This window comes from Tyto alba, unplaced genomic scaffold (assembly GCF_018691265.1).
Source record: "Tyto alba isolate M040663 unplaced genomic scaffold, T.alba_DEE_v4.0 Super-Scaffold_22, whole genome shotgun sequence".
NCBI classification, from domain to species: domain Eukaryota; kingdom Metazoa; phylum Chordata; class Aves; order Strigiformes; family Tytonidae; genus Tyto; species Tyto alba.
In genome coordinates, this window is record NW_024881296.1 from 26,194,631 (window position 1) to 26,338,809 (window position 144,179).

The 144,179-nt window shown below is 37.8% G+C and overlaps 3 protein-coding genes across 5 annotated transcripts; 1 reads left to right on the plus strand and 2 right to left on the minus strand.

The window, feature by feature from the left end:
* Positions 1-3,488: 3,488 nt before the first annotated feature.
* Positions 3,489-44,684, minus strand: VTA1 (vesicle trafficking 1). Of its 2 annotated transcripts, XM_042796009.1 has the most exons (9): positions 44,475-44,579; positions 43,411-43,558; positions 30,823-30,917; positions 27,971-28,098; positions 27,247-27,322; positions 21,763-21,874; positions 13,701-13,874; positions 11,800-11,880; positions 3,489-4,631 (listed from the first exon to the last, which is right to left on the minus strand). In XM_042796009.1, exons 3-9 carry the CDS (start codon positions 30,901-30,903, stop codon positions 4,486-4,488), a joined length of 798 nt encoding a protein of 265 aa, XP_042651943.1. In that variant the 5' UTR covers positions 30,904-30,917; positions 43,411-43,558; positions 44,475-44,579; the 3' UTR covers positions 3,489-4,485. The 2 variants fall into 2 exon arrangements, with proteins under 2 accessions (XP_042651943.1, XP_032839111.2); XM_032983220.2 differs by lacking the exon at positions 43,411-43,558 and having other exon boundaries at positions 44,475-44,684.
* Positions 44,685-46,726: 2,042 nt separating this feature from the next.
* On the minus strand, positions 46,727-50,678 carry GJE1 (gap junction protein epsilon 1). Of its 2 annotated transcripts, none has more exons than XM_032983158.2 (3): positions 50,605-50,678; positions 49,795-49,977; positions 46,727-49,420 (listed from the first exon to the last, which is right to left on the minus strand). In XM_032983158.2, the coding sequence occupies exons 1-3, from the start codon at positions 50,641-50,643 to the stop codon at positions 49,025-49,027; spliced, it is 618 nt and encodes a 205-aa protein (XP_032839049.2). In that variant the 5' UTR covers positions 50,644-50,678; the 3' UTR covers positions 46,727-49,024. The 2 variants fall into 2 exon arrangements, with proteins under 2 accessions (XP_032839049.2, XP_042652184.1); XM_042796250.1 differs by having other exon boundaries at positions 49,795-49,925; positions 50,605-50,664.
* Positions 50,679-58,531: 7,853 nt separating this feature from the next.
* Positions 58,532-77,061, plus strand: NMBR (neuromedin B receptor). The gene is made up of 3 exons (XM_009963971.3): positions 58,532-58,950; positions 72,655-73,003; positions 75,358-77,061. The coding sequence occupies exons 1-3, from the start codon at positions 58,535-58,537 to the stop codon at positions 75,757-75,759; spliced, it is 1,167 nt and encodes a 388-aa protein (XP_009962273.1). The 5' UTR covers positions 58,532-58,534; the 3' UTR covers positions 75,760-77,061.
* The last annotated feature ends 67,118 nt before the right edge of the window (positions 77,062-144,179 follow it).

Genomic DNA, 144,179 nt, shown 5'->3' on the forward strand with positions numbered 1-144,179 from the left:
CCATGGGATGGGGATTGTAGGTATTTCTTCCATTTTCTTCTGCAATCATTTCTGTGCCCCCTCTTATTCTGTGGAAAGTATGATTTCTTTTTCTCCCCTGGCATACATCTCCACTCCTTTTCAAGTTTGTTTTCAATGCTCTTATTTACAAAGTTCCTATTCTGAGATCATTTAGGGCATTACATTCAGAACGATCTCTATGATCAGACTGTTCCAATACTCTTGTAAGCCAAGAGAGCTCTGCTGGCAACATAATATTATCTTCTTGCTCATAGTGAAATATCTAATGCAAATTCATGTTTTCTCCAGTTCTCTTGTTACTACAGCTGTGCACTGAAAGGTAGCAATGCAGTAAGAAAAAAGTATTGCTCATTTTCCCAACAAACTTGGTTAAAATTTCAACATTTAAAAATAGGTACTCTGAGGTGATTGTGAAGAACAGTTGCTGTCAGTATCAGGATGCACTGGTGGTTTAGAAACTTGGCATCAAACTTCAGGTTTTTTTAATACAGATATCCAGGCTCAGGCTCTAATTCCATACACCGCATGACAAAGGAGATTTTAAAAGAATGCAAGAATTATACTTTATAAGCAAAGGCACTTTCCAATCCTAGTTAGAACATTACTAAAAAGACTTTACAATAACAGAAACTACCTTTGATCTTTTGTAAATCTAACTTCTTCTAAATTTATGTTCTCATTCTTTTTGTACCAGGCTCCTATTTTACTGTTGACATGAAAAAGGAGAAAATCAGAGATCTGGAATACTGCACAATTAAAGGTTAACTTTTGGCACTATACATTTAAAGTTTAGCAGTAAGGACAACATTTGTCAGCAGTATCTATATAGTTGTATCTGACATTTTCTAAGTACTTGTAAACAAGGTACTGATTATCGTTTTTTGGAAGGCATTCTTAGAGCCCACCATTGAATTTACATGCATTATATTATAAATACACAGACACACGTGTCTGCACACAGGCCACTACCCCTCCCCAATTCTACTTCAGACAGTAAGTTTCTCTGTTGTTAATTCCTCATAGGTAAGTATTATATAGCATCAAATACTACAGTTACAATCACATTCTGGAATATGATCATATTTAAGTCTGTGCTTCTGCAACTTCACTTACAAAGGACATAATTAAAAATTCCACCTGAAATGACTGCAACAATTTGAAAAGAACACCCCCAGTATTAGTAAATCTAATTAGTGCATATTTGGAAAAAATCACCATTTCATAAACAATGACCTGCTCCGCAAGACACTTTTCAAAAACTTTTGTAGGAATTCTGAAGCATAATATGGAACTTTATACTTTCACCTTTCTGCAGGTAAAGAACTGCAAAAACAGTAATACCAAAGCCTTTCAAGTAACAAACATTGAACAGATTTACTACAATTCTAGCTTATATATGTAGCAAAACTGAACATGAAGTATCTGACAGAAAATGCTTCTTTCTGCTTTCTTAAGCAAGATCGAGTAGACTGAGAATTCACAACCCAAATGAGAAAGCCCAACAAACATGTAAATGGCAATCACACTGAAGAAGAGCTGTCAACAGTAGCACACAACAAAAACATCACTCTCCTTTATTTAATACTGTATTTCTGTATGCTGGGAATTGGTTTTAGAGAAGCTATCGGTTGGTATAATTCAGAGCAGCTGTAAAATGAATCAGTCAACACTTAAGGCTCACACAATATTTAACAATGGGGCCATAAATTCCAGTGCCTACCACAAATTCCAATTTGGAATAATTACAGACTACCTACCTACATTCTCCTGACATTTTCAAATATGTGCACCTTCTGAACTATTCTGCAACACTGGCTTATACTTTTGGGCTATCTGCCACATTTAAAGCTGTCCCAGAGGCTATACTTAAGAGAACTGAAATGTATTGCTATAACATACTTTAGGCATCAGTTTGGATGAAAAATACTCAAGAGTCTGTTGCAACAAATGTTAGCTAGCAGTTTAAAGATGTGACTTCAAACATGGTTAGATGGGCTGTTACAAAACTTCTGCATGAAAAAATAAATGATCAGAGCAAAATAATTTTGTACAAAATAAAACTCAATATGCTAATTGAAGTATTGTGGATTGAAGGTTGGTATTAGGATATGTCTAATTTTACAGAATCAGTGAGGAATTTATAAACTAATTTATTTTCAGAAAGAATGTCTTGATAGCTTCTCTAAGAAATTCTTAAACTTTTGTATTAGCATTTTCATCTCCATTCCCCTCAGATACACTTATTTTAACTTCTTTCTAGGCAGAAAAAGGTTACACATTTGTAAATGATCACTCAAAAAACCTGCTTTTGACTTTTTCATTGCTTATCGCTTTTTCACTGATGATTCTCTGGTTTGCTAGAGGTACCTGGAGGTTCAACAAAATCACGGCCAACCGACAATCTTTTTATACACTTTAAGAAATACTTAAATTTTTGTTTGCAACCTTCTTAGTTAGGTATTTCCATTTCATATAAATCAATCACCTCTACCCCCCCCCAAACAATTAATTGAAAAGCCTCAAATTCATATAGTGTTATATTATAGCTTGCTTGGTTTTCCATGTAATACAAAAGCCTTGAAGTTCTTTTAATTATTTTATAAATAGAAACAGGAAAACTGACTTTCCTCTTTCAAGTGCTGGGGACTGAAGCTGGTATTAGTAAATAGTGGTATGATCCCCAAATGAAAGCAACTTCTGATTTTTTTATAGCAATGCAATATAGATATTTCTACATTGATCAGTATTCTGCATCCTTCTTTCAACTGAAAAGCATCTTTTCCAATCACAGTGTAACACCACAACAATATACATGGAATAATTTACAGTAATTCAATTTGATACTGAAGTGAGGGATCCAGCTTGAATGAAGCACTGTACAAAACAGGCTTATTGCTCAAGTCTGTACAGCATTACTGTAAAATAAGTTTCAGACTGATTTATTCTTGATTTCCCAAACCGATTAAAATCAAATCCAAATCACTCTCCAGATTAGCATGATATCCCGTATCAGAAAGCAAAATAAACACCACCAGACGTTCTATCTATTAAATCTCAGCCAAGTAGAAAGCTTAAGCATACATTTACAAGTTTCATACTACCTTTTTCAAACCTGCTGTCAAAGACTTTACACTTTTAAAAGGATACAACCAGCTGAACTTTAATTCATGCCCACATTTGATTTTCTTTTCCTCGTCTTTTTGCTTTGAATATCACTTATATTAGCCACTGCAAAACAATGGAGCTATATATATAAAGAATATGTGGATTTGATCCGACAGCTTGGAAAGACAGATCAGATGACGTCATTAAAATTATTACATAAATCAGACATGCTTTATGGTGTACTCAATTATTATGTCACACCAGTTAGAAGACTACTACTTCTTTCTCTTAAACAGCATGGATATATTTTTAACAATCAAGAGCTCTATAATTGCAAGGGCAGACCTCATACAGACTCAAAATTCAGTTTCCAAGATATTTTAATTAAATCCCAATTCCAAAAAGTCTCTACAACAAAGCAGACAGGAAGAATATTAGCTGGAAATAAGAAGCTCTATGGCACTAACACCAGAGATGAACCTATACCACTTTAATGGCTAAAGAACAGGCCTTTTTTTCAGCCTCTTAAAAAGATGAAACAGCTACAAGGTAAATCTCCCTAAAAGTTCATGTTGTTTAGAATCTCTGCCTCCGGTTACAGGATCATCTCTGATAAATATTAGTACTTTCTCTTAATTACCCACACATATACAGAATTGTAAGTGTTACACAAAAGGAGTAAGAACCAATAATCAAGAATACATTTAGCAGTCCCTACAGTTGTGGGGGATTGGGTTGGAACACCATCAAAATGACTCTCTGAAGTATCAAGAGAGGTTTTTTCCAGCACGTTTTAAAATGAAATACAAATGTCCTCAATTCTCCCTCAATTTTTAGTTATGTCTCAGATAATAGCCAAATAATTTATGTATAGAAAAAAGTTCTTCCCATCGTGGATCTGTCAGCCTTCTCACATGTTCTCATTTCAGGAAGAAAGCACTAATCTTATTTACCATTTTAAAGCTATTCTACTTATTAAATAATTGTTTGAAATAATAAAATCAGAGTAAGAATTTTAACAGATCATTCTTAGGCTCGTTTTTTACAGATTCAGCATTTTCCCATTCCAGTAATCTACATATTGCAAGATGAATTCTAACTCTTGAGCAGTGTTCACAGTACTCTCTCCAGGATTTTGCTTACATCAAGCCACTGCATTCATGTTTCTAGCTCCACTGTTTGTAAAATGAAAACAGAATTCCTACTGTACCATTAATTGCTAATCTGACACTGAAACAGTGATCTCATTGCCATGGGTGATGGGATTGAGAACTTCTGTATAACTCCACACTTTTAACAGGTACAGTAATAAGGTCTTAGTTCTTTAGGCAAAAGACATAGATCTGCTGGATAAAGGCTTCATTCTCTGCCCGTAATCAGTAACTTGAGGGCCTTCTGTAGATTCTGCACAGCAGTGCTCACATCTTCATACTGCAAAGCACTGCCAGCATATTTGCAATACTTTTGAGCTCTGGCAAAGTCCTCTGGAGTCAAACGGACTTCCCCTGCAGAAACATAAGTGTTACAAAGTTACTATAAAGGGAATCTGTCTGAGGCTTCCTTTCACATGATTTCTGTGTTTAACTTATAGTTGCAGTAATACTATAAAAACCAGGCTAATATTTGTGGTAATACCAAGCTATGGTGTTTCTCCTGTTCACTTTTCTTTCCATTCATATAATGCCTAATGTCTTTGCTGCTGGCATATGAAAAATATAAGAGGACCTTTCTAAACACTGGTATTTGTATGACTCAGTGCCTTTCAAAAGTAAGTCAATACCTTTGAGAAAGATCTCCTCTTCATCTAAGGCAGCAAAGGAGAGCTTTTTAACAACAATAAGTTATCTGTAATCATATTACAACCTGTAAGAAACAAGGACAGTGGTTTTTGTGTTTACAGTATAATTACTTTTCTCTATTCTTCAGGAATAATACATAGTTAGAAACTTCCTTCTCAACTCCAATAACTTTTCAAACTGTAGAAACATTTCTCACTGGCATGTTTTTGCACATTTTATATTTCTGTTTTATCCAAGTAATGTTTATGTTTCCAATTTTATGCAAGATGACTGAAAACAAGATTGACCCCATTAAATGTGACCATTTTTGTAATACTGGAGAATGCTAGGAAAAAGTATTCCCATAATATAGTATATAAAAATTAACTGTTATTTGTTAATCAGAATATTTTCTTAACATAAGTCAAAAGACTGGGCATTCTGTAATGCTCCAATACATGTATTCAGTCTTCCAGAAAGCATAGCAGGGATTTATGTCCTAACCGGTAGCAAATTTAATATGCAAATAGCATCACTGATGTGTGCATAAAATAAAGGCACAATTATGTTACTGTCCCTCCTTCCACACACAAATTCACGGGGAGTTTTAAGACTAATCCCATGCCACTTCAATAACCTATGAATAAATTATAAAACCTTTACTCATATTCTTTCAGAACAACTTAACTTGTAAAAGACTGATTTTTATGGACACTGATGATTATATGCAATACTAAAGAATTATGTATTTACATAATAGGTTTCCCACACAGCATTTTATAAGCAATGAACAGATTTCACAGATTAAGAAAAAATGCATTTTAAAATGCACCACAGATTTTCTATAAAAAATAGCTAAACAAAGATTTAGCTCTCTAAGAATAGCTTTCTAATTTTAAGCAAGGACATGAACATACTTAAATCCATTTTTTATTCTACAATTTCAGTGAGCTGGATCCCTTTCTTTCAAAATAACACTGTTAGCAATACTGTGAGAATGTTTACTAAAGAACCTCAGTTCTTATCAGAAAATGTCTATTATATTTTCTTTTCCTTTCCCCAGTCTTATTACTTAAGAACAGCTTTTGGACGAATAAAATGGAAAACCTGTGAATATTAAAAACTAGAATGGTCTGCTGGTTTTCAAAACAACCGTATACAAATAAAAATCAGAAGGGCAAGTGCTCTTAAGATTAATTTTGTAGATTTTTAAATTATACTCTAAGTCTACTTATTTTCCCTTCAATAAATAAATATAACCACAAAATAACTGTTGAATATTGAGGCACATGAAAACTTGCTGGGCTCATTATCACTGCAATGTATATCAGCTTACTGCTGAGTAAGTGAAGCCACATTAAGCCTCTTAAAATACATACACATGTGAGTAAATACATGTGAGAGAGTGCATGAACACAGGCACACACTTAGGTTATTTTGTAGCCTAAATAAAGTCACAGATTAAAAGCAGCTGGGGTCAATCTGCGACCACTTTACTGAACATCTTTAAGAAATTAAAATGACCAAGCTCCCCTCAAAGTGGCTTTATGCTATGATGCCAGAAGAAACTACAAAATCATTCTTTAAAAATTGGCCAAGGGATCAGTCCAGTATTCAACTAATTTACTGGAAGGAAGCCTAAACTCACCAGTCTAATCTTATTTTTACAGTATGAGCTCTATGAATGTTTTGCTGGCATAAAGCCTTATTTATTATGAAATCTACTTCAGATACTATTATGACATAACTTGAAGGAAAAAAGTTAACAATTTTAAATTCATAAACCAAAGTTTACACAGTAAGGGTGTTGATCTTTTGATGTGCTCAGTGGCCTCAGCTCCTATTGAAGTCAGCACCTTACAATGGACAAGCAGAATAGAAATCAAAGCCCTGTGTTAAGGTTTCAAAATAATGTGAAACTTAACTATAATGTCTGTACTTACATCAAAGTTATCATCACAGAAGTTAGTAACTGACTTCAATTTACATATTCTAAGGGTTGAGCAGCTTTGGAGAAGAGGACCTGGGGGTTCTGGTGGACACCAATTTGTCCACGAGCCAACAATGTGTCCTTGCAGCAAAGAGAGCTAACGGCATCCTGGGCTGCACTGGGAAGAGTGCTGCTGGCAGGTGGAGGGAGGTGATCCTTCCCCTTTATTCAGCGCTGGTGAGGCCACACCTGGAGCGCTGGGTCCAGTTCTGGGCTCCTCAGTACAAGAGAGAGACTGACACCCTGGAGAGAGTCCAGCAAAGGTGATTAAGAGGCTGGAGCACCTCTCACAGGAGGAGAGGCTGAGAAAGCTAAGACTGCTCAGCCCAGAGAAGGGAAGGCTCAGGGGCATCTCATCATTGTACATAAATAACTGAAGGGAGGGTGCACAGAGGATGGAGCCAGGCTCTTTCAAGTGGTGCCCAGTGACAGGACCAGAGGTGGTAGGCACAAACTGAAACACAGGAGGGTCCTGTCTGAACATCAGGAAACATTTTTTACTGTGAAGATGGCCAAGCACTGGCACAGGTAGCCCAGGAAGGTTGTGGAGTCTCCACCCTTGGAGACATTCAAAAAGCTGTCTTTTGAATTAAGTGACATTTTTTTCTCAAACTTCTTCCACCAGTGCTGCAAATTAAACCATAGGGTAAATACAGGGGCAGGGAGAGACACACAGGACATAGTCTTGAGCATCTCATTTTACAGGACCCCTTGCCTGACCAGACGACCTCCGGAGGTTCATTCCAACCTCAACCAACCTGTGATTCTGAGCTCTAAAAAACCCCAACAGCATTGAGATGGGCAAAGTATACTGTACTGATCCTGAAACAAACCTGCTTCTGCATTAATCTGAAATTATGACACAGTAGTTGTATTTATTACTGAAATGTGACAGACATATGGAATCTGTAACAACAAGCATGATTCTTTTAGCTTAAGAGAAACACCGAGTGAAAACCAAAAGGCAATTTGACTTGAGATGCTGAAAATCATGTTGGGAAAAAAAACAGTTTTAGAATGAAAACAATGTGTATGTTACATGATGAATCTGCTTCTCCCTGGTATCCTTTTCTAGCCATCAGATGTTTTTTCTTTTTATGAAGTTGCCCAAAAATAAGGCAGCTGATTTAAGAGCATTTTAATAATGCAACTTGGTGTATAAAAATGGTGATGGCAAAGGTAACTGAAATGATTTTTTAAACAAGATGCTCTTTTTTTCCTATTAAAGCACTTAAGATGTTTGAAATACAAACCCTCAAAGATTTATTCTTATGATCATGAAAATATGTAAAATGTAAAATCATTATTTCTACTTTGTGTGTAGAAAATCAAACATTATTATTCACACAACTAGAATGGAAAAATGGTTTCTCTATACTGTGCCACCTGTGGAAGGGAGCATATGGCAATATAAGACGTTTTTATAAAAGCTCTGTGTAACACAACTATGAATGCATTTAGTGTTAGCAAAATCTAGGGGCAATAAATTTTTTAAGCAAACTACACCAGAGAAGTGCATGCACACATTATACAAAGTTGCCGTGTAGCTCTGCATTCTGTTGTCAGAGACATTAACCAATGCTTAATTGCACAAGCTTTGACACTTTCAAAAGTCAGTGTTAAACTCTGAGAACTGTTCCCATAGGACAGGATAATCATTGAAGGATTCACGCTAACTAAAATCAAAAGGAATACTGTTACTTTAACTTAAATTTCTTTTGATAAAATATTCCATTGTTCTCCACCAAAGTTTCTCTCCCATATTATGGGAGGGAAAGAAAATATATAAATTATTTTAAAAATATACATTTGATCTTACTACCAGAAAGAGTCTTGCAGTAATATGTGGAATATCCTGTTTGGCTATGCCTATACTAGTACATTGACCAGTGACAGGGAATGCATCTCAGCGCTCAAACTTGACTGTCTATACTGTTAAACTGCTGGAACAGACTCCAGTATGGGTTTGGCCCATGCAAACCAGCACTTTTTCAAACAACTCCTATGCATGACTCGTGGTCAGAGCAGGCTAGAGACCATTCAACATTGGCAGCCTTCACAAACTACCTTGTTTAGAAGGTTTAAAAGTTTAACGCTATGGATGTGAGTGGTTCTGTGCCAGCTGTTCTCAGTGTCAAATATTTATAGGCATGTTTAATTTATTAGTATAGACACAGACATCATGTCTAAATCATGGAGCATGTGTACTTTGCACTGTGCTAGCTCTATGGATCTACTGGAAGGCAACACTGATCCTTCCTTCCCATCCAAAAGAAACGTCAGTTCCATAGGAATAGTGCATACCAAAGTCTAACCTCAATACACAGTCACGATCTAGCCCAAATATATATATATATATATATATATATATATATATATATATATATATATATATATATATATATTTATATTTTGCAACTCAGGAACTGGGGAGGGCTCCTAAGTCCCATAGTTTAGAACGTCCGTTGTGAGAAACAGGCATTTCCAAAGCTATTTACAGGTCAGGGAACAAGGCTGCTGTAGAACAGAGTACCGCTGGCATAAAAAGGACTTCTCAGCAGCATGAGAACAATGATTTCTGCCATTACCTTTCAATGTACAGCTGAGGGGAGGATGTTTTGGGTAATGACCAGGCATGCATGGCAGGATGGTTACAGGCAAGGACAAACACTTCCCATTGCTCTCAAGCTTCTTAATTCTATGCCTGCAAACAAAACTGTTACTGTATCTCTGCTGACTGACATATCCATTATGCCCTCTCAAACTCCTGCATAACTGACTATGTATTTTCTAAGCTTTCAGAACCAAGGATCTGTATGAGCTCTACCTCCTCTTCCGCTGCATTTATCCAAAACTCCCTCATAATAATGTAACACTTCAAGCCGTTACAAGACCCAAACTTAGTGTGACACAACAGATGTGCAGAGAAGGAATGCAGGCATGCAAATACCCAGGTTAGATCAAGTTAAAAGATTCAGCACTGTGTTTAGCAAGGGTCTTCATCTCTTAATGACACAACAGTAGTTATTATGAATTCGCACAAGCACAGGGTACCCTAATTCACACAATTCCTTTTTATTTATATTTATGTACTTATTAAATCAGGTTATCACTGGTAAGTGGTTGAGGGAGCAATGCACTGATACTATCCAGATATCAAGAAATGGAAGTTCTAATACTTAATGAAGAATTTCTTAACGTTTAAGTCAAAATTATGACAGTTTTGACAAGAAACGACGACTAAAATTTTCAGAGTAGTTATCCAAAAACCTATTAGAATGACTGTGTACAAGATCATGATAAGCTTTATTAAATATGAAATCTTTGATGGTAAAGAACACAAAATTCGCTTTACAACTAGCAGTTACTACAGTAAAGCTTAAGTAAAGCCTTCATCTGTTTTGGATAGGGAGCTACCAAAACCCCCACAACAGCCACCAGAACTCAAAAACTATCACCAGGTTTAAATGGCTCTGAGGTACTGTCTTCAATAAAATGAGTTAACTGTCACATGGGACATTCCAGTAATATGCCAGACAAACAATAGGATGTGCCTTTTGTTCAAGAGAATACTAAAGGTTAATGTGTCTCTATCGAAGGTAAATTTTCTTATCTTTTTAAGACATCTTCTACACAAATGGCTTCCTAATATATTAAGATGGACACATCCTTAAGCATTCTTTTGACAGCAGACTAAAATCAAGCTGAACACTGAATTCCTATTATAGCATTCCACTGAATCAAAATTGTTTTCCTTCAGTGAAGCTGGTATTTTAACATAGACACCCTCTTAATCAACATAATAAACTATCTAATTAAATATTTGTAAGTTACAATATACAAGAATATACCTATCTAAACTCAGTAGTCCTAACAGGCAATATTTGACTGTATTTACTACCAGAACTTAAAACATCCATTATGTATAACTATCAGCTTTCCTTGGTGAGGATAAACTGTAGTGTAGAATATGAACAGATTTCATACCAAGTCTTCCAGACCTCCTCCTCATTCAACACCCATGTTATATTGCCAGCAAAAATCTGATTATTACAAACAGATGTAATTTATCTTTTTATTATCTCTATTCCACAGGCAGAAAAAACCCTAGAAAACAGTTCATAATTTGTCCAAATGCACATCAATGTTAAAATTAGAATACAGGATGATTCCAAGTTTACTGTCTGTCACTACTCTTTCACAGACCATGTTTTTTCTAAGGTTAGCATTTGTGTGTGTGCTTCAAAGCATGATATATGCAAGCAGACATAAAATACATGCAATACATGTTATCAGTGATTTTAACATGAAAGACAGACGACATTTTAAGAGATAAAAGCCTTGATTAAATGGTACATCAAAATGACACCATTAGCAGTACGTTATAAATTATTTAAATTAATACAGGTACTACTTATAATCAACAAGCACACATAACAATTACGCTGCAACAAAAAACACCACTGGAATGTCGTGATTATTTAATGAAGTAAATAAATAACTTACATACTGACCCTGTAAAAGAAATTTTAAGTAAAGGGAATGCATATTAATTAGCAAAACCACAATTTAGCAGGGCTATCAGGAATACAGGCTTTGCTAAGTATATCAGAACCTCACCTGAGAAGCAACAACATAAATAATAAAAAGCCTAACATAATCCTAGCTCATTGGTTCGAAAAAGTCAGATAGAAAACACTAATCATACCCTGTAGTGGAAGTTTCAGAAACTATTAAACTTTTAGCGTCACAATGTTTAGACACTGTCCATTCTTTTTAAAATTTCTGAACTAGTAGCATTCAGGTAATGATGACATTATTTCTCAAGCTTCTTGCTTCAGTGCAGAGGAGACACATAGGACACAGCACGTCCATCTACAGGTAATACAAATGCCATCACCTTACCTGCAGACTGAGCACTGTAAAGTGAAGGATCAACTAGAGGAATATTCGGAGAAGCAGGCTGAATGGTGTTACTTGTCACTCCTGCAAATCAATGGCAAAAAGTGAACTTTGGTTGTTTTTATTTATAGACTTTAAAAGTAAGCAGATGAAATAAGAACATACAATAGGTAAGCCTAATGACTCAATGATTTTTAATTTAAGCAGAGGATAGCTTCCCAATTCTGAAAGTTTGAAACAAATAATTTTAAAACCCTCAGTTCAGACTATGAACATTTTATATAATACAGAAGAGTTTACAGGCTGTCATTCATTTTATCAGTACAGTATTTCATAAAATTTAATTTCAAGCACTGACAAAAATAAGAAAATACCAGTCCAAAGGACACCTACGGTAGAGTATTGAAGAAAACCTGCTAAACAAAAGTAGGAGTAAACTTTTATATTTGAAGTTTAAATTCTGCCTTTTAGTATCAGTAAGAGTCTCCATTAATGTATTTTTAAAGCCCCATGGCTGCCATCTCACACTTGCAAACTATCTCCGTCCTATTTCCTTTGAAAACAATTGGTGAGAGTAGAAAAGCTAGCTAGAAGGGAACTGGTGATGCTAGAAGAAACAGCACTTTATGCTATAAAGCATTCTTGTATTTGCATTAATATTTTAAACACTCTCATCTGCACTGATCCAAAACTGTATTTTTACAGTATGTCCAGAACATACCAGACTAACATAAAATTATTTCTACAACATCTGCTATGTAGGAAGATGGTATAATTACTTTTCTAAGTTATCTATTATTTCATAGAAATACTGATGGGATTAAAACTACGTAATGCAAAGAATTCATTTATTCCAACAAGGTACACATTCCATAATTTTCAGATTTCGTAAAAACAAAGAGCTAAACCTTCACATAGGCTGAATGTAAAAACCAACACCCTCCCCCTCCCAGACCCCGAAAAACCCACCTATCTAAAGGATTTCCCTTTAATAAAGATGAAAAAAAGAGCATCTTGAACTTTTCATTGTATGATTCATTTTTAAAATGAGAAAGTAAAAGAGGGGCCGTGCAACAAAAAAAATCTCATATATTCTATAATATAGAAATGTATCTGAACAATCAAATGATCATCAAGATTGAAATCAAGAGATTTTTTTTTAGTCTTTTCAAACATCATTATAAAAAGGTAACATGAGGTGAAAAAGTTGTATTCACAAATAATTTAATACAACATTTTTTTTTTTTAATACAGAAACTGGGAAGAACTTTGTATTTTTAACAACTTGGTTTTGGTCCAAAAATGACAGAATAAGAAGAGGGATGTAGGAGCCAGTATGTTTAGCAATAGGGACAAAATTTCCATTAATAATATTGTTTGAGGTCAATCACACTAAAGTGCTTGCATGGGAAAAGAAGCATAAACCAAACAGAAGAAAAGTATGAATGGCACACCAGGCATGATTGTTATAGAGTTGTTGTAACAGTTTCAACATTATCTTGGATATGTTCCCACATTAAAAACAGCCGTCTATCTGCACAGGGAAAGCTAAATATGAAATGAAGTAATATGATTTCATCTATCAAGTGAAAGATTCAAATAGTACTTTACAATATAGATGTTGCAATGCATGACTCTAGAGAATTAAAGAAACATGTTGTCTGCAGAACTCCCTCTTTCAGTCCATATATCTCTTCTGGCAAATTGCCCCAAAATCTGAATTACATATTTTAAAACCCATAAAAACATAAAAAATGCTTCCAATGGCATTTTTATGATGTTAATTTATGAAGCTGATTCTGCCACAGAATACCTATATTATTTTACTTTATATGTAATGGGGAGAGGGCTAGAATTTGCCTCTCAATAAAGGCATGGATTTTTTGGGTGTGATTCAGACATACCTGTGTTATGAGGTACTTCAGCTGGAGTGTTGGCTGGTGCATGGGCACCTGGTGGTATATGTATGCCAGTGTAATTGCTGGTTGGTATGTTGTTAGCTTCAAATGTAGATGATGATGTTGGTTGAGTTGTTCCACTATGGAGAGAAGATGACCCTGCTTCTTCCCTTTCAACATCTGCTGACACAAACCAGGAATTATTGCAGCTCTTCTGTACAAACACTTGAAAAGTTAGGCTTTCTTTTAAAACCTCCTTCCAGATCTCTGTTAGTAGAAAAACTGCCACCGCAGTGTGACACAAAATATTTAACAACCTAAAACACCTATGGTTGATTTGACAAAGTAAAAAGCAATACACCATAGGACAAAGATCTAGAAAGTCACATACTTTCAAAGATCTCTTCTGCTTAAATTGAAGGATCATCTCATTACTGGTCTGAATATAAGCAATTTCTCTCATTTGTACAACCCCTTATACCTCCATGTACTGCATCCACAGAAGTTGAACAAGCTACTACAAATATGCAGTGATCTATATTTTAATATATACATGAACCAGAATGTGGAAAACTGTATTTGCCTTAAAAATTCTTTGTAAAAAGAAAGACAGTGCAAATCTTTCCATCCTGTATAAATTAAACATATCACAAACAAATAACAGAAAAGGGTAACTTTGGGAAAGTAATACCAAACAAGAAAACAAAGTTCAGCTTGGCCAAGTTGTAACCGTACCTAGAACAGTTAGAGTACATAATGCACTATAAGAATAATGAGGTTCAGGATATCCCATAGCATGTACAAAGAACATATGCATTATTTTTAAATGCAAACATATTCTGAAAGTTCTGGTCTAGTTTATTCAGTGTTGCTTTGAAGGCTAATGGTCCAGTTAATTTAGAATATGGTTGACGTTTGCTCCTTAATTTTTATTCAGTTCAATTTTAAAAAGTTAATTTATTGTGTATGTGTTCAATACTGTCACATGGAATGAGCACAGTTTTGGGAATGGTTTTATGAGCAACCAGTTCTTGAAAGGGAGCAAAGCAAATATGCGAGCACAAAACTTGTAAGTGTCCAGAGCTGACAAAAAAATGCTTTCCATGAAATCCACACTGATCTTCAACTATACAAGGTTATGTATTATGCAAACACCTCTACTGCTCAATAATTAAACAGTCTACTATTACAAATATTACTATAACAAATATTAGAATATTTTCCCATGTAAGACCCTCTTCCTCCCAGAAAAAGTTCAGGTACTATCTTTACTAAAGATGAATAAATACCATCTAATTCACACAATACTATTTATTAAAATAAAATGCTAACATGTGGGTTAAAACCAACAGTTTTGTCATTAGGATATTTTTACTGGACTTTAATAAATACACAGTTAAAGAATATATTTTTGGTTTATATTGCAAAGTTGTAGTGGTTTACTTTCATTCAGAACATCCAAGTACTAATAAACAAATTCACAAATCCCTCAAATCCACAGTTGAATACTGAGAATCTTTATTGAAAGGTATTAAAAAGGAAAGAAACATAGAAGCAAAGTTCTGTCAGGTGTGTCAAACACTGCTAGCAAAATTTAATATAAAAACCATAGAACATGGTAAAATTTTTGTATGTCACTCTTGTGCAAATTACTTTCACTTGCTGCAACCACTAATTCAGGCTGTGGTTTTATGAAGCTATTTCTGACATATGCAAACAAACATCTGGGAGATTTCTGGAAGGCAAAGGATATCTTAAGGTGCCAGATTTTTCCTTTGTTAGTAACTCATACAGCAATATCATGTGGCTAACATGCATAGAAGTAAAATGAAATGTGTCAAAACTGGCAAAAAAAAGGTGAGATTCAAAAGTAAACACTAGATATGCTACCTTTTAAGTAATAATGTAACGATAGGAATATGTCATTTGTAAATGCTGTATTTTTCAGTGGTTTTGGTGTTGACTAAAAAAAAAAAAATTAAAACAATTTCAGAAAATAAAATTTAATTTAAGAAAATCCCAGAGACTTATTATACATAAGATTAATTAAATAGTTATGCACAACACTCATTATGCTGTCTGAAGGTAAGGCTGCCCAAGTTTACCTGTAACATGGCTATCTATTATTTATCACTTGGTCAAATTGTAGACAAAACATTGGATTTTCTATGTTGGGTATCTGCCTGAAGCTAGTGTTTTGGGAAGGCTGTTGTAAAAATCGTGAAGCCACTTTTGAAAATGAGGGAGTGGGAGAAAACATGCTTTCATTACACTTAGTATCTCAACTAAGAGAAATTACCTGTAAGTTCTTGCCCAGACTTAAACCATTAATGCATTGAGATTCCTTTGTTCTGCCCCCTGTAGCTTTCTGTTGCCCTCATCTGGCTCTTTTCTCCCATTTGGTTTCTTTCTCTCTGCACCAGGACTTCATATCCCATGCCCCATACTTCCGTCTGTCTTGTATTACCTCCCAATCTTCTCTCCAAGATATTCCCAGTTTCAGCTTCAACTTTCCTCACTGCATAGTTCATGGTCTCTAGTCAATCCTGTAAAGGTTCAATGCTACAGGCAACGCCAGACACGGAAGATGTTAACTTAAATGGTTAAAGTCTAGCAATGTTATAAACAAACAAAAAAAAACAACCCAAAAGAAGTGTTAGAAGTGCTGACCACCCTTAGTACCAGTGCCTGTAAGAGGCAAATTCACAAAAGGGTGATATACTTTTTAATCAGATATATGTATCAAAAGATCAATCTCAACTATTTGATTTGCTCATTATGCAATTGGCAAATGTTAAACTGCATTAAACATAAAAGTGGCTGTGTTTAAATGAACTCTTAGGTGTTTAAAGTGTCCAAATGTCATCAAAGCATTGTAACTATTCTTTCTGAAAAGTAAATACTTAAAATATTCTTTATCAAAGATTAAAGTATTAAAACCATTTTGAGATATGTGCTTGCAGTACTCATGAAGAGTTTTAACAGTAGTGCTAAATAAAGGATTTCAGGCTGCTGGAAAAGAACATTTAAGTCAACAAACTGTTTTTAAGTTCTGTGGTTAGAACATTCATAACATTATTGAAAAGCAAATCTTTTCCAGGGAACAGGAATGAATGCTAGAAAAATTAGAGAATTAATTTATCATAAAGCGGTAATACCCTAAAATTTAAAGTTCCTTGAAATTTGCTTAAGGATACTGAAATACTAGGTTGTGAAGCAGTGACACAATTGTTTCACGTTCGGTTTCAGCTCTGGCTGAATTTCTTGTCTTGGAACCTCTTCAGCCTTTGTGCTTGGGACCCAGCATAATGAATCTATAATCTACGTGCTCTTTAGGTTCTCCTCTTTTCCTCAGTTACACTATACCCAGCCTATCTGTTTGCTTCTTTGGCTTTTTTTTTTTTTGGTTGTTTGTTTGTTTGGTTTGTTTTTTTAAATATTACCTATTTATGTAAGGCAAGACTTTATTGAATAAGGCTGATACCCCTGGCTCCATAACCAACTGTCCAAAGGTACTTTCATATAAACAGAGGAATCTCAAGGCTTAATGGCATTCCCTTGCCTAGTGTAAGGAAGCACCAATTATGACTTAACTTCAGCAGCCCAGAGCACTAAATTTAAAACTAGCAAAAAAAATTTTTTAAGAAGTCTAGACTCTTCCAATGCTCTGGACACCTGTTAAGGAGTAAAGAGGTAATATATTAATTTTAATTTAGTAACATTTTCTTTTTATCATTCTGCTGAACTGTTTCTCTTTAGCTTGAGATGTTGCTAAAAGGTGCACAAAACACTGCTTTTAAAAAATATATCTGTATGTATATATTTTTTTCCACAACATTGAGAAATGGACTCAAAAATCCATCAACTTTTCATATGCTGTTCTTTCTACTAGTTGGGACTATAAAGGCTTCCTGGAATCCTGTAATATAAATGTAGAATACCTATTATATATTGCAACGAGAGGGGCGACATTTAGTGTATTTTACTATGGCTATACCATGACCATTTAGGAACTTTTTCATATTTGAAATTACATTTTTAATTTTTTTCCATTAGTATAAAATCTTGTTGGATGACCTAGGGCTACTGCTAAGTGACCTTTATGTGTACTCTAGGACTTGTATTCTGACTGCATTAATAAAGGAAGCATGTCATTTTAAGGTTTCCATGGTAGCATCCTGACAAAAGCATCCATAAATCCAACAGCAGAACCGCATAAAGCATGCCTATATTACTGTAAAAACATCTCCAAGAGTTACAGTATGGTTTTCAAGAATCACAAAGAAAATAACACTTTGGAAAAAAATGGCAATTTGTCAAGCTACAGAGACCTAGTTTCACTCTGTTTAAACAGACTTTTTCCACTTGCAAGGGGGGGGAAGAAAATGAGCAAGCAGAAAGGAATGGGGAAGGTCCAGTTGTACATTCAAACAATGCTGCTTTTCTTCTTATGATGCACAAAGCAAGAATTGACACTTTTTTTTTTTCCACTGATTCTTCTAATAAAAGTTAATTTACATAAAATTTTTGTCTTGGTTGTGTAAAGCATTATGGACACCTACGCTACAGAGTAAATTTCCACAAATGTCAAAGTATTTTTCATTTCATTGCTCAGAAAATAAGTGTGAGAAATTCTCTTACTACATGAAATATAATTCACCAACCAAAAAAAGCACCAGATTATATACTGCAGGCTCCCTACTGATAAGGTTGTTAAAGTTCTGGCTCACTCAGCAAATGTGTCCCTTTTGTTAGATGTAGATATAACTTCTTAATGAAAGCAGTCTTCACCCATTCACACTACTGCTTGTAATGACCTGCAATGAACAGTAAGGATTTGAGTAAAGTCTGAATTCTACTTTCCCTCCTACAACAGTTTCTTTTGCAGCCTTAAGCAAGTCAGTTACCTTTACCTCCACGTTAATAAAATGAAGAGCGAGCCTATTTGGTGCTGCTGAGAAACAATTATTGTTTCTACACCAGCCTCATACACAGATTTTTAGCAAAGGCTCTGTAATCATTGCCCAGAAATTCTATTTTTGCAATTGTTTAGAATTCATTATTAATTTCACATAATCAGGTAAGCTTTGCAAACATTAGAACACTATGATCCAGACCACTAAAGAGCACTCATTTAAAGCTAGAAATATTTAATTGGGCTATTCATTAATACATTCACTATAATAAAAGATTTTTTTCCCACATGTTGCCTTCTCCATTAAATTACCAAACTGGTATAATTTGACTTACAAAGATGTGGTGATGTTTGCAGATGGAGCTGCGCCTAAGTCTTTTGCTACAGCTGCACCAGCAGTTAAGAAAACTGCTTTGAAAAAGACTGTATGTTGAAGATGAAATTAGTTTGATAATGTTCCACTTCAAATGTAGCTATGCCTAGATTGGCACATATTTCAGTGGGTAAGAAAGCTACTCCAGTGCTTAAGTCTCTAGGGCATCTTTATGTAAGGAAAACACAGTAACAAGAATAAACCAGTAGCTTGGAAATCAAATTGTATCATACTCATTTCTTCACAAATATTTTAATTTACTTATGTTGCCATGTTTCTAGAGTATTAATATCCAAACAGTATTTCATCCAGGAAACTGCAAAGAAATTATAATTGGCACTCATGCTTTTAGACACTTTTGTCTACTTCTAACAAAATAAAGACTAACAGTAAACAGGTATAGACATTTGGTACACATTTTCATTCAAAAAACGGTGGCAATGTATTTTTTAATTTTTTTTTTTTTTTTTTTGAAATGTAATAGCGTCCAGGACATATAAATGATAAGAGATTACAATGCGGAGAGCCACTTTTCAGACTCTTTTGGCGAAATATGAACCTCAGAAGCACTCTTTTCTGACCTTCTTCCCTTTCCACCCATTGATTCTCTTTTCCATTTACCACTGAATGATTTTTTTTTTTAAGAACCACAAAAATGCTGAAGGATCCCTTGCAGGTTACCTGGTCCAATTCCTCACTCATAGCAGCACTAACACAGATCATGCTGCTCCAGGCACAGAATGGCTGAGGTTGGAAGGGATCTCTTGAGATTATCTAGTCCAACCACCCATTCAGGCAGGGTCAGCTAGAGCCAGTTGCCCAGGACCATGTCCAGTCAGGTTTTGAGTATTTCCAAGGATGGAGACTCCACAATCTCTCTTGGACTCTCTTTTCAATATCTGACCACATTCATGATGAAAATTATTTTCCTAATAATTAATTCACATTCTCCTTGTTGCAATCTATGTCCATTGCCTTTTACTATGTACATGCAAGGAGAGTCTGGTTTAGATCTTCTCTACACTCTTCCATTAGGTGTAGTTTAAGACAGCAATAAGAACTCTGCACATTTGCGTTCTGCTAAAGAATCAGCTAGCAGCTGCCAAGTGGAATAGGATGCTGTACCTTCCTGGAAGGACCTTGACTTTAATCTTTCTATAAATAGTAGGTCATGGCCATCCTCCTCTTTCTTCACAGATAAATAGGAAAGAAGCTTAAAAATATAAGACTGTATGATGAAAAGATTGAGAAGCAGAAGAGAAACCAGTTGTATAATGTTTTTACACATTTAAAATAAAACCAATGTTCAGAAAATTACAAGCCTATTTATAACATATTTGAAATTACAGGTTCAGACTTCAAAACCCACTGAAGACTCAGGTACAGACCCCAAACATGGAATGGAAACAAACAAACAAATATTTGGGCGGGGGTGTGTGTGTGTGTGTATGCTATCAAAAAGCAACTGGTGAAATGCAAAAAGAATTAAACATTGAGTGAAAATATTTTGAAAGTTAATTTAATAATTACATACCGTTTCTATTTAGATGTATGTCAGAAATGAATAATTTTCACGTATATTTTGCTTTTATCAATAACCGAAAAGCATGATAAGTTTATACACAGAACAATAATACTATTATCTGTTTTTGCAGTTTAACAGTGTCTTTTATGTGATTTCATTTAACTTCTCAAAAAACTTGCACACATCTGTGAAGTCTGTACTTCAGAAATAGGTAACATCTACGAAGTTTAGAAATCTGGTTTGACTGATTAGATTTTTTTAGTAAAAATACACATAATGAAATAAGAGAATGGAGCTGTCTTTCTTAGAATGGGTTAGGATGTGATCTATGTGTTCTTGTAAGAGAAAGTCTGCTTACTATGTGTTCTATAACTTCATGGAGAAGCTAGCTTGTGTCTGCTGACAGTGGTAGTGTGTGTTTTTAAAAGGTCTAAGTGAGAAAGGTTTGGATGGCCCTAACATTTCTTACTCAGAGCTAAGACTTCTAAATTAGCAGCAGAGTTTAGACATGTCTGAGTGCATTAAATAAAAGTCAGTAAAAGTTACAATTTAGGAGGTTTAAAACAACCTGTTCTGAAAAACATTAATTTTGGTAAGTGAGCGTCCTTGGAAATCACCTCTTTTTATCTAACAGTTAAGGAGGTAACTTCAAGGAATTCTGTATAGGAAAGTCAGGTAGGCAGAAAAACACAGGGAGTAACTAAAAACATGAGGAAAAGAGGGGTCAATGAGAAAGTGGCAGGAAATCCAATCTAAAAATAGTAGGCCATAAACCTGTTTTGAAAATCACATTATTACACAGGGATGAAGGTGTTGTCTCACAATCAAGTGTTTGCTATGAAGTTTAATTCATCTACAATCAATTTTTGACTCCTATTTAACTTCTGAGATTGGATAAACTGGCAAAGGGATCACAGTTTTACAGAACAGATTTAAAAGAAACACTGCGGGGAGTGTTAAAGAAATACATGGTTCTGGCCCAAAGGTGACAATGCCTTCTTAGAGAGTAGCTGTATTCAAAATAATAATCTCCACTGCAGAAAATATTTTATTAAATAAGTCAATCAAATAGTAAGGTCCAATAAAAATAACAGTAGAAGCATAAAAGAAAAAGCAGAAGGTGACCCATTGTGTATCGAACATTAAACAGGGAAGCTGTGCTTTCTGTGGGGTGCTTCCTGTAGAACTGTGCATACCACCATTTTGGTCTTGGGCCAGCCCTTTGCTCTTTTAAAAATAAAAGAGAAACACATACCAAAGCTCTCTCCTTCCAATCCAATAGGCCCAGGCTGAGGAGTCTCTCCGTTCTTCAGGCAGTTATGAATGTATGCTGCCTTCCACCTGGCGTACTTCCTGTGCTGGGCGTTCTGGGGAAGGGAAAAGGCCAGACTTTTTAACCACTCACTTCTGTGAATTAATGCATTCACAAGAGAAATATAAGCAGGTTTTCCATCCTGAGAAGAGATTATAAAAATAAACTATCTTCTCTGCTACCATTTGACACCCCTTTAAAGATAAATGTAAAATTGATTGGTGAATTAAAAAAAAAAACAAAACAAAAAACAGGATCTCAGCATCAAAGAAAAATGTGGAGATCTTCAATTCGTACAGCATGTCAGGAAAAGAAAATAAACTTCACTAGGACCATCTAGCATGAAAGATAGATAACTCTATATAGTAATTATTGATGTGAAATAATAAAGAAAACTTCCTATCTCCATAAATTAGATGAATATTTACTTTAGATTTAAATATCTGAAACTTAAAATGCTACTCCTGCTGATCAACAATACAAAAATATTTTCTAATTCCATTATTTTAAATTAAAAAAAAGTATTTAAACGAATGAATACAGAAAGGCTGCTGTAGTTGCAGATTAACGTGGTGTGGTGGGGGATATTCTAGGACATACAATATTTTGATTTAGTATCTTCATAACATAGCTAAAAATCAGGTTAAGGACTTTAGCAATACATAGATTATCTGCAGAGCAAGGAGTTATGATAATGACAACTTTAAATAAACTGTTAATGACAAGTTTAATAGTTCAGTTATTAGAAAAAATATCAATACTTCTCAAAAAAATGAATTATATTGACAGTAAAAATAATTTTCTGCTAACCCTCATCTTCTGAAATAGCATCAATATGAAGCAATATCAGTGAGAAGTGAACCTGCTGCCTGTCTTTTTGATACCATTTCCATGGTAGCAGTTTGAAATTGAAAAAAAAATGTGGTAGTAACTTCAGCATTTTGAGAAAATCAACACAATTTTTCACTATTTTCAGTTTCTGTGAAAAATTAATTGAGGGAAAATGAATTGAGGGAAATTTCACCTGGGTTTTCACAAATTCTTTTCACAAAACATGAGTGATTGAAATAAATGTCAGAATCTCAACTATTTTGAGATATTCAATTTCATTTTTTAAAATATACTTTACTATTCTTAGGTAGAAGTATAGGCGCAACTTTAACCTGTCAAAATATGAAATGAAGATTGGCCACTTTATGTCTCCTGCGACTGTTACAATAGTGTTTTTTTAATCCAGGAAGAGTTCTCAATTGTTACGAGAAATCTTTAACTGATTATGCAAATCAACTACTTTGGCAAAAGTTGTAAGAGAAATAACCAGTTGTGACAGTTACAAGAGAATATATTTCAAAGAGCAAGGCTAAATATAAACAAAGATGAGACATGTAGAAGGATGAGTGGAATAATTTGGCCAAGTGAACAGTACAGGTTGATATCGTGTTTCACATCAACATCATCACCTACAAGGTACTAGTGAACTCAAATTTCCACAGTAACAAAAGCCGTTTGGAAAAAAAGGCAAAGCGGTTTGGAAACTGAGATAGACAGAATAATTTTTCTTTAAAAGTCCTAACTGAAATTACATCCAAAGTTTTTGAGAATTAACAAAGTGAAATTCAAAATTTTACTTCACAAAGTCTACTGCACTGTCATCTAGAACAGGGTAGAGAGTGACAGCATAATGGTTATTTCCAGCAAGCTCCCTTGCTCATATTTAATACAGTTACCCACCAAGATGCTCAAGCAGCCCAGGAGTAATTTCTGCAAATAAAATGTTCTCCAGAAAGAACCCTATCCCGATGACAGATTTAATAAAATGCATTCACTATACCTCACAAAGGAAAAGTACAATTGGAAAACATGACTTTCTGTTAAATACTTTATTTTAATAATTGTTCCTGGCCAGGTAGTGTTACAGATTAAATTCTTTCATCATTCACAAATATACTAGAAGCCACAAAATGCAGAAATACACATACAGAGTATGGTACTTTCAGAAAATAACATTATACAAGAATTAACAGCCTGTACATCTGTCCTCTGTCCTAATACTGCAGTTATTTCTTGATAAAGTTTGAAGATACTGTTGTATGGGGGTGTCCGTGGCCCAGTTGCTGGCAACGAGTGGTGGCAGGGGTGGTATCTGTGAGGAGAGGCCAGGGCTGCCCCACCTCGGACATGGCCAGCTCCAGCAGACCCACCGCAGGACACAGCTGAGCCCCTCAGCCAGGCTGGTGGTGCCCCTGGGAAAGCGTATTTAAGAATAGGCCAAAAAAAACCCCATCAAAATGCTGTACAGAGAGAGGAGAAGGGAACAAAGTGTTTGATGTTGTCATTATGCATCCCAACTGCAAAGCTTATCATTCCAGAACTGAGAACCTAAATTTTGTTGCTTTTAGATTGCTTTCAATATGCACTGCTGTCCCTTTTTGGAAGGCTGCCCTACTGTATGCATGTTATTATCGCGGTAAATGAAAATAACATTACTATCACAGAGCTTCTTATTGATCTGATATAAGCTGTGTCTTGCAAAACGTGTCTTCCAGAAAAATCCTTTTGCCTAGTTCTAATATCGAGATATGGAACATCCACTGTTTCCAGTGACACAATCCATTCATGCTGCCCAATAATAAAATACTTGCCAATTAAAAATACACATATTTACAATACCTATTTCCTGATTTTAGGTGTCAAGTATCTGCTTCCTATGCCTTCTGCTGTTGATTTAAAAGCCTTTCAATAGTTCATATTCCATACATAAGAAGGCAATTACATACTGAAAAGACACACAGGTGGTCTGAATATAGATGCCATACTATATAACCAAGTGTCAGGCTGAGCTTACTTCAGGCTAATAAAAGTTTCTGCAAAAGTCTAAGACAGTCACATATCATACTTGTCCCATTATTCCTTCATCTGACACTGGATAAGGAAACTGTTCAAATGTAATGATGCTAGCCAGAAGTTCAAACCTTTCACTGTATTTCTTGCATACTCTTAACAACGTCTTCACTGATTCAACAAAATGAGATAATTCTGCTTCTTACCAATCACAAAGCCCTTCTGTCCTTTCAGCATCAACAACAAAAAACTCCCTACATTCAGTAGTAAACATACCACTGTTAGCATTCCATGCTGACATTTATAACTCTTTCCACCTACAGCAAGGATTGCTTAAGGACCTCTGAATCATCACCAAATCAGTGCACTGTCCTGAGCACTGGATTCCTACAGTCAGAGATGATAATCTTTTCAGTCCAATTTAATGTGTATTCACTCTCTGGCTCTAGGAACTGTTATTATTTGATAACGTAAAGGATGTCAGGGTGCACAGCAGCCAGTTCTAAAAGTCACATGAAACAGCAATCTTACTTGCACCTCTTGATAGATGAAAGTTGTAGACTGGTATAGTCTCAGGCTATGGAAGATGTAGAATCCTTCAATAACACTTGGCCGAGTGTTCTTCTTGGGCGAGACCTATCTTTAATATCTACACTTATATTTCTATATGTCATAGTATACAAGAAGTACACTGCTATCAAAACCACTCTTTTACCCTCCTTCCAACATTTATAAATGAAAGTAGCCATGGCAACCGCATTTTAAACTGGGCAAATAAGTCTGCACGTTAGGCACACTTATCAGATCAGCGATTTACATACAGGATGTCAAGTCTATGAATTCCAAGCAGGGCATGGAATAATTTGAGACTGACAACCACAGGCTTGTTATAGGCCTGCAAAGCAGAATTTTTGTTTCTAAGGCACTTTTACTAGCATAAGTGTGGAAACCTGTAACACTCAAGCATGTGAGAAAAGGAGGTGATTCTCCCCCTCTACCCTGCTCTCATGAGACCCCACCTGCAGTGCTGTGTTCAGCTCTGGGGCCCCCAATATCAGAAGGACATGGTCCTGCTCAAGTGGGTCCAGAGGAGGGCCATGAAGACAATTAGAGGGCTGGAGCACCTCTGCTGTGAGGACAGGCTGAGAGAGTTGGGGTTGTTCAGCCTGGTGAAGAGAAGGCTCCAGGGAAACTTTACAGTGGCCTTCCAGTACCTAAAGACGACCTGCAGGAAAGATGGGGAAGGACTCTTTACCAGGGAGTGTACTGATAGGACAAGGGGTAATGGTTTTAAACTGAAAGAGAAGATTTATATTAGCTATAAGGAAGAAATTCTTTCCTATGAGGGTGGTGAGACACTGGAACAAGTTGTCCAGAGAAATTGTGGCCTGGAAGTATTCAAGGCAAGGTTGGACAGGGCTTTGAGTGACCTGGTCTAGTGGAAGGTGTTGGAACTAGATGATCTTTGAGGTCCCTTCCAACCCAAACTATTTTATGATTCTATGAAAAAAAATATTTCTTGATTACCTGTGTAGATTTAGGTGTCCTGAGAGATATTCAGCACTTAGATGATCAGGACTTGCTGATTTTGTCTCAGATTGTTTAGCATCATTTCTGTTTCTTATTTATTTTTCCAGGCATTTTAACCTTTATTTAACAAGATTTTAAACTTGTCTTCATAAGTCAGTAGCAGCTTTCTCTAATTTTTTTTTCTTTGCCACATGTTATCAACTATATCATTACACTTTCGAATTGAGCTTCTCAGTTAATTTAGCAAGGAAACCTCACTTCACATTTTCAAAACAAGGAATACTTTATTAAAGGTACCTGCTTCTCTATATCAAGAGATTAATTCTTCTGTGGGGCATGAATAATAGAGAGCAGCTGACCATGTACCTAATAGAAAAGTTTGGTTTTAAACAGACCAAGAGATTATTCGGGTGTGCCTTAATAAAAGTAATCATGATCTTGTTCAGCCAATTCTGGAATACTTCTTTGATTAAAAAACTAGCTGCCATAAAGAGCACTGTGTTAGTTACTTTAGTAGATAATTTTTTGAATAATTTGAATGTCCGAATGGTCAGATAGCAAGACATTTTTTGTGCAGTAAATTCACATTCTTCAAACTTACCACCTTCTGGAAGTGGGGTTTGTTGCAAAACCAAAAATAACTATTCTAACTAAAGTGTACACAGTTCCACCTCAATTACTAGCAGTAGAGTTCTTGCTTGCAGGGTAAAAAAAGTGAAGGTGGAAAAAGACATGAACCTTACATAATTTTTCCCTATAAACATTCCTACTTGATCAATGTAATGCTATGTGTTCCACAGTAATAGTCAGACTTTGAATTTCTAACTGATATGAAGCATTTTCTAACAGATAACAGTTGTCTAATATCTGACATATAATTTATTGGAAATACTTAGCACAATTCCTTACTACTTACTAACATGTACTTGACTACACAATTAGAACCTATGTTATATATTCACAAATTTTAAGAACAACTTTTCAGAACCAAAACAGTAATTTGCACCTGTGCTAGGAAAAGCAATCAGGTAATACACTGATATCCCTAACACTTACCTCTTCAGTGAGTTCCCCAAATACTGTTAGAACATCTATCAGGAGACTTGCAGTATAAAAGGACTTTATCATGTTTCTGTAAAAAAGAAAACATTTCACTAACTTGGTAATGTCAGTCTCTCAGGATCACATTTTAGAAGTTGGTGTTTTAGATCAGACTGGCTTATTTCAAGCTAATCACTGCTTTTTTTTTTTTTTTTTAATTTGATGTTACAGAACTTAACTCACAATGGTTAAGTTTAGCAATATATTGCTTAGTCTCCTGACAAGTATGCAGAAAGCTTTAAGTATTTTTTTTAAAGCTGGTTATGTGTTCTGCACTTAGTTTCTAGTTTGGAATGTTCAATATAGGACATCCTATCTTAGAAAAAGCCATCAGCACGCTGTAGTAATTGCTTTATATAAACCACATAATGTATCATCACATCTATTTTAGTATCACTGGACAAGAGAAACTATAACGTGCTTGATGTAAAGCTCAATACTGGCCTGGGGTTTTAGACAGCTTGCAGTAAGTGAGCAACCTCCTAAAGCAAACAAGGAGGACAGCAGTTAACGTGGGAAGTTAGACACGTATATGTAGTAGCAAATTGAGTTTTCTGTAATAGGAACAAATGCATTAAAGTCTAATTCTTGTTTCCAGTCAAATTAAAGAGAGTTTGGATATTCAAATTTCCTGTCCAGTATCTTAATTCAGATAACAAAACCAAAGATTTTCACCTACTTATGAAATTGCCCAGCTCTGTCTTCATTGTCTGCATATAAAAACATTTTCAAAGCATAATTCTCCACATGAGCAGAACCAACAATTTCCTGAGTAATTGCTTCATTATCACCAAATTGCTTTTTCATCTGAAAAAAGTTGGAAAAAATATATTAATTACCTTATTAGACCCTAACAATTCTGCAATCTAATTCAAACACAAGAAGCTGCTGCTGATTTAGACAAAGCCAAGTACAATTTAAAAAAGGAACAACACCCTTTATTTCACAAATATCCAGCTTCTAACACATAACAAACACTAAAAGCAGCAGCACACTAAAGAGAAAGCATATTCTTTTGGAGTAAGAAGTACAAATAAGTAGCTCTGAATACTGTCTTCAATAATGAAATACTTAAAAAATCCCCAAACCAAACCAAAAAGACCTGTTAAAAATAAACACAACTACAGTATCATGAAGAAACAGCTACAGATATTTTTCCTGTTACTATCCAAAAGATGAAGCACTGTGAAGCCTGTGTCAGGATTCAGCACAGTTGATAAAATAATGCATGCTTCATAAAGGTACTGTAGGTCAAAGTGATCGTGTATCTTCTCTCTTGTAAGGTTATTTCACTGCAGTTAATTACATTTTAGAAAGTGTCTCAGCCCTACCTTGACCGGTCTAGCAACCTAGGGATTTACTGGAATTTTTACTGTAAGCAGTGTATTGCAATTCAAAGACCTCTTTTCAAAGACCTCAGAGTACAAGAATCCTCAGGTTTCCTAATAAAAATCAGTAAAGCAAATAACCCTCCAACAGTTACAACAGGTGGATTTACAGCTTCTGAATAGGCTTACTGTTCCCACATAAGGAAATCTCAGGTTATCCTTAGAGAACAAAAACAGGAACACTGCATGATACTAACCTGCAGCCTTTATTTTGCCAAAAGATTTAAAAACAATCTCTGAATGGCAGTTATTTTTCACTGTGCGTGTGAAGAACATTTAATCATGCAGGCTGTATTTCCATATTTTTAAGATTGCTGCCAACTTTTTAATACATAGAATGTTGCCAGAAAAGTTACTTGATTTCAGTAGTGAAATATAAACTTTCCAAATAGAACTTTAAATTTGAAGACTTTCGTCAAACTCATATTTTACGTAGTTTTCAGAAGTAGTTGTTTTACAAACTGTAATTGTTTTTCTTGTGAGTGTACCACAATTTGTAATTTGCAAGATGTATCACTGAAATGAAACACTAAAGCTAACTGAAGAAGAAAATTATTTGTTTGCATATATGTTTCACCAGCCTATATGTAGACCTTACAATAAGAAAATAACTTATTACTATACTTGATCTGATCTTCAATGAAGATGATTTCAAATGCACAAATAACACTCAGTTACATATGCTTCTCAAAATAGGGTTAACCAAAATATTTACTTTTGAAATTATCCTTCACACAACCTATGATTCAGTACAGCAGTAATGATGTTTTAAGTGATGATTCATAATTTGAACCTAAAACCAAGGAAATTTGGTTTAATTTTACTAAACACATTTAAATGAAACTGTTACCTATTGGAAAAAACAAAAAAACACAATCATAAGTAATAATATTTCTGACAGAAACATGCATTTTTGGATACAAAAATCACTGTATTTAATAAATTCACATATCTGGAATATTATGAAGTTTCTTGGAAAGAGCACATCTGATAATTTCCAGACACATCTACACTGTTTTATTCTTTGCTACTATAAAGTTCAGGATTGTTTGTAAGCTTCCATCTTAACCTCTAAAATAATTGTGGCAGCACACAGAAACCTGAAAGAAACATTTAGTGGAGCCCTGCAGCACCCTTTCATGACCCTTGCTGGTTAAGGGCAGACTGAAAATGGCTGCTCTTAAACTACTGCAGACGTCCAACTTGTCAATTTACCTAAGCTTCCTAGCCCTAAAAATGCTCTATTAGATCTATTTAGAAGTGCTCTCTCCATCCTTCCACAACTTCACTACCCAGAAGTAACTTCAATACCTGAGCATCAGTTGTCACACAGACAATTTTACTGGGAACTGGAAGACGAAACCAAAGGGTTTTGCTCCTTTTCTAGTCTTTCCAAATTTGAAACAAGGGTAACTGAACACTGCAGACAGATTAGTTGCTGCAGTACCTCAAGGGATCCAACAAATGTTAACAATTGTTAGGAAATGAAGAGCAAAATCCTTCAGAGTTTTAATTTCACCTCTCCTGACACCTCTCTTCCTTTTTGAAAAGGAAAACGTGACCCACTGAAGAGGTCAAAATTTAATGAAATGACACGCTAAGAAGTCATTGCACCCTGGATTTTCCATTGCTAAAAATCAGAGATAAAAGCACAAGGTATGAAAAAAAGACAAATGATTCATGATTTGTTTTGTTTTCTGAAGAACTGAAGGCTGTTGCACTAGTTTCATATAAAACTCTCTGAGACTTCAGGGAATCAAAGTCAAATCAATAACAAAAGTCTTCTAAAACTCCTGTATTTATTTCACAATGAGTCATGATTTTTCATGAGAATATGCATGAATTAATTATTAATTCATGTTGTCTAAACAAAATCTTACAGCAAATGTCTGCTGTATAAAATTTCAGTTATGTTTGTGCATGCATACATACATAAAAACATATGTAGATACATATAGCTTTATCTCCTTTCAATCTGTCTGCCAATTTCTTACATACAACTTAAATTCATACAGTATGTCTGCGTACAGAATAGTTCAATCGATGACTGATGACAGAGAAAAAATAGTATTTGCAGAAGCTTAAATAAAAATTAAAGTAACATCATGAATCATTTCAGAGGACAGCAATGAAGTCTACTTACAGCTTCCAACTGATCCATAAGTTTGGATAAAAATTTACGGCATTCTGGAGTTTTACTATCAATCTTCATCCCTGTTTGCATTGCATACAAACGACCTTTAAAGGAGACAAAACACACAAAAAGCCCAGAAGTGATTATCTAAGGCAAAACCCGTAAGCAAACAAAGCAACGTCCCCCCCCAACACATCTGAAAGACAAACTTATCTTGTGGTTTAACAATGTACTATTGCAGTACTAGTGAGCAGTGACACGAAAATCTAGGTATGTTCAGTCTTGCAGAGATACTAGGAGATACTTTTCGAAGATCTATGCTTTATTTTTCTTAATGAGTATTCCTGCTGGTTTCAGCTTGATGCTTGTGTCACTATTATGCAATATTAATTGCTTTTGTAAATAACCTCCACCCTTGTTTGCAAATCTCAAATAGGAACCTTCAAGTCACTTTTTATCCCTAATTATACATAAATAATTTTCCTATCATTTACACATAGAGTGTGTGAATATATCTCAAAAATGGAACTTCATGTAGCAGGAATAAACTTTAAAACTCCAATTTAACAAATGGAATTAAGCATCTATTATGTCCATGTATATGCATACACAGCATCAAAAGACACAAGGCACAAATCTGCTCTTTGAATCAGGCAAGACAGGCTTCATTAAACTTTCCCTGTCAGTAAAGTTGCCAGTTTTTCATATGATCTTGAAAATCAATGATTAATATCATTTGATTAAAAATGATCTTTTTACTACCAAAAATCTATGAATTTTAGACACGCATGTGGCACAACTCTATGTGTCTCAGGAAACGGTGGGTAAAAATCAAACAACTATTATTTATTAGGATTAATACACCCAGAGAGGGCAAAATGGATAGAAACATTAAGTAACCAAACAGAGAATATTTTTCACAAAAAAAAGCCGTTCTGCTAGCTCTCACTCCTGATCCTCAAGGGAGTCCTACAAAACACTTTCAAGCACAGAGCTTAAGAACTAAAAGCTGTAACTCTACCAAATATTACCATAAGCCAGTTATTATGGCATACGCCAATGTCCTTCCTGCAGGACAGAATTCTGCAAGTGATCTTTTCTTGCTTCATATCTTTACCATTTCTCTCCTTCCAAGAATCTTCTCATACACTAGAGATAGCCTTCTCCCTTCAAATTATCTCAGTAAACACAAATATAACACAGTTGTTTCCAAACTGCACTTAACCTGATGTTTGCTGCATAAGAAAGCATTATATGCTCAAAAGCTTGTCTGCCTTTTCCATCTATTAACAGCTTCTCTAATAAAATCAGATCTCCCTCTACAAAATTTACCTAGGTTCTGCTGGTGAGCATCATAATTTAACTTCTTTTTCTGGATTTTAGAAGTTGTATTTCATGTTTCATATAGAATTAATTATCCAAACCAGACAAAGTGTACATTCCTTATCTGGAACTTCAAAGCTGACAAATTTTTGAATGTTAAAGCTGTTGGGTTGCCCACCCACTTAAAGACTCTAAAAAATAATAACTAAAGTACTTGTGCCCTCTAAAGCCTCTCTACTTCTACATTTACAATTTATAAAATAACCTAGTACTTTGTATTGAAGCTTTCAGTAAATAACAACCACATAAAAGTCTACTCTGAGTAAAACTTCAAGAATAAAGGCTATGAACAACCACAACAATTGACCATGACAAACCAAAGACAGCAATTTTAACAGGAATTGCTATGTAGGTTCTATGCTATGTAGGTTTCATCAAGTGGCAGCACTAACACTATGTTAATTACTGATATATACTCTTAAGCTCACCTGATTTATCTTCAGGATGCTGACATGTTAATATTAAAAATTATGAAACCACCACATGTGAAGCTGAAATTACATTTCAGAGAAATCCAAACACATAAAGATACTGACATTTGTATCTAAGGCACTCAAATTAAGACTACTGCCAACTAAAATACCTTAATCGCATGATGAATTAATGCTTACAGTCTTTAATTACTGATTATTAAGTACATACTTGATTGTAAGCTTCCCTGAGCACATTTTGTAGTATAGTTTAATAATGTAAAAATTGGGAATTAACATCATGGATGCTAGACCTACAGGCCATCTAGATCAGTTATTCCTTTTCAGCAGATGCAAATATCAGACATTTTCAGAAGAAAGTAAATTAATTTTAGACTGATATGAGTTAGGGTGACATAAATTCAAAATACCCTTGGTCATTATTTGATATAGACTTATCTTATTTGCTGAAGTATGCATCTTCATATCTCTTCCATAATTCATTTACATAAAAAGAACTCGGTTTCCATATAAATTAAAATCTTGCAAATGTCTTGAGGATCAGTTGAATCACTAAAAGATCTGCTTATTTGTAATTGTGACTCTTCTGTTAGCCATATGTGGCTTTTTTTCACATTCACATTTCACATTCATTGCAAATACATCCATTTAAATCGTGAAAGCAAGGTATTTTTTTTTTTCCTCACTAATATCCAAAGGGTGTATTTACAAGACTGTGACATCTGTATGCTTTATAGGCAGCCCTAAAACGCCGGTCCTTTCCTCTCTTAGGATTTCAGAGACTGAGAAAAACTCAAGACTCCTTCAGGCACTCCAATGAACAAATGCAGAAGAGTAAGACGAACACAGGACAAAGAAAAATAATTACAAAGAAGAAACATGTTTTTCTTGCCTATACATAAATTTACACTGTGGGTGACATCAAGCTATGTTCCATACCAACACCATTTTCCTGCTAACAAAACACTCTGGGACCAAGGTGCCCAAGAGTCCTCAAGTCATTCAAGATCCAAGGACTGTTATCCAAAGCGTACATAGACTGTCAAGAAGACATGAAGGTGCTCTAGCAGCAGCAGTTCTACAGATATTAAGAACACAGACATCCTACAGACAATTTATGTCACCTGAGCTAAGATTAAATGTGTTCCACCTGTCACAGCAATTACATCCCTGTACCACACAGCTGACTATATGAGACAGTTATCACATCCAGCCATCAAATGCTGATTTGCATCAACATCTTTATAAATTGGAAAGCAGATTTCCTACATGATCTTATTAACTGGTAAAAGGTCAAAGCACACTTAAGTTACCCTAACAAGAGTATGCCGCAATCTTTAAAAACTTTAGTTTTTAAAGTTCAGAATTTCTGCATGCTCAATTCTCCACATACAGTAGTATGTTTGAAAGGATAACATAACGAAAGGAAAGCATAACGAAAGGAAAGCATAATGAAACCTGCCCAGAAACAGGCCTCTGACAAGGCAATCGCTGAAGTAAGAAAGAATAGCTTTTGCCCTTTCTCAAGTAAGTGATGATCAAGAAAAAGTACAATGTTTGTGAAAACTACTACTGACAGAGCATTACTATGTAGTAGCACTCAACACTGGAGGGGAGTCTTGACTCAAATACCATTGATAAAACAACCTGATTGTAATGAAGTATGAGTCAACCTGAAGATCCGAAAACACAAACAATACCCAACCAGTCAAAATCTCTTGGAACATCAGTTTCTGCTGATGAACTGAAGATACAGAAGGAAAGTACACTCTCCACAGTTTGAAACTCACAAGTGAGAAACAAAATGTTAAGTACATTTAGGTACACTTACTGCTTCACTTAGTGCTGCTTTAGTCAAAAGTGGGGCTTGGGGGTTGAAAACCTGTATCAACAATCACTAAACTTATCAAACAGACATCAAGTAAAGTAGTGGAAAAACTAAAAGAACTTGAGATTTCTCTGGTAAAAACAGAATAGGAAGATGAGAAAATAATTTTTCTTGTAATTTTCTACAGACACTACAGAAACAAAAATAGTATTTTTAATGTTTTGAAATTTTCCTTTTGAAATTATCTGTATGAAGAGCAGTATGTGAGCAAATCTGAAAGCAGTAAGTAATCCCTTGCATTATTATGGACAACACGAAAAAAGTATCTACTAGTTCTACGCTTTGCATTTTTGTGTATTATTACATCTTATTTCTAAAGCAAAGAATCCTAATTTATTTCCAAACATAAGTTTTTCCATGTCTGCATGTTTTGTCATACTTCTCTCTGCTCTCTCTAATTCTGACGTGTCCCACGTATTCTACATGAAGGCTATCTATAAGACCATGTTGCTTTGTGTTGGTTTTGACACTACTACCTTTGCCAACAAAGGTGTCAGAAGTCTTTTGCGTATCTTCTACTTCTGTGTATAGTTTATTACACAAATATTACTTATGGTAGGGATACAGATAGTAACTGAAAGATATGCTTTGATCTAGCTGAAGGGAATCTATTACATCCTTTTCATGCTTAACTTGCAGCAAATAGGTAAACTCACTTCATTACTAAATTTTCAGCAGCAACGAGCAAAACATAATTTTCCTGTGTTGATATCATCAGTGAAATTTTAAACTGGCAGTCAAAGAAATGTCCTCCATGTTTATGTTGACAGGTAATCTCAGTAGCAAAGAACTCATAAGCAAGAGGCCAGAGTTTACTGCCTCCAACATACCTGCTGAGAAAGCCAAATGTAACATGACTTTGGTTTTTCTCCCCTCTGTATCTGAAGGAAAACAGTGATTATTTACATTCCTTTAAATACAGCTGTTCTGGTTTCTACAATATTGCAAAAGCAGTGGAATGTATTATTACTTTGCTTGCTAAGTCACAAAAATTTTGCTTTACTGCAAGTAGTGCAATTTCTAATAACTAGAAGTTAATCTCCTAAATGGCACGGACACCACAGAAAGAAATCCTCTTAGTGTTCTGTATTACAATTGTATTATTTTACCTTTTAAAAATATAGTACTTGAGATGCCATTTTACAGAAAAATTATTTCAGAGTTTTCTCTTCAGAACTTCTCTCTATACACTGAAAAATGTTTAAAGTACACGTCCTTAATGACCACAGTAATATACTGTAAAACTAAACAACTAGACTTACAGAAGCCATTTACTTGGTAATTTTTGATAAAAAATTTCCTCTGTGAAAAGCCAAGGTGCTGAAAATTCTGATACAAAAAGACAAATAAAGCCATATATTGTAGCTGCAAGTTTTCAAGCTCTTAAAGCCTAAACAAAATATTTGAAGAATGTAGACATCTTGGAAATAAGTAACCTGTAATTCTCATCTCTCTTCACGATTTGTGATGAAGATCTAGAATAGCTGGAAATAAATAAATGAATGCAATTATTGGTTCTTTTTAGGTTTGTTTTATGCACTTGACTTCATAACAGACACAAGCTATATTTTTTGCTCCCTTTATCCAAATCAAGTAGCAAAAAAGATCTTTGTGTGGCCCACAGTAGTATATTCATTAAGTAAAGCACTAAGGAGGTAAAGGAGGCTACATAGAGCTAATGTCTACTTATTAATTAATATTGTAAGTAGAACTCAAGTCACTTGTAATCTTTTACACACAAAGACAGAACTGTTTTGCCAATTATTAACTAAAAGAGGGTTTGCTCTCAGTTTGCAGACAGGACATTTATCTTAAAATTCATAAAGACTTGGCAAGTAATCATTCTCAGAAAAATGTTTTGCCAAGACAACTACAAAATTTATGTCTTGATTTGTTGCCCTTAATCTTTGTTCAGCAAATTCTAAGTGTGGGTGTGCTGGATGGAATTATACAGTGCGATTTACAGAAAATTCTCTGCTTTTATTTATGTCACGTAATACCACGTTATTTTTCCTTTGCTAATACACAGCACAATTTAAGAACGAGTATTTTGTCTAGTACGTGCCAGGCATTCATTCCTAATACACAGTAAGTTATTCCAGATTTATGTTTGGATAACAACTGAAACTCCCCCCACTCCCATTTTAAACTAACTCTGTGCCAAATAAAAATACTGGAGAACAAAAGTTCCAGCCAGCAAGCATGCACAATAGGTTGATTCTATCTTCTAAATTCTGTCCTATTATCCATCTTTCTCTTTCTTGGTCTTTCAGGATCAAAAGACTACAGTTCTTTTTCCCCACGTATATTTAATTCTCTAGTATATAAAAAATATTAGAAATTGGAATATTTTTGACAATTGAGAGTAACAAATTGACATTAAATAGTGACAAAAAACATTGACATAAACTTTAGCCATATTTTGATTCTGATTAAGAGATGAAAGCTTTTTCAGGCCATAATTTATCACTCATTTATATTCTACACCTTCCTCTTCCCTTTGTTAAACCACTGACAGAAAAATGTTTAACTGCTTGGTACAGGAAGACAACAGCTGCAATACAAATGTGGGAAGCTAGGGACACGAAAAACATTAAACTGGACTGCACTTAAACTACTGCAAGCGTGTTTTCATAAAGAAAGCATCTGCAATGAAAAACAAAAATGAATTATATTTGCTTTCATGAACATTCATGTATCACACTTCATTCATGTAATTTCTCCATGCAGATCATAAAATATATGGTATTTCTACATGGTTAAATCCAAGATGTCTGAATTCAAAGACTTTTAAAAATAGATTTAATAGCACTGACAAATAAACTTTGAAGAGCCTTATACATCCTCTTTTTTATATGATGCTGAAGAAAACTGGCAATGACAAGGTAAGTATTAGGCTGGCAGCATCAATTCAAAATCTGAAACATTCCAGAGAAAGCAAATTACTTTTAAATATTTATTTTCAAGTAAAATCAGTTTAAGGAGAAAAGCAAAGGGAAAAAAAAATAATTCTGAGGCAAAAGTGGGAGGAAGGAAGACTATACAGAAATTTAGATAAGAAACTTGAAACAAAAAACAGGTAGTATCCCGACCCGCTCTTCCCCTCAGATTCTTTTACAGTATTCTAAATCCTACATAGGAAAATGGATTGATAACAGTATATTTCAAGGTTATGCTACATGTTAGACAAACTTTGGCAAGTCAAAACTATCTCAAGTGAAATGTCTCTTACTTAAAATTACTGAAAGATACAGTAAAGTACATTAGAATTCACTGTTATTTGACTAGCAACTTGTAAACAAACTAAATAGCTGAAACAAAATTCGCAATTACAAACAAGAATGATAATTATTTAGGTTAAATGACAAAACAAGTAAACTAATAATAAATGACAAAACAAGTAAACTAATAATATCTATTATGAATCCTAGTAAATTACTCCAATATTCTACACTGCCATTCTTCAGTGTGGTTCAAGGACCAGTTCTGGTCTTGTTAAATTTGAGTAAGAGACCTATATGTGGAATTCATAGGTTTCCAAGCTTTTACACAATATTTAAACTATCACTATTTTTCAAAGCTTCTTTCTATAGTCTAATAAAGAAAATTAAATATTTCTAATTAAGCCAGAAAAACTACCTTAATTGTAGGATTTACAGTAATTCAGATCTCAAGAAGGTGAAAGGAGAAGACAGCTACTCTGGACTAGTTTTGGACAAGTGAAGCAGATAAAACAGCTTGTAGTGATTAGAGCACAAATCTGAAGCACTTCTGTGGAACACCCTCCAGTTTAAACTGGAAGAAACCTATTTCATGCTCTCAAACTACTCTGTGAGGTGAACCAAAGCACCCTATATGGGCATGACCATGAGATAAGTTTCCAAGGTGCACCCCTGACCTTAATTGCTAACAGCATCCAGGGCTGCATTAGGAGAAGTATTGTCAGCAGGTTGAGGGATGTGATCTCTCCCTTCTGCTCCACGCTGGTGTGACACACCTGGAGTACTGAGTCCAGTTCTGGGCTCCCAGTACAAGAGGCATTAGGAAGGCCACAAAGCTGATTAAGGGCTAGGAACATCTATCATACCAAGAGAGGCAGAGAGCTGGGACTGTTTAGTCTTGAAAAGAGAAGGCTCAGAAGGTCTTCTGAATGTGCATAAATAACTCATGTGAAGAGGGGGGCAGTGAGGAGCAGAGACAAAGCCAGACCCTTCTCAGTGGTGCCCCAGTGACAGTATAAGAGGCAATGGGCACAAAATGAAATGTGGGAAATCCCATTTAAACGTAAGAAAAATCTTCTACTGCAAGGATAATCACACAGTGGAATAAGTTGCTCCCAGCAGCTGCTGAGTTTCCATCCTTGGGATATTCAAAACCTGCCTGGACACAGTCCTGACCAACCTGCACTAGTGGTTCACGCTTTGAGCAGGAGACTGGACTAGGCAACGTACAAAGTTCCCTTCAACTTCCATGCATGTTAGTATATTTACACTGTACAATTATATTTCAGGAGTTTTATGCAAATATGCATACCTCAGAAATAAAGTTTCAATCTCTGAAGTACACTTGTTCTATTTTATGTTCTCATTCCTATCTCTGTCAGAGCAGGTTATTTTTAAATATTACCTATGTAATCAAAGCAAGTGCCAAAAATACTACACAGTAGTTAAGATAATCTTTAATTTTTGCTTCTCCCTACAGTTTGCTTTGAGGACTGTGGGGTTTCTGTATTTATCTTTGTTATTCCAATCACTTCTCACTGTTTTTCTGTCTCCACAGACAAACCAGAGTTTTAAGAGCACAGCTTTCCCACTTACAAATCTCTGAAACAAATCAGAGCAAACAAGTTAAGATTGAAGACAGAAAAAATAGAAAGCACAGGGAAAAAAAAGAAATTGAGAAATATTTTTAGTTTACACTCATAGCACAATCAAAACAATTCTCACAGTACACTATGAAATGGATACCTAATTCTTAAATATTCGACCATTTCAATTAGCTTATCCTGAGTAAAGAACAGATTAAATCTATTCTTCAGTATGTAATCTCTAGTAATAGGCTTTAAATCATTTGTAGTATTAGTGGCACACAAAACAGTTTTCTGCCACCAGCAATATGAGATTATGGAAAATGTACTTTTACAAACTGATTATATAAAACTATTACAAAACCCGAGTATTTAAATGGGAAAGCTCAGGAAATTGATCTTATTAGATAAAGAATGCTATAGGAACATTATTTTATGCATTTCAATTTTACAGTGTCCCAGTTAAATGAAGTACATGCAGAACCTGTTCAGTGACATACAGCAAATACCAGTTACTTTTATTTCCATTAATACTTCTGAATTACATACACCCCCCAAATTAGTAGTTCAAAATGCATCAACATACAATAAAAAGCTGAATAAATTAAAAGCTTAGTTAACATATATATGTCTGTTATTAGTCCTCTACTTTGAGGAAGGATCAGTAAAAAATTTAACAGTATTTCAGTTGTAAATTATACAGTAACTATGTATCCCAAGTTCTGAGTCAGGCCATGAACTTTATTGTCTCTCTTTTAATTAAAAAGAAAAGAAATTCTTATAATTGGTATGCAATCAGAAGCTTGTTTCATGGATGTCTGACTTAAATTGAAAATAAAAATCCAGTCACATTTAACACAGGGGTATTTCCATTAAAAGCTGAATGACTTTTGACTCAAGAGGTTGTCAACTAGTTGAAAAAAAAAATTGCCTCTTTTGCTTTTCTCTCCTGCTTTGATCCCACAAAAACAGAAATGTCAACACAATAGCAAGATCCTTCAGAAGGATTTCTCTTGTGCTTTTCTATTTCAAGACTTTGAGAACTGTAGAAGATTTTTTTCATACCTTTATTAAACAGATCAAGTCTACTGATTTCACACGAATGTCTTCTGATGTTTAACAGACCGCAAAGCAGAAACCATCACAGTCTTGCATTTTGGAAGTTACTAGAATCATAATTTTTCCTGTTGCATTCACTGGATACCCAAATACTTTTGTGTGTTAGGATGTTATATATCAAGAAACATCAATGTTTTTCTGGCAATTTCCTGGCATTCCCTTAATACCTTTGAATAAGAACATCAATGGCCAGTAAGCACAGAAGTATAAAATAATAAAATAAACTATCTTTAAAAAGAGTTTAACAACACAACTGAAAGGCTGAAACAACAGCTATTAAGGAAAACGTTGGTTTAAACATTAAAACAGAAGTTTTCAGAAGACAGAACTACCTCTCAAACCTTGCAATTTTTCAAAAAATAACTTGAGTCAAACTGCCTATGGCACAGTTGGAGATATCTTTTCTTTAGTTATTATACAGGCCAGAGATTTTTTATCAAAGCCTGCCTCCTTGTGTTTGCAGAATAACATCTTGAACAAGTCAAACCGTCAGACTTGTGTAAATTTTTTAATGTAAGAAAGTTACTTCATTGACCACTAATCACTTTCCTTTTGCTAGGCAATCAATGTAGCATCCTTTACTGGTATTCCCTTGTACCTATTGAATCATCTGGCCTTCACTAAACCTGGAATAGCTACATACTTAATGACAATAATTAACAAAACAATATGAAATGTGAGAAAAAGTATCATATGTCTAGGGCTAGAAAAAAGTAACAGTTTACAAACAGCATATAAAGCTACTGATTGTATGCTCCTATGACTTTCAATACCTAAAAATGGAGTTAAGCATGAAGGCTTTGTAAGGAACACACAGGACTACCAGAAATAAAACCATTTCTAGCAAGTACAACAACAGAAAGTATCTGTGATGTGTTCTGGTGCACAAGAGCATCAGTGTTGTTCTTCAATGGTTTATTTTTCACATGGATGATTACATGGCAGTTGAAAAATACTAATCACCCCTGCTGTAGGCATCCATACTGTGTAAAACAGAGATTATTGTTCATCAAATTATAGTTTCGTTAAATCAACATATGCCAGCAATATCAAAAAAGCAGGAGTCCTGTCTTTGCCCCAAGCCACTGTGTCTTGTTCCTTGTCTTTGTCTGTGTGGGAGCCCAGCTGTTTAAGCAATAGTGAATCGGCCTGGTTGAAAATTAGTTTATTGTTGGTTTTCATCATACAATTACATCAGTGTTTGCTTCTGAAAGCATATTAGGGTTGGGAAAGAGAGACCAGAGGAGGACCACAGTATCTTCTTTAGGTGACAGTGCTAGTTTATGTTAGTTTAATGCTTCAAATGGACTACATCCAAAAAGCATAAAAGAAAAAATTTAAAATAGTGTATGCAAATAAAATGTGTAACTGCCATTCAAATACCCATCTTTAGGAGCACACCTCTAGCACCAGCGGATGCTGATGAGAGACAAAAATATTAACACAAGTAATAAGTAGTTCCTCCTGACAATTTTACTGCTAAGCTATAGAAAATAATATTTTAGGTTGCAAACACATCTAACCAGAGCTCACTTGCTTCTGATATTCAAATTAGTTTATGCTGCAGCTCTTATTATCAGAAAGATACAAGTGGAATTGAACTAAAATGTACATAAAACCTAGCAAACACGTGTCCACACTGAAAACTACTGTGCTGTGGAAACATTAATATTAGGATCAAACCTTTTTTCTAGAGATGAACCACCTCTGGCAGCATTCCAAAGCTATAAACACCTCGCTCTTTTCTTCAGACTGTCACAGCCATCATATGACCAAAACACAGATGTTCCCCCTCACACAGCGGCTGCGCAAGCAGCCTTGTGATGGAGCAGGCAGCACTCTCCCACCACAGGACCTTTCACCGCCGAGTATCTTCAGCTGGCTGCTGCGCCCCACCACCCGCCTGGTCCCTGGACACGCACGGTGCCAGGCACAGGCCCGCAGCCGAGGCCACCATGCATTCCAGCGCACACCGAGCTTTCCTCACACTATTCCTTCCACACAGTACATTACAGCAAACGTATAGAGCTCCTCAGAAACACATTTCAAAAGCTCAACAAAGAGATGCTCACTGTTTCTTCAGTGAAGCATCTAATGAGAAACGTTGCTTGAACTCCGCACAAAATCTGTGTTGCTTTCAAACATTATCTGAAAAGTATCCTGAAAATGTTTTTGTATCCCCCGACTTACACTTTTTTGAAAAGCTTTTATTATTCATAGCATGCTAGAAGTATACACAGTACATTTTTTTTATCAGTAGTAATATTAATAGTTAATACTTTGGGATTCCACATAATTGTTTCAAATCCACAACTGCCAAAATGAATGGTTCATAAACCTTATTTTTGCTTCAAAACCAGAATGAAAATAACAACAACAAAAAAATTTCAATGAAACAGGAATTCTGCATTTTAGTTACTCTAGACAAACTCATCTACCAGGTGAGGAAATAAGTGTCATCAGCGGAACACTGGTGAAAATTAATTCTTCTACTTTGTGTATTTAAAAAAGCAAAGGATCCAAGCAAGACCTGTCTTGAAAAAGAGGTGTCACTGCTTTTTACTTTATGTAATAATGTAATGAGGAAGATCTCTCTAGAACATAGTCTTCACCATACTCAGTAATGAATCAGATATGTTGAAATACTCAGATGAAAAAATAAGATAAGCAAATTTTCAGGCTACTTAGGACAGACAATGCAAAGAACTTTACAGAAAAGGCTAAATATTCAACATAGTGTTTTTGGTTTTTTTCCCATAGACTAAGACCTACATTAAGTTTTAGAATGGAAGACATTAAGAAAAAGAGAGATCAGTCACCAAAACATTTCTGTTTAAAAATAAAAACAGACTTGTATTTTGCTACATACAGTAAATGCTAGTAATTTCATTGTATAGCCAGACAAGGTGTTACATGTCCTAAAATACTCCAAAGAATAAAGAAAAACAAAAAAAATGGTGCAACTTAACCTAGCTGGTGCTTTCTGCCACACAAACTATGATTCGTCCTGTGTTTTTCCAGTGAAAAAGAATAAGTATTATTGAGAACATCCAGTGTTCTAATATGTAACTACCTCACTTCTCTGGTGACACTTTTTCACATTAGCACAGTGTTCCTCTGTAACATATAAAAACTAAAATTCTTTTTCTGACAGAACTGACAGGTTTTTTCAGAGCTTTCTGAGGCTTGAATTTCATAAGTTCATCCTTCTAAACTTAAGACTGCCTTACAAATTAAGCTCACAGTTCCACCTCTATTTTTTATTTAACTCTTTTTGAAGACAAGCTGTTGCCAAGTAAACTCCCCCCCTCCAGTAACCTCCTTGCAAATAAATAAATAAATAGATAAATAACCCCGTGAATATACATTTCTGGTAATCATCTAGTCTTAGAAATCTTGTAACTGTGGTGATTAACTGTGACAGGAATTTAAGACTACGAACAGGCTTGTGTTTCTTAACTAACTGTGGAAAGCCTTTGGGAAAAGCTCACAGACCTCTCTGATGAGCATTAGCTTAGAAGTCGTAAGTTAGCTTGAAAAACTTACATATTAAATTTGAAGATTTACAGTAAGATTTTGCTGTGATCATTTCAATGAAACAAAAAGAGCCACCCACTCTCCCGCTCAGAGATGCCTCAAGACGGGATAAAGCCTCATAGAAAATAAAAATTAACACTATTGAAGGAATCGAAGACTCTCAAACCCAAATTGCTTACTTAGATACAGGACAGAAAGGAGGCATTTTCAGCAGAAGAAAAACCCTGGAAAGCCTCTCGAAAGTTATCTTTTTTGCGATACTGGTTGGGACTATCCCAGCACAGGCAGACGACGACTTTACAGCCGTGCGTACAAGCCCATCCGCTGCGACTGCGAAGCGGCTTAACTCTGCGGGGAAAAGGAAGCGCACAAGCGACGGGCCGGGGCGGGCGGGAGGTCCCCCGCACCGCCCCCGGAGGTGGGGCTTCCCCCGCCTGCCCGTACACCCGGTGGGCAGAGGGACGCGGCCTGGGGCCGGGGCCGGGGCCTCACTCACAGTAGTATGCCACCACCGGCTCGCGCTTGTCCAGCTCCTGCGCGGTCCGCAGATGGTGCTGGATGCTCTTGAACTGCGGCGGCAGCGGAGGAAGCGCCGCAGCCGCCATCGCGCGGGCGGCGACGGGCAGCGACAACGGCGGGCGGGCGGGCGGGTGGGTGGTGAGCGACAGACGCCCGTCGCTCCCGCTCCCGGCCGCTCGTGCGCTTCCGCTTCCGGGGCGCGTGCGCGGCGGGCGGGCTAGACGCCGCCGCCGGTGGCGGGGCGCCCGGGAAGAGCGCCCCCTGCTGAGTGGGAGGCCGGGCGGACGGCTTCCCCTGGACCTGGCGGCCCAGCGCCGAGCGGCTGCGGCCGCCCCAGCCCTGCTCTGCCCATTCCTTTGGCGCGTCAGCCCAAAGAGCCCTGCAGACCCTACCCCGGGAGGTAGAGCTGCAAAATAAAATAATAAAAAAAATCCCTTTTCAGGTTGAAAAACCTTTCTCTTGGGCTGCCCCGAGGCTCACTGGTGGTCCGGGAGGCCCTGGAGCACTGAACCTCACCTCCGCTCCAGGGCCTCTGCCCCTGGGCTCACTGGAGGAGCCTTGTGCCACCCTGGCCTGGCTAGTAGCCCCTCGCCGGGCCGGGTGACTTCCTGGCAGCCGTCAGCAAGCCCACCAGCCCTGGAAAGTACATCTCGCAGGATCACCGCTCCCCAGATAACTTTTTCTCAGAGGAACCTCCGGGGATTTCTCTTTCTGGGGAGAGGAGATAAGAACAGCAAGGGAAATGGGAACAATTGAAGCAAAATTGTTTCAAATGGATCTCACAAATTGCAACCTAAATTATTTCACTGCCTGTCATTTACTCATTCTGACAGCATAGTTAAATGATTGTTAGATTTCTTCTAAATAGCCCTGTTGCCAAACTTTCTCCTAGTCTCAAAATGGCTGGCTGCAAGGCGAGAGTATGTCATAAAGAAAGATGTGTGTTGGAGAGAGGCACAGGGTAGGAGAGGTGGCTGCATTGTCTCATTGCTATCACGGGAGAGAGCTGAAAAGAGAATGGAAGGGAAATGGTGGCTGAACAGAAGAAAGAAAGACAAGAGCAGAACAGACCAAGGAGTGGTTATAGGACTGGGATGTTGTGGTGGTGTACTAGAAGTTGCCTGGCCCAGAGCAACTATACCTTTGATGTATACTGGGTATATTTAGCTTGTTTCATTGAAGATGATAGAGGGAACAATTACGGCTCTTCGTTAAGTGAGAACTGAAATGAGCATGATGTCTGGCCAGAGACAAAGCTGACTGCAAACACATGAGCTGGGGATTGCTTTGAGTGCTGTCTGTGAAAATGAGGCGGATAGGGTATGATGGAAAGCAACAAAGAAGTCAAAGAAGCACTTATAATGTGACCCTGATGTAAGCAATGAAAATGCTTCCTACTGTGTTTGGGAAGATGGGACTTTATGTTCACTGTGTAAAGAAATAGAATTGAATCAAAGAATACTCAAGTGTATTGTATCATTCCTTTCATAATGGCAAAAAAAGTCTTCAGGATCGTCTCAAATATTTGCTAATCGTTTGAGCTAAAAACGGTGCAATACTGAGAAAAGCATGCAGGCATGTTATAAATCTCAGAGGGAGCAGGGGTGGAGGGAAGCTGGTAGAAAGCAATGTAAATAACGATAAAAGTGGTGGGAGTTTGGAAAACTAGGAGAAAGAAAACTTTAGAGACACTGAGAATACAATGGGTGTCGGGAAAATAAATGGCAAATATAGGAATGAGAAGTGCTGACAACCGTAGGGAAATGGTTTCTTTAGTTGGACATAGTATCTCCATCAACATGCTCCAGAAACTTACGATGGAATCAGTGACAGGAAAATATATGTGCTAAAAGGTGATAATGCACATTTTGTTTTTAAATGAAAAACTGAAACTGAGGAATTTGACAATTTTAATTTCACAGGAAATGCAGAAAAAACATCTGCATTGTATCTCATTTGGAAGAAGAACATGTTTTGATATGTTCCAGATTTTGACCACAAAGGGAAAGGGCGTGGTGCTGGGTAATCCAGCTCCTAGAGGCCCCCAGGGGGTCCTCAGGCAGCCCTGTGCCAGTCACAGCTCTGCAAGGCTACTGATGGTAACAGGGAAGTCTCCTGAGGGGCAGGGGGTTTCGGCACTCCTCTGACTTTTCTGAAGTGTTTTGAAATCTACAGAAGAAGAATAACAATCAGTGGAAATATTAAGCACCAGGAAAGACACTGACAAGGTTGTGATGAAGTTATTTTATTATTATACAGACATCTGAAGTGTGATTTGAGTACAGTTGGTCACAACTGCACCCAGCACATGGGAGTTAATTCTTCTTTTTAGTAGTAATATACATATTTTATTTATAAACAAAAAAAGATTTTTTTAACCTGAGATTACAAGTTTAATTCACAAAGAATAATTCCAGATGGGTACCGATGTATACAACGAAAAATTAAGCATGTATTGACCGAAGCTCGTGATATATTATTCACACAAGAAGTCAGCACAGTTATTCTTATTCCACTTGTAATGCTTGCAAATATCAAGTAGATAATTTAATATTGCACAAATCTGATAGTGTTGACTGGACATATATTTAAGACAACATATAACTTGTTTCCATAGGGGAAAAATAATACGTTAGTGCTTTAATACAGTGAATGTATTGAAATTTATCATCTTGTTCTTGATCAGCATATTAGAAAAATCACACATCTAGTTGTGACCCACTTTGGTTTAAATGGCCCAGAATCAATCAAATCCAAGACACCTTAATCATGCAATTCTCTTTATGTAACGAAGACTGCTTTTGTGTGTGAGGATTACAAAGCTCTTATACCCAACCTTGTTTGGGACTGCTTAACTAACTGTTGGGGTTAAAAGATTTTCTAGTAATTTTTCCAGAATTTTCCAGGAATTCCTGAAAGGACCCAAACGCTGACACCAGGATCTCAACTTTTTATGCTTTTATGCTGAATGTTTTTTCATGTAATTTAAATTTAATTCAAAAAGAAAAGATGTTCTTGCCTTCAGTGTTACAGGCCTCAAACTGTCCAAAGATGCTGATGGATTCCTTCTGACTTTGCTGGTTCCTGGATCACTGTTAATTAGTGATGACTCTGAGTCTCTTGTTTCACTGAGATTCAGAACAGAAATTGTTCAATCTACTAGCTGTAGAAAATTATGAAAGAGTAAGAAACCTTCAATTTTTCCTCCTAGAAATTGAAGGTATTTGAAAAACAAATGGAAAATAGCCAATTGTTATGATTGCTATTTGTACATATTTTATACAAGAAACTACCTCCTCCTTTCTTTCCAGTTCTGAAATGTGTTTTTGGTTTTGGTGGTTTTTTTGATTGTTTGTTTCATTTTGGGTTTGTTTTTTGTTGTTTTGTTTTTTTTTTTGTTTTTTTTTTTTCCATTACCTCACTTCAGCACAAGGAACTAAATAATTTTGTCTATTAGTCCTTAAGAAGAAACTGTCGCACAAGAAAACATCTGATAGCCATATAGAATGCAAGACCTAACCTATACAAATACACATAGTACATGGAATAATTTTAGTATGCAGACTTCTTTTTAACTGTTATTCTATCAGCTTTGATCAGAGCAATAAGAAGTCGGATGTGACACACACAGCAAAAAATTCTGTGAGCCCAATTCTGCAGTCACACACAATCAAAACTCTCACTGAAATTAAGGCACGACTGGACCCAGAAAAGGTTTTTCTCTGAGATTTTATTTTAATTTTTTTAAGCCTCTTATGCAAACCTAAGTCATATGGCCCTTTTACTCCTTCAAAATGTGATCAAACAAAATTGGTAAAAATCTTCTACATTGTAAACCAAAACATAATGAGGGTAAGACGTTCCAGCCACCACAGAGAGTATCATGCTAGTCTTCCACCTTTAAAAGGAAATTGACAGCTAGCAGATGACAGCAGCTGAACTGCTGCAAAGTAAGCTGGTATCGGTGAGTATGTTGTCACCACAGCCTCGCCAGGAGTCTCTGCCCTTGGGGTTTTAAGGCGCAGGTTGCAACAGTGGCACTGCTTGGGAAAATGTTTGAATGCTTTCTGGTATCCAGAGATTATCTACCCTTCCTGCTTAATTCTCAAGACATAAGGACATGTGAGAAATTTGGAATATTTTTTCCTGGAAGGTCAATAACCTTATTAGCTCCAATTGCATGTGTTCAGAAAAGCTGTGAATAAAAATATGTTTATAAATAACCTCTTCCTCACACACAGACACTCTTCTAAAGGCAAAACTACTCTATGTGTCAGGTCATGAAAACACATTGCTCTTGTAAATTTTACTGCCTTTGATCTTGACATGGAAACAAAAATTATTCACATAATCCTGTAGTTTTTAGAAGGGGACTAAGTGTCAGATGTCTACTCTGAAGCTGTAATCATGAGCATGGTTCTCTTCTGCAACACTGCACAGAGGACAGGAGATGTTTTTTGTTACAACTTGAAATCATTGTTATAAAACCAGGTGGACAGGGTGGCAAATGACTAGGAGTGAACGATATCATTGAGTTTTTAAGAAACCTAGCCTTCTACACGAGATCTCCAAAATCTCAGCAACACACAAGAACACTGTAATCACAGTAAACGTGTACATTGCAGTAAGAAAAATTGTCTTTTCAAAGTGCTCTGGCACCATGCACTGGGCAATGTTAAACTTTTTTTCAAGTGCTCCCATATCACACATGTAGATTGCATTCACTTTGAAACCAAAGAGCTGAATCTGAAGCCAAAAAGCCACAGCTTCAAGGATAATCCTTAAGAAAACAGAGAAGATATAAAAACCCGTGTAGAATGACTTTTGGAGGTTTTCTTCCTGTTTGAGGCTCTTACATGCAGCGTAAAAGTGAAAAAAGGCTCCAGGTACCAGTACAATCACCAGCTGTAATGCCCAGAATACCTAAAATGTAGCAGAAATGAAGCTGTCAGATCATTTTCAACTGCATCGGGGCAGCTAAAACACACACATGTTGGAACATTTTGCAAGTCTGTTTTTAATATATATCAAATGTATAAACACTGCAATGACAATAAAAGTAAAAACCGCTGTTTTTTAGTTTGAAAAGTTTGGTCGGTTTCTGAAATGTGAGTGTTGTTATGGAGGATAAAAAGCACAACTCCATATTTATTCACAGATGAAAAGGAAAATATTAATGAAAAAGCTAAGTGATAATTAGCCCAATCAGTTACTACTTCTTATATGGAACGATTATGTTTCATTTTTGCAGTTTATTTTCTTAACATCAAAATTCTACAATAATAAAAGAGAATTACCTGAGGAGTTATAGGCCTGAACTGGTTGTAACAGAAGAGATTAACCTCTCTTTTGTCTGGGTCACAGCTGAAATGCAAGGCCTCGTTTCCATAAACAGCAAAGCCCAAAACGCCAAGGAAAAACATACGCACTGAGCCAAAGAAAAGAGTGTGGAATTGGCCAATTACCGTCGGTGGCCTGAGCTGCAAATCACAGGGTTATTCAACATGAGAACAGAAATGAACAGCATTATTGTTGGAGGCCTACTTGCTCTTTTTCATTAACCAAAATATTTATTTTATTCTACTTGTTTTAAAAGGAGAGCGCTTGCCTATGCAGGCTGCAGTAGCTACCTAATAAAATAACGGCTTAGAACCCTTTATTGCTCCTACTAATTTTATACAAGCGTTCATTTGTCTAGCACTTATCAGTTAATTTGTTTCAGTGCCTTTATCTGTATTCTGCTGTTGCGGAGGGCACGGCCGGAGCTGAGCGCGGCGGCCGCGACTCCCGCCGCTCCGCTGATGCTGATTGACGGTGCTGTCGGGTGACGGCGGAACAACGGCCGCCGCGCCGGCGTCGAACCCGACCATCCTTATTCTCGCAAATTAAACGCCAGCTTCCCACCCCACCCCCCACCCCCCCCTACCCGCTCCAGGGGCATTTCCAGCGCCCACGCAGGTCTCCTTCGGTGGGCGTCCCTCCCGCCCGGCACGGGCAACCCCGCTGCTGCACGGCCCGGGGCTCCCTCGCGGTTTGGGGCCGGACCCCTCGCTCCTGGCTGTGGGTACCCCCGCCTCCCCCCCCCCCCCCCCCCCCCGCCTACTCACACATCCCTCCGAGAAGCTCCGCATGTAGTTGGGGGACATGTTCCCCTGAAAGGCGCCCTGCCCGGCCCCGGCCCCCGCCCCGGCTCGCTCCGCCCTTTGCCCCCCCCGGCTCCCCGCCGGGGTAATCCCCGACCAGCACCGTCAGCAGCGCCGGCCGCCACCGCCCCGGCCCCGCTGCCTTGCGCCGGGCTTTCCCCGCACCCCCAGCTCGGCATCGATAGCGGGGCTCCCCCGCGCCGTCTCTCGGCCGCCCCGGTCCCGGCCCCGGTCCCGGTCCGGGTCCCGGCCCCGGCCGGCGGCTACACGGCAGTCGCAGCCCCGGTGCGGCATTGTCGGGGCTACCGCCGGCGGGAGGAGCCGGGACCCCCCAAGCCGGGGCTCAGCGTCAGCCACCGGGATGCTGGCAGGTTCAGTTGACACCATCTAGAGTTTAATAACTTGGTTTTAATCAAATCCATTAAAAAAGTAAGGATGCAACCGACCTTGGAAGCTGTAGGTGCAAAATTCTGAAATCAAAGAAATAACAGCACTTGAACTTTTAAAAAAAAAAAATAGTCATATTAACCACTCAAATGTTGCTACAAATAACTTAATGGCAATAATTGCTATTAAATAATTTGTCAGACTACTCCAGATGCACAGCTGAAAGAACTCCAGAAGAGCCAGACGCTCCTGGGGGTGAAGAGCCGCACAGTGAAACACAGGGACGACGTACCTCAACACGTCGGTTTGAACCTAGTGGGAGTTTTATGGGAAGGTGGAGAGAGGAAGGATGGGGGTGGGAAAGCGGAGGAGAGGCAGAGGTAGCTCATCCTTCCGTTTCTGGTGCGCAGTAGCTGATTTGGCATTCTGAAGAGGATGCACAGGAAAGTGAAATCCAGCCACCGGATCCAAAGGGGGTGCATTTGTTCTATTATCTCTAAACTCACGTGAAAGCCTCCTTTGTAACGGGTTGCAGTGTGACTTCAAGATGATGTAAGAAAAAGTGTTGCTCCCTCTGTGATGTATGCTCACAGGCATGGAAACTTGGGTAGGAGGAGGGAAGAGATGGGAATCGGGGTTCATTTTATGGGTGGGCTTGTCTGCTGTGGGTCTAAATGACACTACAATGACTATATTAATGGCATTATTAGAATAGCTGTTGCAAGACATCGGAACACCCTTTGTAAGGGGAACCTGCCCTGCATCTGCTGAAGTAGCTACATAATGAAGAAGGTGAAAAGTGCTTCAGTAAGTGTGTGTGACTACAGGTCCTTTTTCAGGCAGTTAATTAAATGCTTATTTATTTCCTGGAGGACTGTAAAAGGTGTTGTATTAGTAGCACTGAGACTGGGTTTCTAAACTTTTTTTCAATGAGATCTGCTGCTCCACTATTTAGAGAGAATGCTGAGGTTTGTATATATTGAATGAACTAAAAGCAACAATATCTCACAGTGGTATGTAATTGCAATAAAATACTGTGCTTCTCAGGATGTGTGACTAACCTTCACAAAAATGCAATAACTGTGATTACAGTGAATTGTTTGTCTTCTGCTCATAATACATATGGAGTTTAATTATCATCCAAAAGCAATTTTTAATGTTCCCACAATACTATAAAATTACTAAATTAGCTCAGCATGCTGGACAGATGTTTAATATCAGTAATATTTTAATCATTTAGTTCTTTTAAAACGTGAATTGTTATTGAAAACCTACTGTTGAATGTACTTCAAATAATACTCATATTGGTATTTCTTACAATCTCTTTAAGCAGAAATGTTTAAAAAAGCAACAATGGGAAAACTGAAGAGCTCCTAGTTTCTAACCTGAGGTAGATCTTTCAATGCTTTTTATTATGCTTGGTATAGTAGTGAATATTTTCACATTAATCGATGAACATGAACCCACAACAATCATTAAGATTGGTCAGAAGCATTTGATTTTGATATAGATAGAAACAATATTTTAAAACACATTTTAGGTAAAAAGCTGCGCTATACAAATGCTACTTTTTGTCTTTTTATTTTTAGGTCGGGATAGCATAATTACTTACCTGACGGCATCATCTGATCTAATGCAATCAAATAATTCTCTGTACGACCTCAGTGACATTATAGAAACTTCAATTTCTGTCCTGTGATAAAGATGCTAAGAGAAGAGTTAGCTGGCAATGCTCTGCTTTAGTTCTGGGAACACACATAAGCAGTACAGCTGCACTGAAATAAAAAAATGAATTCTGGAGAGGTTGTCAAGTGAACCCAGTACAAACCCCATGGATGTCTGAGCTCAAACCCCACTGAAAGTGATGAATGGGCCCACAATAAAACTGTCCGTTTCTTTGAAGAGGCTCAAATAGGTGTCACATGAGCTGAAGCACAGGAAGCCCACTGTCTTCAAACTAGGAGGAACTAAGAGCAATGTTTTTCTTTTGTCATGTGTGTTCAATGATGTGCTTCATAACACCACGTTAAGAGGATAACTTGAGATGGGAGTAGAGTAAGCTGGCATTGTGCAGTCCTTTTGAATGCAGTCTGCTAAGGCAACTCAAGCCGTTCCATGGGACTTTCTTGACAGAAAATCATTATTTGTTCTGAATCTGCAGGAGCAGCTGTCTGTTGGTTGTCTATCATGCGCAAATGGGATGGAAGATGTTGATACCACACTTGTTTCTAAGTGAGTCATAAGTGTATCTTTCAGCTCAGGATTGCAACTCAGCAGTGTGCTCTTTAACCTTTCAATGAGTTGAAGTCCTACTGAATAATCACAGCTAAACAAATGGAAACTAAGTGCATGCATAAAGCTGCATTTGTGCTTAGAGAGACAAACTGCGTGTTTAACGTTAAGCACCCAGTTCGTTGCTTTATTAGTGTGGTTAAATGCGATGGCACCTTTTGCCATGAAAAAATGGCATCATGAAAAAGGCACAAAATGAAATGGCACAAAAAATGAATGGGTATCAGTAAGATAAGTTTTTGTCTGCTAAGAGAGCTTGCATGCCTAAATCTTGGAGAACAGTCTCTTGTGCCAGATTTCCAGTGTTGTTTAGTGCTGGAATCACCTGAATTTCCAATTTTGTTTGCAGAGTTCCCCACGCTGAAGCTTAAGCCCAGTGGTGGCCTCTACTAGCTTCAGACTGGTGCCTCCACTGTGATTTGGACCTGAGACGGAGGTTACTTCACCTTCAGTTAGGATGGGAGGCTTAGGAGTCAGGGGACTTCCTCAGATCCTCCCGACTGCCTCCTGGTTTGTGTTTAGCACGAAGAGTAGTGGGCAGGATGCAAAGTCTGGGAGTTGAGAAGGACAGACTAAAGAGATTTCGAGTTTATTGCACAAGGGTAGGGGCTCAGCCATGGTGCTCAGTCTAGGGAGATGTGTCATCCATAAAGTTTCTTCCTCACTTTTATTTTTATTTTTTTTTTAATTAATGCAAAGTCTGTTTAATCTAAAAAGCATATTTTGAAAAATTAAGAAATAGGCATGATGAATCACTCTACCATTCTTTTCTACAGTTACCATGTCCAGTCATGCAGACTTAACAAAGAGAAATTTCCGTATTGGTGTTTGTTGCAGCTTTGACAGGCCTGGGAGGGCACGAACTGCTGCTTGCAGCCCAGTGCTCCAAGGACATAGTACTGCCAGCGGACACAGCTCAGCTCTGGCCATAGAGTGTAGCTACTTCTTCTGTTCTCTGGAGTCTTGAAGGGGAAAGGGCTGTGTGGCACACATCTGACACGTTTTATATAAGTTAGCTGCTTCTTAGAGCTTATCCCTGAGCAGCCACAGTTGAACTCAGCATTTCTCTTTTGAACATCTCTACTTTGCTAGCTTATGCCATTTGTGACTTCCTCTACACAAATCCACAACAGTTATTTTCAGAGTAATTCTTCCCATATCCATTTCTCCCAGGGAATGCACCGGCATCACCTATGACATTATTAACTTTCAGTGCTATTTTACTAGTAAAAGAGTAGTAGAGGTTTGATGTTGAGATGTCTAACCTTAGAGTTTCAGGTCTGGCCTTAGAGATGTGGCCTTAGAAGCTGAACATTTGTCCTCCTCGGAGGGTCCACAACATGGAGTGTTTCATACTCAGGTAGAGGGCCCTTGTCTCCATCCTCTTCTTTCTCCAACTCTACCTACTCTTTCCAGATGCTTCCTGGGCTCATTTCCAGCTACCCACATAGTAGCACTAGAAAACCCTGTTATCTATTCAGAAACCTGGGGATAGGGGAAGTGATCTGTTTCTGTATCTTCTTGTCGTCCTTTAAATAGAGCTCCTGACTTCAAAAGCTGAAAGGTAATGGAAGTCTCTGCCAAAAAAATCCCTCCACCAAATTAAGAAAGCCTGTATTCAAGTAGCAGGAGAGAAGACATGGCTTACTTAATCTTATTGTGCATCTGACAGTCTGGGAGAAGTCACTCTCTGCTACGATGCATGTCTACTTTTGCCAGCGGTATCTGCTGGTCTAACACGAGATACTACAAACATTTCTCTCAGGTTTGGTTCCTAATGCTCAGTGTTTAGAATCAAATAGTATTTGTTACTTTTTTGTTGCTTTATTTCTTTTTAATGCATGACTGATGAAGGGGTCTTCAAACATGATCACTTCCAGGGTTGCATTTGAACACAGTTCTCATCAAGTTTGCAAGCATGCATACTTAATTAAAGGCTACTTACTGCAGGTAGTTTTGGTGGCAGATATGCTTGGCTCTTCAAGGGACTACATGAAGTGTGTTGTGATGTGCAAATCTGGAATTAGCCTTAGAAGTGTCAAGAGCCTTGAGCTGCACCAACACGTGAAAGGAGCCTTTTTGCCTTCTAGAAGCAGTTCTCAGTAGAGGGCGTTTGTGAGATGTGTGGAGTTCCTCGTGCCTACAAGGACTGGTTTTGCATCTCCACCTTAGGGAATTACTGATGAAGCAGATTTGCCTGCCACATTTCCAAGTTGTTGCAGTTCCTGACCTGTGGTGTTGCACTTCCAGATAGGCTCCATCTGCTCTGGCTCATGAACTGTTTCTTTCTTGCTAAGGAGACTTACCTGTGGTGCTCTCTCCTTTGCTCTTGTGCAAAGTACTGTGTCACAGCTGCACAATTAGATTGTCTCTCTAATCTGAAATAACATCCAGAGAGTCAGATGGATTCTTTTGTTTGAAAAGAGAATGATGAACAGTTTGTGTGTGGGGCTCTGAATTCCAGCTGGTTTATGTCAGGGTCTGTGAATCCTTTCCTTCTCCTTTTCACCTCTGCAGGAAATGATATTCATGCTGTTTGAGTATATTCCCTTGTCTTTACACAGACATCCGTTGAATGACATTAGAAGCATAATCTAACTTTCTGTTTCCTTTGAGCTGGAGATACTCACAGTCTCCAAAGCTTATTTCCTTGCTGTTCAGAGTTCTGAAAACATAAAGTAGATAAAATCAAGTACTAGGAAAAATTAGGAACATAAATTCCCACTGAATTTGTTCTTAATTCATCAACCTTAGGAATTCCATCCTGTGGACTGAAGAACAGGTAAAACTTACTAGGATAGAAGAAATTCTCTTGGAGGGCAGCAGTAGGAGTGAGGGTGTTGTGCAACAAAAAGCAAGGGGTCTCACCTCGCTCCATGCAATCTGCAATAAGCTTATGCCAACAGAAGCTTTTAAGGTGTTATTCTGTTGATATTCATGAAAAAATACTCAGCTTCCTGTTGTTCCAGGTAATAAATATTAAAGACATTTTGACTTTAAACTATTATTCCAATGGAAATCATATTGACTGTTCCCACATATAAACTAATTTTCAAATAAATTAGTAAAAGGACTGTACTCTGGGGTCACAGTGTTAAAGACACACATTGTATCCAAACAATGGGAACCAAAAAGACTGATTCAGACTGTTTGCAGAAACCTGAATACTGATGGTCTTAGAAAACTTCATGTGCACTCAGCAAGATAGAAGATCCCAGCTACTGTGATAAGTATCCAGGCTGATGGTAAGGCTGACTCAGAGAGAGTGTAGTTGAATTTAGCAATGTGTAGAGGAAGCTTGATCAGTGACAAGAATCACTTCCAGATGAGCTCTGTGATGATTCCAACCATCTGCCTAGACTTTACTTTTAGTAAAGTCTGTAGCCTGATTTTTTTGGAGGACTAGCACTGGCTGGGTTTTCTGATAAACTAATCAGCATTATATGAATCAGTAATTTACACAACTGTAAATTACACACATTTATAAATTCAGGGAAGTGAGAAGAGTCACAAAGACCAATATCTATAGAAATATGTAACTTTTAAGAAGCAATAATACTTTTTGCTCGATAAACTTGGTAAAAAGTTATTTAAGATAAATTGCAGATGACTTTTAAATTTAATTTCTACACCAGACAGCATGCCATGGACAGGCTGTGTATTATGGCACACGTGTCATGCTTTGCTTCTGATATTTCAGTGGTCAAACTCTCCCACTTCAGAAAGGCCCCCATGCATTCATTTACATTCTCCATACTCCTGTCATAACCAGCAGGGCTTCAAGAGAAGTGTTTTAATAATATGAATGCACAAGTTCACTACAAGCTCATATATCCTCCCTTTTGAGAAGAGGAAGGGATTCAGTCTGCAGGGCATGTTACTGGCAAGTGCTGTTATTCCTCTGTCTGAGCTCTTTCTCTTGAAAACTTCAGTCCAGTAGGTCTGCCTTTCTTCCAGCGTATTTGCACTGCTACCTATATTCATGGCTTCTGCTGGAAACAGATGGGGCTGTTTGGAAAGCCTATACATGTGCAGACACTAGGAAGGTATTACCTCACTGAAAAGCAAGAAACACTAGGGACAAATGCTCCGCTTTGAAGAGGCAAACAATGTTTATTCTCCACTGTATTATACCATTTGCATAGTAAGTCATGGATAAAACACATCACCTGTCCTCATTCCCACAGTCTAGACTAATGTGAAATGCAACTTTGAGAATCAAACCCTAAAACTTTAAAAGCACTCGATGTCTTCGAGTGGGATCTATTCAGAACCTAAAGCTGGGTGACAGGAATGAAATCTCTTCACCTCCGAGCCCCTCCTCGCCCCCCATCACCCTGCCTTTCAAACCGCCGCGGTTTCACCCGGCTGAGACGCTGGAAGACGGGCTTCCCGGAGGCGATCCCGCCCTCCGCCCGACGTGGCGGGCAGCGCCCCTCGGGGGGCTGCTTGCGGGGGGCAGCGGCCGCGGGAGAGCCCCCGCCTTCGCCCTCGCCGCCGCCGCCTCCCGCCCAGCCCTCCCCACCGCGCTCAGGGGCCGGGACCCCGCGGGAGCTGCGGCGGCTCCGGGACCCGCGGCGGCTCCGGGACCCGCGCCTCTCCTCCGCGCAAGATCCGCCTCGGCGGCTGGGGCGAGGGCACCAGCGCTCGCAGGAGGAGAGGCGGGGCGGCTCCGCCCGGCACCAGGTATAAATCGCGGCCGCGGAGTGAGGAGCGGGCTTGGGCTGCGCCTGGCCCCCGGCTCCGGCTCCGCCGCCCGCGGCCGCGGGGCCAGCAGCACCGGAGCCGCTGGACAGCGCCGGCGGCCTCGGGCCCGGCCCCGGGGGGGCGGCCGCTGCGGCCCCGGGGGCACGGCAGGCTCGCTGCCCCCCCCCCCCCCCCCCCCCCCCGATGGCGGTCGCTGCCCCTCAGGCTCAGCGTCTCGCCCTCCTGCCCACCCGGGAGAGGACTTGTCCAAAGACCTGAACGGGAGCGGCACGGGATCCTGTATTCCACAGCCCACGCCCCCACTGCGCCGGCGGACAGCGCTTCCTCTGCATTTCTGGGGCGGGGGTGGTGGTGGGGGGGGAGAAAACTCGGCAGAGGAAAAGGGGGAGGAGGAAGAAAGACAGGAGGGAAGGGGGAGAAAGTTGGTTGACTTGCGGGGAGGTGAAGCTTTCCAGTGGCTCCCGCTGCACTTTGCGACGGAGACCCTCCTTCTGCCCGAAGCTGGAGGATGGAGACAGAGCTGCCGCCGGAGCTCACAGCGATGCCCCTCGGGGGGAACGGGAGTGCCCAGCTGGTGCCAGACACGGCCCTGCTGCCCCCGGGGCGGGGCACAGCCATGTTCACTGTCCGCTGTGTGATCCCTTCGCTTTACCTGCTCATCATCACTGTGGGCTTGCTGGGCAACGTCACCCTCATGAAGATCTTCATCTCCAACAGTGCCATGAGGAGTGTGCCCAACATCTTCATCTCCAGCCTCGCTGCCGGTGACCTGCTGCTGCTAGTGACCTGTGTGCCCGTGGATGCCTCCCGGTATTTCTCTGAGGAGTGGCTCTTTGGGGAGGTGGGCTGCAAGCTCATCCCTGCCATCCAGCTCACCTCTGTTGGTGTCTCTGTCTTCACCCTCACTGCCCTCAGTGCCGACAGGTAGGAAAGCTGGGCTGCCCCTTCTCAGCTCTCTGCAGCTTGGGCTAAGGCTAGCTGGACCTGGCATGAAAGGTAAAGCACCCCTCTGACAAGGTATCCCTGGTTTGCAGTCCCCTCATTTCAATTTGTGAAGTGCCCGTGCTTCTCCTTCCCTCACTGACTGATGGTAAGTCTGGTACTAGCTTAAATTAAAGGGTTTCTGGAAATGGATGCGCACGGGCCTCCAGCTTCAAGGGTGCCAGCTGCAAGAACTGGGTTTAGTCCTGGCTTCTGCACCTCTGGGATGGTCCTGTAACAGCCCATGTATTGAAATCTTATTCATTAGAGGAAGGTTTTAGATGCTAAATATGACCCATGCCAAACTACAGTGGTATGTCAACAGGCAGTGAGCAGCTTAAATCAAGTCAAGCACAGAGATATTTTTTAATCTATTTGTTTCTTTCTGCTGAGAAAGTGTGTGGGGTGTGGGTGTATGTCTGTTTGTGCTCCAGTAGAAGAGCAGGTTACCAAAGGTGACTGCCAGAGCTAGTTCAGGCTCTGGGAATTCAGAGGTATCAAACTGTTCTGTTGTAATTATCCGTTTTAAACTTTCATTCAAACTATTAATTTTGGCTTCTTCTAAACTTAGAGAAGGAAAAAAAAAAAGAAGAAGAAAAAAAATGAACTCCCCCCCCCAAAAAAACTAGAAAGCAACACTTCCATCTTCAGTACTTGTCAAATTAGGAAGAAACAAAGAGCTGGACCCCAATTTGTTCCCCCCAATTACTACAAATAGGTACTTAAGGGATTTATAGCAACTGGGTGGCTGTTGGACTGTGCATCTAAGCATGTGGTTTTTTTTTTTTGTTTTTTGTTTTTTTTTTTTTTGTTTTGTTTTTGTTTTTTTTTTTTTTTGTCTTTTTTTTTTTTTTTAAGACAGAAATGAAAGAGTTTAATTCCTTCTCCATAGGAATTACCACATTTTCTTTTCTCAGATTTTAAGCTGAACCAATGTATTACATTGATTTTGTATTGCTTGAGTTTAGTAATGTATCCTCACACTTACAGTAACATTTCTTTAAAATTTTGTATCCTATTTTTATAGAGCATAATATTTTATTTCCTTTTTTTAGCCAATTCAGTAAATTGTTTGATTCCACCTGAAGGTACTCTTCAGCAGCCATCAGTGTCAGTGGTGTTTGTATCAGGACCTAAAATACTTGTGGATAAAGACTTTGTAACTTATAAGAACGGATTATATTTTTGAAGAAGAGCTTGCAAAATATACCTTAAAGTGAACACCTGTAACTCTCTGATTACCTAAATTAAAGACTACATCAAAAGCTGTCCCTGGAGAGCCAAGCAAACCTTGCAGTTTTCTTTCTGTTTTGTTTCCACTGTTTAAAAGTATGATTGCTGTATCTTATTTGAAAAGGGAAGAAATTATTTGCAGAGGAGATCATCTCTCTAGTGAAATATAATGTGAGGGAATGCTGGTGGTTTAATGCTTAAGGATTCATTCATTTGCTTTTTATATAGTTTTGGAACATTCATTGTTTTGTTTTTCCATATAATTTTATATCCTTTTAATATTAGTAAGGATTCAAGAAGTAATAATGTTGAATCTGTTTAGACTGAAAGCATTTAGAATTACACATCCTAGAAGACAGATACAGATGGTGGGCTGTGATTGTATAAACTCACAATAAAGACATTCCTCCAGAATTTTGGGGTCCACAGTATATACAAATATCAGAAGTAGTTATATTAAGAATTTAAGAACTCTGTTTCTTTTAGCTCTGCAGTTACGTTTTCAGTTACTGAGAACAAAAACTATTTATTTTTCACCCAGTAGAGCAGCCACTGACTTCAGAGACCGGTGTCTTGTCTCTTAGGGGCCTAAGTCATCTCTGAGTGAAGCTGGCTGGTTTCTCAATGGTGTTTGGTTTGGATTCAGGTCTACTTTTTTGTATGACACTTGTGTTGAACTAAAGGGGAGGCACTGGGGCAGAGGGGGTTTTGTCACACTAATTTGTAGCCAGATCTGAATGTGTGTCATCTTGACTAGACCTGTTATGAGTAATTATGTCGTCAGATCAGGAGTGGTGGCAGCATCTAGCACCTAAGACGTGCTGAGGAGGCAAAGCTTGTCTGGGGGCAGTGTTTTCTCCAGAAAAAGCAAATCTAGCATAGGATGCTAGCAGCTTGGAAACGGTGCTATGGTTAAGAAGGCTCCATTATAATTCAGTACATATTTGGTCTGGTATATAATGTCTTCTCAGGGACCTCTTCTTTCACACATAATGCTCAAAGTACATTTTAATATAGGATCATTAAAGCTCTTCCTGCTTTTTACTCCCTATTACCACAGGACTGCATAGAACTCCAGACACTGATTACACTAAGGAACAGATTTAGAAATATTTAGAGTTCTTTACAGTGTGCCTGCGTGAATTGGGACAAGGGAGGTTGTCTTGGTTTCCACAGTGTAATTAGCACTTATTGTTAATGTGGAAATTCTACACGGCAAATTACATGTATGTGATACATTTAAGAACAATGGCTACAGAAGCCATGACCTCTTGAACGATCATTACCTACAGACTGAAGCTATAAGGAAGAAAAAGTAGTATTCACTACATATACATCTTTTCTAAAGTTGCTTTATTTCATATGGCTTTTTGTCACAGAAGTCCCTCTCAGCATCACTAGTTCTTTCAGTGTGACAAATGTGTACCTTCTATCTTGAAGTTTCATTATCTAGTATGGAGATTATTTTCTTATTTGTTTGTTTGTTTGTTTTGTATGTACAGACATGATATGTAATTTGTAACAGTGCTTCCCAGACCTCCCTAGAGCACATTTGCAGACTGAAATTGGCAGCACACAGCAGATCTGCCCAAGGTTGTCCATGCCTACCCCAGGGATAGCAGCTGGTCCCATCAAACAGCCCTTCCCACCCCTGAAGTCTTGAGGGTCTGGCTGCCAGGTGTGGGTGGTGGTGCCCTGCAGCGGCCCCACACATTTTGGGGCAGAGGGGGGTGGAAGGCCAGCAGCAGTGATGTGGATGGTGGCAGCAGAGACAATGCAGTGGTGGCACTGGTGGTGCAGTGTGTTAACGTTGGAGGTGGGTGCAATCTCCTTCTCCTCTGGGATGCAGAAGACAGCACAGGAGTAGAGCTGCTGAGCCAGCCGTCCCCACCCATGGCCATGCAGGAGATGTACAGGGACAGAACCCCTGCCCCTCACGGCCACTGCTTTGATTGATTTTCCTCTACTGTGGAGAAACCAAATCACCTCTAGACACCTCAATATTTCTGTTTAAAAAAAAAAAACCAAACAAGAAAAAAACAGAGGGTGGATTACAGAAGGAGAAAGCCAAATAACTACAGTGGATGACAAATGAAGAAAGGAAGGGGTTGGAAGGACAGAAATGTACAAAACAACAGGAAAAAAAAAGAGGACTAAGGGGGCCATAGGGCAGAACATCCTCAGTAGCACTCAGCACACCTGAAAGCACCCACAGAGCTGGTATATGATGGCCAGTGGTGCACTTCGTAAAGGTGCGGTGGGACAAGGAATTAAAAATGGGTCTCCTGTTGAGCTTGCTTCTCCAGGGGCATGGACTGCAGGGCCAACGGATGCTGATGAGGAAGTCCCAGAACTTAGTGTGGTCATGGGCACAGACACCTTCCCCTAGATCAGATTGCTCAAAGCCCCGTCCAACCTGGCCTTGAACACTTCCAGGGAGGGGGCAGCCACGGCTTCTCTGGGCACCCTGTGCCAGTGTCTCATCACCCTCACAGGAAAGAATTTCTTCCTTATATCTAATTTAAATCTTCTCTTTCACTTTAAAGCCATTATCCCTCACCCTGTCACTACACTCCCTGGTAAAGAGTCACTCCCCATCTTTCCTGTAGTCCCCCTTTGAGTATTGAAAGGCTGCTATAAGATCTTCCCGGATCCTTCTCTTCTCCGGGTTGAACAACCCCAACTTTCCCAGCCTGGCCTCACAGGAGAGGTACTCCAGTCCCCTGATCATCTTTGTGGCCTCCTCTGGACCTGATCAAGCAGGTCCATTTCCTTCTTATGTTAGGGGACCCAGAGCTGAACACAGCACTGCAAGTGGGGTCTCATGAGAGCAGAGCAGAGGCAGAGAATCATCTCCCTTGACATGCTGGCTACACTTCTGGTGCAACCCAGGATATGATTGGCCTTCTGGGCTGTGAGCAGACATTGCTGGCTCATAGCCAGTTTTCCATCTACTAATACCCTGAAGTCCTTCTCTGCAGGGCTGCTTTCAATCCACTTCTCACCCAACCTGTATTTGTGCTTGGGATTGCCTCGGCCCACGTGCAGGACCTTGCACTTGGCTTTGGTGAACTTCATGAGGCTTGCACAGGCCCACCTCTCAAGCCTGTCACAGTCCCTCTGGATGTCATTCTGGATCCCTTCCCTTCAGCGTGTCAACTGTACCACACAACTTGGTGTCATCAGCAAACGTGCTGAGGGTGTGCTCAATTCCACTGTTCATGTCGCTGACAAAGATGTTAAACAGTGCCAGTCCCAATACTGACCCCTGAGGAATGTCACTCATTACTGCTCTCCACTTGGACATCGAACTGTTGACCACAACTCTTTGACTGTAACCATCCATCCAAATCCTTATTCACCAAGTAGTCCATCCATCAAATCCATGTCTCTCCAAGTTAGAGACAAGAGTGTTGTGCGGGATAGTGTCAAATGCTTTGCACAAGTCAACTTATATGATGTCTGTTGCTCTTCCCTTATATATCAACACTGGAACCACACTGTAGAAGAAGCATCTTGCTGTTTTGTGCCTGGGAAGGACTCTTGCCTGGAGTGCAAGTATGGAAAGGTGTTTCCAAGACGCTTTTCAGAGCTAGAGGTCTGGATGATGCATAAACCTTGGTGTGGAGAGGTGGCTGTAAAAACTCAGAGGGCAGCGGATTAAGAATGGGTGCTACAGTGTGCACCTCTAGCCATCACTGTATTATTGTGTATGCTGATGAAAAGCAATTGTACCCACAAAATCACAAGAGACCTAAGGTGAATAGACTCGGAAGGAGTAAACGGCAAGCCCCTTAAAACAGCTTTAGATTTGTCCCATGTAGTCTTTCCTTTTATCTTTGGCTGTCATTTATGCCTTATATTTTATGTGATCTGTAAAAATAGTATTAAATTTGATTCTACTACTTTTTCTACACTGAATTTTCCTTTTAGTGAAGGGTTTAAATGTGTTAGCTCAAATGCAGTCCTGCTGCACTCTAATGAAGACAATGAAGCTGAACAGTGGAGTGTAGTCTTCTTAGTGTGGCACAAAAACACCGACGAGACAAGCACTTGATTAACTGGGTAACAGTTATTTTTCATTAGTACCATGACCCTTTGCTATACCTTAATAACAAAGGAGTTTGAAAATTTAAATTCATACTTAAATAACTAAATACAGTGCCTGACTGAGATGCTTAAAATGTATTCTATAGATTTGCATAGTTAAATTATTTGATACTTTTTTTGTTTGTTCATTTTATTTATTGATTTATTTGCTTTAAATTTGGAAAATTGCAATCTGTATTTTTAAAAGTGTAGAAGGATTAAAAAGACTCAAAACCTTTTTGTGCAAGTTTAGTATCTATGTGCTGACTTCTGACTACAAGTGATAACAAAACCATTCTGTCTCAGTTTACGTGTCTACTATCTCCTACTTCTGGGGGGGATTCAGGAAATACTTTGAAGATATTCAGAAGTGTGAAAAGGTGCCCTAGTAACTACTTTAGGATTTTTCATTAGTAAAATCACCCTTAATAAAATTTTCTTTTTACTCTTCTTCAGAATTTATTTAAAGTTTATTTTATTATGTTAGGTGCTGATTCAGGCTGAAATATAGTGATTGGAGACCTCTAAGATCCCAATTTCTTATTACACATAGTGGAGCAGGTGAAGCAGGAAAGTGGACGATCTCCTTTTGAGCTCTAATAGCTGATATTCAGAGACAAAAGAGATTTTACAAGTAAAGTGGTGTTAAATGACATCCTGAAAACTTATAATTAACTAAAGAATAAAGAAAGTATAATCAAAGGTAAAATAAAAGATTATTTGTATAAGAGAAAAACAATGCCTTGACTGTATGTAGTAGATGGGAAAACAAAATCATATGGAACCAGTAGAAGTATGAAATCTATAAATATATATGTTAGAAACCCTAACACTTGAGATAAATATATTGAATGAATGACTTACTGAAGTACATTAAACAAAATGATAGTCCGGATGTTTCTCTCACTATAGGCTGTAGCAGTATGGTTATAGTTATGCAATGGCAAGCAAAGCAAAAGAAATTTAAGTGAGGTTGGGCAAGCTTTGTCTCTCACATTTTTTTCAGCCCACCCTTTCATTTTTATGTGCAGACTTGACTTACAAAATAAAGCCTGCTGGAACACATATTTTGTTAAGTTAAACAGTGAAGCCTGTCCTCACCTGTCCCCACCCCAGAATGCTCTAGTTCGTTTGTAACCATTCTATAAAGCAAAAAGCAGTATGATAGAAAATATTTCAGAAAGAAAAAAGGGATGGCAACCCCTCCTTCCCCAACAATGCAGAAGGAAGTTTGTCTGGAGTATATTAAGGAATTACCTATTCCATGGTAAATTTATCCAAGTCAGGCAATTCAAATCAGCTGTTGGAGAAGTTCCTCTTGTGACCATCTTTATATGACTGGAAATTATTTCTCAGCAAGTATAATTTTCCTCCAAAGCTAGGCAAATTTTTCTCAAACTTCATACAAATATATGCATCTGTTAAACTCCTGCCTTTGTGTGTGTGTTCTGTGTGTGATCTTCAACTCATACAGAAACAGCTTAGTCCTGAGGATGGCAAAGTGAGAAACGCCTGTTTATCCCAGTCAGTGATCAATGCAACACCTGTGTTGTGCTGGCAGCAGCCAACTTTGCTTTGATTAATGCAAATGTGAGTGGTCAAGAGCCTTTTGTAGACCACAACCTAAAACCTGAGAAACTGTTAAAAAAACATTCCTCCTGTTTCCCATTTCTTTGATCAGTTCAGTAAAAGCCTGTGCCTGTGAGAGACAAAATAGCTACTAAACAGCAAATCCAGCTGAATTCTTACCAAGCAGGCCTGAACATACATCTCTATACAAATATTTTATTTGTCTCTCCCCATAACACGGTACACAATTCCTTTATATATTACATCGAAATGGGTTTATCCGAATTAGACTGTTGGAATCTTGAAGACTGCATTTAGCAGGTCATCAGAAACGATCAAACGATCAAAATGATCAAAGATCAAATATACTTTACCAATACTTTCTCTAGGGAAAAGATTTCACATGTTTTCTGTGATGATACATTTTTTAGATAATAAATAACAAATATCTTTCATATATGTGCAAAGTGATGGAACTCTCAAATATCCTTTCCAAAAGGGATTCATTGAATCCTCATTTTAAATAGTTCAATTACAGAGGAACTTGTGTATTTCTCATGGGTTTTGCTGCAGAACCATTCTTCCAGACTATATATTCCTGCTGCTAAATACTTTTTGTGTGCTTTTATATGTACTAATGAAACAAGGCATATGCAGTCACAATCCCTAGGTCTAAACACATACCTCCACTAGTAACTTCTAAATCCATGCTGAGGTTCAACCCAATTTGACGGCGTGATTACAAATAGCAAGCAAATTCTTACAAGTTCATGACAGTTGTGGAATGTAAGAGGAAAACTACTTTGGTGTCCATTGAAGAGAAGTGTGTTTTGGAATTAACTTGACACAACCTGTGAGAGAAAATAAAAAAAGGACAAATAATCCATATGAACCTTGGCGTAATTACATCTGCTGCATGTAGATTTAATTGTATATTTCCAGCTTTGTATGAGCATATGTACAAATAACATTGTGGTGTATGTATGAATGTGAGAGAAACGGATTATTCTGATATGTTTTCATTCTATGTCATATGATTCAGTTTTGTCTTCACATGACTATCCCAAATACTGTTTCATTTTTTTCCAACTACTTTTCACAGTATTTTTTTAACATAATGTCCTGTTTGTGCTTCGGCTCCAAGTTTGTTTGATTGTACTTTAAGGATTGTTATACTAACTATTTCCTCTGTGATTTTTTACCATTCCATTTTTTAATGTGGTGTGTACTTGTTTTTTTTTCATCTATACTGATTTCAATGCAAACTAAGAACAGAAGTTGTAAATTAAATTGAACTGGAAACAAGTTTAAAAGTGACAGAGTGGAGCCTTCTAGGGGATATTACTGGAGCAAATAAATGAAGTTGCAGCTTTTTGAATTTAGAAATTGGGGTCTAGATTCTCAAATGGTAAAATCTAAGTCTGTTCCAGATACATTAGTAGAAGTTTGGTTATTTAATTCTTCCTGGCTTGTGACATTTCTGAAAATCATCTGACCATGTTCTCAGTAGTTATGTTATCTGCTGTGGCATGGGCTATTACTGAATTCATCAAGGAAATGGAGGAATTGTTTTGTAACTGCAACAATTTTATAAAGGTAAACTTGAACCGAACATATTTTACACTTGGGATTTCTGCTTCCAGGCACTTTAGTTTCTGTAATTGACATTTTTATGGACCTTCTGCTCCAGCAGTGATGATTTTATGAGATTTTCTTCATTGAAGTATGTATGGATACCATTGCTGGGAGACATGCAGTAAGCATATGGTGGATATGCAGATAAGCATGCATCTCTGTCTCATCAATCTAAAGGCAGGGGTATCAATGGGATTTGGATCAAGCCCATTTGGGGAAATGTTTCTCTTTCCTCAAACATCTTTGGTCCTTCAAGATTCAGAATATAAACTCTGAAAGCATAAGACAAGGTTGGGTTTGGTTTTCTAAGATTTTTTATTTTAGAACAGTGGATTATAGTGAGGAAGAAGTAATATGGATAAATGGAGAGCACTAGAGGGGGACAGAGCCAAACAGTACATAAGCTTGTCTAGGCTACATATTGCAATGCCTAACCTCTAACTGAGGTGTTGACGTTCCCCTCTTCCTATCCACTCCTCCCAAGTAGAATCCAAAATCCAGAATTCCAAATTAGGGTTGGAATGAGGTAAATGCTCCAGAAGGCAATAAAAGCCAAGAGAATACACATGCTAAACTGCCTTGTACTTCCCAGTGGGAAATGCTATATCCAGGGGTTTGTGTGACGCAGCCTGCTAAGGAAGGTTCTCTCCTCAGTGATGAAATGCTAATTTTGAGTTACTGTCTAGCAGGTTTAGGCAATGACTCCCAGACACTCTGGCTGAATGAATGCTCCATTTTGTTCTTGGAGAGGCAGGTACCAGAGCTGTTTTTGCCATGGCTGTTTTGTGAAGGCTAATGAGTTTGGTGTGCTTCAGCCATTATTTAAACACAACTTTGAGATCAGACTCCTCAGCTTTGCTGTGTTTAATTTCAGGATCCTGCTGCAACTTAGATGTAAACTGAATAGTTCTGGTCAGGGGAGCTCCCAGCATGCACAGCAGGGGAAATACAGCTACTTGCTTAATTTAAAAGTCAAGAAAGAAGGGTCACAGAGATCTGGGGTAGGCCAGTCATTTTGCAAGGCTTCTGGGTGGCGTCTGTATGACCAGGCATCTAAAAGCATGTGTTTTTTTTCTATGGGCATATGTTCATATGCACATATGTATGCGTGTATATATTTTTGTATATATCTACACAAAAACATATTCAACAGTTCCAAAACATAGCCCTGAACACTGGAAGTCAACAACTTGTCAAACTGTTATCAGAACAGTCCATGGTGTAGTTTTGACCTGTGTCAATCAATATTCTCCTAAACAATTTCGAGACATGATTCAGGATTAAACACAAGCCCAGGGGCCATTACCCACATAAGTGTGAACTGCATATTTTGTTTGGATGTGGTGGTCTCATATTGGGAATGTAATCATAGTCCAGTGGCTGCCTAAGTATTGTTTAGTTCTTTTGTCTTTTCTTTTTAATTCGTTTTTGAAGGTCATCACAACAAAGTACTCTAGAAAAAGAGGCAGCACTGCAATAGAGGGACAATTTAGGACTAATCAGGGAGCAGCTTCTTTTGATATCAAGTGTGTGGAAGGGGAATAGAATTGTGAACACAGCAGAGACAGGAACAGATCTTTCAATTCTAATTTGGAGCTGAGAAATATCTTTACGAAGGCCTCTGAAAACAAAGATGGGGAGAAGTAGATAAATTGTGCTGGAGTTTAGAAAGCAGCAACTTGTAACTCTGAAGGAAGAAGATACTAATTTTTTCTTTTTTTTTGGGTTGTTTAGAAGGGAGGAGATTGCTTTAAATGAAAATACACTATACACATAAAACCAATCTGCAGAATGGCCAAGTTTGTGCTTGTGTCTGTCAGCAGATCCCACAGCTCTAAAGAAAGGAAACTTATAAAAGTACTTCCTGAGTTGGGGTGCCTTTGTTGGCAGTGATAATGATACAGGATGTAGGAAGACAGAATTTGCATGAAGACTTTTAATTAAAACCAAATGCATATTTATAATTATTTCCTGAACTTCATGGTAACCTATAATTTTATTTTTTTCATCAGTGAAATAAAGGAAAAGATGGATTTTGTTTACTAATTTGACTAAATAATTTTCACCCTTACTCTGATTTACCCATGTTGTTTAAATTTGAACGGTATGTTTTAGCCTTACACTGGTTTTGTACAAAGGAAGAGGTTGGGTGTTCATTTTGGGAACACTTCTAATTTCACTCAATTTGCATTTGATTTTATATGTAACCTCTCACTTTCTACTCTACATCTTTTCAGAGATATAAACAAGGTGACAGATTTTTTAAAGCACTTAGTGCCTTTTACTATCTATTGACACCAAGTACTGTGCAGGGCGGAGTCCTAGGAAGACAAGTGTCATCTTGTAGTCAGCTGAAATAGCAAATAGAATTTTGTTAGGATTAAAAAAAAAAGTTTTTTGGGCTGAACCCAGCTGTTTTTGTGAAAAAGGACACTCTGCTCCAATGCCTTCCAACTTGGAGTTTGTCATAGCTCAGGGGAAAGCATGCTGTTTGCTGGAACAACAGTATATGTCAAGGCACAAATATATGCTACATCTTCTGTAATGTAAAGGCTTCTGAAAAGGTCTCCCATTTAGATATTGATCGGACCAGCTGCTGCTAAAACAAATAATTGTGACATGGTCATTATCTTGGGTCATAGGGCTGTGGTCAAAACAGAAGCACTGCAATGGGAAAAGAGAGGAAAAGAAAAATCTGCAGTACAAAACATGATTTTTATCCAATGTCTTCCCCTTCTCCCCAAAGTCCCCAAATCAGCTCTTCCCCAGGAATGTAAAGTTTTAAAGTAATGAGCAGATGTAAGAACTTGACGTCACCTTAGCTGAATGAAATGAAATAGAAGGTCTGTCTTTATGTAATGAAATCAAGGCAGACAGCAATAGGAAGCAGATTATTGAATAATAAGGTCACAGTTTGTGCTGGGGAGCATTCATGCTTTGTACAGAGGCTTCTATCCTTCCTATAGCAATATAAAGGATTTTTTTACACCTTGGTGTCCAGGGAGTTTCTCATTGTGTGTTAGAAGAAATGGTAAACATAAATTAACAGAGTTTACCAAATTTTATTTTCTATTCCATGATATGGGTGAAGACAGTAAAAATCCTCTCTCTGAATTAAGAGAGGCTATGAACATAAATAGACATTATTTTTAATTATTTAGTGATAAGACAAATTATCACAGTCCTGAGAAAGAGGACTCCAAGGCACATTTTGACTCAAATATTCTCTGAAGAAAAAGTTTGCTAGGGTACCAAGACAGTACTCTGCTCCAGACATTTTCATTGCATAGCCAGTTGCACTGTTGGTTGCCAGCAAACTCACAAGTTGTTGCACGGGAGTATAGGTTTTATCTGCAGTTCCTCAAACGTATGCTCAAGGTGTTGAGTGTCTATGAAGTACCTGTCAGGACCTGAAAATCAGCCATAAAGGGTATCTGGGATCACAATTCTATTTCTCAGCATTCCCTTCAGCAACTACGTTATATTTAGCCATAACCTAACCCTTGGTATGTGTTTAGACACCTGTTCATAACCATACATTTTTTTATTGAGGAGAATATTGAGTGAATCATTCTATGATTCTGTGATATTTGTATATGCATGTATGTGTATCTACCTGAATGGATAAGGATTTTTATCATCAAGTAGAGACATCTAAGTTTCAGTTCTTCTCACTCTAAGCTCATTATATAGCTAATAGAGAAAAATAAACACCTCAGACAGTGATTTAATACACCTAAAATGTGAATCACCCCTTGAAAGTACATCTCCACTGGCTAGAAAGACCTTAAGATGAATAAGGTTATGTACCCAGAGTATGAATCTCTCCTGACTGCCTTCTTCCTGTTAAACTTTTATTTCAATAAAGAGAAATAATTTTTCCAGTTCTCAAAACTTGCGCAATTTCAGAAAAAAACCCCTCTCATCCCAAATCAAACAAAACTAGAAAAAAAAAAAATCAAAGTGGTAAAAAAAAAAAAGCAACCATACAAATGACCACAGCTTAAGCAAACTGAAATGTTTGTTTAATGTTCAGTTTTTAATAAAAACATTAAAACATAATTAACTTACATTTTGAAAAAAATGAGTGTTCAAAATAAATTAAAAATCTAAACTAAACATTAAGGTATCCTTGAAATATTTTTCTCAAAGTATATTTTGTCTTTTAAAACTGACCTTTTCTTGTGGAAAGTTTCACTCTGTATCACCTCCTACACCATTTTTTAAAAATAAAAAAATTCCTGACCAGAGTCTACTTCTAGTAATTTATTTTACTTTGGCTGTACTGTGATATTTCTATTCTCTGCATTTTTTCCTGTTTTCATTGTAATGTTTGTGAAATTATCAATTCTGTAAAGGTTTATATGTAATCATATATTATGAGACAGTTTCCCAAAATGAGATATAGAGCAGCAGCTTCCAACTATTGATGTGTAAATGTTTACTTTATTTAAGAGTTTAATACTTCTGCACAGGCCTTTGGGAGCCATTCCCACCTGACTTTGTGAAGATGCATATGTTCCAGGCATTACAGTCAGGACAGCATATCTGTGTGTAGAAAAGTGTTGGGGTGGAAAGGCAAGAGCCACCATAGCAGCGGTCGTTGCTGCTCTGGCAAGAGGTGGCTAATGTTGGTTATTTCCCTGTGCTCTTGGTGGGGCTGGTGGAGTCTGAGAGTGGGAAAGCCGTGGTGGTGGGCAGGAGGGAGTTCTGGGCTGCGGGAGCCGAGGAAGGAAGCAAACTCTGACGTGTGCGTGCTGGTACGAGAGTGAGGTGGGAGTGCGGAGGTAGGATGTGCATTTGGGGATTTGCTGGGGGGATTTGGAGAAAGAGAGTTGAGTCATGGCTGCTTCTGCGCTTTCACTAGTTTGGCACAGAATGGGCACCTACAGCCACAGGTTGTATTCAGGGTTCCTTTTGCCACCTCTGATGGGTATATATACAGATGAAACTAGAGATGTAGAGAATGCAAATTTAAGAAAGATTATAAACTCCTTGACATTTCAAATAAGAACCAAATATGACATTATTTTAATCAAAGGTATGAAGTGGCCTTATGCATCACATCTGTAATTTGAAGAGATAACCTTTAATTTGCATCTGCATTTTGATCTATTTCAGATACAAAGCAATTGTAAATCCCATGGACATCCAGACCTCCAGTGCAGTGATATGGACCTGTCTGAAAGCCATTGCCATCTGGGTAATCTCCATGCTCCTAGCAGTTCCTGAAGCAGTGTTCTCCGAACTGGCCCACATCAATGACACGGATAATGCCACTTTCACTGCATGCATACCATACCCCATGACGGACGACATGCACCCAAAAATCCATTCTGTGCTGATTTTCCTTGTGTATTTCCTTATCCCTCTTGCCATTATTAGTATCTACTACTATCATATTGCAAAGAGTTTAATAAAAAGTGCTCACAACATCCCTGGAGAATACAGTGAGCATTGCAAAAGACAGGTAAGCAAATTGCTTTTTACATCCTGATGAAAGATTTGTGTGCTGCATACGCTTATAAATGAAAGTGCAGGAACTATAACACCCAATTTGTTGGATTTTGCAGACGATTAATTCAGTTTCCACCTGCATCAACTAAGCCAAGGATAACCTGAAAAACCTCCTTGTTTACACAATTACTCAGATTGAAGCCCACTATGTAAATGAATATGAGCAAGGAAAAACATAAATTCAATGCCATCAATGCATATTCCTGATAAGAAGTGGGATTGGTGTAGCTGTATGTATTGTTACTGTAGCCATTACTTGTATTCTTACTGAGGAACAATGTTTTTGTAGTTAGTGCTAGTGGCTTCACATGTCTCTATAGGCAGCCATTTTGGGAAGAAATCTTACCTGAACTTTTTAAGAATTTTCCCTGTTTCATTTGGGCTTGGAAATTAAAAAACTTGACATAGGCAGGGAAAAATTTTCATAGGGGATCTAAGGTTCTTCTCAGACTAAGAAGCGCTGAAAATATGAACGCAGAACATGAACTGATTGTTCTCTGGCTTTCTCAGTAGATCTTTCCTGGATACAATCCTGAACTTATACTTTTCTAATATCTTTTCTACTATAGATGCTATAAAACTTCCAGTATAGGTTCTGTATACCTTTGAGACAAAGCATTTTAACATGCTGGACAAAGCCAGCTTCTCTGTAAGGCACAGGAAGCAATAAGATAGCAACAGGATGTTCATTAGCAGGAACATTTATGTATACAAACAACAACTTTTTCAGTGAAAGTGCCTCAATCACTTTACAAAAGCATTAGTATTGATAGAGAAAAATGCTTGTGCTCAATTATCTGCCAGTACTTTAGAAAATACTTTTATACTCACCAAAATCTTCTTGCCTATATAGCATGTACATATTTCTTTTAAAAACAAAGACCACATTCCCTCATGTCCTTTTTGCTCAGCATTTCATTTCTACTCCAGCCTGTTTCTTGTAAAAAATGCATACATATTAGCACTTCATGTATTATTTTATTTTCCTGTGAAATATAGAGAGCCTTTTGGCTGAACCCTCAGGATGGAAACAATATTTAATTTGTATCACATTTCTGAATCCACATGTATTTTCAAAGTAAGAACATATTTTTTTCATTCTAGTTAGTTTTTTTTTTCTTTTTGTTAATCTATGAGGCTAGAAGAATAGAAACTTCCAGTGTACTTACATATCTCCCAGCAGGAAGAATAAATTCAGACTATTGTTATCAACTCACTTTTCTTTAGGCTATAGCACAAAAGTGTAATATTCACACTATACTTCTGCACCTCTTAGTATGCCTTTGCAATCTCAGTGCAAATCCTACCAAATTGGAATGTTAGAGTTTTGCCGTCTTTTGTGAATTCCCCACTGGTTTTGGTTTAGATAGAGCCAAGAAGAGTACTTACAGATTTGTTTCACAGATTTTGAAACCTTATTAGAATAAATTCACTTTATTTTTTTTCAGAAGATTCAGCAAAGCCATAAAATTTTCATGCCTTTGCAAAACTTTGGTGCCTGATACACATAATAAATCTTTTGGGAGGGATATGTAAAAACTTTCTTCCTCCTTTTGGTGCCTTCTACCTGGCTGGTTTCTCTCCCTCCCTCAGTTTGGAACCAATGTGTAGGCTTATTTCCTGTCAACTTTTCAGCCACTCTTGATATCTACATTGTAATCCATTAGCACCACAATTTAGGTACATTTCTTTCATGTCATTATTGAAGATTAACTGAACCTTTCATTTTACCCTGGAATTAAGATGCTTCATACCGTGAAATGCAGATTTAGCAGTTTGTCTAGGAGGGAGGTGCAAGCTGAGGCATTTCGGGCGAAAGAATGGGATGTAGGTACAATTGTATAGCTAACACCCTAGCAATGTCTCTATATTTCACTCACAATGTCTCTGGATTTCAAAGCCAACGGTTTCTAAATAGCTTTCTAATGAAAGCTAAGTTTCAAGCCAAGCGCTGAGATCTCATCAGAAAAGGTTATGTTTCATGACATCCTTTGGCGCATGCTTTCAGCCTAAAAGCCAATGTTTACTTGGGTCATGAATCACTCTTGCTGTGTATATCACATAAAAAGAGCAACCTTCTGTAACTGCAAACAGCTAGGATGTTTTGCTGGAAGTAAACTGAAGGTGGGAAAGGAAAGTAAATGGGATTGGAAAAGTAATTCAGCGCCTGAAGGAAGCATTTTTACTGGCCTTTCTTATGATAGTTGTTAAAGCTGATATAAAGTGAAATGCTACATGTTTTAATTAAATGTTATGTGGAGTAGTTCTATTCGTTGTTGTTCATTTGGGTTCTCTTCATCTTTTTAGATGGAAACTCGTAAACGACTGGCAAAAATTGTTCTAGTTTTTGTTGGCTTCTTTGCTATCTGCTGGTTTCCTAACCACGTGCTATACATGTACCGATCTTTTAAGCACAATGAGATTGATCCGTCGACAGGACATATGGTTCTTACCTTAGTGGCCCGAGTGTTAAGCTTCTGCAACTCTTGTGTCAACCCATTTGCACTGTATTTTCTCAGTGAGAGTTTTAGAAGACATTTCAACAACCAGCTTCGCTGCAGGAGGAAAGCTCAGCAAGAGAGATCTGCCAGCTACTTGCGCAACTCTTCTGCCATTCAAATGGCTTCCCTGAAAAGCAATACCAGGAACACAGTGACGAGCATGACACAAATGAATGGGCACAACTTGAAACAAGAGATGTCATTATGATTTAATAGGTGTGATTTTTGACTGTGGAACATATTTGAACTTTGCAGTTTGTAACTCACTTTTGGCTCTCATATGCTTAGACTGTCTGAGTCCTCAGAACAGAGGGTCTGTTAAAGTCTGGCCAATCTGAGGTTGTTTCACACCTAGTCTTACTTTTATATAGAAGTGAAGAGTATGTTTTATTGAGAACACTGACCGGTTTCATATTGTACTTTAAAGGACATGCTAATATATGTTTAACATACAAGAAAGCAAAATAATGGTTTGAATATTTGAGTAGCTCATCTAACATTGCTTTAAAAAGCATAGATTTTCTGATCTGCAAAATATATATTTTTAACTGTATATTGATACAGGCGTATGTCTTACTCTAATGGATTTTGATGATTTTAGCTGTGCTGTGTGTATAAGCATTGTTCATTAAGACTGGTAGGCATTTTCTGAGCCAATTACGGATCCATTGCAATGCATAAATTCTAGTTTCAGATAAAAAATATTCAAGTATCAAGTGCCAGATCTTTACCTCATTTAGATCTACTTTGTTTTCTCACTTTGGCAGAGATACACGATGAGAATTTAGTTTTTGGGGTTCTGTTTGCTGTTAAGGTCAAAAGTTTATCTGCTAAAATTACATTTTTTAGTGATTACATCTCAAAAGAAAAATGTTGCGTGCAATGTGCAGATTTTCTAGAACTCAGCGAAAGCTCATTTCTCTGATTTGTTTAAGTCTATGCCATCTTTGTTTTAGAGTGTCTACATGCTTTATACTTGCTACTACTAACTGATCAATACACAGCTAAGAAGGATGCTAAGTGTTATGGAGTGACTGAACATTCAAAGAGGTAAAGTTCTGAGTGGCATTTTCAGAGAGGGTCTGTGGCAAGGCTTCATACAGCTCAGAGCAATGTCAGAGTGCAGAACCCACATTACTACCAGAACAAACCAAACTGAAGGAAGCCCTGCAGGAACACACCTAATATACTCTCATCACTAATGATCATCCAGCCCATGGGAACAAACAAGTTCTAGTCCAAAATAGCACTCAGGTGATGAAACATGGGTATCTGACATTTGTTGCTTGGTACCAGCTGTTTGCTATCTAGATCTACTGTTCTTGCACACACTTTACCAGTCTAAACAAAGCCTAAGTAGTGTTGAAAATCTCAGCTTTAAAAGATACTTTTTCTTTTCCTGAAGGCCCTTGTGCATAAATAGTCAATGCACTTCTCAAAATCCTAGCTGGGCTGCTTAAAAGAAGGATTTAAAATATTTTTTGTGAGTCATCCCAGTGCCATGACAGTGCACAGGTCTTTGTCAGTATTCCCACGAGGGCATTTTCAAGTTATGCCGTCAGTGCAGAGCTGGGATTAAAGCAGCAGGGAATGGAGGGTGAAGCTGTAGTTACCAATTGCCATCCTGTCCAGAATAAATTTTCCAGTAGAGTTTACTGCTCTCTCTTTTCATAACTTATGCAAAGCTTGCATAAGTTATAAGCTTGTTATAAGCTTGTTGCTGCAAAAACTCATGTAAGGCTACCCATATAAAAGTTTCTAATCTGTCTCAGAGTTGAACCAGATCTTGCTGAAAGAGCTGATGGGGTGAGAGCTGACTCTGTTGTACAGCTGCATGCTGTCAGACTAATAACCATTCCCCAAGCCAGGTGAGAGGTTATCTGGGGCATGGTCCGTTTTGGGTCTGAGCTCCGGAGAAGAGATGCTCACAATGTCCTTCTTAGTAGAAGGGTCAGTAATGGCAGATAATGGCACTTTGTGAAATTAGTTTTTTATGACGAGTTCATAAGCCAAATGTAATTTTAAACAGCCTTTTCTTTCAAATTGAGTGGAACTGCTCCAGCACAGATCTGTCTCTATCACAATACTGTAGCCTGTATTTCTGCAGTGACTTCTCTAATGTGAATAGTAGAAAGGACCCTAGAAATTGAGATTAGATTTCAGAATTAGTTGCCAGTTTTATAATTTCAAGAGCTAAAGTGCTAATGTAGTGTATAAGCTTACAGTTCTTTTTGTCCTTATTAAGGACAAGAAGGAGTTACAATTTGCCTGGGAATATCTTCCACGCACAACAAAAAAGAACAAGCTATAACTTGCAGTTCTGCCAGAAGGCAGACTCTTGCTGCTATTTAGTTCTATTTATAACTCCGTGAAACCAGCTGAAGTTCAAAATGTCTTTTGCAATTTCCCTGCATTTAAGGTTAGTTATACCCCTACTTCAATTTTTAAAGCAACAGGAAGGTATATTGATGTAATCTATAAATAATTTTAGCTAATTATGTGAAAAAAATCCCCAATTATTATCACTCAACAGGAAAAGTAACAGGTTGAAGGTCTGAATGTCTATTAGCATGTCCAGCTGAGGTGAGACCTGTAGTATGTAATGTAGCCAAATTTGTGTGCAGCATTCAAATGAGAAAATTTATGAAGTTTAGTGTAGACCAGCTCCATACTGTCTGCACTAGCTGACTGCAGTGGCTCTGTGGCTCCAGTGGCTCCTTGGAAAACTTTACACGACGGTGCAGATTTACATGAACTTGTAAATCTATTTGTGATACTTTAGGAAATTGTTATCCATAACTGCCTAACACTGCCTCATCCTCCCTTTTCTCCATTTCACTTCTTCTCTCTCTCCATGCCTTAATTCCATGTTAGCACACATGTTGTCAGAACTCCTCTTTAATTTTATGCCACTAATTTTTCCTGCATGTTAGCTACAGTTTTGGATTCTTCTGTTCAGTCTTGGATCATTTTTACTCACAGATATTTTACACTCACAAAACACAAAATCTTAAAGTCTTCCTTTCTCAGTGATGATTGTTGTCTGTGATTGTTTCCCTTTTATTTCTGCATTTTTTTTTCTGGTTCCCTGTGTCTCATTTTATTTGGCAATCTCTCTACACAGCATAACATTTCGTAGGACTTCTAAATCCATTGTATTTTTTACTCCCTGAAGGCACTTGTCTGATGTGGACATTACCAGATGATACAGGTACCCTACCAGAAAAATAATAATCTAATTTATAGTAGATTTGATTCCTGTGTTTGATTCATACTCTTCACTCAATGTCTTAAATTGCTATGTGTGGTATGGACAGCATGAGTCTGCCTTCTGGCAGAACTGCAAGTTATAGCTTGTTCTTTTTTGTTGTGCGTGGAAGATATTCCCAGGCAAATTGTAACTCCTTCTTGTCAGGAAGTCAGCATAATTTTGGTTCATTATTTCTCAGGCCTAACACTCAAAGCCTGTTTTGAGTATGTAACCTAAATTGTATATGCCTCCTCCCAGATTCTTGTAGCATGGTGTGGGGAAATCAGTTAATCTGCCTGGAGCCTTACTAGGTGTATTGCTAACCCAATATACACATTTTGGAAGTGTCTGTTACTGTGCTTTCGTACACATTGTATACAAGTACAGCTGTATGTATGATGTTATTTCCAGACAACACTGCTTGCTAACAATTAAAAAAAATGATTGTAAAATGCATTATATGAAGTATTTCCTTCTAACTGTAGTAAAAAACCCAACGGATATCTGTAAATGAGGTCACGCCAGCTTTTCAGGTGTGAAAAGATCTATGCCAAAACAGTTGTTAAAATACCACCTGATTCTTTTTTCTGTTATAAAAACTTTTTTATTTCATAAATATCAGTTCTTGCCTATCTTCCACTCCTGAGTTTTTAGATGGTCTCTTTCAAAAAATTTTTGCAATGAATGAGAAAACTACCATCCCTTCTCACAGTCTTTGAAAAATGAGAGAACAGAGGTAATTACATTTTCCTCTATGTAAGACTTTTTTTTTTTTTTTTTTTTTTTTTTTTTTTTAGACTAGAGCTAGTACAAAATAACTCTGATAGCATCTTGTTCCTCCACCCTGGCTGTAATAGAAACATTCCAATGGTGAATCCTGAAATGTCAGTATGGCTGAATTCTCAACAGACCTGATGTACCTCATTTAGCATTACACTGTGAAGAGGTAATTGTCTTCAACAAAGCCACTTTGTTTACAATACAGAACAATATCTTTACTTTCTGCAACAGACCTGCTCCATAGATATTTTTCTTAACTCAGTCAAAACAGTTTCACAGAAATACAAACACAGGGAGAGTCAATTTGGGAGTAGGAAAGAAAAATGCTTTCTCATAGTTTAAATGGACTCATATTAAGCTGAAGATTTGCAGTGTTGATTTCCAGTACCATTTCTTTCTTCACTTATTTCTGAAACATGAGTCTATTGCAAAATAGTCAGCCTCACAAGATCACTGCATGCCTTTGAAAATCCACCTGCATGTTTGTAGTACTTGTAACAATCACAGGGCTCTGCGTGGATGCTCAGTGTTGCCTGCTGCTGGCTTTCCTCTTTCTGATACTGTGATGAGTCTTCTCATTCTCCTGCCTGAAAAAGGCTAGAGGGGCCCCATCCACTGTGCCAGAGCAGGATAGACCAAAAAGATATATCTTCAAATGCTCTCTGCTGGCTGAAAGATTGCCAACATGACTGCATTTTGGCAAACACAGTCTGGAAGCATAAAATTTTTAATAAGTTAGGGGTCCCTTGGAATCTGGATGACAGAGAAGGACATTTGAAAATGTACATGCTCTAGCTCAAGAGCTGTAGCTTCCCAAAGAGATAGAAAGCTTTATACTTCAAGCTATGGAAATATACAACAAAGGTAGAACCAAGTACATTTCACAAGTACATTTAGACACTTCTGGGATTGGTTCTGGTCCAATGGAATGAAGGGCAAAGTCTGACTGAAAACCTGAGTCCATGCTTTACGCGACAGCACACTTTGCAGATGCTAAACTGGCAGATTGGCACCAAAAGTATATTGCCTAGCCACATCTGCTTTTGATTTCTGATTTGATTTAGACAATCGTCTAATTCAGTTTTGACAAGTTGCTTTAATTTCTAATTGTTTCTGACTTATTTCTGACTCCCCATTCTACTGCTATCTTGGAGACTAGCAAGAATGCAAAAGAATTCTGTTTGCTTTCAATGAACATCTGTTAATGACTTTTATGGCCTAAGTCAGTAGGAAAATGGCAATATACTGGAGCCAAAAATGTTATATTTGTTTTTCTTTTCTCTATCTTTTAGGGGGTATAGTTGACGTTGTTTAGTGTATGAGGTAAATTAAAGAAGTTTAGATTTTGGATTACAATGTGATACACTTAGTAAAGTTCTATAGCACTGATTTTGAACAGAGTATGTATGATACGTGGCCATACTTTACTAATCTAGGGAAATCATTTTAATCTGTCAGGAGGGAGGTTTTGTTACTTCATTCTTTAAAGGGGAGTCATTTGTGAGTCAGCAGCTCTGTGTCATTACTGGCTTAATACACTGTGGATTCACCTTGTAGCTCATGTTTGATTCATAAAAGACAGTTCTATCAAGTGAACACAAGAAGATATTGATGTCATCTCTCTTCCAGGAGGGATGGTACCTTAGCTTAGTTGGTTTAACCCTTCATGGTTCTGAGCTGCTCCATGAACCAGTCTGTATTACAGCTGCTCAGTGCCAATAGACTGTGTTTCCCATGCGTCTCCAACTGTCTACCTCCAGCAGACTCACTGTGTGGAGATGGGCTTCAACTTTCTGCCCTATCTCCCATAAAGCTGGAGGGTCCTCCATCTACATGGCAATCAAGACAAGATTGCTGACATCAGCAATTTTGCAAGACCTTGTTCTACAGCAGACAGCCCTTTCAGCATTTTTACCATGTAGTGCTTACCTGCGTGCCACATAAGGTCCTTCTCATGTCAGTCCTTTCAGCATCTTCTCATTCCAAGGCAAAAGCATATAGCAGCTAGCTTCTCACAGTATCTGGGAATTGAAAAGGCAGAACAGGTAAAGGATGAAAGGGAGATGTTTCAGCTGTATCCTATGTCTGCTTGTCCCCTCTCTATATGCATAAGGGGAAAACAGCTTCACTGCAGGTAAACACCTCTGGATGTAGCTGACTGATCCATCTGAACTGCTAACAAAAATGTCATGTATATTTTAGGCATAAAAGGCAAGTTCCTGAGAGCCCCGTGTGTCTTCTCTCCATGCACTGTGACTGTCATTCCTCTCACTTCAAACCCCATACTTACATGAAACCTATAAGACCATCCCAAGATTTGTCTCCTGTTGCCAAAATTCTTTGCAGCATCTGGCTGTAAACAACTGGCTGGAAACAACTAGCCTGGACAACTAGCTGTTGTCTGAGTGCTGTGACTATTGTTGTCAGAGCACCCCTATTCCCAGTGGTCCATACTGCCTCTTGGCCTTTTTGTGACACTCTGCCCAGCTGTGCACAGCCCTTTGCCCCGGCGGAGCTGGGGAGTGCATTCCAGCCTTAAGTTATGCATAGCCTTGGACCATGTATACTTTGAGAAATGTGAGAGGCTGAGTTATACTTAGAGCTAAGGATAGATGATCTTAAGACAGTGAAATAAAATCAATACAATCTAAAAGCACTGCCAGTTCTAAAATGACAAAGTATCTTTACCTTCAAGCATCCCAATGTCTGAAACTACATGCTGCCAAGCCCCCATCAGCTTTGGTGATCTGAGAGCAGAGTTACCTAATTTCTGTAACAGTGCACACATTTCAGAAAAACACAGCATATATTTGGGTGGGCTCGTGAGTCTACAGCAGCCTCTCTGACCTGATCTTGTAGCTACACAGAATGGAGCTGTCAGCAGCAAGGGAAGTATCTGTAGGAGAGAATGCCAGCGTCAAATATTATAGCTTTTACCATGCACCAGCCTCAGTTAAATGCTTCTCCCTTGTCTAGACACTGTTTGCTTTAATTTTCTCTCTAGACAAAGACAGATGTATTCACCATGTTTCATCATCACCACTTTCCTACAGATTCAGTGAAGAAAACCCAGGGACTGTAGCAGTGCCCTACTCAGTGAAGGAATGACACTGTTCTAAACCACCTTTGTACCCCCAGGAGCCATTTGGGCTCCAGTGACTCAGTTTAACATTATCTCCATGGTTGCTCTAATAGCCTGGCTCAGTTGCTGGACCTGAGCACTGACAAAGAAGGAAAAGCTAAAATCACTGGTGCCTCTCACTTGACTTTTAAGTGAGACATCGAGGTTATTGTTACTTCTAGATCCATAAACTCTCCCACTCCCACAGGACTTCTCTTTATTCATTACACAAGGCAGGAACAAAAGATAGCAAGGGTCACTGTAAATCCAACATTTCCTAATTTTGGAGATCTTCGCTTTGCTGCTTAAATAATGACCTTTTCCTGAGCTTTTCTTGAATGTTCTGTGCAATGTTTACAGAGCAAGAGTGTTTTTGTGGGTTTAGCCTTTATTGAAATAAAGTGACTGGGTCACCCTGACAGCATGTATCACAAGAAGTTAGGCTGCATTTTCCAGCACACTTGCCAATACTAATAACAGGCTCAAGAACACATTTCAATTAAACATCAAGGCTTCAAATCAGCTTATACCTGGAGAGGATTTAGCAGAGCCTGACCAGAAAAGCAACTAATAAAGTTGTATTTCCAAATAATATTGTTAAAAACTGAGCAGACATAAATTCACAGTTTGGCTCTTTTGCCCACAAATGTAATACAGAGCAGAGACTACATGCAGAGGAGAGGAAACGGTCCTTTTATACTGTGTGTATGTGAGGGCCAGTCTGCTGATGATCACACTCTGAAGGATTCCCAAATGGGCAAGTACATGATTGAAAGTTAACCAACTTCTCATCTTCTTTTCAAAGATGCAAAGATGTTTTATGATTATTTTATAATGACAGTAGCAGCCTGAATTGGGTAAAAAGAAGAAGAAGAAAAAAAAGAGCACATTGCTGTAGAGTTTTTTACCTTTCAACAGTGTGTAATCAAGCACTGAATGCTGCAGATCAATGATCATTTGTGTGGGAGGTCGGAGAGTCCTGCCTCCTCCTTAGGAACATGCATTAGCTTTCTGTGGCAGTGCATGTATTGCGGATGCAAGTGTGATCTGAGAAGTTACGTGGCAACGTACAGTATCAGTATTCAGTGACACTTAGCTGTTTAGATGCCAACAAGCAGAACTATTGGCAATTCTCATGACGTTGTTGGATCTGCAATCAGACTGTGTACCCAGAGAAAATAGATACAATAAAAGTATTTTTAAGCCTCTTGCATGTAAGAAAATGAGAGAAAGTAAGAGGAACTTTCCATTACAAAAAATAAAAGTTTTTTTAGGTCTTAAAAAATCACTTATTTAGTACAATGACTTGCTATTTTACTTCCATTTGGGTAGCCTGCATAACCTGATCATACAGAAAATTGTTTTAAAAATGTAGGTTGCTATCTTACAGAAACCATTTTGAAAATACTTAATGATCTCTGGAGAAAATAGCTTGATCTTAATAAACTATATTAAGTCCACATAAAAACTGTAGGAAATGCTAATAGTTCAAGTAACTAATTGCCATTTAATCATTAACATTTCCTGTTAGACATTAAAAGATAAGCAGTTGCAGTTATTTCTGACTTGAAATTTTACCAAAATTTATTTAGAGCATGAGTCAAGAAAGGTCACTTGTGCATACCAACTGTTTCTTTTCTGTTTTTTACCCTGCTGATTTTCTATTGCCTTGTACCTTATGTTGTCTCTTACGTAGAGAAGCATGAAGAAGCTTTCTGCTCTAAGTTCTGGTCATGTAATTAATTAGTAATCTCAGATACAAGCCCTTTAAAAGTGTCAGGATTTCCATGAGAGAAAAATGATGGAGGGTAAGAAAATAGTCTGGCAAAATACCCATGGGGTTTTCTATATAAATTTTTTAAACTTTCATGTTATGGATTGGTATAGAGCTTAGAGATGTTTGTAAGATCTCATTTTAAGACTGAATAACTAGAAATCATGAGTTCAGAAACATTATTTTGGGCTCACTTTGGTATAAGTGGGTACAAACTAGGAAACCTTACTCTGTATTTACTAGGAAAGGTTTTCTGTAGTAAAGAATTAAGGTAATACTTATGTTTCTAAAAGATTTGCTTACTTTCCTCTTTACCTTTCTAACAGAAACTTGAAGGTCCTGAAATTTAATATGAATTTATGCATGTTTATTCTTGGCAGTGTAAACCCATAGTAAATCTATAGTAAAATAGACATTCTTATATTACTTTATTTAAAATTTTTCTCAAATATATGCAAAGCAGCCATACAATTCTTACTGATATTGATAGGAAATGCATATCAATATAGAGAGGACAGCAAGGTAGTTCTTCAAAGTGCTTGTGATTTATAAAAGACCATATAGGACTGAGTATTCACTGCACTACCTCAGCAGTTACTTCAATTTCACTGTAATAGGGTTATAATTAAATTTTACTTTTGGAAAAAGGCTGCTAAAAAATTAAATCTTAAGAGCTTTATTTTTCAAGCTGAGAGCATGTTGGCAAGTGTTCATTGTGTTAAGCCTGTTAAAAATCCATTTATTCATCTAATTTAGTCTCCATAATTCCCATGGAAGAACAAAACCAACAAAGAAGAACTGAAAACCAAACTCAGGTGTCCTGAGTGATGGTTTTCACTAGGATTATCTGAAAAATGCAAAATTCTTCCAAAGAAAAGAAATCATACAAAAAATCTTAACATTTTTTTCTTGAAAACATCACAATCTATGTGAAAAAAATAATTTTAAATCTATTAAGAAAAATTACAGTCCTGTTTAAATCTAAGCAAAAAGCAGAGAAAAATCAGATTTTATATTTAATGACAGAGATTTTCTTGTTTTGAGGAGCAGAAGAACCCAAACTGCTCAATTCAAACTCGCTGGAATAAGTTTTAAAGCTAGGGATCTGCTTGACAGTCCCCATGCAGAAATGATATGTTCAAAATGTCAGGTTTCAAAGGATCTGTCCGGTGTATAGAGGATTTTTACTAGAGAATCCCCTTTATATTTAGCTAAATTACATATGCTTTTTATTTCATGTGAAAGATATTGATATGGACAGGTACAACATCATAATTTGACTGAAAGGCAGAAAGTAAAAATGGTTATTCCATCAGTCTGTCAGGTGAAAATAAAGACATTTTCTGACACTGTCTTACATCAGACACCGCACAAGTGAAGTCATGGCACATCAGAACTTTTCAGCGTGTTTCCAGAGCTTGCACAATGACAGAACCAAGAGAAAGTTTTAATCAAAAGCAGTTTATTTTCTTCCTGAAGCAAAAGTGTACACAGCAGATATAAACCTTGGGGTCACCCTTGAGTCATGTCAAACAGATTAAAATCTTTCCTTTTTTGTAAGTTGTCTTTCATGAAATCTTGTTGGATCAATGACTGTGCACAATGTTCATAAAGAATAAGAGAAAATGTAAAGTCTGTGACTTTTTAATTCTCCCGTGTTTTCAAAAATATGGCAAATAAAGTGGACAAGTGAGCAGAAAATACTGTGGGTGATGTAAACAATGGGAGAAAGCTGATTTTGCAGTGCATCTGTTCTGCGCTTTCTTTGCTGGGGCAAATAGGTTTAGAAAGATACAAAGCCCTCACAAGCCACAAATACATACCAGAAAACCAGAATAATTCACATAGCTGATAGTGCTGAGTAGACACTCCCGTAGGCCTGCTGAGGGCTTCTGTACCCTTCAGAGTGTGTTGCCTTATGGCATTGGTCAGAAGTGGGGACAGCTAACAGCACAGGACTCATCAGGAAAATGGACTTGACAAAACCCCACAAAACCAGACCAGTATCAGTCTTTAGATAAATCAGTGAAGATATTAAATATTCATTTAATGTTAATAAATTAATATAAGTATTAACAGTGTGCTTCATCTGGGTGCAAGTATTCATCCAAGTATAGGCTAGATACGTCTTCCAGAATTGGTGTTCATTTTAATTGCAATCCAATCCTCCTAGCACAGATGTGTAACTGACCTTCTATAGAGTGTGTTGCACTGTAGATGTCTATGCCCTCATGCAGAGTAATGAACAGCCTCATCTTGAATGCCTGAATGCTTATACAATCCTGCCACTAAAAAGAAGGTGTTTTCTGGCCTGTCACAAATGAGCACACTCTGGTTTCTGTACACAGTCCTCCTTTCTCATCACAATCATCGCAACTGTTGCAAAAAAAAAACCAAAAACCAAAAAGACGGAAATCCTTCCTGCCATTCAAGACTTGATAACAGAAGAACCACATAATCTGCAACTAATGATGTTCTGTCAGGAGAGAAGGGCATAACCTCTGTAAGACCAGTGCTGAAAGCAGAAGTCGTTGGGTATCTCAGAGAACACTGTACCACGACCATAGTGCCTGCTTTGCTGACTGCCCTAAACAATAGCTCCTTTCCACAGCTGGAGAAGACAGCTTGATCAGTCCTGCAGATTTTCCTGCACCATTCAATAGCTACTCAGCATGCACAAGAAGCTGGGCATTACACATGCTCTTACCTGGGTGCTACAGTGGCAAGTTCACCCGGAAGGAGGAGTTCCTCTGACAATAGATGGGGAAATAACAGGGAAGAAGACAATAGAAAGATACCAGAGAAGCTTCTAAGGTTTCCCAAAACAGGTGACATTACTCTGGATGCCTGCCTTGGTTTCACTGTGGGACTTACTGTCCAGGGGGAAGTGGACATGTACTTCAAGGACCATGTTGTATTTTCTCAACGTGTGGGGAACTAAAACAGATCAATGCCTTATATCTATTTGTACATCTTCTGGTAGGGGATCCCTTTCCATAGGAAGATGCATAGGTACAGTGTGGCATGAACAAAGAGGAGGAATCTGGCAGTACATACCTCATCAGAAATTTCAGACAGAGATGGAGCTTCTCTTGTTTCCTTTCAGTGGGCACTTATAATTGTGTATTACAATGTCATGCACAAACAAGGATTTTCCATTCTATCAGGTATTCTGATAGTTCATACCGTGAGGAACATCTGGACAATTTCATATGCTGCAGATTTGCTACAGGAGTTAAGACATATATTTTTTCTCCTCCTATTTAAATTCAGTTTTTCAGTTCCATAAGAGAAAGGAAAAAAACCCAAAGCCAGAAATTAATCTTTCATATAGTAATATGATAGAACTGCCTTTTCTTTTAAGAAAAAAGGAGGAATATAATTTTCTCAGTCTGTTTTTATGCCTCCGGGCTATGGTGATAAATAACATTTTGCTTTTCTTCTTCCCCATTCCTATGGCAGTGTTAGTGTTGTTCCTTCTGGAAAAACTCCATGGTGCAAATAACATGATAAAACCACTTTCTCCATGGTAAGAATTGAAGATGGAACATTAACTTGAAAAATCAATGGTCCTCATAAGATTATAGTTTTATGGAGTGGGGAAAGGAGGCATCTGAGACCAGCCTTTAAGTCTTAAGAGGTAATATATGAGACTTCACAGACTATGCAGTACTAACCCTACCTACAGAAAGTTTATGGTGCTTAGGAAGGCAAATTACTTGAGCTGTCCACAGATTATTGTCTGTGATGTGTTGGGGGTTGTAGGATGTGTCAGGGTCTTGTGCTGATACAAAGTTGGGATATAGGTAGGGCATTCACCCAGGCCTGAAAGTTGGAAAGTGTCTAGTAATACAGACATATTCTTACAGGACTGGTATGCCTTTCAGAAATAAAGAATACAGTATCACTGATGCTAGTCTTTAAAACAGTTACCACATACATGGAGTTTTAGTAAAAAGGAAACTTCTATTTTTTGTTATTATCTTAAAAAAGAATGGTAGGTCACTGTGGTAGGACCCTTATGTAATTTGGATGAGCGCTTTATTAGAAGTACGGCAGAGAGAGAGGAGAGTATCCAAAAAGGTAGGTAAAAGGACCATAAAATACTATGATTTACTTTTAAAAGTAAATCCCAGCATCCTGTATTGACAGGAGAGTTCTTATATTTGTTCTAAAAGCCTTACTGAAATAGGACATTGCTACCTCACCCCGAGCAAATAAAGCAAATTTTAAGGACAGATCACATTTGGAATAATTCTCAAACTATCATGGAGAACAAAAGCTATCTCATACTTTCTTTCCAGTCTTTACATTTAAAGACTGCCTGGTACTGAAACCCCATGAAAGACCGAGAAGCATCAGGCTGCTGGTGCATGAATGCGCCTGTTGAGCTGACTGAGTCAGCCTGACCTTGGACCAAAAACCACAGCCTTGGGAGCACTGGCAACCACAGCACATGCCCCATTGTGGCCCCTAGCTGAGCACTGTGGCACGAGGGGCAGCTTGTGCCCAGGGCATTCAGGCATGCACGGTGTGAAGGCAGCAACGCGCTGGATCTCTGGGCACTCCCGGGGCTCCGTGGGCAGGCTATGTAGACCTTATGCTCCCTTCAACCATCTTCTGTATCGTGTTTTATGCACACACACACACACAAAAAGGATAAGATGTTAAATTAAAATATTTATGCTTTGGTTCTATGTGCTTGTATAATTGCACTCTCCTAGTTATGTATCCAGTCTCAGGCAAGTTTTGGTGTGTTATGGTGCAGGTCACTGCTAACGTGTTCCACTGGTCCAGCATGATGAGCACAGACATGACAATTATAGTGGTGCAGTCTTTTCCTGGCCATGATTCGTTATAAGATAAGTGTTCCTCCATTTAATTTCCTCTTCTTTCACTGGCTTATCTATTTATCCTGTAAATATGTGTATATGCAGTACCTTTGAATGTCCCTACTCTACTGATTTAAGCATTATCATAGTGAAATCAATGCTAATAAAAATAATGCCGTGTTATCTATTTCTGAGGTCTGGGTGTAATGTTACACAAGTGTTTTCATTACTTCCCACTCAGAATACCTACTTCATAACTGTTATTCTTCTCTGTAAGTGCTGATGTATAAAACATTTGCTTTTTGTATACTCTGTGACCCTCAATGGTTTACCATTCATGACAATAACATGGAGAGATTTGAGAGCCTGAATTTTACCAGACTTATGGTTTATTTCTAAAATAACATTTTATAAACTCATACTTACTGTCTCCTGTACTGAGCAGACAAGCAGACAAATTTATAGACTTTAGTTTACTTTTCTGGGATGAAATATTTTCCTTTTTTTTTTTTTTTTTTTTTTTTTCTTTTCCCTATCTTGGCATGATAAATACAATCTCACTTAGAACAAAAAATGTTAGTCTGAACTATTCATCTTGGCCCTCATTTGAAAGTATTTTTGATAAAACTGACAAAAAGTGTGTTGCTTGATTTCTCATTCCCTCTCTGAAACAGTTTCATTCAGCTGTTAAAACGAGTATGAACAATATGCACAAAGGTGGTCATTATGTGAAAAAGAAGGGGAAAAATCAGAAACCCAATCACTAGCTTGCATATATTAGCCTTATTCCAATATTATGCCCTTTCCCTAATGACAATATTCAATACCTAGAATATATAATAAATAACTTGTCTCAGGTGGACCTTATATTTCCAAAAACTGTCAGCAGTTTCCTGGTTCACAGACTTCATGTTCATTCAGCTGTCAGTGTATCTGTAATGACTGCCAAGAAGAAGGTTGATTAGTACATACTGTGGTAGCTTTTCTAATTAAGGTTTTTCTCTGCAAGAGTGTGAATTTCACATTCTGGTAGTAAGCCACAAAGGATTATACTCTTTGTTGATACAGCTGAATGGAATTTGAGGTTACTTAATCCCCTAACGACTAGCCCCTTGAATTTTTGCCAGTTCACTTCCCCAGAATAGTATTTCATAATATACAACCTCAACCCTCATTCTTTTTCAGAAGTTTTCAACGTAGTGCTTTTAAGCAGAATGGTTACTTTGTACTAGTTCTTGTCAGATATCCTGGCTCTGCGGAAAACATAATCTGCTTTGATACAGAAATTGACCAAATAGGGAACCAAATATATATATTTATCTCAAGTAATTAATCCTCTAGCTGTTTGCTTAAAGACAAATTTTTTGTTATGCTCATGATGTTTCATCAATGTAAACACAGAAAAGACCGAAGTTTCAGGGGGGGGAAGAGATGAAACTGAAGTGTCAACCCATGAAAAGAGAAAAATTGTCTTCCTCGAGCAAAAGGGTGCTTTGTTGGTGTGTCGACAGAAATGTGATTAACTTAAGTAACAATGGCCTAGTCCACCACTTATGAAATGAAGTGGCTGCAACTCTGCAAGCCACACACAAGACAGTGGTCTTACTTGAGAGGAGCTATTCCTGGAGTGCCACATTTGGGGTTTCAAGAGTCAGGAAATAATCAGAATGGGTATTAATGAGGTAAGTAAACAAGGAGATGTAACCTGTAAGGTGAGTTTCAACTTCTAAATCTTATTCACTACTATACCCTGTCAAACCAGCACTTTCTCTGGGGCTTCACAGTGAGTTTAAGTCTCGTAATTCTCCAGTAAGATTTCTGATTAACGTGCATAGGATATACTCCCAACCTGATTTCCATACGAGTCCCATTTGGTTTACCTTTTCTAAGGCATGTGTTCTACTAAGCTTACCAGGGCAGCCAATAATCCTAGCAGTGTGTGGACCATCAGCAGTTTCCATGCACTGTACTGAATGGTGGATCCTAAATCTGGAAGAAGACTTATCCATTTGAACAAAGGTGACAATCCGCTTGTGACCATCTTGGACTTTGAGTAAATCATGAGAGCGAATGTGGGGGGCAGGAGATAGAGAAAGTGATTAATTTGCTTGCCAGTGTTACCCAGAGTGGAGTAGGTGTTAGAAGAGAGATTAGCTGTGGAGAGTAGGGAGATGCCAAGAGGCTGCCATATGGTAATGGGGATGTGAGAGGACACACAGGAAAGTCCGGGGCAGTCAGATGAGACCAAGCAGTGACTCAGGATCAGTTTGCTTAGAAATAAGGCACTGTGGGGGGAAGAGGAAGGGAGCTGGGCTAGGGGAAGCTGAAGCTATTCAGTATGTGTGTCAGTAGGCTGCTGTCACACATGCCTTTTGGACATGCAGAAGCTCTTACAGCTTCGAGGAAGATAGATGCACTAATTGATGATGGTTCAGTGATAAAACTGTGCAGCACCTGTGGAACTTTTTCTGGCAGCTGCTGTAACGGCTTGTTTTGTTTTCAATTTACTGTATATTGTTTTCTGTGAAAAAGGTATAGCTGAGGAGCAAAGAGGAAGGTTGTTTATTTCTAGGTGATGCTCCCTGGCTCCTGCAGCACTCTCTGGAGACTTACTCTCCTGAAAGGAACTAGGTAACACTAGCGAATAAAATCTTCTGCATGCCTGAATGAGTCAGGAAAGCAGCCTATAATTAGAAAGTAACTCCCGGAAAGAGTGAGGGAAGCTTTTTCTAGTAGAAAGCAGACACATAAGTGTCAAATAGAAAGAAATTTAAGGGACAAGAGAGAAACAATGGAAGTTGAGGGAGAAAAGATCTTGCCCTTTGAGGAAACAATGGGAAGGGAGGAAACCTGCAGATTGTGCCCAAATCATGTAATACCTCAATTACCTTAGCTTAATTAAGAATGTTGATTCTAGCATGGGTTATATTGGCTTCTTTCAGTACATGGCCAATGAAAACCAGCCAGCCCAAAACCTCCAGGATCCATGCTCCAGGGAACATCCAGGTTTTCTGTATCAGCTTCCATGGTGCAGAGAGAGGAAAGTACACCTGAGAATGCCTCATGGAGAGGCAGGTTCAAATAAAAAATTGGACAGAAGCCTGGTGTAGTTTTGCTGAAAACTCCGGATCCTGGCTCAGTGGCATCTGCTTGCTATTCCTGCAAGTTGCAAAGTCAACAGTCATTTAGATATAACAAATTGGTTGGCCTTGTACATGTGCCTGCCTAAAAAACATCTGTCAGGCAGCTAGCTAATTTCTAGCTAATAATCATTGGACAGTGTGTTGCAACTTCTCTTTTTCCATATCAGCTATTTTTTTGAGGCAGTACAAATTAGCAGAAACCTGCTTCAAATGAAAAACTAGTTTAAAGCTTCTCTAAGTAGGGTGTCTGTCACTGAAAAGTTGCAGTGAAGGAAGGGTCCAGCACAGGAAGGCAGTGTAGTTGTGTCCTTCCTGTTCTTACCTGGTATAGCCTTAATGCAGACTGAGATCATATCACAGCAGCAGGAAGCCATAAATGATACCTTATAGTTTCTAGTCACTTGCCTGAATAAACACTTCTGTGTGCAAGAAAAATCTGTGCTAAACATAAGTATCAGGAAAAGATTGTTACTGAAATATGTAGCATATGCTGGCAACAACCCAGGAACAGTTGTTTCCTGTTTCTTAAGCTAAAAGTATGATAAACATAGAAATATTTTAAAGGTTCAGGAAAAATCAGTTGACTAATTAAATATCAGGCTATACAAATGATATAAATATGGTGATAATGAAATTTTCCAGCAACCACGTTTCTAAGTGCCAATAGAAGATTGTTTTCTGTGTATCCGCTGTATTGAAATCATTCACTCTAAAGCTGGTAGTGTCATCTGTGACCATGACAATATCATAAAAATAACATGGGGGCACAAAATGATCTAAGAGGTTATTTTAATTGTAAATGTGTTGATGTATCTCAGATTTTATTATTCAGTTTTGAAATTTTAACACTTCAGACAAAGATTGAAATGAAAAAATAACCATGGTATCAAACCTTAGAGAACCAATTTGAAGAGAAGATAAGTAGCTGGTTGACAGAACTAAGGCCACTTATTTACTTATCCCAGAGGTATATTAATGATTTTACAAAGAAGTCTTTCTGCACTGATGGGAGATGGACTTCATCTTCTAGTAACAGAGAAAATAGTTTTCTTTCTGTATTTCCCTCTAACTATTTTTTTTTTTTTTATTTAATTGCCATGGTGGACACTTAATTGTGACCTAAGGTAAAAAATTCTTTAGTTAATGGTGGTCATTGAAAAGCATGGGATAACTTAAGCGTACCGTGATATCAGGATATCAGCTCAGGGAATATGCTTGGTTTCCTGTAATTCTTTACTGCAGCCAGTTAACTCTTATGAAAGCTACAAGTCCGCTTTTCCTTCACTAGGATTAGTTGCTGTATTTCAGCTGCTACACTGTGAGAATGACTTTTTCAAGGCCCAAGGAACCAGGAACTTGGACAAGAGAAATTAGGTGTTGTTTCCTCACAAAACTGCTTGCAAATGATGATGGAAAGATGGGTAAACTCATTTTCAGTAATGTGACAAGAAAGAGCTAAATTAATGGATATGCAATTAGAGAAAAGAGGGGATATTATAAATGAAATATCTTTCATTTAGATCTGAATATGTAGATCTACTTTGAGTTAACAAAATATATTGCCTTTTCAGCACAATATTGGTTCTTAATAATATTAAAGCCATTTGATTTCTTTGACTGGGAAGAAAGCCAATCCTAATCACAGGCACTGTAAATACTTGTATAATCACTTTCTCTGTTTTATCTTCTACATATTAGTACAACAACGTTTCTGCATGTGTAGTCATTTATATGCATTGTTAACACAGCACAGTCTTCTAGAAGGTATGTTATTTTACTCTACAAATGCTTAAAAACTGTTGCTTAATCACCTTATTCATCACATGGACACTACATGGCTTTTGAGAAAGTGAGTTACTGTTACTACAATTATTGTAGCCACTGTGAACAGAAAAAGTGAAAAAAGAACAGAAAAAATAAAATAAAAATAAAACAGAAAAAGAAGAAAGAAAGAAGAATAGCAGGAAAAATAGAAGAAAATAGAGAATCATTATAGTGAAAGAAAAATAGAATCAGTTTAAAAAATCTGGTTTAGCTGTTTCAGCTGTTCATCATAACTCCTTCAGAGGTAATGGACTTATATCATTTTATGGGAATTCAGACATAAGCTTAAATCACAGGGAAGAACTATTTACTTAAATACATTTAATGAGCTTTGTTAACTTCCAGAATGATTTGTATTGTCAGAAAATCTTGAATGCAGAGTTTTCACAGGCTGAAATAGTACTGTTTTATCTCACAGTGAAAGGAGAGATACACAGGAGAAGACTGAAATAACATGAATTCAAAACAACTTTAAAGGCCTGTTCAGTCAGTTCTCTCTAACATCAAGTTTAACCACTGATATTTTGTCTCTGATAAAGAGATATGAAGTCCAACTTGAAATAAAAGGATAATTCCAGTCATTGTGATTCCATAATCTGCCTTGGCAATGAGTACCATTGACCTGGTATTTGATACGCTGGCTTTATTGAGCTTTCCTTCTGATATTTATCCTGACTATTTCTTGTGTATATTAAGAGGACAGTAACTTATTTTATCCCCTGAAATAACTAGAATAGCTTGTTCCTATCCTAAAGTGCTGATTTATATGACCTTTGTCAGAATTGTTTCCCATTCCATTTTTCTCTAATAAAGCATTAAGTCAGAGAAGTGTCACTAAAAAACCCCTCTGATCTCTTCATCACTTCTTAGGAAATTGTTAGTCCTCTGGATTATATTAATTAAAATGTTGGCTTAGACTCCTATTCTATCTTCTTTAATTTAACTGAGAAAAAAAAAAAAAAAAAAGAAACAGTTCAGAGGAAATTAAAAAAAAATAATCTTATCATGATACAGATTGATTTTCATACTGGAAGATCCCAAAGTGGTTGAGAAGTCACTCTTATGAGTAGCTGGTGTGCTGCTAGGAGCACAGTCTAAGCCAGTAAACATTGTTACGTGCCATGGAAAGTGTGTCAACCGGTGCTGTCCCCTCATGCAAGTCTCCCAGAGGAGATATACCTTTGTGAAGAAAAAAAGCTTTAAACTGGGAACACCTTGCTGTGCCAACAAATGAGTGTCCTGTTAAATGTCTTTCCACTCTCCAGGGCTTCTTTCACGGTAGATGCAGATACATCCTGTAAAACCTTATATCCACTTGTACAAATCTGCTGCTGGCTATTTGCACAATGAATACAAGATCATAAAATGGGATGGTAAGGAGATACATGTGCAGGAGAAAAAATATTAAGGCACAGGAAGTTACCTGAATTAATCATTATTTTCTGTCTCTTGGACAGCAAAAGGGAAGTCATCATGGACTTAACATACATTTGTCATCTCACATGAAACCTAAACAACATCTGTGAGGATCCAAACATTAACTGCACAGGGAAACATTGCATCCCATGGTGTTTATAACCCAGGTCAGCCAGTTTCCAGTTGGTTCCATGATGGCATGAGTCTAACACCCCCTAAATGAGGTGGGAAATGAAAGTCTCTGTATTTATACTTAAATTATATTAAAATAAATTCTAAATATTCATGACTGCTTACCATAGGAAAGAGGGAAAATGATTTGCCATGTTTTTTAAGGGATATGTCTTATCTTTTCAAGTTTTGCTATCTTTTAAAAAGAAAGCATTGCTCCTATAACCATGTTAAATATGAAGACAGAACAAATCATTTGGATGCCCTTTCTACTCCACCTTTAGAGCCTATGAATTTCTGAGACACTTGCACTAGAATATGGCAGGGATACCAAAGGAAATAAAATTACCTATAACTTTCTTTAATCCAATAGATTCAGCATTTGTGTTTGTCTCTATAGTGTAAACAACTATGTTTTTTATCTCACTAGGAGTCAGTACTTCCAGCAGCAAAATACTTTCTAATATTTTTAGGGAATATATTTGTGTGGAGTTTGAAGAACTGAGCAAGTAGAATTTCTTACAAAATTAAACTGAATAATACCTAATGCCAACTCAGACTGCAAGTCTGAATGCTGGATTACACTTAATTACATTAATCAATGCAGTTCTATTACTGTCTTCACTAACAACAAAATCTTGACTTATCTGCTTGAATAATTGCTGGCTGTAATCAGGCACCTGACTGTGCTTTTGAAGAAGAATGCCCTTGTGCATGAAGCTAAAGTGGATGTTTGCCCTTATTGATGCCTATGTAAAGTTCAGATCATGAACATGTGCTCTGTGATTTGCTTTCTGATAAGAGAATTGGTTTTAGGCACAAATACTCTAGCATTGCCTTATAATATTGTAGGGTTTGCAGGTGTTCTGAGTCTAAGTCTAGCATTGGAAATTAATTTCAATACTTCACATGGCTGATTTAGTTATCAGCTTTTCTCATTTTGAGTCTGAAGATAACAGCATCTTCTGATGTCTAGGCCTGGAATAATAAGCAGCTTTACAAGCTACTAGGCAGATAATATAAAGAATTATTTGAAACATTTTGAACATTTTGGAACACACTAGTATCTCTGAAATTATGTTTAGATTTGGTTCATTTCTCCCTACTGTTAAAAAGTACAATTTAGTAATACAGCCTTTCCTTTCCTGGAGATTCTGGAGGCATCCTGCCTGCTTTCTTCTGCATGATGGCCTGTAAGGAATAACTTTTATCTCCACTTCTGACAAAAGTTGCAGGTCTACATGATATCATTATGACCTGTTAACACCAGGAACAGTGCTAACATTTTACTTTGTGACTACCCCTGTCCTTGCTTCACTAGCCCCAGGGGAGGAAGAAGGGGGAGTGAAGTGGAAGTGGGTTCCTGACACTCCAAAGTCCGTGTTGCATTAAAGCAGGGAATTGAAGCTCTTCCTTTCTGCTATAAAGTACAAAAGGAAATGGTTGTCTCATGCTTTCTTCCTCCTACTGTTACCCCTACCACTTTTAGGTGCAACTGAAGTATGTGTTAGCACATTTGAGGGATTAAAATGTGAGTGGAAAAACTGTGGCTTGCAGTCTGTAGTTGTAAAACCGTGCCTCATTTGTGGGGCCAGGATTCTGGGCTAATACAGTAGTGGAGCTGTATATGTATGAAACAGACTAACAAAATTTTCCATACTGTATTATTTTTGACAAATATAACTTCCCCTTTAAAAATAACTTATTACAAACTAAACCGCTGTTTGCTAGAGTGCAAGCATATTAATTTTCATAGCCAAATAAGATTAAACATTAAAAAGTAAATGCAACACCTTAGAGTGTTGGTCAATACTTTTACTTCCATGTCTGAATATCCATCCATCTATAGCTGCCTCCTGTCTTAGATGGTAGAAAAAGGAGAAGCTGTCCTTTTATTCAACATGTTGACATAGGCATAGTTATTTCCTATTTATGACTAAGTTCCCATATGCTGTAAAAGAACAAATAATGAAAGCCCTTGAAGGGCTTCAAGTAAATAATGATACATTCATTGATTAACTGGAATGAAGCTGTAACAGTATGAAGCTCAACCTTGGTCCAGCTCAGAGACAGAGGTTTAGTCCCATTTGTATCTCTACCGTTACTAGAATTACTAGCATGTCAAGCTGACATTTGCCATAGCTTTATGTCTATAAATTGCCTTAAGAAATATTAGCAACAGCAGACCAATATGTGTGGCTGTATGAACAGAAACCCCAGAGTGTTTTATGCGCTCCGGTTTCAAATTCGGTCATCTCTCTGCCTGCTGAGAAGAGGAACAAGAGATATATCCTCAACATATATAGATGCCTTTGCATCCCCACCTAGATCCTGGCAGTGAGTATCATTCAGACTCCTGGGGTGCAGCCTTTTCATTCTAGGATGATATAGTGCTCTGTAGCAAAATTGTATCCCTGTATTTTCAGTAGTGCCACAAATCACCACCTCTTTTTGTAATTACAGTATCTGTTGTTTTTTTTTTTTTTTTTTAATTTTTATTTTATTTTTTTATTTATTTATTTTTTCCTATAAATGCAATCAGTTCAGGAGATGTAAACATTTTGCAAGTGTTATTATCTAACCCATGAATTGAACACTTCAGTTCTATCAGATTACCGATAGTTATATTACAGATTACTAAATACATCAGACAGTAAGAAAAAATGTTGGCTTAAAAAATGTGTCTAGAAATAATAGCCTACTTCCGATTTTTGCTTATTTTTGGGGTAAAAACCTAAAATATTTGAAGGTTTTCTTTGATATCTGACTGATTTTTTTTTTCTTATAGTGAAATATGAGAATAAAACCAATTAAAAAGTTTCTGTATTTCATTGCACCTGTTACAATACCTTGCTTGTTTTCTTGTTTCTATCTGTGAAGAAAAAAGGACAAAACGAAGTTGAAAGTGTTCTTTTAAATACACCTTTATAATAAAATATTGTTAAGTACAGTGTTGTAAGTTCTGTTTGATTCTTCTTGGTTTTAACTTGATTAAATAATCTTTGTTACATTTCAACACAGCATTTTGATAAAAAATAATATTTGTCTGAAGAATAACCACATGTATTTTTTGTTATTGTCACCTCATATAAAGTCATAATTCTCCACAATTTTAAGACAGTGTTCTCAGCAAGAGACTGAAATATCACAAAGAATAATCTCCTGGTGAGAAGAAAAAAAAGACAGATTTCTCTCAGCAAAATGCAAGTTCTTTTCATGGGGCTTTGCTCAGCATAACAAAGGGAACCATAGCAACATACGTAAACATATACATTCAAAAGCTGTAATTGACTGATAGGGCTGAGACAAAATTAAAGAGCAACATCATTAGTGTTCGAAGTTTGCAAGCAAAGATGTGATGGTACTTCAGGTTTTGCATTTTGGCTCAGGTTCATACAAGTTCAGGGATAAAGGCCGTGGATAAGTAAGTTTGAAATCTCTGGGTTGTGTTTCTACTGATATAACAAATTTTAGTAACTAGAAAGTTGCCATGTGACATGCAAGGCTTTGTGCACTGTGTAGGATGTTTGGTACTGATTTTCCCAGTTCCTGGAGGTTCCATGAATTAGAAAGGTAATCTACCATGCTGGCTGTTATTGCTTATTTTACACTGATCAACAATCCTGATCTTTTTTCTTTAGACAGACTGTCATTACACCAGCATCAAAAGCGGTTTTTCTCCTCCTGAAGACCAGATATTATTGTACTTGGAGAGACACAGTCTACTTGGGAATAATAACAGAAAAAAAAGTCAGACTGTATTCAATCCATAAAGAAGTGGTGGGAGAGAATATTATTAATGGCAACACTGTAGCTTCCGGTGTGGGGGAAAACAGCAGCAGCAAAAAAGCGCCAGAAGCTGAAAAAACCCACAGAATATACCTGTTTTCCAATACATAACAATTTTGAATTGAGATAATGAATTTGGCTGATAAAAGCTCTGTAAAACACAAAGAATTTTTTAATCAGTTCAATTTGTACTTTATGATCTTCAGATTGAAAATGGGCATTTATGCACAATTAGATGAGAGCTGACCTGGAGCTCTCAAACCTCATCATTAATAAGAAATAACAGGTGAATGGAGTTCCTAATGCTGGAGTTTCCATTGAGGCTTTTCTGTGTAGCATGAATCAATATATTCATCTGTATTCAAGAACCAGATTAAAAAAAGATAATTAATACCAATGTACACATTACACAAAGATGGCACTGCATGGCAAATAATGAAGGCCAGATAGTCATACTTACATATTTTGTTAAATAATTTCCAAACAAAAAGATGCTTAACGTTACCAGACCCAAATACAGAAGTTGCTACTACACTTCCGTAATGGCAAAATGCATTTTCCAAAGACGTAAGTAACTAAATATAAAAAGACAACATTACATTGTATCAAAGAGTATAGTATTACCCTCATGTATAGAGGGAGGGAATTAGCAAATAGAAAGATGGCTTTACATCTGTAAATGTTTGTTGTTGTTGTTTTGTTTGTTTGTTTTGTGTGTTGTTTTTTTTTTTTTTTTTTTTCCCTACAGAAGGAACATAACGAATCCCATGGCTATCCACATTTTTAGAAAGGTGATGAAAAATTTCACATAGGGAGGTGCAAAGATGAGAAGTGATGAAAGGTCTGTAACACAGACCTTTCTTTTAAAGAATAGAAGGGTTTACTTTAGTATATCAAAAGGAAGAGTGAGATATATGATTCAGTAGTAAAAGTATCTCCAGAAGTAGAAAAAAACAGGTTTATTAAAATTTTTTTCAGCTTCCTGAAAAATAAAATGTAATGTAAGTCAGTGATCTGGAATTAAAGATGAATAATTTAGAGGACAAATTAAGTAAATTTTTACAAAATCCATAATTACTCATTTATACAAACTATGAAGATAAGTAAATATTCACAAGAATGCTATTTTTATTATTACAGTTATTATTAATTAAGGTCTTCAAATGAAGTTTGAATTATTTCTCCGAAAACATGTTGGCCAAATTCAAATTACTGAGGTTAATATGAGAATAGCTGAGAGAAGATCAAGATACACTGGAAGTCAAGGAAACTGCTAGTTCTTCTCAGCTTTCAGGTTTTGTGTCAGCATTTCTAGATCTATCTTTTAAACCAATATACTGTTTATATAATAGCAATGCATGGAACAGACATAAGGGATGTGTGTGTGGAAAGGAGCAGTGGTGGAAAGGGGAAATCTATTTCTGTACATCTGCAATAGTTTTCTTTCTCCTTTGCTCTCTTTCTCCAAAACTCTCAAGGTGATTTCCTAACAGTAAGCTTGCATAGAGAAGAATTTATTTTAGAAGGATGAGAAAGGAGGAATACTTAGCAAAATGCTTTTATGTCTGAACTACAAATAGCAATTGCCAGTTCAATGGATAAATTCATAAAGCATATTGGAGGAGATGGGGCGAGGCTGTTTCACATATCCATTCAGAACCAGCTGTGGTATCTAATATAGTCTGGAGAGTGGCAATAAACCCCACTGTTCCTAATTTCTGCTCCAAAATGCAATAAAATGTAATTTTTAGAACTAAAAACTGAGCAGATGGACAGTCAGAACAACACTGCAGCTGACATCAGGACCTTGCTTATAGCTTTTAGCACTGGAATTCTGTGACTGTGACTTGCTAATCAAAATATTTAAACATTTGCAATGCAGAGTTAGTCTTTATTCCCTGAGATAATGCTTTTAGATCAGCCTTGACAATTTCTGTGGGGTTTTTTGTTGTTGTTGTTGTTTTTTTTTTTTTTGTGTGTGTGTTTTTTTTTTTTTTTTTTTTTTTTGAGGCAGAATTGCAGCATTTTAAGGTGCTGATTTTCAAAACAACAGCCTAGGATTAGAAAACAATCCTAGTCAAGTAAATATTACTTTATGCTGAAGGCTTACCTAATTTTTTTAGTTACTGAAGGTTTTGTGCAAGGAGAAGGGCAGACATTTTGCAATGGGCAAGTCTCAGTAGACTGGGAGCAGCCAGGGATACCTGGCATGTTTATGTGGTTGTGATTAAACCTACTGATTAATTTAACATCTTCAGAAGCAGCAGATACCATGGAATATTAATGCTTAGGATGCCTGAGAGCATGCTCACAGTATGAATGGAGACCAAGGCAGAGAGTCTCAAATTTACCATTGTACACAAGTTCCCATGGTGTGGCAGAAATTTCTTGCAGGTGTAGCAGGTCAGATCCACAGTCAGGAGGTGCTGTCTCTAGGCAGGTGCCCAGAGGGCAACTGAGCACCACACAGCCACTCACTCCCCTTTTTCGCTCCCTCTCCCACTCCCCCCCCAGCACTGGGAAGGAGAAAATTAAGCACTCAGCTTTGGAATCAAAATAAGGACAGGGAGGAGTGGCTCATCCATTACAGTCAAGGTCAAAAGATAGACTTGCTAGGGTAAGAAAAGAGAACATAAATTTAATACAGGCATTAACAACAACACTTAACAGACAGAATAGAACAGTGAGAGGCGTTACTTCAGGCATTCTTCCCCTGCTCCGCTGTGGTCCCCCTCTCACAGGAGACAGCCCTCCACAAACTTTCTCTGATATGAGTCTCTCCCATGGGCTGCAGCGTTTCCTGAGCTGCTCTGTCATGGGTCACCCCTGTGTGTTGCAGTCCTCCCAGCAGCAAACTACAACAATGGGGGCTGCTTCTTCCCAGAGTCCTGTCTGTCTTTGTCACAGTCACCTGCTCTGACATGGAGTCCTCCACAGACCGCAGGTCAGCAACTGCTCCACCTCAGACCTCCATGGGTGGCAGGGGAGTGGCCATGCTGTCTCACCACAGGCTGCAGGAGGGCTCTGCACTGGTGCACCTGCCCCTGCTTCTCTTCCTTCCTTCTACTGACCTTGGTGTTCTCACAGATGCTCTCCTCACAACTGCGCTTCGCAACTCTAGCTCTTCCTCCCAGATTCTCCTTCTTAAATACATTATCACAGAGGCACAGTCACCATTGCTAATGGCTTGGCCTTGGTGCAGAATCGGGTCCAACTTGGATCTGGGGGAGCTTCTAGAAGCTTCTCACAGGGACCACTGCTGTAGCCCCCTCCCCTGCTACCAAAACCCCTACCACTCACTCAAAGCCAGTACAGCAGGGCATGTTAGTTTAGAGGCAGTGTTAGGTGAACACAACTTCCAGGATTATTTTTGGTGGATTGAGTGACAGTAGCAATACTCTGAGTGGTCTGCTGGCATTAAAGTCTTCTTGAAAATTTTACCTCAGCAGTGTACTTATATTGAAGCACTAGCTTCAGTAATATACCACATACAATCTTGATAATTATGCTGAAATTTCTCTCTTAAATGCCCATGTAAGTAAAATGAATTGTTTGTGATGCAGCTTTTACATGAAAATGCCTTGTCTTTAACACAGGCTGTGTAATATATATGTTTTTTCTTTTGAGATCAGTACCAACATTATTTTTGTAAGCTAATTTTCCTTGCTTGCCTTATTTTTCCTCCCTGCTTATCCATAACAGAGCCAATCTCAAACTGTTTGAAGTCAGCAGAAAGACTACGACAGACTTCAAAGGAACCTGAATGTGTTTTCAAGAACATTTCAGAATGAGCCTTCTCCTGTGCTGAAGGATCATTTAACCAAGGGGATGTGAAGTGCAAGCAGAGACAGCATCAGTCTCTGTCATACCCCATAAAAAAGGACAGTTCTTCCAAACAGACCAGCTCATTTGTGCAGATTACCTGTCATGTTTGGGGAGGTATGTTTAAAATGGTATCGAGTAGTCTAAGACAGAAGCTGTTTTCATTTGTGACTAGTGACAAGGCAAGAACAATTTATAAAATTAAAAATCTGAGGGTGGAAATGGCTATACATCTTGTTCCTAACACATCTTTGCACTGAAAATGTATCCTGAATTAAATCTGATTTGATCTGATTTCAGCGAATCTGCTAGTGTTAATTTGCCTATTCCGGTGTCCCACACTTCCCCCGATACAGCCCGACTGATTTTAAAGCAGACATAATACTTTTCTCTTTACCATTGATACATTTCATAAGCCAAGTTGACTTAACCATCAGGTCTTAAACAATGTGATTTTTTTACTAAGTAGAGGTTCTGATTGCCACACCTGGAATAGAAGGAATCTTTGCCAAACCAGGTTTACTTTTTTTATACCTTTTTTAAAATTTACCATACCAAGAATGATGGCTACTTATGTCTATTTGCTTTATGTTTTGCTAGAGTATCCAGATATATCAGCTGTTTTTTCTTGTGCAAGGGAAATTGTTCTATCAGTCTGCTCTGCAAAACACATCTAGATTAATCCTCCCTACAAGGCTAAAATTCATGAATTTAGTGGCTTTGGTTGATTGTTGACAAAACCAACTAAATGTATAAACATTTTTCTGTGCTTATTGTCCTATCAGTTATGACTGATATAATTAGCTTTGCACTTTTAGCATTGCAACTGCCTTATCACTTGCCTTTTATCCCGTCTTATGCAGTAGAATACATTTGCTGCTTAGATTGGTCCATAAACAAATAGTTTATGAAGCAAGATTGCATTAAATCTGTGTGCATAATGGTTTTCTCCTTCATTTTTATCATGCCTCCATCTCATGATAAAAGGGCACATACACTGCTGAGTGAATAGCTGTTGCAATTACAGATACCTGAAGATAAATAAGACCTTTTCTTTATTCACACAGGAGAAACTTCCCTCTTTTAAGCATGTATAGGAACTTCTACTGAAAGGATAGCTTAGGCCAAGCTAGTGGTTATTTATGTTGTGAACAGAATTAGGAACTAAATGATACGTACAGAAGCACAACAATTTGTTTGAGCAATTAGCCTGAAGCTAATGTGCTCCCTGACTGGTGATGTGACTCTGTGAGCTCTGTGTTTTAAATACTATTATCCATGTAATTAATATAGATTGAGGAGATGTTCAGAATTATAATGAATATGGTAACTCTTGAGCTAAACAGATAATTATATCAGGAGGAAAGAATTAGCCAAATTGTGTTGGGTTTTGGCAGACACTAGCATTGGATAACTATATTCAGCTTCATTTGTCCCCAGCTGATACAGGCAATCCAGTCTCCGGAGATGAACAGATGTTCATAGTTCACTCTGTCACCTGGTTCACCATCTTCTCATGTGTTGTGTTCTCTCTATGGCAACAAGCTGCTACTGGTAGAAATTTGTCACAGAAGCTTGGGGGTGAAGCATACAACCACCTATATAAGCACACAGAAAGCTTTAGAATTATTGAAATATTTTTAAATGTTCCTTTTTTTAAAAAGTTTTGAAACTTCCCTTACTTGATGTGCATTTTAATAAATCAAAGCTCTCTGAAGCCATAACATTAAAGGTCAGTGGAAGCTCATTCTGGATTCAGCTACTATAATTTTAGCATCTTGGAAACAGTTAAAAATATCGTAAGCGCTCTTAGTTTAGAAAGCTTTTGATATCAGTAGTCTGCCTGGTGTCTCTCACTTTGGTCTGGGCAGTTTCAAAGTGCACACCAGTTTAGTTCTTGCTTGTGTGCCAAGTAATTTAGGATTATCACCAGTGATAATGTTAATTAAAATTATTGTTTAAAACTATGCCAAAAATATTACTTATTTGGCAAAGAGAATGTGCATACATATTATGAAAATATTAAGGTCTCTCCCAACATTATCAACATTGTAAAATCCCAAGAAATAGGGATTCTATACAGACACAAGTCTTTTCCAAAGAAAAGTATCTAGTCAAAATTTCATAGATGCTCAAACCAAAATGAAGGCCAAGATTTCAAATGTTACAAATGCAGGATATATATATATGAGTCTCTCACTCTGTCTCTCTCTCCGTATATGACATTATAGCATATTATTTATTTGTGGTTTGTTATATATCAGGTAATATAATAAAATTGTATGTGTGTGTATAAACATGTGCATGTTTGTGTATATGCATACCATTTATGTATAAAATATAATGTTTTGTGTATAATATTTAAATATGCCCATATATTATATTATGAACAAATCACTAGGCCCTGAATATTTTTAAGATTTCTGAAGTTTATTAACTGCTTCCTTCTTACTTCTATTGCTTTCTAACTTTATTGAAAATTAGTATATAAAACTACATTTTCTATCAAATCTAATGCTTTTATTCTCTTTACTGCTGTTACATGACCTCTTCAGGTACTTGTGTGTTTCAAAAAAGATGTCGATAGTGGGGTACAAATATAGTCTTGGAAAAAATATTTGTGTTCTATTTACCTTAGTCTTCTCCTGTTTCTTCTTGCATACCTTGTTTGGTAAATTAAAGGACAACTATTATGGTGTTAATTTTCCTGTAAGCACTTTAAAATTTTCCTTTGTAATGGCTCACATCTTTGTTCGTAGTGTGAGATGAAGTGTCCTACAACTTCTTCGCTCCAGGGAATTGTTTTTTTTCTGTGGATTGATAGCACTCATTCCAGCAGCGCCTAAGCAAAAAGTATAGAGATACTATGACTGTAAATAAAAACAAAATGAAAAGAATTTTGCATTTGATGTGTGCAAAGAGTCATTCATCCGTGGCAGATATTGATAGCAATTGTACATTATAGACCATAAACATGAGCTTCTCTTGTGGCATCCTCTGTTTTTATCAGGTTTCTATCAGACTGGTGTATATTTACTTTCTGTAGGAAAAACACTGTGAACTCTACTTTTTCTTGAAGAGTTTTCATCTTATTAAAGTTATGCAAAGAGAAAAAAGAGACAGTTTTCAGTTTTTTTTTTTTTCAACGAATATTAGGAGTTATCATTCACAAAAATAAATACAGTTTTATTAATCTTTTTTTCCTAACTAAAATTATTTTACCAAGTTACCAAACCATTCTGTATTTAATACTGTTCTGACATCTCTCACTTTTATGTGCTGATTGTAGCACTGCAGGTAAGGGAGAGTTGTGATTTAAAACACCATGTAGACCAAAGAGTTCTCTCTTTCAGAATAGTACCGCAGGGGTCTTATCGAGTGTTAATGCTGCTGAACAAACTGTGTCTTAGAGATTTAAATTATGTGCTTTCAGACAATCTGTGTGATCCAAGTAACAAGGGATTCAATTCTGTATTTTAAATGTAAAGCACCTGCATATAAATTAATGCTCATAAGTTATAATTCAGTAATTAGGAATTTTTGGAAGATGAATGTAGATAATACCATGAAGACATAGATTGCTAATTTATTTTTTATTTTACGTATTATTACACGAGTAAGATATTATACAACATTAGTCACATAAAACAGATTTATAAGAATAATTTCTCAAATTTGTAGAACAAAGTATTTTTAACTCTTCCTTATTGGTCATAAGAAGAATCTTTTACATCACAAACTTTAAAGTGAAGTCTTGTAAATTGTACTTACCTTTCTCATATGAATAGCTTTTATACTGGTGAAAAATAGTATCACTTTTCTGTTTACAGTAACCATATAGTCAATATAAAGACGTATATGTCAAGTTTAGACTGAAATTTTTATGAAAATTTGTAAAACAATTGTATGTATCTTAAAATTTAACCTGTTATTTAGATGATCTAGAGGTCCAGTTTTCTTTATACAGAACATTTAATAAATAACAGTTAAAATTTTTTATGAACTGTCATCAGGCATAGCATGTTCATGTGCAGATCTGAAGTTTAATGTCTCATATTCAGCTCAAAATTTACAGCACAGAAATAATTTAAAATAAATTCTTGTATTGACCACAATTCTTTGGCAGTTCCAGGCATCTTGAGCACAGTTTAACTACACAGCTAAAGTGAGTTTGCATTGTCAATAGATCATAATGGAGCACGAGTAGGTAGAACGTAATCTTTAGTGAGTCTCCGACTATTAAAAAAGACATAAACCTTAATCAAAATGTAGGAGTCCTGAATTCAGACACACTTGCCAAAATATTGTTTTTTACAGTCTTAATAAACATACTTAACATGAAAAGAGGGAGAAAAAGGTTTCTAAAAAAATTATTTGTGCAATAGAGATCATGTCTGCACAGGACTGAAAACTCATTTGATTGTTTCCAAACCATACTTTTTCAAATTTAAGAATGGAAGATATAAAAGTTATGCATTTAAAACTAAAGGCAGGAATGGGGTTGAACATTGTGATTCAAAATATAAATCCTAGGAAAACATTTGATTGAACCCAGTAGAGAGATCAGAATATTTGTAACACTCATATTTCTATTAACGTGTTTTATGTTCCTAAATCTGAACACATTTGGATCAAAGGCTAGCTCTAGTCTCTTTCAACAGCTCGTGACATGGTGGGATCCATGTCACTAACTCCCCTTTGACTTCCCTCCTGGATGTCACAGACTCTCTTACTGAAGAGGGAAGTTGGGGAATTCAAACAATTTCATATATGTGGTGGTTTGGTATCCAGAGCCATTTAACCTTCATACTGTCGCTTGGTCTTAAACCGTGACACCCATGAAAACTTTATACTGAATTTAATGACCTGTGAATCAGAGCCCCAGAGTTCTTCTGGCTTTGCATTTGATTAACTACCATTGTTTCAGAGCATTTTCAGCAAACAAAACCAAACCCCCAAACACACAGAACAATCCCAGTACACTTATCCATTAGGAGATGAAATTTATATATAGTCTACCAGTTTAACTACTCCATGACTCATGGAATGACATGCACGATGAGTTTATAAAATTAAACTTGTAGCAAAGAGGTCAAATGGGAAGTTTAATTGCTAAGCCAAATAATTGTAATCCCTACACATTGTTCTGTTTGTACAAAGTATTTGTGTCATTTTTCCATTTATGCTAAACAGAATTATAAGCCTAATGAATCCCTGAAGTACCTCATTGACTTCCAATAACTTTCACCACTGCTGATGTACAAACACTCTCAGAACTGATAGTTAAATAAATAATGCAAAAACCTAGAAACTTTTTGCTGTTGCATCAGTAAAAACCCTTAGAGGCTAAAGTATTCTACAGAAAAGCACTAATGCTTGAATTCCTTATCTTGTTATCTTTATGAAGTAAACTCAGGCAGCTGCTGGGACTAAGTGGTGGTCTATCTTAAAATCCACAATATTCTTTGGGACAGATTGTTTGGTCCTATTATGAACTTCTTGTAGTATTACATGCACATTAAGACTAAAGTACTCCAGATAGGGTGAGTGTAGGGCCAACACATCCTTTGAAGATAAGGGCTCAGCGTAATTACAGTGTAATCAGTGTAAGGGATAGGTAATACCTCTAAGCCCAAGCAAACAGAAAATTGTAATCTCTGTGTTCTTTGTTTCAATGTTCTTTATTCCTTTTAAACATATTTTTTTTTTCATTTTGTTTTAAAAAAGAAAATCTACAATAGACAAAAATTCAGTATTATCTCAGTCTACGGATTGTAATTAAGTAGAAAAATTTCCGTCCCTCCCCTTCTTTTCTTGCATGCATATTACAATCATGTCACATCTTTCCCTCATTTTTGCGTCAAAATAGCAGGGGAAATGAAGCAGTAGAAACTCATCATATCTTTCTTGTCAAGCATGACTAGTAGGAGGTACTATATTCTGTATGAATTATCCACCATTTTGCTCTGTCCAGGAAATTAATTTGCAACTGCTTTTAAAATTGTTAGTGTTCATCAAAATAAAATAACATTCAGAAGTACAATGAAAAAGGAAAAGCAACCTTACATTTCCTATCCTCTTATGCACTAGTTGATGTCTTATCTCCCTGATACAGTCCTAGCAAAAAGGAGAAATACTGATTTTAGCTGATACTGACTGAGTGCTCAGTTTTTGAATATCAAGCTTGGAGGATCTTTTGTCAGTTTTCCAGTGGTGTTAGAGAATCAAAATCTGAAACGTGAACAAATTGTCTGCCTTGAGTTTCTGTCCATTACACTGTGTTGGCCATTGACTGGGACCCTAAAATCAAACCCAAGAACTGTAAGACATACGTTTTTCAAGGGTTCTGTAGAGCATGCCTGGAGGTGCCTGTGGCATCAAGGCAGTCATTGATATCAGACTCTTTAGCCTGTGCTTGGCTCAGCTGCTCCTAAAGCTGAGAATCTGTACTGCTTGACAATTTGTAGACACCAAAATCTCACTGTTAATTGTGTGAATTTGTCCTGGGGTGGGATCTGCTCTGGAGCTGCTCACAAGCTGCAGGAGATTAAACAGCCACAGATCAGCTGTCTTGCATCATATCACTCAGTTGCCCTAAATCGTGTCTACATCTGCTTTACTTGGTGACTGTTAATGGGAAAAGGGAGCGTTTCATTCTAAACCCTCATTTGATGTAAATCAGTGTCACTGATGTGCGTAGAGCTGTATCAGTGTATGCTGGTCCATGCTGTGTTCTACTCCTCAGAGTCTATTTTTCTCTACATTAAATTTTAGGAACTCTCACCCCCCAAAAGTGTTGCTATACTATACATTACCAAACCCATGTTTTATTCATGTGTTAATAATGTCATAGATAATTTAATATAATGTATCCCTAACTTCCTATTTAGTGCAAATAACATAACTATCAAAAAGAAGCACACATAATTATATGCGTAGAGCATTCTAGCTGTCTATTCTTAGTATCCACATGAAAAGCTGTTACTATGATATATCTTTTGGACTAAATGCTGTTATGTGTTTCAGAGTCACTTAACTCTATAAAAAAAAAGAACAAGGAAATATATTCGCTAAATTTAGCCCAATCACAATGCTTTTTCTCAAAATGGTTTCTTTCAGAACATACAGAAAATGTGTGCTGTTTGGTATTTCAAGAAGAAAGAATGATCTCTAGAAACTTTTTTATCTCTTCGTTATTTTCATTTGTAAACCTATTGTGTATCTCGAAAACATTGTTCTGGTTGTACAGGAAATTATTAATTTCCTCTGTCTGTTTCCATTTTTCATATGCTTGGTCTGTGATTTTCAGGCTCTGTTGCTTCCTTTTAGTTGTTCTTCCATTTGCAGGGCAGAGAGGAAAAAGGCTGCCTATTTTTATTATATACTTCTCTTCCATTATCTCTGCCCTGTTACATTTTTGCAACTCCTGTCTCACCTGTTTCATGCTTTTTTCTCTCAAAATTTCATTGATATAAATTTTAAGAGAGTCTTTTCAATATTTTTTTTTTCTTAAAACATATTTATTGCATTGTAGTAATTTTACTGGTGAAGTAACAGATTTAACAAGCAAGATCTAAGCTTCAAACATATTTCCTAATGAAAGGGTTAGACTGGGGGCAACAACCTCTGGGGAAAGCTGTGATGTTGACCTGAATTTGCATCTCACTATCAATGCTATTGCAAAAGAATAGGAAGGGGAGGGATAGTTTAATGTATTTCCATTTATCCATTCACAGTTTCTGCTACAGAAGTGCCCTGGAGCTGATCTTCAGAAACATTATGGGAATGGCGGATAGATTAAGTCAGGAATCATGACTGAAGGTACCAATGTGCAGAGCACAGGATGACACTGAGCAGGCCTGGAAAGGTCTTGTACCAGGCCTCCAGTTGCATTTTAAATGCCTACACATGGGAAAAAGTGTCAAGCGATCAAGGATGAGGTCAGAGTATCTGGTTTCAATTCAACCATGTCAATAGTGTTTGATAATGCTAACAATCCTATGTAATTGTGAGTAGTTTGTGTATTGCTCTATATTGCAGTTATGTGAACTACAACTCTTTGCTTGTTGAGAAACCTTTTCAAGAAACAGAAAGCAATTACCTCTACTGAATTTATCTAATAATGTTTCACTTTATATAGATTAGCAGAGAAAAAATTCTGAATACACATGGGAAGTTTTGCTTTGCTGGGTATTTTAAGGCAAGAGGCATATTAGGGATACTGATTCAAAGGAGTCATCTCTGAAAGATCCACATCCCAAGCAAAACAGATTCATCTGTAGTTTCAGAGAAATTCAGAAGAACATTTAAATATAGATAATTAGAGAAAGTGTGTTAACACTAATCTCATACAGAAGAGTAAATAAGGAATAAAAAAGTAACATTTGCAAATGTTACACTCTAAAATTTTCAGGAAATAAAAACCCCCTCAAAACCTATTTCAACTCTACATTCAAAGATTAAAAATGACAAATAAAAAAGTAATTCCTGTAAGTTTTCTTAATGTTGAGAGGTATTTTACTCAGGGATGTGGGTAATGTCAGAGATGTGGCTCTTAATTTGGTTATATTGAGGTCTATCCCCACAAAAAGCTTTAGTTTCCCTCCTGGTGCAGTCAGTCCTCAGCCAGCCCACTATATATTTAAAGATGGTCCAGTACTGAGGTTGTTGCTTATCGTGCCTGGACTGTCAGGTCAATGACATGAATGACATATTCACCAAAGACATCATAAAATCTAGTGGGAATGAAGAAACATTGGAAATAGTAATGTATCATAAACTATCAGAAGATAGCACAAAGGGTCCAAGCTAGCAAAAAATGAATCCTTCAGGAAAAGTTGGTTTTGTTCATGTAGTGCCTTTTATGAAACATTTATTAGTTTAGGGGGTGGAGGTAGTGTTTGCTTGTTTGTTTACTTGTTTTTAATATTTCCTCTGCTTTACCATCTTCTGTAATGGACTAGAGGGAATGTCTTCATGCTACAGATTTGTTGTTTGTTTTTTTTGTTTTTTTTTTTTTTTTTTTTGTTGTTTTTTTTTTTTTTTTTCTGCAAGACACATTGTTCAGGTATGGTGAGATACAAATGTCCTCATCTGTAGTGGTAACAGCTTATCTTGCAAGGGTGAGGGTGTAGGTTCAGGGTCAAGGCTGGTTTGTAATAAAAGACAGTTTAAATTATTGCAGTTAGACAAACCATCACAGTTGTGTCTCTTTCCCTTAAAACAATCTCTTGGGAAAAAAATGGGGCTTGGGCAGACGTTAGATGGGAAAGTGAAAAAAAAGTCAGGTTTCAGTTTGCAACTAATTAAAAAAACATAATGCTCAATCTTATGAAGGACAGAGCTATTTCCAAATGCACTGGTTACTGTATTTGCTAGAGCCAGCAGCAAGGAGTGGTACTCCACATCAGCATCACACTCTTACCATAGCACTGTCACAACAGCAGTCAGTACTCCAACAGGTGCAAATATTGGGTCATCTTGATATTTCCTAACACATTTCCAGAACTGTCATCAGGCTGGTCAAATCCATGCATATGATTGCTTTCTTCCAGTGAGTCCCCCATCAGCTCTTGTCGTACTTGTGCTTGCATGGTACCAGAGAGCTGTAAGCATCAGGAGTGAGATACTTCCATCCTCTTGTACCAAGGATGAAAATTTCTTACTCTGTCCCATATATGTGGAGATGGAAGATGCAGTAACATAACAGATCTTCCTGTTTTCTCAACAAAACGTACTCTTTTGTTGTACAACTTGTACCAGATTTGATAAGTGTTTGACTGTTAGGAATAGTCAAGATTTGTAATATGTATACACAGTCATTAAACCCACTAGGCTTTCTAAATCTGTTTGTAACTCACACATTTATCTTGGCTTCCTTGTAATTGCTATGAAATAGAGCTTCAGATTATTATTTACCTGCTGTGTTACAATTATCATGTTCCTAATAGCTTCAGAATGGAAAACTAAAGCTGAACATCTGAGCCTAATTAACAGTTCATGTCGCACATTACAGGAACTGATACTTGTTGCTTTTGGCAGAGTTAAGAGCCAATAGCATAACATGCATAATGGTCATATTAGGGTGCCAAGCTTAAAAGTAATTAGTAAAAAATGAATGTAATTTGATTTCTGGAGAGAATGCTGTCTGAGGAAGAGGGGAATGTTACATTACGTTTGGGAGACTGATGCAAAAGAAAGAAAATGAGCTTGTATTCTTCACAGTGAAAATTCAAAACTAGTAGAAACCTGATTAATTGTCATCAGCATTATTAACTATAAAGATCACACAGAAAGCATATCAAGGGAGCATGAAAAAAATCTATCATTTGGATTTCTGCAGCTATAATATCTCACAGTCTCTCATCATTCGCATAGGGAATGATGGTACGGATGTCGCCTGCATAAAGTACTTTGGCAACAGCAAATGGCTTCTGCTTAACATTGTCAGTCCGACATTAAAATCCCGGTTCCTACTTCTCTCAGGACTTCCTTGAAGGGTTGATTAAACAATATAACTGAAGATCATATGAATGTCTGCCTGGGAATTGTCAGTCTTATTCTAATTAAATAGGAGCCTTGGAAGAGCATTTGTCTTGAAATTTATTAAGAAGAGTGAATTCTTAATTTCTTTTCAGAAATAAGTGCTCTTGCACCTGACAGAATACTTCCTTCCTGGACTTCCTCTGGTAAAAGACCTATGGTTCTTCACATAAATCTGCCTGTTCCTGATGTTGGTATTAGCCTTCAGTCCTGATCTTTCCATTCTTTCTCCTGTATACATTTTAAAAAATATTTTCTTGTATGTCATACTTTCCATATAGTATCCTTGGATTCTGGTCTCTGCCTGCTTCACTGACTTTTTTGGGGAGGGAGGGGGCAGGGAACTAACTAGCATTTTCTTTTTTATCTTACTACCACATTTTTTTCCTATAATTCTTTCAAGAAATGTTGTTTCAAGGTTCCTATTTAATTAGATACAGGCTGACTATTCCCAGACAGAGATTTAGGTGAACTTCAGTGATACTTTCTTGTTCCTAAAGACAGACAATAGAAGTGCTAAGGAAGATCAGGTGGTTTAAGCACCAGGAATATGAGGGAGGTTTTGGTGTTAATAACTGGAATAGTTCACAGTAGGTACTACCCTAGGCAGATGAACACTGTGTGAGTGCTGGAACAAGAACGTTTTAGATCTGGCATGATTATAGGGAAGCTCTGCTAAAGAAAGAACTCGGGAACTTATGTTAATACTTGAGAAGAGGAAAATCAGGTATACAAGAAACAGTAATGCCTGAAAGAGTAACAAAGAGCAGGAAAACAAACCGCAAAATATGCAAATCTTTATGAGAGTAATAGAAAACTGGATAATAGAGATGGTTATATGACTTTTTCTATGGGGAATAAAAAAAGTGGTGATGATCAATAAAATATTGCTGCAATGCTGCTAAACTTATTTTATAAAACAAGATACTAAATTAGAGTAATCCAAAATATTGCTGCAAAATATGGTAACTGGTTATTGTGGGACTTGCAAAACCACCTATCTACATGTCACCGAAGACAACAGAATATTTGTACATATTATCCAATGAGTTTATGTTGTAAAACAGCAGAAAGTTCCTAACTACCAAAGAAGTTGACTTTCATTTAGGTACAGAGGAGCAAAACCTTCAAATGTTTTAAGATGGAGCTCGGTACATTCACCAAAAGGGTTATTGTCATAGCTGCTTTCAACAAGAAGTTATCTGGGTCTTGATCTATTTTTTGTTGTTGATATTTCCCACAAATGCACACTAAGTTAATAAAAGCAACAATTGGAAACCCTCTAGATTTTTTAGTTATGTGCCCAGGAAACTCCAGGTTTATCACTTAGCACATATTTGATCTTGGTCTCAAGTCTAGACTCTTCAGTCATTCACACATTTACACATAAGCAATGGCCTGGCACAAACTCCAGTAGAGAATTTTTCTGTGGATATTATTGAGTTTGGCTTGCCACAGACCAGCTATCTGGCACTTACCTCTTCATAAGCACAGTGTGAACATTTTAATCCTGACCTACAGACATGCCATCAGCATGAAAAACAGAACACTTGAGTTAGGAGATCCTCTCTTGACCTGACAGCTCTAGACAGCCTTTTTCCCTCTAGAGTTATTCTGATCTTCAGCTGCTGTTCCAGACTCTCTGTCTCCACCTCATACACTTGCTGCTCTGTTCAGTCTATCTATCCTTCCAGTTTTTCAGTTTGGCAAATCCATAAACCCATATGACTTATCTCTGACATACCATGCAGTTCACTGCACTGACCTGCCCATTCATCATGCTTACTATTTTAAGGAACCCTAACTACTCCATCTCCTGAGCCAAAAGCACAACTCTGATGTGTTCATTGGGTTGAGTCTCTAATCCTCATAGATCCAAGCGATTCTTGGATCACAGTCATTAACAGTTTTCAGTATAGTACTATTTGTAGAAAAGTTTCCTTTCTTCCACTTTTTTTCCAAGAAGCCAGCTACTTAGAATTTCTACAAAAAAAAAAAAAAAAACCAACAAAACAAAACCAAACCAAAACAAGAAACCCTGAAAACAGTTTAAGCATTCATTGTTACTTAATTTGTAAACCTGCTCAGATTGGCAACATGTATTAAAAGAGTACATTTTATTTGAAATAGCTCTTAGAGAAAATTGGACCTATTCCAAGCCTCCTGGTTTTCCTGGCACACTCAGAACTTCTGCCTGACAGCTTTCACTAATTTGTTTTTAATTCTCCCGCAACTGTTTTGACAAACTGTAAAGACTGAATTGCTTCTTCTGGGTTACACTTTCAAAACTTTTTAGCATAACTGATTTATCAAAAAACACAGATTTAATATGAGTGCCAATTTCTCTCTATGATCAACAGGTTTTATCCTCCACCAAAACAACCATGGCAACCTTCTGCAAAATGGCTACTAACCAGTAACAACAACTAAAGGAAAGATGATGTGTCAGTAGTTTTCTTGTGGATGCCATTAAACAGGTCTGTTTTGATACTGGACATGAAATACATAGAGGAAATAGAGAGAGAGAGGAGGGAATGCCTTGTAGTTCAGTTATAAATGACAGAAATGGGATTTGATCCAGCCACTGCAGAGATATACCAATAGCTGACTTCCAGAAGGCTGCACCTCCAGGCATCTGTCCTGGGTTTGAGTGAGTGGTGGGGTAGCAGGGGAGGGGGCTATAGGGGCAGCCCCCTGTGAGAAGCTTCTCGAAGCTCCCCCAGCTCCACGTCAGCTCCACTTCTGTTTGGGAAATTGAGCCAATCAGCTGCACCTCTGCAATAACGTATTTAAGAAGGGACGTGGTGACGTGCAGTTGGACTTGTGAGGAGGAGTTGCTGCAGCTGCGTGAACACCAAGGTCAGTGGAGGAGCGGAGGAAGAAAGGAGGGGGGAGGTGTGCCGGAGCAGAGACCCTCCTGTATCCTGTGGTGAGATGGCAGGGCGGCCCCCCCTGCCACCCATGAAGATGTATGGAGGAGCAGACATTGATTTATGGTCTGTGCTTTTCACCTGGATGATTAAGGTTCTGTGCCCAAAGAAGGCTGGGGTCTTGTGGGAAAAGGTAGACCCCGCTGTTGTAATTCAGTGCTGGGAGGATTGCAGCATGCGGGGGAGTCCCACGCCGGAGCAGACTGGGAAGGGCTGCAGCCATGGAAGAGACTCCAGTTGGAGAAAGTTGGTGTCCCACGTTGGAGCAGTGTAAGGAAATGCTGTGGCCCACGGGAGGGACTCATGTCAGAGAAAGTTTGTGGAGGACTGTCTCCTGTGAGAGGGGGACCACGATGGAGCAGGGGAACAATTTCCAGAAGCTCCCTCCACTGAAGCTGGAAGAAGCGGCAGCACTGACTGCACCTCCCATTCCCTGCCCTTGCGCCACTTGGGGAGGAGGTAGAGATATCGGGAGCAGAGCTGAGCCCAGGAAGAAGGGAGGGGTGGGGGGAAGGTGTTCTCAAGATGTGGCAGTCCTTCTCACTGTCCTACTCTGTTACGTGTTGTTAGTGTCTGTAATAAATGTATGTTCTTTTTTTTCTTCCCTTAATGAATCTGCCTTTTGCTCGTGACCATAAAGGGGGATTTTTTCCCCATCCCAGTCCTATCTCAAACCCCAAGGCTGGCTCTCTGTCTCTTCTTATTGTTGGAAGAGAAGGGAGAGAGAGTGGCTGTGTGGAGACTGGTTGCCGATAAGGCTCAAACCACGACAGCATCTTTAGTGGGAGACCAGCACTGAGACTGCAGAGACAGTGCTCTGGCTTTATCTGCCTCCATAGATTCAGACCAGCACAGTAACGTGGCTGCTACATGCTTCCCTCACCTGTAAACAAGTGTGCCATTTATTGCCTATGCACTTAGTGTGGTCTGTCTGCAAGGCTTATGTGATTTCTCCCCTTACATTAATTCACTTCTCAATGGTGTCTCCTAGCTTGGTGACCAATCCCACAATCCCTTCAAGTCTGCTCCTTTGTTATAATGTTATGCTGCACAAGAAGTATGCAGCAGTATTCTGAAGCATGAGAAGTAAAATCTGTTGTTTCTGTACGCATTTTCAGGATTAAAGGTCTTCTGTTTTCAGTGTGGTTTTCCTAACTGTCCCAAACTGTTTTTAAAACATCCATGACATGACACATTTCTACTGCTTTTGAAAAGCACTGTTATAACACATAGTTGTTTCATAGCAAAACCAACTTATTCATTGGGTAAAAGAAAGGCAGCATTGTAACATTGTCAGAGAAGAGCCTGGGGTAGAGCCAGAGCATCCCAGTGCTATGCCAAGGTGAGGCAGACTTCTCTTCAGACCTTTCCAAAGTTAAAGTCATACTTGTACTGTTAGTGAGAGTGAAGGAGAGACAATCTGTTTTTATGAAACAATAAAAAAAGGTCTCTGTATTTCTTATTTTTCTCCAATTTCTTTATCATTACATTGCTGAATATCTCCTCTGAGTTCTTTCTCTGGGTAAACCCTTTCGTTTCCAGAGGCTTCTTATAACACATACTGTGCCTGTTATCCAGATATAGGAATATACTGCTTACTCCTTCTCACCTCAAAATTTAAAAGCAGCTGAGAGATCACTGCAAAACTTGTTATTTTTTGCCTTTCAGTATACAGATTAAATTATCACGGAATCCACTGAGGAAATCTCTTTACAAGATGACTATTTATGATGCAAAGCTGTCCTTATTCTGTCAATAATGACAAGAAGTATCACTTCTGGTCGTCTTTTAAAGATTTTTTTGGCAATTCAGTATGCCTGAATTAGTTCCATAACTTGCAACAATATACATTGTGTGTTCACAGGTAGAACTGCCTTTTAGAAAAATGAATCCTTGTGCGTTGAGTAGCAGATATGTGAACTTTGCCAAGATCCACCTTACATATATGTGAGCTGAGTAAGACATTTCTCTTTGGTCTGGCCTTGCCTTTGGAAAGAAGCCAAATTGTAAACTGTCATTCCTAATTCTGAATGACAGTAATGTAATGTATAAGATAGGTCCTTGTTCTGACTGAATGAATATAATTTTCAGAATAATTATTGTAGAAGTCAAGGATCATACCCAATTCATTTTCTAATGTTATAATTCCTTGTCAAATCTTATAATACTACTAAAATCTTTAGTTGGAGTATTGAATGAGCCAAGAGCCCTGAGGAAAAAAAATGAAGTGAGATGATATAATTAAAGATTGTGCCCTGATACACGAGGGATAAATTAAGATTATATAGTTCATGTTAAAGTTTTGTTAGATATTGTTAGGTAGGATTAAATTTCTGTGCTAATTCAAAAGGTAGTTTGAAAACTATCCTTGGAATGTGACTTCAGAGAGAGGTAAAGTTGTTCAACATCTCTAGCAATTCAGCCATTCAGTCTATGAGAACATACGATTGGATTAGAGAATTTTCACCCATGTATCTGTCTAAGAATCACGATTCTTGATTCCTGGTTCACTGCTGAGGCTAGATTCAGTTTAAATAGCTCTATACCTCCTGCCTCCCTCTTGTTTCCTGTATAGTATATTTTTAGTACAGAAGTCCATGATGCACCCTAGGTCATAAAGCAGTCCCACACCACATGCTGGGGCAAGCAGTGAGATGTGTAATGCACAGTGCTCCACAGACCACCTCAAGTAGCTGGAAAAGCAAAGAGGTCTTTCCGGAAGAGAGAAGAACAGTAATTATTAACATGCCTGTGGGATGAAATGCATCATGGTAAAGATATATTTCTATTGGATATAAATCATCTAAGGCAGTAAATCTGTACCTCTTCCCTTTTTGTGTAGCAAGGTATAGCACTATGCAGACTTATATGCTTCGGGCTAGAGGCTATGGTAACAGGCTAACAGGTGCTACACAAATATATTTATACTGTATTCAGACCGCAGATAGTTTAGGTGTTACCAAAGTGGATGATATCTGCACACCAGCAACCCCACTTAGTGGGTATATGGACAGAGTCAAACTGGTTGTCTTTGTCTGTGTGCTTCTAAGCAGAGCCAAGGTTTTTTTTTTGTTAATCATTTATTTAAATCTCTGAAGGAATCACTGTATTTAATAATCCATAAGTGCTACAAAACTCTTAATTCTCATTTTGATTGTATTCCACAAAATGGACTTGGCTAGATTTTGGGCAGTTAGAATGATTCATTACACAGGTCATCATGATAACACATTTTTTCTCTAATCTTTTAATTAACACAGATACAATTGCTAACTGTGCATTTATTTTCATTTTATTGCAAGTGATGTGGATGATTTCCTGAATGACCCAGACAATTTAATGAAACAGTTAACTTTTTTAGTTTTAAACTAATTGGATTGTTCTGCAGCTAGCTAGCTGTGTTTATTTTAAATAGATTTTAAGCAAATTTTAGTTTCCTATAACAATACTTCAAATAACAACTGCAAATAAATACATGGTCCAACATGTCATTCCCAAGATTTTCTGTCTGGTCAATATCTGATCAAGAAGTTGTTTCAATTCTGCTTAAAAATTGTTAACTACCTCTGACAACTGTCTGCCTTATATACTGGGAATATAATCCTTGGCCCTAGAACAGAAAGCAGTATCTGCTTAGGTTGTGACTAACACAAGCACAGCCAGAATGTTTGTTGATGTGAAGGAGGGGACTTTAAAATTTTAAAAGGCACAATAATGTCAATCTCGCAGCAGTTTTCCATGTTAGCTTGTAATCCTCTGAGCTTTACAGGGTTCTATGCACATTTATCTAAACCATGGTAGTGAAGATTTTCTTTAATTGCACTAAATCAGCCTTTGAAGATTTTGCAGATTGCAACAGTTAAAAAGTATTGCTCCAATAATCCTAGGGCACAGCATGATATAATAAACAATATGCCACTAGACATTGGTAAGGACACTTCCCACTAGCTTTCAGTGCCTCTCTACTTCTATGTACAGTATTCTAATAATTCCCTTATTTTTTTTTCTTGAATAAAAGCATTGCTGGCATATTGAATAGCTAATTAATTAACTAGCTATAATAGCAGTAAAATTACTTATGCTTTATCCTTGTTTTATACCAAGTCAACATTAAAGGTTGTTAATTTAAAAAAGTAATGATAACATTATCTTTCTTACTCCATCAATTTGGCTATAAATATCATTATAAACTAAGAGTAATAAAGTACTGAAAGTGATAAAGCCATTTGTGGAAAACAATACCGGTATGGATCAGTGCCACAGATCTTTTAGTCATTAAGCTACTGAACTCAACCAAAATAGACAATGAAACATTCCATTGAGTCAGTTTGTCCTTATTGTATGCATTACTGTAGCCAAACCACTCAGGTCTTAGGTGTATTGGTGCACCTTTGCAGTGCACCAAGGTCCCACTGTACTCAGAAAGAGAGAAGTGGAAACATAGAAACAGTCACTGCTTTATTAGAGCTTCCAGTCTGAACTACAGTTAAATCTAGATGTGCTGAATAGGAGAAAGGTAACTATAACAATCAAATGCAAGCATCTCTCAGGGTTATTTTAAAAAGCATAAAGTTGTAATTTTATTTCCTTGAAAACACAAAAAAAAATCACCACAAGCTGTATAACTTTCCATATGGAAATTCATGGAAATGATACCTACATTCTTCAGGTTTCCATAGTATCCCCGACACATCAGAATGCCAAAATATAAAGTCATCTGTAAAGCCAGTTTCTGACATGGATCAGCTAGTACATCTGTCTATCTTTGCTCATTTAAAATATAATTCAGTTAAATTATTTCAATACCGAAGAGAATAAATTAAAACCAAACTGAAATAAAAATATCTATTATACCTTCATAAAAGAATCGGATGATTTTGAATGAAGTGATTCATATATTTATGAAAACCAAAATAACTCTGCGGTAAAAACACTCAAGTATATAAATTTAGTATACAGAAAGAGGATTTGTATGATGAAAAGTAGGGTTAAATAAATATCCATTGACATCTGAGCAGGTTAGTAAAATTTTGAAAGGCCATTTTATGTGATACTAAGTTTTTATCCTTCAAGTGTCCAAAAAGCACCCAATATTTCCATATTTTATGTTTCATATTTCCCGCCTTCATCTTGGTTTGCAGGATAGGCAAGAAACATAAATATAAGTATATTTGGCAATTAAAAAAAAAAAAAAGTATGCCTTTTGGGCATGCATACAATAGAACAACAATATTTCTCTGCCATAGTTTTACATTATAACCATTTAGTGGTAGTTTTGCAGTGAGGTGGTGAAATCAAATATGGTTTACAAAATTGCAGTGCAAACATGCAATTCTCACATGCATCTTTACAAAATATGCACACTGAAATACTTATAGTGCATTCTTATTATTGAATTGCCAGGATACTGAAGGCAATATTACTCTACTGCTCAATACAGTGAGATGCAGAGAACAGCAGACACCAGCTTCACTACCCCATCGATCTCAAAACTGTAAGTCGTTCAGCCATGGCACTCTGTTGAAACCAGTGACCTCCTCCTCTTCAGCATGGCAAGTTTTAAGGCACAGTGCAATAGCCACACAGCTCTGCGGTTTGCTAGATTCATGCTTCTGCCTCCATGTCTTCTGAGCTCCTCTCCTAATTGCACTGGGTCAGTTGTGTCATGTCAGCACACTTGCAGCAGGCACAACATTTCTGTCGTTGTGTAGTGGGTGTTTCATAGCTGCTACAACCATGTGGAAATGCTTTACAATGGAATGGAGAGAAGTTTGTATCCCCAGACATCTCATCTGGGAATGCTTTAAAAGATAAAATAAAATAAACATCACATTTTGAGTGCTACCTGAAGGACTTGCAAGGCTACTTGCTCACTGCAGAACTTCCTATGACAAGAGAAATTATTTCACTGCACCTGTGTGCAAGAAGGCAAGAAGTCTATTTAAGGCAAAAATCAGCACTGCAAGGTGGTGGCAAAATTTAGTGTGCGAATGATCCCTAGCACCCCCTTCATTCTCTGGATTTAGGAGGGAGGAGTTCCACATCATGACCTGCTTGCACATTTTCCAAGGAGAGATCTCCCAAACCCACAAACATCATGCATAATAAACAGCAGCAGGATAATAGGTAATATTAAAAACACTAGAAACAATTTAAATGAGCAATCAGTGCTAGAGCTTATAACCGTAGGTTGGTGGCATAATATTGGTCAGGCTAAAGAAGACAACTTGTAAGAAAAGGAGAAATGGATTTGTAGGTTGTATCAAGTGCTCACCAGCTTTTAAAACACAGTAAGAAAACATAAACAGATTGTCCTGGGAGGGACAAGTGTTTCAGTGTGGGCACTGACAAGGACCAGTTCTCCTTTCAATAGTAAACCCAATGGAGTAGTGGATGGCAGGTTCAGCACCAGACCAGGCATTAAGAACTAAGCTAAACAATCCTGAAGGAAAGGCTGCATTATATGCCTTGTGCACTGGGCAGGACCTAAGATGAGTTCTACTCCAAAGGAAGGGTAAAATTCTGCACTGAAAGGTAAAAATAAACAACATTGTACAGAATGACCTTAATTAAGATCTCAAGATGCTCATAATTTATTCTAGAAGAGACAACAGTTCATGTGAATTGCTGGTTTTTTGAACAAGGCTGACTTGTTCAAAAAGTTACCCCCATGCTGATTTCATCCCACTATGTTTAGCTAGAACTATTGTTCTTAAAAGACAGACAGTCTTGTCTAAGGATAACAAAAGACAGAAACAGCGGTTTTACCCTTGCTAATTGATTTTCATAGTTTAATCACTGTCACAGGAAATTATGCTTAATTTTGTAGTTTGAATTTGTTTTTTTCAATCACTGGTTTTATTATGCCTTTCTTCACTATATTAAAGAGCTATTTAGTGACCGATAGTTTCTCCCTGTAAAGAAACATACACCTTGTAAACAAATATCTTCATCGTCCTTTTCAATTTTAAAGATGTAAATACTTTCTCCAGTCCTCCATTAAATTTTTATGGTTTTCTCAGCATTGCCTCATTTCTACCACCCTTCCAAACTTATGGAAACCAGAAGTAGATGTATTACTCTACTGTAATCTCATTAAAGTTCTGATTTTGCAGAACTAATGCCACATGTTAGCAGTATGCTGTTTTCTAGGACACAGAATGCTGCTCTTGTCATAGATCTATTACTTCGGATTTGCTATACTGAAGTGTTTTGCTTAAGCAAGTTTCCTTTGCCAAGTAATTGAGAGCAGTATCTCTGATTGCTCTCTCCTTATCAGTATTTACCACTTTGTCAGCTCTGTGTCATCTGCAAATATTATTGGATTGTGCTTCTCATCACTGAGGTACTGAGAGCTTTCAGTCTATTATCAGGCTCTGTAAATGCTAGAAATACATCTATTTTATGACGATTCCCCCTCGAGAATGGTATTTTGTCATCAGCTAATTGTATAATTTTTAATCCACTAAATTTAGCCTTCATGGATGCTGTGTCTACTCCTCATTTTTTAATCAGACTGTCCCGTAGCACTTGGATGGCTTGGTTCAGCCTATATTGTGCCTCTTTATATACTGTAAGTGAAATCCCCTCCAGGGATATCACGTTTGTTTGACAAGATCTTATTTCCATAAGACTGTGCTGACTGATATTCATTATATGCTTTCTCTTTAATTCTTAATGAGATAATTTAAATTCTTTATACTTGTATAGACTTAATGGCCAGCCCAACAGTCCTACAGACTCACCGCTCAATGCATGAATAAAGCTAATGAATATTGGCTGCTCCAGCTTCAGCTGCTGCAAGAGCTGGATCTGGGTTTTCTCAGTAGAGTCCCATAGCAGCAGCCGTCACCCCCAGACCAGCCCTCTTCAGATGGCAGCAGCACATTGCTTTGCTGTCACAGTTTGGCACGTAGTTGTCTGGGGAGTGTAGGCTGCTTGGGAGTCTGCCGGATGCTCAGGATCTTGATGGGTGCTTGGGAGACTGATGGGTGCTTGGGAGCTTGAGATCTCTTGAGAAAAAGCATGGGCCCAGATGGAAGTAATTCATGGGTCACCCTGGATCAGAACTGCTGAATAAGCTGATAACTCTGGCCAGGAACTTGCCCAATATTCCGGACTTTACCAAAAATAAGCACCAGCAAACTAGCTGTCATCTTAGTCAATGCTTTTGCTACTCTGTGTAAACTGTCTAGCCTTCCTTCGCTTATGTTATCTCTTCACCCTCCACATAGGTGACTAAAGCCTTCCTTAATTATTAATATAATGAAAAATACTTCAACATTCATATGTAATATAGTATCTCCTTGCTTTTTTCCAAGTACAAAGCAGAAATATTTATTAAACAATTCACACCTTTATATTTAATGATGTTTTGACTATTCATTCCCTATTCAGGTACTCTGTTTTTTTTTTTTTTTTTTTCCTTTTAAGCAATAAACCTGTAGTATACTATAGATATCTAAAAATTAAGTGATTGTCCGTGTATTCACGGTATTAGTCTGAAACAGCTTTTTTTTTTTTTTTTTTTGCTTTGCACAAAAAGAATCTTCTACTTTGAAAGGTTTGCCTATTGTTTATTTGTCTCCTTCTAATTGCTACTTTATTTTCCAAATCTGTAATAAAAAAATAACTGATGAGAACTATAATTTTAATTCTCTCTGGATGTGGAGAGAAGACTTTCATCCTGAAACATCAGAAATCTTCATTTTTAGAGAGTTCCTTCCACAAAACACAACACGACTGAATTTTATTTGTCTCACATTGCAAGAAAAGGAAGAATCAGGTATGATACCCCTGCTCTGTGTCTTTCCTTCACAGTACGTATCCAGATACGTGGTAAACTACATTCCCTAGAAGTTTTATACCCTTCTCTTTCAAGTGGGGGAGTAAAGACGCATTTTTTTTTTTGATCTTATTAATAAACTGGATCTGAACACATGCACAGAAACCAGTGCCAGTGCCAGAACGATGTCTCTTTTGTACAAATTTTCTCATAGCCAGTACTCTGGCATGTCATCCTATGGGCCCAGAGCACACTGTGGAAAGGTAGTGTTTATTTGTGTAGCTGTATCTCAGTAGCTGGAAAGATGCTGTTTCTACACTATGTGTTACACTTAAAGGACATGATTTTATCTCTTTTTGCATTGCTTTACATACAAATGTCTGTAACAAATGAGGAAAGTGTCCTTGGCAAGGAGGAGAGGATGGAGCTTTGCATGTCTCAGGTTGGATCAGTTGGGCCAAAGGAGTTTGAACAGAAAATTTATTTTTGATAGTTTTTGTATCACTGAGGCCACTGGTGTTGCAGAAAGATATTACATGTTGTTTCTTCATTTTAGATGTATTACTGCTGGAGAAGATGACCAAAAGTTTTGAAAGTAATGAAAAGGTGAGGTATTTCCATAGAAAGCAGGATCTTCCAGTGCATGCTTCCATGTTCTTATCTCTTCAGGAAACTTGCTCCACAGCTGTAGCTGCTTTATTTCCAGCACTTTCCATTTCCTGGGCTTTGTAAACTGCATTGCCAAAAGCATTGATATCTAATCTAAAATAAAATGCAATGAGTGAGTGTAAAGAACAAAAAAATGGGAAAGGGAGCTTAACACAAATGGATTTTTTGAGCTTTGATTGAACTGAGGTATTTCAGTCAGTCTCCTCAAAAGCCTGTTCTTTGTCATATTTAGAACTATGTAGAGGAGAACAGTAATAATTTAAAAGTACTTAATGTTTTATACAGAGTTTTTTGTTTCTGGAAAGGAAAGGAAAAATGTATTATCTAAAAATAGGTTAAATGGCTGCTTATATTGCATTGCTTATATTGCACTTGGTAATAAACTTCTGTTACTCTACACTTGGTGTATTTCTATATAATTTCAAAATTAACAGAGATGTTGAGAAGAAATAGCTGGAGATAAAAGTTATTCAACGTTTTTGATGTTAATGAATGTACCAATACAGGAGTTCTGTAGCTCAGTGTAAAACAAATCCTTTTTTCTTATCTGTAAGAGTCTGAATACCTGAAAGAGAGCCAAGGTATTCCCAATGCTTATTTTGAGGAAGTTTGTGAGTGGACATTGCATATTTTATTTGACTTCTCAGTAACCTTCTGATGCATTAGGGGACTGTAGATATTGATAAGAGTACCGATAAAAATATTTTAGTCTGTCTCTTGGATGACTCTTTTGGGGAGGGTTGAATGTATTTTTCAGTTTTACTCATAGAACATAATAAATAGCCATTGGATTATCAGTGCTCCAGAATACAGAGAAATTGCTATGTGATTTCAACGATGTTGAAAAGCATGTACTTTAGTTTAGCTGAGACTGATGGCAATTTGTTTATCCTGAAGTAAATTTCATAACACTATGCAATCAGCAATAATATCCATTTGCTGTTTTATCCCATGTAAAGATACCACTGATCCAAGTTACACCCATCTAATGTTAATCCACCAGCAAAAATATTTTTCAACTATGAACTGTTAAAGTTGAAGCTGTAACACTTACAGTGTTACAACCTAAAAATAAAGAGCTGCTTTGTTTCCATGTTGCGTGTAGTAGCAGAATACTGATTTTTAATGGAAGACTAACAAATCTCACAAGAGACTTTATGAGTACCCTGAAAAAAACCACTCCTTAATACCAGACCACAAACAAATGAAAGGAGAGTGCAAGTACTAAAAATCATCAACAGCTTAAAGCTGTGGAAACATGGAAAAGAGGTTAGAGAATCTGGCACCCAGATCGTATTGAAATGAGATGGGAATTGAACTTCTCAGACTCAGCTAGAAATCTTAAATTTGGGGCCAGATTTTGAAAAGAGTTTACTCATTGAATGCACATGTGCATATAGTCATGTGCTCAGAAGCGTGCTGGCTGCCTAGTGCAGTGACATCCCCACATCAGTGAATATTTTGATATCAAAATATGAAATATTTTGACTTAGTCACATGTTTCTATAGCTGGAGCCAAGTAACACCAAAAGTAGGTAAAGTGTTTGAAACTCTCTACTACATTTTTCTTATATATTGTTGACTGTTGGTCACTCTTAATTTGATGACCATTTAAGAGTATTTTATAGCTATATTTATTCTTAGTCTGGAGATAAAATACCTGATAGTATATTGTGGTCCTGAGACTACTATAGTAATCATGAACAATCTTACTTATCCTAATTCTTCTAAAGCACATTCCACAGGAATTAAAGTGAAAATCTTCCTTCACAACAGTAGCAGAGATTTAATTAAATCTTCCTTTATCAATGGTCAAGATAAAAATATATTTCCAATCCTTTAATGATTAAGTAAAATAGCTACAAGTAATTTCAGAGAACATTGATAAAAGAAATGCTTTTCAATTAAAGCAGTTCCTATAGAGGCTAAAATAAAAGACTCCATGATTTTATAATCCAGTAACATTAGCCTGGTTTGAAAGTAATTTTTTTCTAAATAGGGCTTGAAATAAAACAGTAGGCATAGTTGTAGGTTGTATATATACAAACAGTATACAACAGTATAGGTTGTATAAAGATCTTAACAGAAAAAAAAAATGACAAACCTACCACAAGAACTTTGTGTAGTAAAGAGAAGATTAATTTACTAACTTCTGTTCCCAGCTGAGAAGATAGCAGACAGGTAATGATTTAGAAATCCTATCAGTTACTAGTCCAAAGGCAGAGGTACATAACTGAAACACCCATGGTTACTTTTTCCCTTAATATGATTTCAGGTTCTTAATATCTCTTAAAATATAAGGACTAACTTTAGGCTTAAAGAGTTGCATTAATAATACACGAAGTTCTGTCATAGTCCATAAGAAATTGTTTCCTATACACTTGTCATTTCTCAAAAATTCAGCAGGCCATCTCATTTCACCTACAGGCAGATGCCATCCTTCTGTTGGGAGACCTTCCAAAGCCCACCACTATGCAAAGTAGCCACCCGGATCCCCATGTAAAAGTGATGCAGGGTCACTATTATTCTGTGTCATTGTAGCCAGAAAATGAGATTGATCTAGGGAAAGAAAACTACTTTCTTATCTTGGAAACACCTTACCCTTGCCGTACTGAGTGGGGACCCTTCCAACGTGCCAGCAAGGATAGGAAGGTGCTCCTGCTGACTGCGGGCAGAGGCTACAGCAGCAATCAAGTAGAGGGCATGGAGGGACACAAAGAGGGAAAATGGGGACCAGGGACTGCTTGGGAGAGCAGGCTCAGAGCTGGCCCCTCTCAGGCCCAAGCCACCCTCAGTACCAACAACCTGATGTCAGGGCTCTACCAGAAAGGGAGGAAAGAACTTGAGAAAAATAAATGTTGTCTGCTGCTTGCAACAGAAGGGAGAAAAAAAGATGTCAAAACTCAAAAGCTGTAGTAACGCCCGTGTGAGGACTCCCAGTTGAAACTGTTTCCATAATCTACTTTCCAACCTCAACACTTTTCCAATAATAATTTTATAATCTCTTCAACTTGTAAATTCACTGAGTTCTTTTCTACATTAGTCAAAAATTTCCTCAGTTGGCTTACAATAGATGCAGTGAAAGACAATGATCATGGTAAAAAAAAACCACCACCAACAAAAAAAACTTAATAACATAATAACACTCTTGCTTCTTCCCAGAGACTGTCAAATGCTCCTTACCACATGATCCCACTGCGGTAGTAGCTGTCTAATAAAAATTCTGTGCAGCTTTTTGAAAGTGGAGCATGTTTATCACAATATGTTATGTACTCTATGTTAATGCATTGTCTCACTATATTATTTACTAAATGTTGGATCCTTTTGATACCTACAGAGCTACATACAATTGCTAACAGTCTCATGATGCCTATTGAGCGTATTCAGTTACTCCTGATCTATATATTTTTATTGGAAACTACTAGGAGCATATTTCATTGTTGTAGCTACATCTAGAAACTGTGCTCTGGTATATAACTCCTTGTTTAGAGGAAACAGTGTGGAGGCTGACTTGTCAGATGCAGTTTTGCACAAAGTATCCTGAGCAATTGCTCAGACATGAGGGAAAATGTTGTATTGCTTCTATCACAGGATCTTCTTGCTACAAAGAAAATGAGACAAGCATAGCAAATAGATCCATGCTCCCCTGAGCTGGTGTTAATGGAAAACATCTGAAAAACATACAGTGTGATTTTCTGTAAGTATGAGCAGGGGTCTGTGGGGAATTGTGCCTCTATTTAACATATAATGCCTTCCAATGACAGAACTATTGATTGTTATCTCTGCCCTCTGCGCTCAGTGGTTGAGTGGAACTTCAACAATTTATTGTTTTGAGTCTTATTGACACATAATAAGATCACTAACATCTTTTGTGTGTCATTCAAGAAGTCTAAGACAGGGCTCTTCAATCATCGGTTCCCCATAAACTGTAGCATCTCCAAAACTTGAACATTCCATGGAGCTTTTTCTTACGAAATATATATTTAAACAAAGCATGCTTCATTGCTTCTCTGCATACCATATAGCATATGATTAAATTGCCTTTAGGATATCCATTTTGTTGTACAGATCAGTCTTATTTATTTTTTGACTGTTCCTTTTCCTCACCCACTGTGCCATTAATTATGACTGTAAAGTAGTCAATTAGTTGAGATTAAAAGATTTGGTTACAGTCCAGACCCCTGGCAGTATGATTTCACTCAGCTCTAAGTTTATCTTTCTGCAATATTTTTTAAATCTAAAGCCACTGATGGATGTGAAGTAATAACATCATTGTAACTAAATTCAAAAGAATTTTAGAGAAGAGGTAAAAATAGAGGTTCTGACTCTGGGAGCTTGAAGACAGAGTTCCTACTTCATATCTGAATTCTTAACAGATTTTAGCAGTCTTTGCGTTACTCTATGATTGCATAGCTTCTGTAGTAACTTCTCGTGTAGTATAAAATGAAAAAATCTAAACTAAATTCGTCAGCAAATTCTCTTTTCTCTGATAGAGAACACAAGGAAACTTGTTCTGAGAGGCATGAATGAGGTTTCTGTGACACTGTTTTTACTAGGACACTTCAAAACAGAATCACCATTTTAAATGCATATATTTCTAAAAATAATTTGTGTGACACTCAGTAACAGCAAAGAAAAGAAGGAAGACTATAGAAAAAAAGATAAATTGAGGAGAATAAAAATGCTCATGACCCAGTAATTATGTCACATAGACCACTGGATTTCTACTTGGGCATCCATGGGTTAAATCACCAAAGTTTTTTCCTTGTTCTAAAGATGGCACCTGACTCTGATTGACCTGTCAGTTTGAGATGTATAGACAACACAGAATACCTCACCTCTCTTGTATTACGAGCTACCTCAGGGGAAGCTCAACTGCAAGTTTGGGTGCAACCTGACAGGGCAGATGCCCCCCTAACTCCACAGCGTTCAGGAGCAGAACAATGTGTTTGCAGCTCCACCTCCCCTCAGAGTCTTGATGGTCTTCCTTTTCTGAAGAAGGAGAACAAAGGTTAAAGAAGTAACAGCTGGCAAGAAGTTTAAAAAAGAAAAGTGGAGACAAGATAAGCTAGAGAAATATGAACATAAAAAGCAAGAGATGGTTAATCAGTAAATATATTGGGAAAGGAGGAGAGGGGGGACTCAGACAAGTGGGGAAGAAACAGTAAATATAATCACTGAATGCCACATGAGAGAATACAGAAAGCAGAAAGCATTGAATCATCAATCCATCACAAGGGGCTCTGACAACCCACCCCACTTACTAGACAGATTTACAAGAATTTGAAGAAGAAAGGACTTATATAAATATATTAATGTTATTAATGATTTTAGGCAATTGACTGATCCTTGTAATCCTGACTGAGGTCAGTGAAAATTTTGCCATCGCCTCTTTGTAGTCTGTTTTTCACCTTCAAAGTGTCAAAGTGAAAAAAGAAAGACAAAAATTATCTGTAGTGCAAGCAATGATCTCAAATGGCTGGGGGAATACCCTGGAAAACTTAAGGCTGTTGATATATTTTTGAAAACCTTAATGTAAAAGCTACGTTTTGTACTGCTTCTGATAATAGTGATATTGAACTGAGAATAACTGCAAAGACGGAATTTTTTCCAGTGGAAATAAGTGTCAGGAGAAAGCTAAATGAGAAGGCTAACAAAAGCAGAAAGACAGTGAAAAAACCCCTAAGAGGCCAGCTCAGCAGTGCAGGTGATGTATAGTCAGTGCAATGGTACATGTACCATAAACAAGCACACTGTGTTCAGCTTCACATCCAAAACAGGACCCATGCCCAGAAAGTTCCACGAGACGGGAGTTTCATCATTAAGATGCCTTTTTTCATGTGAAAAAAGTGGATCACCATCATGTATTTTACAAGCATTATTATCGCATTGAATAAAGAAGATACTCTTCTCCCTTAAGTTTCCTGTATCTAATAAGCTAGCTGTTTGGAAAATTCTGTGGATTTTTTTTAAAAAGTAAAAAATACGAAATTTTGTTAAAAAAAAATCTACTAAATGTTATCAACATTAAACCCATGCTGACTTATAAACTATACATAATTATAATCATATTTTAAAAAACCCAAATTCTTCCAAGTTTTTTCCACATTCATGATCAGTAGAGCTTCATTAATTCCTTTTTATACATATTTTCTGTGCTGTGTTATTTATTTGGTTGATTTCTATTCAGAACAGGTAGTATAATCTTACTGAGAACAGCATGTTTCTAAAACCTTCTTAAATTCTGTCAGTTTGTATGACAAACTTTACCCACTTATGCTACAGTGTCATAGAGGCATTTTTCCTGCTTTCTGAAAACTAGAGTATATTCATGTTGTTTATAAGTTGGACAGTGGCATAGTCACATGCATGAACTTTATAGATTAAAATAGCAGGTGTGAGCTCGGATATATGTGTTATATTAAAGAAAGGAGACTGATTGCAGAGGTACCTCCCATTTAACAAATACTTGAGGTGATCTGTCTAGCTCTTAACTTCCATTGAGTGAATTATCTTTTGGTAGACTTCTGAAACCTTTTCAACAAGCTTTAAGGTCTAGTGGTAGCTGCGTGTGAAAAAAAGCAACTGGAGACCCACTGAAATTGAGTATTGTTAAAAACAAATACTCAAGAAATCAGTTTTATATATGAAGCTGTGAAATCTGTTTCTCTCATTCTCTGGAATTGATGTATCTACCTTCCAGGCCTAGACTGGACTCAGCATGTGCAGCTTCTTTTGGTCCATAAATTATTAAAGTTACTTAAAACATCTCAGCTCTGTTAATTTCCTGTTGTTCTTTTTTTTCTCACACCTCCGTGAGAAATATAACCCCAAAGTATTTCTTCAGACACTGTTCATGTTTGAAAACCAGAGGTCAAGTAATAAAGAAAAAGATATCAGTGCCTGTGACTCAGGAGTTCAAACGTACTGAATGTAAACGCAGACATGGGAAATTCAGAGAGGAATCCCCACTGTTGGCACATGGTCCCAAATGTTAGTGGGAGACACTCTACCCCCATGGTAGGACACACACACAGTTGATTCACAGTCATAAAAAGAGCCAAAATGAACTACTGAGACAATGGTTTGGTTGACTCCCTCCCCTCTATGGCACACAAATGTACCTACCTGCAGTGTGTCGTGAAAAACTTTTTTTTTTTAATTATTTAGCTTATGCAGTTCCAGTGACTTAATAATAAGTGTTAATTAAGTCATTTGCAAAATAACAATCAATAAAATGTGCCATTTTAAAAAAACCCTGAAAACATGCTAAGATGTTTGAACATGCTTTCCAACAATTTTATTTCTGAATATACAGGTTGGCATACCACATTAGAAATGGCTGGTTACAGCAATGAGAACAGTGATGTCTACTTTTGTAGAATCCTCCCTTTGTAAGTGCACTTTTAAAGAAGGACAGCGATTAAAATTGAGAGTTTCTTGTTCTTGTTTTCTGAATTATAAAATGATATGTTAAAAACGTTTAGTAGGTGCAGTTCATTATTGAAAAGGCATGTAATTATCCTGTTCTTAAATAAAACATTCACTAAGTTACCATGGAATTAAATAAATAATACAAAGCACCCAGAGATTGCTACCATAATTGCAAAGTAAGCAGACATTTGATTATATTGCTTTAGAAGTGAAGGGAAGTGAAACTGCTATGTCTCAATAATTACAGGTCCCACCGGCATTTTCTTTTCCCTAGAAAAGAGAAGTAAACAAATGCTGTGAGTTATTACATTTCTGTAATGACTTCCAAAGTCTAGTTCTAGGAAACTTTCAGGAAAAATTATCTGTTAAATGAGCAAGAGTGATCAAATACCCTGCATGTTTAACGAAAATCCATTCTAGAATTTAATTAGGAAATGAAATGATTTATTGAGATTACTTTTTAACCTTTTGGTTCTAAATCCAGAAAATCTTATTACTTGGATTTATGTTTGTTCAATCCCCACTGGTTTGAATGGAGAGCTCTGACTCAATAATGTTTTGGACCCACTGTACATAGATGCAGGGCTACAGTACAGAATTTAGGACACTGAAATTTTGCTAACAGCTACACTACGGGTATCTACTACTACTACTAACTACAGGTAGCAGTACTAGGTTTTAACACAGTAAGTAATTTTCAGGGAAGATATAAGAAAATACTGTGGATGAAAATGAAATGGGTTTGAGCCTTAAGATGTTATTATAAGGAATCCAGTTTTAAGGACTTAATTTCTAAACAAAATTGAAGTAGTAACTTACATAAAATATAATTTACATGAAAATGTAAGAAGTGTAAGAGTATGTTATATCCAAAGTTCTGAACTGAGTTTTCACCTGTTTGGACAAATATTTAACTTTTATTTCTCTTAAGAATAATGAAAGCATCACAATAAGAATCTAATAAGCAGTACTATTTATGCAGTGCTGAAGGCCTGGGACAAAATATCGAAAGGCTTTGGGACAAATGCTGTGTATTATATACCTGAATGAACTTGAATTTCTGTAGGTAAAGGAAATGTTACAGAAAAAATGTATTACTGTTTTCAGTTTCATAGATATTCTCTACTAAATTTGTATAACTTGCAGTCAAAAACCACTTTCAGAGATTAAAGTAGCATCATATGTAATCCAAAGTGCAACATGGGAAGCTGGAAAGTTTCAAATACCAAACTCATCACTTGTGGGACTGCAAGATTCAGCAGACACTTCGGGGACGTGCAAGCCAACATATATTAATCAACCAAGAAAGATATAAATGACAAATCATATCACAGAATAAAGATTCCCTCTTATTTTACCTGAAATAGAGCTTCTTAACAGCTACCTGTGATAGGGAACAGACTGGATCACTCCTCATTGCTAGCCTTTCCCTTTAGGATAAACTGACATAAAGAGTCAACAATTCTACAATAGAGAACTAAAAGGCGATTGAAGGAGCCACCTCAAAGTCAAAGAATAACCAAAATTAATTTAGACAAATTATTAGAGTTATCTCCTCTTTCTTGCTACTAGAAATGAGCTTGTTTTCTATAACAATTGCCTAAAATAGCAGCAATTTATATTGCATATATCTCCTACATGTATGATGCATATACGCTGTGCATGTACCTATATCTTTGTATACACACACGTAAAAATATTCATATATGTATACACACATGTGTGTATGTTTGTATACTTATACTTACACATACATACACATATAAAGCAATACTTTATCTGTTGGTAGTATCCTGGATCATACAGGTATATATGTATATATATGCTAAAATATGTGTGCGCACACACAGATATATATATAAAATACATATACATAAAATACATAAAACCTGTACATCCTGTATGTTATAGGATATTATTGACAGTCTACTAAACCCGATTACTTATAAAGCCTTAACTTAAAATAGTCTTGCTGTTAATTTGCCCTAATATATTTAGATACTGTAATTTATAAGAATGTTTGTTGATTAAATATTTATGAGAAAGTATAGCTGATCTTAATTTCTAGCAGATGTCAATGAGCATGGAATTTCAATTATATTTTCTGCATTTTGCCAAGCTAACTAAATGCACAAGCTTCTGCTTTCCCAGACTTTCACAGTCACCTGCGAAAACTTTCCCCTGTGTGAATAGGAATCATCTACTTATACCATCCAGACAGGCTTAGGGAACACATAACAGGGAACAGTCAAATTCCAATAATTTCTGACAGCCTATTATGAAGTACAACACAATCCCAATTAAACTCTGTTTTAAAGAGAAGAAAATCACATAGATTTGTGGGAAATGTGAATTCAAGACAGAAAGCAGACAGTTTGTTGCTTTAAACAGGTCGGACTCCAACTCTAGACTTGATGAGTCTGGCTTTAAACTGAAGGACTTGGGGAGTGGGGTCCAAAGTGGCAACAGTCATGCTATTGCAACAAACTGGGGAATAAACCAGGCCAACCAGAGCAGTGACAAAAGTTCCTTAGCTGCCTCCCAAGATGTGAATCAGAAGAATAACCACCTCAAGTGTATATATACCAGTGCACACAGCCTGGGGAAGAAGTAGGAGGAACTGGAGCTCCATGCTCAGTCAGTAAGTTATATTATCATAGGAATAACTGAAACACGGTAGGTCAACTCACATGACTAGAGGATGGCGATAGCTGGCTATAGGCTGTTTTGTAAAGACAGGCAGGGAAGAAGAGGTGGAGGAGTCACATTCGATGTTAAGGAGAACCTTGAATGTATAGAAGTCAACTATGGCAATTGTGGAAGCCCTATGGAATACCTCTGCGTCAAGATCAGAGAGGTCATCTCCAAGGGGGATCTTACAGCAGGCATCTGCTACTGACCTCCAAACCAAGACAATAAGGCCAAGGAAGCAATATTTGGGTCACTTAAGCAAGCTTCAGGTCAACAGAACCTGGTTCTTATGGGTGACTTCCACTATCCAGACATTTGTTGGAAGAACAATACAGTAGCTCACACCTCATCCATCAAGTTCCTGGAATGAGTAGAGGATTGCTTCCTCATAGAAATGAAAGATATGCCAACTAGTAATGAGGCATTGCTGGATTTGGTACTCACAAACAAAGAAAACCTGCTTTGTAATACCTTTGTTCACGATAGCCTTAGCTGCAGTGATCACTGTATGGTGGAGTTTGGGATCCTGCTGCACATGTAGAAGGTTAGTACTAAGACAGAGGTTTTTTGTTTCAGAAGAGCAAACTTCATCTCACTCAGAGCTCAGTTGGGAGGGATTCCATGGGAAGCTTCCATGGAGGATAAAGGAACTAGTGACTGCTGGGAGATTTTCAAGAATGCTCTCCTGGAAGTACAAAACCAATTAATCTCCTTTAAAGGTAAGGTAAGTAGGTGGAGAAAGAGACACCCTTGGCTTAATTGCGAGGTTCTGAGTCTGCTCAAAACTAAGAGAGAGGCTTGCCAGTGATGGAAAAAGAGATGAATATCCATTAAGAACTACAATGTCATTGTCAGGTCGTGCAGAGATGCAGTTAGAAAAGCAAAAGTTCAGCTCAAATTGAAATTGGCCAGAGATGTCAAAAACTACAAGAAAGGGTTCTTCAGGTACATAAACAATAAACAGAAACAGAAGAAAAATACTGACCCACTGTTAAACAAGAGAGGTGAATTAGTCACCAACAACACTGAAAAGGTAGAGGTTCTCAACACTTTCCTCACATCTGTCTTTACCAGCACTGTTGGGCCCCAGACCTTGGAAACAAAAATCCAGGTTGATGCAAACACAGATCCACTGTCAATGAAGAAAGAGTTGGTATGAGAACTATTACAGGAGCCTCACCCCTAAAAATCGATGGGCCCTGACAATACCCACCTAAAGGTGTTAAGAGAGCTGGCTGACGTGGTGAGGCTGCTCTCCATAATCTTTGAGAAGTTGTGGAGATCAGGGGATGCCCCAGAAGACTGAAAGAAGGCTTTGCTGAATGAAGCACCTGATAGGGAAAAGCCAGCACAGATTCACCAAGGCCAAATCATACTTGACAAAACTAATCACCTTCTATGACAAAGTAACCTGCTCAATAGATGAGAGATGAGTAGTGGACATTGCCTATCTGGATATCTCCAAGGCTTTCATTATGGTTCCCCACAGTGTCCTCCTGGAGAAAACTGATGTGTTACGATCTAGACAAGTGGTCTGTGCTGTGGGTGGGGAACTGACTGACAGGCTGCACCCAGCAAGTGGTGGTAAATAGATATTTTTCGAACTAGCAACCTGTCACAGGTGGGGTCCCCCAGGGATCAATGTTGGTGCCAACGTTGTTTAATGTCTTCATAAGTGATCTGGATGATGGGATCAAGTGTACCCTGATGAAGTTTGCTGATGATATCAAACTGAGTGGTGAAGTGGACACTTTGGAAGGGAGAGCCACACTGCAGGAAGATCTGGATAGGCTGGAAGAGTGGGCTAACAAGAACCTTATGAAGTTTAACAAGGACAAATGTAAGGTCTTGCATCTGGGAAGACATAATCCAGGAGTGCAGCACAGGCTGGGAACTACCTGGATGGGGAGAAGCTCTGTGGAAAGGGACCTGGGGGGTCCTGGTGGACAACAACCTCAACGTGAGCAAACAGTCTGCTGCTGTGGCAAAGCAAGCCAACAGGATGCTGGGCTGCATCAGCAAGGTCATCACCAGCAGAGATAAAGAAGTCATTATCCCACTCTACTCAGCGCTTGTCAGGCCACACCTAGAACACTGTGTTCAGTTTTTGTCCCCGCTACGCAAAAAAGATGTGGACAGGCTGGAGAGGGTCCAGAGAAGGGCCACAAAGGTGATCAAAGGACTGGAAAGACTGCCGCATGAGGAAAGGCTGACAGAAGTGGGTTTGTTCAGTCTTGAGAAGAGAAGGCTTAGGTGAGATGTTATCAGCATGTTCCAGTATTTAAAGGGTGGCTACAAAGAAGATGGAGACCCCCTTTTTATAAGGAGTCACATGGAAAAGACAAAGGGTAATGGATACAAGTTATTTCTCAGGAGAAACTCAGACTGGACAGAAGGAAAATTTTTCACAATGAGAACAATCAGCCACTGGAATAAACTCTACAGGGAAGTGTTGGTTTCCCCAACACTGGACACTTTAAAGATTCAGCTGGACATGATGCTGGGCCATCATGACTAGACTGTGCTTTCGCAAAAAAGGTTAGACCAGATTATGCTTGAGATCCCTTCACAACTGGTATCCTATGGTTCTATGTTTCTGTCCACATGGTGCTTTGGAAGAGCAGGGTTATCCATTCATGTTGTGGGTGTAGCACATGTGGACCTGCCCGTGCCCAGCCCATCCAGCCCTTGGGAAGGTGCTGAACATGTCTGTGCTCTCATAAGAAACATGGGGGAGTTCTGGGGGACTTCTGATACATAAAGAAAGTGGGTTGGTTGTAGGTGGTGACTTGCTGGCTAAACTGATAGACCTAATACTTACAGCAGAAGTGTTTTGTTTTATGGGTTGTTTTATTTTTTCATAAGAAAAACTGAAGGCAAAAGGAGCAGTGCAACTCAGACGGAGAGAGTAATGGGCACCACTGAGTGGAAGAGGAAGGTCTGAAGCAATATTTCACAGTAAGTCTGAGTCTCAATATCCCATAAACCCAGCACACTTATGTGAGGTTATCCCGGGAAATATTTGTGCTTCCTTCAGGACTTTCTACGAGAATGGTACATACAAATACCAGCTGTCTTCTATTTTTATTTTTCTTTCATGTTTTATTAACTAAATTCCTCACTCATTTAGCTGAACTGCTTAAAATCTCTCTTATCAAGCAATGGAAAATTTCTTATGCTAACTTAAAGGCAGTCACAAGGATTTTTTTTTTTGGCACTTAAATTGGACTTTCATTAGATTTGGGCTTACTACTTTGATGTTTGGGGAAAACACACAGTGGTTTCCTTACTGTGTTTAGTGGTAAGAAGATTAAAATGTTTCTTATGTCGCTCCCGTAGTTACACACAGATAACAGAGCATTCAGAGGTCACAAAGTCAAAAACTCTTAAAATCCCCCAAGACTATTTTTAATTTTTCTTAATGGTGATGATTACCATCTTTAGATTAATTTTAGTGTTAGGACTATTTTAGAACAGCTAAACCTTTACTGGGGAGCACAAAGTGTAGGTCCATCCTAGCCTACCAGGAAATGTTACACAGTAGGATTAGCAGCAAAGTAAAATACAAGTAGGTTTCAGATCCTGAGGATTCCCACTTGTGAAGTGTGCAGCGTGATAAAACCAAAAGACTTTTTTTCCAGTATAAATCACTATGTATCTTTACGTTGTTTTATGTCCTGTGGGTGTCAAAAGAAGACCGAAACCTGATGAAAGGTGACGGCCACCATTTCAGTCACTTTTCCAGGATACATAAGACTTCTGTCTGTGCACTTGTTCTTTTCAGATGGAAGAAATTGACCAGTTTGCCTTCATCTATGTGTCAGACCCAGGACCATTTCTGATTTTTGCACAGCACATAAATGATTTCTGGAATCCACTGACAGCTGATAGTCCTGAGGTCAGCTGTTTAGTCTGAATAAATATTAATCTAACCCTTCTATGTGCAATAAAATATCTAGTCTTATGTAAAGATTGTGGAACTATGAAGTAATAATACTCCTTTAGTTTTACAAATAAGATTATAGCAGAAATTATTGAGGGGAAAAGAAATTTTCCCTTTGGGCAGGATATTCCATGATGAAGTTTCCTGTATCTTTCTTTCACTTAAACATCTGCTGTACTAGATAATTATTCTTATGGCTCCCAGTGTGGAACTTTCATTGCACACCATAGCAGACATAATTTATAAAACACAACCCATAACCACATTTTACACATCATTCATTCAAGGTCATATATATTTACAAGTCAGGCCCAGTGCTAGTGCATGAAAACCTCAAATATCTTTTCTCAACTGCCACACCTAGCTTCTTCTCAGTACTCAGGCTGGTTAAAGCTGCTCGAGGCACATGCATTTATGATATACATTTGCCAGAGAAGCTACAAAGGCAGAAACACTCTCTGCCCCGATCTCACTTATTTACAGGGATTGGAGCAATGCTTTCTCCCATAGCACGTAAGATGGCCACGAACTTGCAGCTCCTGCACCCAAAGAGGGGTTAAGTCCTATCCTGCTTTCAAAATGTGGTGCCAGCACACAATCCACCCAGCTTTAAATTATGATTTATACAATGAGAAATAGGCAACCAATGTTTCCTGAAGGAATTTTTCCTCTACCATTCATTTATGAGCAAGTAATTGGGCACACAGGGAACAGATCAGTACATCAAAGCAGTCAGTGTTTAGGCCTCTATACCAGTGCAACACAATTTTTTGGCAAGTTTTTCTTCTGAGTAGAGTTAGTGTGATCCCCTGGACCAAACATTCCCACCAGGTGTGTGCTTTGAAACCAGACAGACCATCACCATCAGGATCTGAAAGCAAAGCTTCTGGTATTTTAAAATGCATTTGAGGTACGTTCTAAAATTGTTCTTAGTTTTGTGTTTCTAGAATATTTTTCAGTGCATGTTTCGGTACTTATTACACTTCCAAATCATAATTTTACTGAATATGAAAAAATTTCTTTGCTAAACAACAGGTAAATATGAAACAAGAACAGAAATAAGGTTGCCACCTACTATTAAAGTGAAGCTTGCCTCTGTGTTATTTGACTCTGATTCAGAGACTTAATTAATCTTGTGCATACATGTGTGAGCACCAGATGTAACTGTTTTCTCTGGAGTTACTTATACCTCCTGCAGCAGTGAGACATCAGGCTCTCTAGCGGCAACAAAACCAGGATGTGCAAGCAATCCCAGACCTATGACTTTCAGCAGTCTGCAAACGTCATTCATTTGTGTATTGGGTTTGTGTGACAAGATTTTGGTAGTGAGGGTGCTACAGGCGTGGCTTCTGTGAGAAACTGTTAGGAGCTTCCCCCATGTTTGACAGAGCCAATGCAGCCAGCTGCTGGCCAAGGCTAAGACTATCAGTGATGGTGGTAGCATCTCTATGATAACATGTTTAAGAAGGAGGAATAAAACCTGAACAAGAGCAACTGCAGCTGGAGAGAAGAGTGAGAATATGTGAGAGAAATAACTCTGCAGACACCAAGGCCAGTGAAAAAGGAGGGGGAGGAGCTGGTCCAGGCACCAGAGAAGAGATTCCCCTGCAGCCCATGGTGATGACCACGGTGAGGCAGGCTGTCCCTCTGCAGCCCATGGAGGTCTACGGTGGAGCAGATATCCACCTGCAGCTCATGGAGGTGCCCATGACAGAGCAGGTGGATGCCTGAAGGAGACTGTGACCCCATGGGAAGCCTGTGCTGGAGCAGGCTCCTGGCAGGACCTGTGGACCCATGGAAAGAGGAGCCTACACTGGAGCAGGTTTGTTGGCAGGACTTCTGAGCGATGCTGGAACAGTCTGCTCCTGGAGGACTGCACCCTGTGGAAGGGATCCAAGCAGGAGCAGCTCATGAAGGACTGTCTCCTGTGGGAGGGACCCCACGCTGGAACAGGGGAAATGGGTGAGGACTCCTCTCTCTGAGGAGGAAGGAACAGCAGAGACAATGGGTGATGAACTGCCTGCAATCCCCATCCTCCATCCCCCTGTGCTGCTGGGGTGGAGGAGGTAGAGAAAATCAAGAGTAAAGTTAAGCCTGAGAAAAAGGGAGGCAGTAGGGGAGAGGCATTTTTAAGGTTTGGTTTTATTTCTCATTATCCTATTCTGATTTGATTGGTAATAAATTAAACCAATTTCCTCAAGTCGAGTCCGTTTTGCCTGTGATGGTAATTGGTGATCTCTTTCCGTCCTTATCTTTACCCATGAGCCTTTTGTTATATTTTCACTCCATTGTCCAGTTGAGGAGGGGGAGTGATAGAGTGGTTTTGGTGGGAACCTGGCAGCCAGCCAGGGTCGACCCACCACAATCTGCCAATAAAATATTTCCCAAACTAATGTATTTCAAACTGGGATTATCTTTTAGACCATAAAGTGTCTAAACTCTATTAATGCAGGTTCAGAGACCAGATGGATGTTTTTATGTAGTTTATCATCCAGTATGTGTAAAAGTGAAGGGATTGTTAAATCTAGCAAGCCTTTGTTCTGGCACACTGCAGCTGGATCTGTTGGACCAACCCACATCTGGGGGTCATTTGGAAGAGGTAAGCTATGAAATTTGATAGCATCTGCATTGAGGAATCAACTGGTAAAATTCATAAAGTGTCTAGAGTGAAAATCTTATCCTTTCCCTGCTTTTACGTAAAGTGGTGGTGAAGGCATGAATTCTGGCTGATGAAGAGCATCCTTGGAGCAGGAAGTGTGGAGACAAGCATAGTTCTTTTCCCAAAGGAGCCTTGAAAGTCTAAATATGTGGGTATATTGAGGGCAGTATGCAGCAATTTTGCCTTATCTTGGTCATTATTATGGAGAGGATTCAGTGCGTTCAAATCACTTACTCTCTCATTACAGCCAATCTACCTGGATATTCAAAAATTACCAAATCCTACTTTGATTTGAGTCTGCATAGTGACATTGACTTACTTTGTCAGAATTATAGACAGAATTGTCTGTCAGTATCTTGTATTGCTGAACAAACCTAGATTTACAGCATTTAAGTTCCCAGAAATAAGAAGCATTATAACATAAACCTTTGAATACAAGGAATACAGTTAGACACAAATCAGGCTCGACTTTTTCTATGTGTGGCATACTGGGCTATATCAAGAGAGGATATTCACTATAATTTCTATGTCAGAATTTTGTGGTCTTAGTAGGTGATCTGTATTTTGAAAATAATGCAATACATTATCCTCAGATCTGCCTCATAATATTTATTCCAGACTGAGAGAGAAGGGAGGGCTCCATGTCACATTAGAAACAAGAATGAGAAGAAAAGAAGAGGTCTTAATGATAAATCTCCTACTAAACTGGAAGAGCATATAAGAAAGGGACTCTCATCATCACTCTGCAAGGCATGACAAGGCTCATGAAGATCTAGCATATTCTCCATCATCTCTGGGAGATGTTTTCAAATGAAAGAGAACATTTACTGAGTACCCAAAAGTACCTGAAACTATACTTGTGAAAAACCTGACTGACTCCACCCATGACAGCATGTTTCTGCTGTTCTTTCAGTGCATCTGTAACAGGCCACCTACTATTGCCTCACTGCTGACTCATCAGACATATTTTACCCAGGGTCTTAGTGCTTCTTCATGGGACTTCAGGACAGTACTGGCAGATATGCTCATGTTGACTTCTCAAAATGTGATTTT

Bases quoted from the DNA above. Each gene is read 5' to 3' on its own strand.
- NMBR (XM_009963971.3), top strand. From the start codon at position 58,535: ATGGAGACAGAGCTGCCGCCGGAGCTCACAGCGATGCCCCTCGGGGGG. The intron at 58,951-72,654 runs GTAGGAAAGCTG...GATCTATTTCAG, and splicing joins ACTGCCCTCAGTGCCGACAG to ATACAAAGCAATTGTAAATC. The intron at 73,004-75,357 runs GTAAGCAAATTG...TCATCTTTTTAG, and splicing joins GTGAGCATTGCAAAAGACAG to ATGGAAACTCGTAAACGACT.
- VTA1 (XM_032983220.2), bottom strand. From the start codon at position 44,583: ATGGCGGCTGCGGCGCTTCCTCCGCTGCCGCCGCAGTTCAAGAGCATC. The intron at 11,881-13,700 runs GTATGTCTGAAT...ATTGATTTGCAG, and splicing joins TGAAGTACCTCATAACACAG to GAGTGACAAGTAACACCATT. The intron at 4,632-11,799 runs GTAAGGTGATGG...ATGTTTCTGCAG, and splicing joins TTACAGTGCTCAGTCTGCAG to GGGAAGTCCGTTTGACTCCA.
- GJE1 (XM_032983158.2), bottom strand. From the start codon at position 50,643: ATGTCCCCCAACTACATGCGGAGCTTCTCGGAGGGATGT. The intron at 49,978-50,604 runs GTGAGTAGGCGG...TGTGATTTGCAG, and splicing joins GGAGCTTCTCGGAGGGATGT to CTCAGGCCACCGACGGTAAT. The intron at 49,421-49,794 runs GTAATTCTCTTT...GCTACATTTTAG, and splicing joins TCAGGCCTATAACTCCTCAG to GTATTCTGGGCATTACAGCT.